The 140,509-nt window shown below is 49.4% G+C and overlaps 4 protein-coding genes across 4 annotated transcripts; 2 read left to right on the forward strand and 2 right to left on the reverse strand.

Moving 5' to 3' along the window:
• Nucleotides 1–1,159: 1,159 nt before the first annotated feature.
• On the reverse strand, nt 1,160–2,360 carry LOC129534163 (uncharacterized). The gene is made up of 2 exons (XM_055390320.1): nt 1,983–2,360; nt 1,160–1,867 (listed from the first exon to the last, which is right to left on the reverse strand). The coding sequence occupies exons 1-2, from the start codon at nt 2,136–2,138 to the stop codon at nt 1,604–1,606; spliced, it is 420 nt and encodes a 139-aa protein (XP_055246295.1). The 5' UTR covers nt 2,139–2,360; the 3' UTR covers nt 1,160–1,603.
• CMTR1 (cap methyltransferase 1) lies at nt 1,838–50,430 on the forward strand. The gene is made up of 24 exons (XM_004043945.4): nt 1,838–2,310; nt 4,558–4,696; nt 12,918–13,069; nt 15,217–15,375; nt 19,193–19,285; nt 20,744–20,815; nt 21,984–22,078; nt 22,177–22,249; nt 27,552–27,750; nt 28,505–28,623; nt 30,489–30,585; nt 30,910–31,042; nt 31,769–31,948; nt 39,944–40,000; nt 40,770–40,827; nt 41,341–41,409; nt 42,392–42,523; nt 43,439–43,561; nt 44,239–44,330; nt 45,044–45,112; nt 46,514–46,561; nt 47,334–47,446; nt 48,072–48,180; nt 48,937–50,430. Exons 2-24 carry the CDS (start codon nt 4,564–4,566, stop codon nt 49,067–49,069), a joined length of 2,508 nt encoding a protein of 835 aa, XP_004043993.1. The 5' UTR covers nt 1,838–2,310; nt 4,558–4,563; the 3' UTR covers nt 49,070–50,430.
• A 1,435-nt stretch (nt 50,431–51,865) lies between these two features.
• Nucleotides 51,866–68,904, reverse strand: CCDC167 (coiled-coil domain containing 167). The gene is made up of 4 exons (XM_004043946.5): nt 68,818–68,904; nt 54,034–54,128; nt 53,739–53,791; nt 51,866–52,216 (listed from the first exon to the last, which is right to left on the reverse strand). The coding sequence occupies exons 1-4, from the start codon at nt 68,857–68,859 to the stop codon at nt 52,113–52,115; spliced, it is 294 nt and encodes a 97-aa protein (XP_004043994.1). The 5' UTR covers nt 68,860–68,904; the 3' UTR covers nt 51,866–52,112.
• Nucleotides 68,905–92,006: 23,102 nt separating this feature from the next.
• Nucleotides 92,007–105,230, forward strand: LOC109027236 (putative uncharacterized protein FLJ45825). The gene is made up of 4 exons (XM_019028991.4): nt 92,007–92,051; nt 103,617–103,686; nt 104,277–104,301; nt 104,876–105,230. Exons 1-4 carry the CDS (start codon nt 92,007–92,009, stop codon nt 105,228–105,230), a joined length of 495 nt encoding a protein of 164 aa, XP_018884536.3.
• The last annotated feature ends 35,279 nt before the right edge of the window (nt 105,231–140,509 follow it).

Here is a 140,509-nt window from a genome sequence, read left to right on the forward strand (position 1 = left end):
CTGGTTTTTCCAGCACTATTCATTGGGTATACTCATATACATTAAAAAATAAAATTTAACTTTAACTTGACTATATTTTGAATGCATTCTCTCATTATTTAATGCTTTACATAAAAATTAAATCATTAAATTTGCTAAATATGTTAACTTTTTCAATATAACTCATTTCCTATACCTTATTTTATACCCTCAAATTATTATTTTGAGAACGGGTCCATAAGCTCTACAAGATTACCAAAAGTGTTCATGTCATAATGCATGTTAAGAAGCCTTAGTGAGGTGGAAAGAAGGACACTAAGCTTTAGAACATAGAGAACTAGGTAAATACCTGTTTGCTGCTTCCTAGCTCTGTAACCTTGAACATATCACTCAACCTTCATTCATATTCCACACTTCCACAGATTCAGTAAATATCTATTGAGCACTGACCACCAGCCTCTGTTAAATCTTGTGAATTTAATACAGACAGACAATCTTTCCTGTACAGAGTTTACAGCTGAGTCGGGGAGGCAGATGAGTCCACAGGCCATTATACAACACCGTGGTAAGTTCTTTGATAGTGGAAGGACAGAGTGCTTTAGGAGCTCAGAGGTGGGTCTCCCAACCTAGACTTGTGACATCAGGAAATATTTCGAGATAAGGACACTGAAGTGACTCCTGAGGGATAAATGGACATTAGCCCAGCAAAGAGGAGAAGCATGATCCAGGCAGGGGGCTGAACTCTTAAGAGACATGGCATGTTTTGTTTTGTTCTGTTCTGTTTTTGAGATGGAGTCTGGCTCTGTCGCCCAGGCTGGAGCGCAGTGGTGCAATCTCTGCTCACTGCAACCTCTGCTTCCCAGGTTCAAGGGATTTTCCTGACTTACCCTACTGAGTAGCTGGGACTATAGGTGCGCACCACCACACCCAGCTACTTTTTTTGTATCTTCAGTAGAGATGGGATTTCACCATGTTGGCCAGGCTGGTCTCGAACTCCTGACCTCAGGTGATCCATCCGCCTCAGCCTCCCCACGTGCTGGGATTACAGGTGTGAGCCACCGCGCCCGGCGGAGACACGGCATATTTGATAAACTGAGAAGAGTCAGCATGGGGAGAACTAAGGGATAGCAGTACAAGGCATACCTGAAGAAGGGGTCATGCTGGAGGGTCTCAGAGGCCATTTTAAGGACATTAGCTTTATTCTAAGAGCAATGGGACATCATTGATGGATTTTAATCATTGTTGGGTTGTGACAGGATCAGGTTTAATTAATCAATTTTAAATTCCCTTCTTTTCACAGGTGTTGAAAATTATAAACATCACTTTGGTTTTGTGAAGAACGCATTAGAGGGATCACAACTGGAGACAGTCACGGGAGTTTGGAGTTACTGGAGAAGTTCTGCCGAGAGGGGGTAAGTGCATGAATTGTGGCAATGGGGATGGGGGTGAATGGATGGATTTGAAAGACAATTAGGAGGTAAACGCAATTAAGTGTATGAGAAACTTTGGGGTATGAAGAAGAGGGAGACTCCTCAGATTTCTAGCTGGACCAACAGGATGGATGGCAGCGCCCTTCACCAGGAAAAAAGTGAGCTGATGGAAGAACATAAGGTGAAATTTGAATTCATGGGGTTTGAGGTGACTGAGTGAGGATGTCCAACAGACGTTTGGCCATATTGGCCTGAAAATCAGAAGAGAGGTTTGAGATGGAGAGCCAACTGTGCCCATATGGTAAGATGCTACAGGCGGCATTCCTTCTTTCCTCCCGTCCTTCGTTCAAAATCTGTTGAGATGTCCCATAGGCTGGATGTTGGGGATACAGCAGGGAACAAGAACACTGCGTTCGCTCAACCAGTTTACCATCTACCTCTCTGAACTTGTTCTTAGTCTGTAAAATGAAGATAATGATAAGATTAAGTAAGATGAGGTCGTGTGAGGGCACCTAGCACTTATAATTTTTGTATTGGTTTCTCTTCCTCAGAGCCGAAGGAGGAGATAGTTACTTCTGCTTTTGCAGCCTTTTCCGGGCGGCTTTTCCGCGCAGGCGCCCCTGGACCTCCCAGGTTGAGAGGTGGAGCGGGCCAGAACCTCAGCTGCCTTTCCCGGGGCCGGGACCCGGCCGGGGGAGGACCGAGGCGCGGCGCTGTCCGTGACGTCATCAGGCTGCGCTGCCCGCAGTACTGGACCCGAGCGCGACGGTGCGGCTGGCGGACCTGGGCTGGCTTGTGGGGAAACGAAACTGAGGGAGGAGGCGGCGGCTCTGGCAGCGGCGGCGACAGTGTCGGCCTGACCCCCCCTCCGCTCCCCGGCAGCTCGCTCTCTCCCCTCAGCGTGAGTGCCGACGCGCGGCCCGGGGGGAGCAGGCGGGCGGGCGCGCGGGCTCAGCATCCTTCTCCCCTCCACCGCCGCCTGGGCCCCCCGCCCGCGGTCGTGCGTCTCCTCGCCTTCTGGCCCCTTATGTCTTCCCTCCTCCTCCCACCCCCAACGCCAGCTCCCTGGAGCCCGAGCTGCCCCTGACACACGTCTCTGCGCACACATTCACACGCTCATGTTATCTTCAAATGAAGGGACTGGCCGGGAGACATGGGAGCTTATCTCTTCTCTCTGTGATTAGGGGTGGCAGTGCCAAACCGAGGCCCAGGGAGAGAAGACTGCAGAGGGGATTTGAACCCCTTCTGTGCGGAAGCAGCAGGTAGAACCAGGCCGCTTGCCTTCCGCTTAGAAGTTCCCTGCCAGAGCATTCTGCTGGCATGTGTGGGTCACTTGAGCAGGGCACTGGTGAGCTGTGTGGCCTTCACCTCTGTGGCCACAGTCTTTTCCCGTGGAAGATGATAGGGTTGGATGAGATGATTTGGAAGGCCCAAATCTAAGGTGATGTGGTTTGGGGAGGAGCATCCACCTCTCCTGCCTTTCACACAACTGTTCAACAGTCCGCTTTGAGTTTGCTGTACTTCCAGTCTCCCCCCGAGTCACTTAAGAATTAAAAGCTTTTAGCGCTTGCAATGGCTAGAAGCAAGCTCTGTGATGAGCCTTCTTTTAGCTCACCCTGGGGGCCTTTTGGGGGTATTTAAGACTACGGCTTAAAGTGAAATGTGGCTTAGCTTGGTCTTGCTTTCTGTTTGCTCAGTGTCTCCGGTTTTTCCCTGGGACAGCCCCTGCCTGTATCTAGTAATAGCCTGCTTTCTCAGGAAGGTGGCGGTTGTGCATTGGGTTGATTGGCTCTTCCTTGAGTTGGAGAGAACTGAAACATGTGATCCAGGCTTTTACGAGGTTGGGAGCAACAGTGACACTTTTGCGTTTCAATACTTTCTTGCTGTACCTCGCCTTCCGTAAGGATTGTTTCCCAGCTTGTCGCCCACCCTGTATTGAGTCCTCTTTTCTGAGTTCTCTACAGCCAATCAGTTGTGTGTAAGCCACACTGTATTCACTACTTCTCTTGCTTGCTCTTTAACTTGATAATTCGTTAAGATTTCAGAGTTTCATAATCACTTCATTCTATCTTATTTTTTTCTCGTGCTTTCATGTACCTAACCATGGGGATGGATGATTGATGGTGGCATGGTGCCTGTTTCTTTCTTTTTTTTTTTTTTTTTTTTTTGAGACGGAGTCTTGCTCTGTCGCCCAGGCTGGAGTGCAGTGGTGTGATCTCGGCTCACTGCAACCTCCGCCTCAGCAATTCAAGCGGTTCTCCTGAGTAGCTGGGACTACAGGCATGTGCCACCACCCGGCTAATTTTTGTGTTTTTTTACTAGAGATGGGGTTTCACCATGTTGGCCAGGCTGGTCTTGAACTCCTGACCTCAGGTGATCCGCCCACCTCTTTCTCCCAAAGTGCTGGGATTACAGGCGTGAGCCACCGCGCCCAGCCGGTTTCCACTCTTTTTTTGTGGAGGTGGATTTCTGTCCTTAAAATTGTTGTTTTCGTAACTGAGTTCTGTGGTATAGCTACCTCCAGTCCCAATAACTTTCCCGCTCTTGTGTTTCCTCGGTCTTAAGTCATTCACTGCTTCCATTCCCTACTCTGCTTAAAAACTTTCCCAATTCTTTCATGTTTTCAAACATTATGAAGTAAACCAAAACCAGTATTTTTATGATATTATGTAATTTCTTAATTGTTTTGGTAAAATAATGCTGATGAAACAGTCATTCTGGCATGGTCCCTTCACCTTGGGAATATTGGTTAATATTTATTAGGTTTTATAGTTCATTTTCAGTGTACATTGTCATGCATAGCCAATATTGCATCAAAAGTGTAGAATAACTACAGGTACCAAGGCTTTTTCCCCCAGTGCTTGTGGAGTTGATCCATGACTTTCTGTTATCTGACACCAGTGGCCCAGGGCTCTCTCAGTCTGTGAGCACCACATTTTCCAGTAAAACAGCTATTATTGAAAACCAACACTTGGCTAGCATCCTTCCTAGACCTCATTCTGAGGAAGAGGCTATTCAAGTGCTGGCACTGGAAGATGTGTAGAGCTGCCAAATCTCATCCCATTGATGATTTACACTTTGGAATCCCTGCTGTGATCCCAGTGGCTGTGACCCAAGGGCAGCTGACTGACTGGATTTATGGTTACAGTTAACGATGAAGAGGAGAACTGACCCAGAATGCACTGCCCCCATCAAGAAACAGAAAAAAAGAGTTGCAGAGCTTGCCCTGAGCCTCAGCTCCACGTCCGATGATGAACCTCCCTCCTCTGTCAGTCATGGAGCAAAAGGTATGTGTGCTTGTGTGGTCTGAGGCCACTGGCCATCTGGTTATTTGAACACACAGTGTCTAATCTAGGTGGAGCAGACTATAGTCCACTGCCCCTTGGTCCCTTGAGGAAAATTAGGAATACTCTACAGAGAGATGTTGGCTATAGACTCTTTTCCCTTCTGCCATTCTCCTACTAAGAGTGGGGAAACTTGTTTTAAATAAAAAATGGTAATTTTTCCAGAAGTTGCTTTCTGTTGGTTGTCCTTCAGTAGGTGGCACTCTTGCTGCCTTAAACCAGTTAGAAGTAGGGGTGAGCATTGAGTGCTGTGTGCCCTTAATAGCTGTTAATTATCCTGGGGCTCTTTTGTAAGGGAGGGCCTCTTTGCTGCGGCCATTGAGCCTAATTTTCACTTTTTTTGCATGCATACTGTTTTCTCAATTCCTTCAGCGGTTGTGGTCAGAAATATCCAACTGTACTGGAGCATTGCTGTGTTCACTGTTTGCATTAAGCGTCGAAGATTTCACTAATCTGGTTGAAACTAGCATTTTACTTTGCCTGTCTTTTAGGGTTATTCACAGTTTCCATAGATGCTTTCTGAGAAATGGTAAAATGTCTGGGAGCTTGCCTCAAATACCTCAAGGTAAATTTGTATTTACCTTGACTTGCCAGCTGTATTAGTTTCTTAGGGCTACTGTAACAAATTACTACAAACTGGATGACCCAAAACAACAGACATTTATTCTCTCACAGCTCTGGAGGCTAGTAGTCCAAAATCAAAGTGTTGGTGGGGCCATGTTCCCTCAGAGGCTCTTGGGAAGACCTTCCTTACCACTTGTAGCTTCTGCTGGCTGCTAGCATTCCTTGGTGTTCCTTGGCTTGTGGTAGCATAACTCCAATCTCTGCCTCTACCTTTCCTCTGTGTGTGTCTGTATCCAAATTTCCCTCTTCTTATAAGGACATCGGTCATTGGATAGGGCCCACTGTAATCTAGTATTACATTTGATGTAATCTGGAAAGACCCTATTTCCAAATTAGGTCACATTTACAGGCTTTGGGGAGGATACCATATTCAACCCAGCACACCAGCAGGCTTGCATATTGGATCCTCTGTTGGATCACTGGGAAACTGGAATGAAATTTCATAACAGATTGGTGACTGAAGGGGTGCGAAGCACCCTTTGAAGGTAGTAGGAAATACAGTTTATTCACAAGTGATAAGCTTATTGAAGGGCAGTTACTCATTAGCTGCTACTGAGAAGCTGGTCCAGAGAGAAGCTTGACAGGTGGTACAGCGAATGGAGCATTGGTGTTGCTGTAGTCCAGGCTAGATAAGAGAGTCAGTTGCAGCTTTGTATGTGGAGGTGTTCATGCCTTTAAAGCAAGCTTGTCCAACCTGCGGCCCAGGATTGCTTTGAATGGGACCCAACATAAATTTGTAAACTTTCTTAAAACATTATGAGATTTTTGGGGGATTTTTTTTTTTTTTTTTTTTTTTTTTAAAGCTCATCAACTGGCCAGGCGCGGTGGCTCACAGTTGTAATCCTGGCACTTTGGGAGGCCAAGGTGGGCGGATCACGATGTCAGGAGATCGAGACCATCCTGGCTAACACAGTGAAACCCCATCTCTACTAAAAAATAGAAAAAAGTAGCCAGGTGTGGTGGCAGGCGCCTGTACTCCCAGCTACTCGGGAGGCTGAGGCAGGAGAATGGCGTGAACCCGGGAGGCAGAGCTTGCAGTGAGCCGAGATTGTGCCACTGCACTCCACGGAGTGAGAGTCCTTCTCAAAAAAAAAAAAAAAAAAAAAGCTCATCAGCTGTTGTTAGTGTATTTTATGTGTGGCCCAAGACAATTCTTCCAGTGTGGCCCAGGGACGCCAAAAGATTGGACACCTCTGCTTTAAAGTCACAGTAGATTCCAGGGTAGGTAGGAATTGAAGTTCCTGAGTAGGAAGGCAAAAGCTTATTGCATGTGATGGTTCTGGAGATTCTTGAGGAAAGGGAATTTTACCTCTCACCTGGAATTTGAGCAGCTTGGTGAAGATAGAATCTCCTTGGATAGGGGTATTGGGAGAGATGGCCTGTAAGGGAAAAAGAGAGAGTATGTCTGGGGAACAAGTGATATCTGGTTCTAAGTGGATCTTGGGGGACATTTGCTCTCAAGTAACATCTCTTTGAAGTAAGGAAAGGACAAGTCCCAGGTAAAAGAAGGTAAGTGTATAAGGGTAAGGATCCTTCAAGGAAACCGTTCTGATTTAAATTTCAAGCTTTTGTGACTGAATTGAGATTACTCTTCCCCCTTCTCTGGAAGTGGTACTATATGACTCAGTTAGGATTGACTATTGCTGTTGTGTGTGTAGAATGGAAATCCAGGCATGGTGGCTCATGCCTGTAATTCTAATACTTTCGGAGGTCGAGGTGGGCGGATTGCTTGAGACCAGGAGTTTGAGACCAGCCTGGGGAACATGGTGAAAAACCACCTCTGCAAAAAATACAGATATTAGCTGGGCATGGTGGCATGCACCTGTAGACCCAGCTACTCGGGAGACTGAGGTGGGAGGATCACTTGAGCCCAGGAGGTAGAGGTTGCACTGAGCCAAGATTATGCCACTGCACTCCAGCCTGGGCATCAGAGCAAGACCCTATCTCAAAAAGAAAAAAAAAGAATGGAAATCCAGAGGTGTCCAGTTCCTTGTATGTGTCTGGCAAGAGGCCACTTGGTCCTTTCATGTGAGGCAAACCAACATTTCTAGATTTCCCTAGGTTAATTTATTTTAGGAAGGGGCCGCTCTGCATTGACACAGAAACTGAGGGCAGTATCTTTATCAGCAAGACTGCTCCCTGTGCCTTCTTTCCCACCATGCCTAGCCTGGAGCAAAAGCTCAGTAAATAGTTACTGAATAGAACTGATAAAAGGCAACAATAGTATCTTTTCCAAGAAGCTTAAAATGCGTCACAGTTTTCATTTTGCCTGTCTCCTCCAGTCTGCGGAAGATCATTTCATTAAGTACTTAGCATTTATATCATCTATGTTCTGTATCTAATTCTCTTAGGTGTCCCCTGGACAGTATACCCTGGTGGTTTGCTGTCTACATATCCCCTGAAATGTATATGCAGCTTTCCTATTCAAATCATTCTATTAAAGCAGAGGTGTTTCCATTTACTGCAGCCACTTCTACCTGAACATAATGTTCAGGTAGATGATTGAAAAATGCTCTTTAGGGAGGACAATTAGAAAAACAAAACAGTAGTTACTATTTCTGTCTGTGTGGACCTTATTTTTTCCTCCTCTGCTAAATCAGTGTAATGACTCATTATTAGATCTATTTAGTTTAATCAGTGTGTTTATTTTACATTATTCACATGGTAGCTGCATTGCCAGGTCAAAGACTGACGTCTGGCCAGAGTAAAGAAGAAAAGGGATGTTGTTGTCATGGCCACTGTTGCATCGTGATCTTTTGAGTATTTTCAAAGGAGTTTGAAGGTATTTTCAAGTGTAAATACATTCCTACAAATTTGCTGTCAAATAACTTTTTGAAGTAAGGAGAGGCAGATGAGGTCATTTTGTTCTTTTTGGTTGGTTTTCACGGGGAAACTATGGTCTAGACCCTAAGAAAATTCCTTCTCTCATTAGCTGTGCGTCTAGTGTAGGCTCCTAGCCCTGATGCAGCCAGTTGCTTTGGAAGTTGCCAGGCTCCTTCACCAGTATCACATTAAAGGCGCCTTCCTCTCCACCAGGTTTAATTCTTTCCTAAATAGGCTATTTGCCCTGAAACACCATCGCTTTCCTGTCAGCCCAGATTCATGACCTTAATCAAAAGCTCCCTTTATCGGTATCTGTTTAAATTGCTCTAACAAGTTACCATTTGTCTGGCATGAAGGAGAAATTGAGTCTTTAAGTAGGAATGAGTTTATTTCACCACAGTTGTTAAGCAGGATGTGATGTTTATTAAAATTCATAATTTATTTTTCTGTATCTGTGTGCTGCCCACCTTGGCCATTAGTGGTTGGAGCTGCCCCTCTTTGTTGTCACTGTCATTTTTTAAACATAGTGTATGTATTCTTTTTCTTTTTTTAGTGACAGGGTTTCACTATGTTGCCCACACTGGCCATGAACTCTTGAGCTCAGGTGATCTTCCTACCTCAGCCTCCCAAGTAGCTGGGACTACAGGCACATGCCACTGTGCCCAGCTTGTCACTGCCAATTTTAATCTTGGCATGTTTGTCCCATTGCTGTATTGCCATGTGAAAAATTTTTCCAACAGCCAGGAGACCTCTGTTTCCTCTGTAAAGTTGAATCTTTCTTCCTTGTAATGACTTAATAGTGATTTCTATCAAGTGGAGAAGAAATCTTAAAACCGTACATACTGTTTTGGGCTCTCTGGTAGGTTTTAGGAGGGGAGCTCCCCAGGAGGTAAATGGGAATGCCATCCAGCTTTGGCAAATTCTTATTGAAACTAATGAGTTTAATAGACTGACCTTATTACTCCTATTAATTTACAACCTCATTACAAAATTATCTGCTCAATGTTTGCTAAATTCTTTATCGGTCTTGAGAAGCTAAGCCTCCTGTTTAGTTCCTGCTGCAGCCGTGACAGTTGTCTCCCTTTCATATGAAAAGAGTAGCCTCAAAGGCCCCTGAGTAAGAATAAGTAGTGGCTGTGGCAGTCTGTGGACATCAGGAGTAATCTAGGGAACTTTGGCTTAAAGCATGTCAAGCTAAGAAGTGGTCTCCTGTACCACGTGAATAAAAAAGACTTATTTGCTTATCTAGCACACTTCTTGATCTTACAAGGAATTGCCTAGTAGGGTGATATTTTACTCCCATTAACCTCACTCTTAGAACCTGGAAAGGATAATGTACATTAGGTAACACCTTGGGAGGAAGAGTAGGAGGGAAAAAATCTTTGTGCCAAAGTCTGGTACTGGAATTTTACACCAGAGTCACCACTGATTTGCTTAGTGAGCCTTCCACTCAAATTTGGTTCTCCCTGCCATTTTTGCCCAGAGATATTCTGAAGACAGAAGGAAACAAAAGATCTCTCTTTGAGATCTTAGGGTGGCAGGAACCCTGTGTGCCCAGGAATGTTATTTGTACTATCTCCGTGCTCATTGTTGGGCCCTCAGGCAAATGTAACAGCCTGGCAACTCTTTAGAGCTGGAGCAAGGGCATACCCTCCTTTGAGAAGGATACCGGGTTTTCAGACTTTTTCATAGGTAGACCTATGAATGTCCAGATTGCTGGTGAAAGGAGTAGCAACTGATTTAGCATTGTAGCTTGTGATTAGTCAGGGCCCTGGATCCCTGGGCTGCCCAAGAGGAACTTTAGGGCTGTGCTTAGGGAGCTGCCCACATTCCTGGTGCCACCTGTTTCTGTATTAAGTAGTACAGGTTGAAGGCATGAAAGCAACTGAGTGAAGAGAATCCATACCTTTGGAAGTGCAGTTCTTTAGCATGTGGGCACTCTGTTGCAGAATGCATCTCTCTCCTCTGCGTGGGAGAATAGATGAGAGGCCCTAGAACAGTCTTGAGCCATTTAGAAGGCCTTTCCCCTCAGATTTGCTGCTCTTGGAAGATTTCTCTGGAAAGGAACCAACCTCTTCCCAAGGCTTGGAGTGCTAATCTATTTATTTATAGCTTTTTTTACCCTAATTTTCTTTTTCTTTTTTTTTTAGACAGTTTAGCTCTTGTTGCCCAGGCTGGAGTGCAATGACTCGATCTCGGCTCACCACAATCTCCACCTCCTGGGTTCAAGTGAATCTCCTACCTCAGCCTCCCGAGTAGCTGAGATTACAGGCATGTGCCACCACGCCTGGCTAATTTTGTATTTTTAGTAGAGACAGGGTTTCTCCATTTGGGTCAGGCTGGTCTTGAACTCCTGACCTCAGGTGATCCGCCCGCCTCGGCCTCCCAAATGTTGGGATTACAGGCGTGAGCTACCGTGCCTGGACCTTGATTTTCAAACTAATACATTCTTGTGTCTCACAAATGCAGAAAATGCAGGAAAATGCAAAACAAAAGAAATATCAGTTCACCTCTCAGTTTCCATGGTTACTCATTCTTAGTGGTCTGGGTTTTCTGAGTGGCACACTCTGGCACTCTGTGACGTTTGCCAGATTGGTTCATGTAAGCAAGTCAACTCGATTAAGAGAATTGGACAGCCACCATAAAGGGAAGGGCAGATTTTGTGCCTCTCATACAGGGACATTCTCAACCAAAATTTCTCCTTGCTAACTTATTAGAAACCAGAATTTTGGTTTTAAGTTTATTCTTTCACACATGTTCACCTGTCTTTTCTTTCTTTTGTAAAATGTTGTATCCTTGAAAATGCATATTAACCTTATCTATTAGATTTTTAAGCTCTCTAAGGGTTGTTACTTGTGCACAGTACCCCATTATATGTAGCATGATCTTTTATAGAATAGGTGCTGAACCAGTATAGTAGTCTGATCTTTTAAACAGTGTCAGTGTTCTGAACTATGACAGATGTCCTAATTCAGCCTACTGGTGGGGAAGCTAAATCATAGCCCAGGAGGGCTCCGTTCTCTGTTAAGATATAGAGATCCCATTCTCATCCTTAAACTTCTGAGGCCTGAACAGCTTGCACTATTTGTAAGAGGAAATGTCTTAAGGAGTCATATACTCTGTAGGTCCTTAGGAAAGTGATACTTGGCTGACACATCTTTACATTTACTACAGTAATCATTTAATTAATTTCTATTAAATGGAAAGCCTCAGTCCAGGTGTTGGGTACAGACTGTGACATAGTTCCTGCCCTCCAGGAGTGACCCTGTCCAGTGGGGACAGCAAGTGGCAAACAATAACTGGCTCTAAGGCAATGTGATGAGTGCTGTGCCAATGACACTGGTGTTACTGGAGCACAGTGGAGGGGATAATCAGTTAGGCCTGGAGTGCTGGGGAAAGCTTTGTTCTTCTTGAATGTCAACCCTTAGCAGGTTTTGGTTCTGGTAGGGAAATGGATGGATCACTTAAGATCGGCTTCAGAATTATAATGTATTCTTCAAGTTAGAAATACCTGAATAGTGACCGCCTCGGGTCTATTAAAAAATGTTTTACACACTGCCATCTGTGACTTTCCTTCAGTACTTCTCACAATCAGCCAAGTTTTGAATCAACACCCTTTCTGAGTGGTGTCCCTTCTTCTTCAAAGGAATTATGCCACATTGCTAAGTCAGTATTTTCATATTTATTTTAAATTTTAATAGATAATATATTCACATGGTTCATAAGTCAAAAAATATAAAAAGATAGCCAGTGTAAACTTTCGTGGTATAAAAATGTAAATCAAGTTTCACTTTCGCTTTCACTAGTTCCAAGTAATTGTTTTGGTATTCTGTCTCCAAATGCTAACCCCTGAATGTGTGAATAATCACTTTTATTGGTCTTCTTGTATATCGTTCCTTCCAAAAGCGCTTTTTGCAATTATAAGAAATAAAAATGTTAGCCTTATAATGGAATCGTTGAAAATGGAATCAGGCATCAATGTTTGGATATTGATGTTCAAATAATAGCCACCAGCAGCAGAAATAACAAGCATATCTTCAGTAAATACACTTTATATTTGACAATGTACTTTCTTTTTTTCTTTTGAGATGGAGTCTCGCTCTTTTTGCCCAGACTGGAGTGCAGTGGCGCAATTTCGGCTCACTGCAACTTCTGCCTCCCGGGTTCAAGCAATTCTCCTGCCTCAGCCTCCCAAGTAGCTTGGATTACAGGCACGCACTACCACACCTAGCTAATTTTTGTATTTTTATTAGAGATAGGGTTTCACCATGTTGGCCAGGCTGATCTTGAACTCCTGACCTCAAGTGATCCGCCCACCTCAGCCTCCTCCTGGAGTACTGGGATTACGCGTGAGCCAGCCACCATGCCCAGCCAACAATGCATTTTCAAATACGTTATTTCATTTAATCTTTAAACAATCCTGTGAGGCAGGTATTACTATCTCAGTTTTATAGTGGAGGAAATTGAAAGGGTGGGGAAGGAAAACTGTTATTTTTGAGCTCCCATGGTGTCAAGTCCATTAGGAACTTTCCAGTAGTGACTTGCCCAAGATTACCTAGCTAGTAAGAGGTAGAAAATAGATTTGACCTTGGGTCATTTAATGAACTTTATATGTGCATTGTGTATACTGAGCAGTAGTTGAATAAATGAAACTTGGATGTCTGGAGGCTATTTTGTGCCATAAACCTACCTAAACATTTTCCTTTTTCTTTTTCAGCATCTACTACAAGCCTTAGTGGGTCTGATAGTGAGACCGAGGGGAAACAACACAGCTCTGACTCTTTTGACGATGCATTCAAAGCAGACTCTCTTGTGGAAGGAACTTCTTCTCGCTATTCCATGTATAATAGTGTCTCCCAGAAGCTTATGGTATGTCAGCGCTTGGGTTGGGTTTCTCAAGCCCCACCAGCAGAGTGAAAGAAGAGCAATTTGTATTTGTATGAAAAGAAGAAAAGTTTGGCCATAGGTTTTTCCTTTGCTTTTCAGCTACTGAAATTTAGCAGAGTGTGACCCACTTCTTGATAGAAGTATCTATCACATTTGTATCATCTCTAGGCAGCAACTGCTTAGGCCTGTTTCTGCTGTTCTGTCTGGACTGGATCACCTTTTCATATCCATAGTAATGAGTTCTTATTACTAACATGTGTGAATATACTTCCCTAAACATGGATGTCTGTCAGTGGGTAAACAAGCTTCATGCTGTGAATTTTTGCTCTAGTGAGTGGTGTCAAAAGAAATGACTAAAATCCTGTTCACTCCCAGATGCCTAAAATAAATGGAAGTATTCCATTTATTCTTTTTCTGAAAGAAGGCCCAATTATCTTTCCTAACTTTTATACCTAATTGATGTATCACAAGAAGAATGGTGACTAGGAAGACCTGCTCATATTCCTTAGTGTATGTGCAAACATTAGAGAGATCCAAGTTTACCTTCTGTCTTGCTTTAGAAATATTATAGTTGGGCTAGGCGCAGTGGCTCACGTCTGTAATCCCAGCACTTTGGGAGGCTGAGGCAGGTGGCTCACTTGAGGTCAGGAGTTCGAGACCAGCCTGGCCAACATGGTGAAACCCCGTCTCTACTAAAAAATACAAAAAATTAGCCAGGCATGGTGGCAGGTGCCTGTAATCCCAGCTACTCAGGAGGCTGAGTCAGGAGAATCGCTTGAACCTGAGAGGTGGAGGTTGCAGTGAGCTGAGATCACGCCACTGCACTCCAGCCTAATTAACAAAGTGAGACTCTGTCTCAAAAAAATAAAAAAAAGGAAAGAAATATTATAGTTGACCCCTCCATTTTCTCTTAGATTCATTTAAGAATGAGAATTGTCACTGCTAAAGCCATAGGTCAGGATTCTAGTTTGCAGGCTACAAGATTTGGGGAAGTTAAAGATGGGAAGACTTGTGACTCAGTCAGCCTGTTTGACCTGGGAGAAGTATTTGTGGCTACCATAGGAATTCCATCCAGCTCTTTGGCTGGTAATACCCCTTTCAGAGGGAATATAGACCCTCCAGGGAAATTTAGATCTTCTTAGGATTGCAGTTTTTTTTGTATTAGGCAGGAGTCTGTGGGGTTTGGGATTCAAGTCTCTAATCTTTGGGTATATACCTGGGCCCAGTAACTCTAAAGTTTAGTGAGAACTTACAGATAGTTGTGGCATTTAAAAAACTGTTTCTGTCCCAGAGTATTATAGTACCTCCCATACCTCACTTTTTTTTTTTTTTTTTTTTTTTTCTTTTTTGAGATGGAGTCTTGCTCTGTCGCCCAGGCTGGAGTGCAGTGGTGTGATCTCGGCTCACTGCAAGCTTCGCCTCCTGGGTTCATGCCATTGTCCTGCCTCAGCCTCCTGAGTAGCTGGGACTACAGGCGCCTGCCACCATGCCTGGCTAATTTTTTTGTATTTTTAGTAGAGACAGGGTTTCACCATGTTAGCCAGGATGGTCTCGATCTCCTGACCTCGTGATCCGCCCTTCTCGGCCTCCCAAAGTGCTGGGATTACAGGCTTGAGCCACCGCGCCCGGTCCCATACCTCACTTTTACGTGAGGCAAGTTTTTAATCTCTTAAGTGGGCTCCTGCAAAGCCACTTATCCTTGCCTAGTAAGGCTGTTTGACTGGATAAGGGTAAGATAGAAGTTACAGCTTGAAGCGGTTCCATTTTAAGTTATGTTCTCTTTATCAAGTCTACTCTAGGTCTGTTTCTCACTTAATCAGACAAATTAGCAAATGTCCAATGAGAGATTCATGAAGTACTCTGGGTGCTTTTAATTAGGCTATGAGGTCCCTTCTCATTTATCCAATTTCTGGTTGCCCTAGACTTTAACCTCCAGAACAGCCAGCCACTGGGCCCACAGTTATACTGCAGTTATTTATTTATGCTTCTTTTCTTCATTAGGCTAAGACAAACTTTAGACCTTAATCATCTATTTTTCTTAGGATTTAGCACACTGTTTGGCATGTGATGGGGCTAAATAAATGTCTGTTGAACCTAATTAATTGTGCTCCATTACTTCTCTTTTTCAGGCCAAGATGGGCTTCAGGGAAGGTGAAGGATTGGGTAAATACAGCCAGGGTCGGAAGGACATCGTTGAGGCTTCCAGTCAGAAAGGTCGAAGAGGCTTGGGTCTGACACTCCGGGGCTTTGACCAGGAGCTGAACGTGGACTGGCGAGATGAGCCAGAGGTAAGTGTTAAATTGAGGAGGAGATGGAAAAGCCACTTGTGTTTTTGGATGCATGGCTTTAAGAAGCCATATCAACAAACTAGAAATCTCCAGAGGCAGTATGAGCAAAGTGGAATTAGTTTTTTACGTGGAAAGTACTGGGGATATCCAAAATGGAAAACAGAAGGCTGGGGGAGATATGGTGGGATGTGGATTTCTTGTTGCATTATAGGACTGTCTAAGACCAGTGGGTAGAAGATGCTTGAAAGGCAGAGTTTGGCTCCATAAAAACTTTAATAAATAGTTACAGCTCTCCACTAGTGGACTAGGATACCTTGTGAGGCAGTGTACTCTCTGCTGAAAGTGTTCAGGCAGGCCAAGGGAGCACCCACTCTCTCACTGTGTGAGTAACTGGAGTAGGTGCCTTCTAAGAAGATCCTTGTACCTCCCCAGGTTTGTGCCATCCAGGTTCTAAATAGGTGCTTTTTTATGCCACATTGATTTTCTACTGTGGGTTTAGTCTGCTTACTAGGGTACCAGTTTGTTTTCACCCTGAAGACCAAAGGAAACTCTCATTATCCCTTTTCATGGCACAGATAATGTGAGATTCTATTTTATTCATTTATTTATGTCCTATCTTATTCCACAAAGGATCTGTAGTGGGTACAATAAAAACACCTAAAAATAACATTGAGATATTACCATTACAGAGTTGAAACTAGAGAAAATGGAACTCAAACATCTAGCTTTCTGCATAGTTGCTGTAGTTCAGCTTCAAATGTGGCTCTGAACTCTGGAAAATTGATATTTTATTTGTCTCCCTAATGTTCCAGCTCAGGAAAGAAGTCCCGTGAATCTGCATGTGATAAAAGCCTAATAAGTCTTCTGAGTAAGATTCTGACGAGTGAGGGGCTCATGGGTTCTGGGGCCAGTCTCGCTGTTGCCTTGTAGTTGTGGGCGTTGAGACCAGCAGACTGGCAATGCGGAATAGGGTAGATACCTGCTGCTGGTTGCTGGTTGTGGTCTTTCATCTCAGAAGTACCTGATGGTTTCTATGTCTTCATTTGTGTTAAAACAAGAGTCCACATCCTTTCAGTGGGGCAGAAGTTGAACTAACTTTACTAAACTCAAAATCTGAAATCACCCTATATGCCGGGCATGGTGGCTTACGCCTATAATCCCAGCACTTTGGGAGGCCGAGGCGGGTGGATCACCTGAGGTCAGGAGTTCAAGACCAGCCTGACCAACATGATGAAACCCCATCTCTGCTAAAAATACAAAAACTAGCCAGGTGTGGGACTCACACCTGTAATTCCAGCTGCTAGAGAGGCTAAGGCAGGAGAATCACTTGAACCTGGGAAGCAGAGGTTGCAGTGAGCAGAGATCATGCCACTGCACTCTAGCCTTCCAGCCTGGGCAACAGAGTGAGACTTTGTCTCAAAAAAAAAAAAAAAGCCCTATAAGTAAGTAAAAGTTTGTAAGTAAAAGTTAGGTCAAGTGGGGCCAGGCACAGTGGCTCACGCCTGTAACCCCAGCACTTTGGGAGGCCAAGGCGGGTGGATCTCAAGGTCAGGAGATCAAGACCATCTTGGCTAACACGGTGAAATCCTGTCTCTACTAAAAAATACAAAAAATTAGCCGGGCATGGTGGCGGGCACCTGTAGTCCCAGCTACTTGGGAGGCTGAGGCAGGAGAATGGCATGAACCTGGGAGGCAGAGCTTGCAGTGAGCTGAGATTGCGCCCCTGCACTCCAGCCTGGGCAACAGTGAGAGATTCCGTCTCAAAAAAAAAAAAAAAAAAAAAAAGAGGTCAAGTGTCAGTTGGCAGCCACTTCTTTACAGTAGGTGAGTCTGGGTGTCCAGGGGTGGATATCCAATCGTGGGGTTACCACGGATAAATGCTCAGTGGCTACTGCAGCCTAGGAATGTGGAGGACAGGGTATGACCCTCTGGATAAAGTCCACTCTGTAGGTAGTTATAATAATCAGACTTCCATAGGGACATTGAGTCTGCTTTTTCTTTCCAAGTTTATATGAGCTTCTTGTTCTCTAGGGTTTATAATTTATAACCAACTCTATCACCTTTATGCTTAAACATGATAGATTTGACCAGGAGAAGAAGCCATGATTCACTGCCAGATTCATGGACAAAAGGCTTCAGTAATTTTTCTTTTCAACTTTGTCTCTGTTGATGCTGGTTGGCTTGCCCTCAAGACCTTGCATTGTGATACCATTTTATGCCTTTCAGAGCATGTAATATTACTTTTAATCACATTGTTTCAATTTGCAATGGTGCATCTCTTCTCCACACTTGCTTGGGAGCCAATATGTGAAGCTGCCATGCAGGTTAGCCACCTGTTTAGGTTTTATAATCCATGTTTCTCTATCCTGGTGGCACTTAGCGCTGCCTGCACAGTAGAATCATCTGGGGACTTCTGAAAACTTATCCCCAGGCCTCACTTCAGACCAGCAGAATCTTATACTCTGGAGATGGGTCTCAGGCATCAGTACTATTTTTTATTTTTTATTTTATTTGAGACAAGGTCTTGCGCTGTTGCCCAGGCTGGAATGTAGTGGCACAAACACAGTTAACTGCAACTTTGAAATCCTGGGCACAAGATATCCTCTCACCTCAGCCTTCTGAGTATCTACAACTACAGGCCTGCGCCACCATGCCTGGCTAATTTTTTAGACATTTTTTTAGTAGAGACAGAGTCTTGCTGTGTTGCCCAGACTGGTCTTAAACTCCTGGCCTCAAGCAGTCCTTCTACCTTGGCCTCCCAAAGCATTGGAATTACAGGTGTGAGCTACTGGGCCCAGCCCCAGGCATCAGTACTATTTTATGTTTTGTTATGTTATGTTATGTTATGTTATGTTATGTTATGTTATGTTATGTTATGTTATTTTGTTTTTAAGATGGAGTTTTGTTCTGTCACCCAGGCTGGAGTGCAGTGGCGCAATCTTGGCTCACTGCAACCTCTACCTTCCGGATTCAAGGGATTCTCCCGCCTCAGCCTCCCAAGTAGCTGGGTTTACAGATGTGCACCGCCATGCCCAGCTAATTTTTGTATTTTTAGTAGAGACGGGGTTTCACCATGTTGGCCAGGCTGGTCTTGAACTCCTGACCTCAAGTGATCTGCCCACCTCAGCCTCCCAAAGTGCTGGGATTACAGGCGTGAGCCACCACACCCAGCTGCATCAGTACTCTTTAGAAGCACTGCAGATGATCCTAATGCACCGTTTTGGCCTGATATGAAAGTAATTGAAAAATTAAGAGGAAGCACCCATTAGAGATGTCAGTTTTTGTTCTGCCTTAGAATGAATGGGCTAGGAATCCTATTTACCACTTTCTGGATTGTTTTGTGAATAACACTTTGAAAGGAATCAGGAGATGAGACTCATTGCCATTAAGTCTTTCTGATATACTTATCTTGTCATAGACCTACATTGTATGTGATAACTGCCTGTTTACTTCTCTGTGTCTCCACTGCTCTGATTGCAAACCCCGTTTGCCAAGGGCCATGTCTTATTTAACTCTCCATTCTGAGTGCTTAACACATAGTAGGTATTCATTAAATAATAATGGAACAAATGAAAGAAACCTTAGGTTTGAGAAGTTTCTAAGGATTCTAACCAGAATTGGAGCTGGCTTTAGAAGATAAACTTTAGAATTCTGGCTCTCACGTCTCATGTCTGACCACTGCATTTGGCTTCAGCAACCTGCACCCTTCTCGGTCTGTCTCAGTCCCTTTTGATTGTTTTGGGGAAGTCCTGATGAGTTGGGGTTTAGCTTTGAGGGTCTGTCATATCTGTCTTACTAGCCTCTCTTTTGTTTGCAGCCCAGTGCTTGTGAGCAGGTGTCATGGTTTCCAGAATGTACCACTGAAATTCCTGACACTCAGGAAATGAGCGATTGGATGGTAGTGGGAAAGGTAGGCTTTCAGGAAAACGTACCCTGACTTCTTGGCATTCTCTTGACTTTTCACTTGCTCGAGTCTGGTATGTACATACACTTGCAGTTTAAGAAAAATGTGAATCTGACCATTCATGTTGGTAGGAATAAAACTGTGTCAAGAGGGAGTGTCATGAGATTTACAAGTATGCCCCTTGGAGATATGACAGGGTTTTTTCTTTTCTCTGAGTTATTTAAATTGTAAGGCAGACAAAATGTATAACCTCTGTCTTCTTCATGGATGCCTTTTGAAGTGGCTTATCATACATATCTGTGTATTCTGATCACTGCTAGATGAAAAGACATTGTCCCTGTCCTCAGAAAGTAATGAGGGAATTGTTACAGAGGGAATTTGTTTAATCTTCTTCTGGAAAATTGTGAGAATAAAGTAGATGGCTACCAAATCAATATGGTCTAGAAGGCAGTTCTCAAAGTATATGTGCTCCCGGGGATCTCTAAGACCCCTTCAGGGGCTCCACAAGGGCAAAGCTATTTTCATAATGATATTGAAAAGTTATTTGCACTTTTCACCCTCATTCTCTCACAAGTGTTCAGTGGAGTTTTCCAGAGGCTATGATGTGATATTACAACAGATTGAATGAAAAAGCAAAGAGGAAAATCTGGCCTTCTGTTAAGCCAGATGCCGAAGAAATTTGCAAAAATGGAAAACAGTACCACTCTCCTCACTCATTTTTTTTTTGGAAATGTTATTTTTCTGAAAATATATTTCTGAAAAATATTTATGTTAACATTAGCCTTTTAAACTGAATTTAAAAATATTTTAAAAATCTGTTTTAATTTCTAATAATATAATTATTTGAATTCTAGATAATAGATTACCTATTACCTATCCCGCATAAACAAAAATTCTTTAGGATCCTCAATAATTTTTATGAGTGTAAAACCTGAGACCAAAGAGATTGAGTTTCACTGGTTTAGAGGTGGCTTCACTCATTTTGGGGTTGCACTTGATATCCCTGTGAGACCCCTTAGCGTCCCTGTTTTCTGAAATGCTACCAGGTCAGTGCCTGGTATCATGTATTTGTACTCATCACAGAGAGGCTTCCTGGTGGAAGGACAAGCTTTTGTCATTTGAGGCATTCCCCATCCTTCTGCCTCCATGCTCCAGGGTTAGACAGCTTGAATGTCTCCTTCCTGTTTGGTGTTCCCAGCCTCAGCATTCATGAGTCTTGTGTCCATATGGTGCTCTACTCAGAGCTCCTGGGGTGGGGGTGAGGGGGTGCTTCATCTCACAGCCATCTGGAGAATAGCCAGAGGGATTTAGGATTTTCTCTTTCCCACCCTTCAGGGATTGATGTTTCTTGGCAGAGAACCAAGTCCCTTCTTGCTCTACTTACTTGGAACCCTAATTTCTTCATTCATCCCCGACAATTGCAGTCACACGTGGTCATTACTTACTGCTTTTTTCTCCCTGTAGAGAAAGATGATTATTGAAGATGAAACAGAGTTTTGTGGGGAAGAGCTGCTTCACAGTGTGTTGCAGTGTAAGGTAAGGTCTTGTGGCTAGAACCAGATAATGAAAACCTTGTGGGAGGTGATTTGCTGGACTTTTCCATTTCTCCTTTGAGTGGGTTGTGGGAAGCTAAAGTTAAGATTTTTGCTGGAGATCAGATGCATAGCTTGGTTCATATCTGCAAATTGTCTTTTTCCTGGGTGACTGTTCTGCCCTGTGGGTGTTGTGCTGTCCCTGTGGTCAGCAGCCAAGAAAGGATCTGCCTAATCTCAGTGGGTCTGTTCATTGTAATCCTGAGAGGGCCTGGTGTAGTAAAAGGTTTGGAGTCATTCCTTAGCATCAGATAGACCAGGATTCAAATCCAAGATCTGCAGCTCTTTGCTGTGTGACCTTGGCCCGGTGGTTTTACCCTCTCTGAGTTTGAGTTTCCTCATCTATAAAATGAGGAGAAAATACTCTTTTCTCAGGGTTGTTGTGAGAGCTAAATGAAATAGTGGGTGTGAAGTACCTGGGTAAATGTTAGCCTCCCCTTGACACTTTTTGTCTTAATTGAGAATCACATTGTGTGTGGGCAGAATGAGCCAGGGAAACTCTGAGGAGGAAATGGGTTGGTGAAAAAGGCAGGCCTCAGACTAGCCTCACAGATTTTATTTTTTGGCAGGCATAGGGTTGGGAATATCCATAAGGTGACTGGAACTCAGGTAATGTGAGGATTTCTTTATCTAGAGAGGAAATTGGTCAGGGGAGTTTGAGAGAAGGGATCGCTACTGTGTGGTAGGTGCCATCAGAAAACCCTAGTCTTGTTTATTTGTTTCTCCTCTCTCTAAGTGAGGTCTAGTCAGGTAAGCCTTCATACCAGAACTTTGATCTCTTGGAGAGTAGCTGCTGGTATGGGATGGAGAAACAGATTTACTATGAGGATTAGCAATGCCCAGAGGTGGCTCTGTGTGTAGCAGCGGGTGCCGTTTTTTAGCCACTTGCCATGTGCCAGGCACCTGTTTACATTTTTTTTTTTAACCAATTTACCGGCAAGGTAGTTGAGAGAGTTATTGAGCAGCCTGTGTAAGGTCACACAGTGAGACATTTCAGAGCTGAGATGCCACAGGAATCTTTTTCCTTGGAGGGCTGTGAGTTGGGCACTGCAGGCTCTTAAGGTCCCTTTCCTATCCTGGAATTCACCTTGAGGTTCTGATTCTCTGGGCAGAGCGTGTTTGATGTCTTGGATGGGGAAGAGATGCGGCGAGCTCGGACTCGGGCCAATCCCTATGAGATGATCCGAGGAGTCTTCTTTCTAAACAGGTTTGCTGACATTTCCCTCCCCTCCCCTGATGCTCCCTGCTCTACCTTTTCAATTGAGCCTAGTACATCTAGTACTTTTCTGTCTTGCTTTATTGCAGGGCAGCAATGAAGATGGCTAACATGGATTTTGTATTTGATCGCATGTTCACAAATCCGCGGGACTCTTATGGGGTGAGAACAAGATTCTGCTTCTGAATTCATGGTGCTAAGAGGGCTTAAGTTTCAGTGGCTCAGCCATTGCCATTTGTTCAATGCTAGGAGAGTATTCTGACTGTGTGATGGAGATACTTTGCTTTGAGCTCCTCAGATAGGGTCCCACAGTGCTTCTGTGGTCCCAGGAGTGAAGCAGTTGTCTCCAGGGCTTCAGTCCTGGAATCCGAGCCCCTAACCCTACAGAAGGTAGAGTGGAAGGGTGAATACTGTTTTTATATAGCAAGCTTATTTTCCAAATTGAAACTTGGTGACATCACCTGATTTGGGTGCTGTTTCTGGTAATGAGAGGGGAGTACTGGGAAATATGGTTTGAGTGTTGGATGAAATGTGGGCATTTCAGTGGGCATTTTCATTGATCTATTTAAAATCAGTGTTGTATCTGAAAATCTAGCCTGTGTTGTTGGAATGTGGTGAGGAGGGACATGACATAGCATTTATGAAGCAGGATGGATTACTTAAGTTTATACCTTCTTTGGGCCTCAGCTGCCTCATTCTGAAATGAACCGTACTAACCTTCCAGAGGGCTAGGGTAGAACCAAAAGGCTCTTAAGATTTGTCCCAGCACTAAGACTGTAATTTTAGACTGGGCCACTTTCCTTCTCTGCCTCTCTGAACAAGCTTTGCGTGGGATCATAATTATAAGGCTTTGGCCCTTTTCAAGAAGTGGTAAAGCAAAATGAGTTTCTACTCTGCTGCATCTCATTTCTCTGAACATAGACTCTCCATAGTGATAGAGAAAGAAAAAAAGGAAATTTCATTCTAGAATTCCCTTCAGGGTTTCAAAGCATTTTTACCCGGTCCTAGAAAGTTACTTTTGTTTGACAGTGATAGGGCCAGGAGCCAGCTATCCCCAAACCTGTTTCTGCTTCACTCACCCTCATTCCACTAGACCCCCTGATTATCCACTGGCTAAAGAAACTTATTTTCCAAGTTCTTTAATGTTTCAGCTCCACCTACCTAACTGCTTCCTCCTTGCTGGCAAAACTGGCATGTAGCCCCTCCAGCCATTACTCATTTTTCACTCCCAGGTCTCCCTTCCCATTCTCCAGTACCAGCAGGCAGCACAAAAGCGCTCTTGGAATTAGCATCTTGAGAAAATTAGGTTGATATAATGTTGATTTAATTTTCTGAGCTCCAAATGATTTCCTTTAAACCCCTGCCTGGCAGAGGAGCTCTGTCAAGCTGATGGGAAGTCACAGTGTCTTTTTTGGCTTTTGTATACAAATGCCTCCAGCAGCTGGTATCTGGTTATTGCCTTTTGCTGTCATGAAAATGAAGTAGGCACCAGGGTTGTACCATTCAGGTTGAGGGTAGAGATGTTAGTTACATAGGAAAAGGCAGCCGTGTTTGTAGTGCTTCAGGCAGCTTCTTGACCTGAATTGATTGTTAGTGGCCACGGAGAATTGCCCTTTCAGAGATGTTTCTCTACGCTTCACTATAAAAAAAGTGATTTCTCTCGAGCCCCTGGTGTTTTATTTTCTCTTTTCATTTCCATTTTCCCCTGAGGACCAGAGTTACAGCCAAGCCCAACAGGCTTGGTGTGGTTTTCAGGCCAGCAGAGACACTAGAGCAGTCCCCAGCAGAAGAGGGAGTGGCTGAAGGCCCAGGCACACACCCATGTTTGCTAGGGTCATAGTGGCTCTTGGATCAGGCAAATTATAGACTAAGAGCAGGAGAATTTGAAGCTTGGAATGTGGAGAGGTTAGGAGGTGATAACAAGTGATGGAGAGAGCAGACTGAAGTTTTTTTTTTTTTGAGACAGAGTTTCACTGTTGTTGCCCAGGCTGGAGTGCAATGGCGCGATCTCAGCTCACCTCAACCTCCGCCTCTCGGGTTCACGTGATTCTCCTGCCTCAGCCTCTCAAGTACTGGGATTACAGGCGTGTGCCACCACGTCTGGCTAATTTTGTATTTTTAGTGGAGACGGGGTTTCTCCATGTCAGGCTGGTCTTAAACTCCCGACCTAAGGTGATCCGCCTGCCTTGGCCTCCCAAAGTGTTGGGATTGCAGGCGTGAGCTCCCGCGCCCAGCCACCTCTGAAGTTTTTAAGTAGGTCTGTGGTGCTGCAGGTTATGGTAAAGGAGAAAGGGGGCAAGGGGAGGAAAATAAAGAAGCTATAAGCAAGAACTGGAAGAGACAAAGGAAGGAGGGAAATTTAGATCCTTGGAGTATATGGAAGCATATTATAAACTGTTACATTATGTCAGGGGTTCGAGTGCCTGGGAATGTTGTTGAGACAAGAATACATTGTCTGTGAAGCATTGCAGAAGACAACTGAAGGTAGATCTCTAAGTTTCAGTCCTAGCTGAGGAAATTAGACATCATTTGTCTAATTTCCGTTGAGTGTGGAGTGCTGCTGTACTCGCCACTGGAAAGAGAAAAACATGGAAAAGGATAAGAGTTTTGACTCTGAGGAAGTTGATCTGATTGAGTACAATATCATCTTGCATTAATTGTTTAATACTTTACAGTTTGTAAAGCTCTTCAATATAGGATACTTTATTTAGTCCTACAACGGCCTGGAGAAACACCTGTATCAGTCCCAATTTATAACTGAGCAAGCTCAAGCTTAATGACTTAAATTGTGTGCTTGTCCTTGACTGCACAGTCAGTAAGTAGCAGGGCTAAGAACCCCAGCTGTCCTTCCTGTGAAAAGACTTCCTGGCCATGAACTATAAGGGCCATACATCTTGAAATCACAGAACGAGGTCATATTCATGCCCCCTTTGCAGGGGTGAGGTGTTCGCATCGATCATTCCGCATCCTTCTCCCAGTCTTCCTTTGGACCAGTGGTTCACTTAGAGGGCACGGCCAGTGGCAAGGAACCTTGCTTTTCCCTCTTTGCAGTATGTGTAGGGCTAAAACTTGTGACCCCTGCCTCATTACCACCATGCTGACTCGAAGATGCTACATAATGTTCTTGGCAAATACCATTAGGTCTTTTTTGTGTGCAGATGAATATAATCCAAAAAGATGAATAATCGATGGCTCAGGAACAAAGAATGCTGGGGCGGCTTAGTAAGGAAGTGGGGAAAGAACGATTAAGACCCAGCATGCCTGGAGTGGGCTTGTCACGGGATGATATTTATTTTTAGCTAAAGTCACTTTCTCCAGAGACTTTTTCACTATTTTGATAAAGCCAGATAGCTATCATCAGAAGAAAGGCCCATTTCACCTATAAGTGATTGGGTTGTAAACATTAGTATGTCTATTTCTTTCTTGGGACTGTTTCCCCTAAAGCTTTCTGATCGTTATCTAGCAGCTGCAGAACTCCAGACCAGCACTCAGCCATGCCGAACCTGTAGAGAGGGAAGACTGAGGTCCCTAAGCCCCTTCTGGCTGAGTGTTCATCATGGTCTGAGGCCAACTATAGTCTTTTGCAGTTACTCACTTGTAGAACTCAACCTTTTGTTGTTGTCACCAGTGCAAATGGTTCATCCTGTCTGCTGTGGAGGGTGGGTAGAATTTCACTGTCTAGGGCTCAGGTGTGGGTAAGAGCATACCTAGCATTTGTGTAAGAGAAGTATAAACATACAATATGGTCCAGTACTGGGTTCAGCATAAATGTGAGGTTAAGAGATAAAGCTAGGCTGGGCATGGTGACTTACACTTGTAATTCCAACACTGTGGGAGGCTGAAGTGGGAGGATTGCTTCAGTCCAGGAGTTTGAGGCCAGCCTGGGCAATATACCAAGATCCTGTCTCTAAAAAAAAAAAAAAAAAATTTGTTGAGCGTGGCGGTGTGTGTCAGGGGTCTCAGCTACTCAGGAGGTTGAAGAAAGAGGATTGCCTGAGCTCAGGAGTTCAAGGTTTCAGTGAGCTATTATTGTACCACTGTACTCCAGCATGGGCTGAGTGAGACCTCATTGCCAAAAAAAAAAAAAAAAAAAACCTGGGGAGAGAGAGCGAAAGCTATTCAAGGGGCCACAAATGTAATTATGCCAAAATTCAAATGATGATTAGTCAATCCTGAGTTGGCTGGGTGCTCCGAGCGTTGCCTGGAAGCTGCTGTTGCTGCACACCAGTATTTCCTTCCCTCTCTGTCTTGTCAGCTTCTGTGCCCTGCCTCAACCCCACACCCAGTGCTGGGCAGGAGAAGAAAAAAGGGAGTGCAAAAAGGAGAGAGACCAAATGCAGTGTGGTGTCTTGGATTGGATCCGAAACAGAAAAAGAACATTAGTGAAAATCTAAATGAAGTGTAGAGTTTAGTTAATAGTAAGGTACCAATGTTGGTTTCTTAGTTTTGCCAAACATACCATGGTGTAAGGTGTTAACAAAACTGGAAACTGGGTGAGGGGTACTATCTTGGCAACTTTTCTGTAAATCTAAAATTATTCCAAAATAAAAAGTTATTTGGGATTTTTTAAAAGGTGGTTGGGAGAGCCAAGGAGGAAGGGGAGAAAGGAAGACAGAGGCTATGATGGGAAAAGGGAGGTTCCTGTGGCTGGGAGAGGGTGTTAGAGCCCCCTAGCCTTTGATTGGACAGGAAGACCTGAGTCTAGTGGCTAGGCCAACTGGACCCTGATTTAGCTTTGTTGCAGACTGGCTGTGAACAGATTACTTTGTGACTTTGTATCTTGGTGCCTCTTTTTCCCTATCTGTATATGTGGGGCGTATTCTGTTCAGTAGGACTCTGGAAAGGCAGGATATGGTGAGGAAAACACTCTTTGAGAGATAAAAAATGTAGTCAGATACCCATAAATGTTTTTTGTTGTTTTTGTTGAGACAGGGTCTCGGTCTGTCGCCCAGGCTCAAGTGCAGTGGCGCGATCTCAGCTCACTGCAACCTCTGCCTCCCGGGCTCAAGCAATTCTCATGCCTCAGCCTCCCGAGTAGCTGGGTTTACAGGTGTGCGCCACCACACCTGGCTAATTTTTTGTATTTTTAGTAGAGACGGGGTTTTACCATGTTGGCCAGGCTGGTCTCAAACCCCTGACCTCAGGCTATCTGCCTCTCTGGCCTCCCAAAGTGCTGGGATTACAGGCTTGAGCCACCGCGCCCGGCTCCATGAAGATGTTTTTATGAGGAGTCTGAGCTAGGCCTGGTGATGTGATAGGCATTGTGGGTATTTTGAGGGTGGGTGAGGCAACACTAAAGGGTGTTAATCACCAGAAGATACATTTCCTGGGTGCTGTGGCTCTGGTGGGAGCTCTGGATTGTACTTGCTGAAAGGCTTATTTTACTCTCCCTGCATTCTCCTTCCTGTTCCCCATTGAGCTGTCTTGTTTTCCTTCCTCTCCTGTCGTCCACTTGCCTTTGCAGAAGCCACTGGTGAAGGACCGGGAAGCTGAGCTTCTGTACTTTGCTGATGTCTGCGCAGGCCCAGGTGGCTTCTCAGAGTATGTGCTGTGGAGGAAGAAGTGGCATGCAAAGGGCTTTGGAATGACTTTGAAGGGCCCTAATGACTTCAAGCTGGAGGACTTCTACTCTGCTTCCAGTGAACTCTTCGAACCCTACTATGGTAGGGACATTGAGGAGGGTACTAGGAGGTATGAGGGACAGCCCCTCTATGGGGACTTCAGGTCAGAAGCAGTTGTTATCCACATGCCATATTTTCTTTCCTAGGTTTCTTACCCTGGGCTTCACAGTTCATGTCAGAATCTTGGTTCCCTCTGGACTATCCCTTTTTACCCTGGGCCTGCAGAATACAGGTCAAACACTCCCTCAGCAGATTCTCATCAAGGCCCTATTAATTCCTCCTTTCAGGAACACTCTGCTTTTGTGGTGGCAGGAGATAATGAAACTGCCTGATCTCTGGCTGAGAACTGGCAGGGTTATTAACAAATATAAACCCATGCCCATCTCTCACCCTCTGTGCCAGGTGCAGAATGCACTGGGTTGCAGACAGCTCGGCAACCCACAGCAGTCCCTCTGCTCTATGTTGATTGTAATTTGACAGCAAATCCTAAGTCCTTTCTGAACAGTCCGTATTACAAAATTGATGCCTAAATGTAGGTGCCTTAAACACAACTTGGGTCTTAAAGAGAAAGTTCCACGAGTTGATGACTTTTGACTGGTCAACTCCTTTGGGACTGTGTTTCATTATAGCAGAGTACTGTTGTTCCTCCTGGTCCATCACTGTAAGGGAGCCTTGCAGGATGGGCCCTAGTTGTTGAGACACCTGATGCCCGTGTTCACTGACCCAGAGCACTCGTGTCCCAGCTCCTGACATGTATAGGGCAGATGAACTCACTATGACTCTTGTATTCTGACAGGTGAGGGTGGGATTGATGGAGATGGAGATATCACCCGCCCAGAGAACATCTCTGCTTTTCGGAATTTTGTCCTGGATAACACAGATCGCAAGGGTGTCCATTTTCTGATGGCTGATGGGGTAGGTTACCTTTTTTCCATAGACTGATGCGTTAAGGATTTGTTATTTTAGAGGTTTGAGAATTGTTTGTTTTATCTGGTTCTTTAGCTGCTCCCAAAGATGGTATTTCACAGTTCAGATTGTAGGGAATGCATTTTTATTCTTTTTATACATTTTTAAAATGATAATTGTGTAGAGACTGATGTTGTGGATACCTTTGCCTGGAGCAGGGTGATCTTGGTGTTGCTCCTGGTGGAGGCTGTCTATACATGGTCACCTGTAAGCCTCTCATAGGCTGACAGATGGCCACCTAACCAAAGACGGCAGCACAGGGGAATCCACAGGAGGCTCTTGTCAGGGCTGGGCTAAAGTGAATGTTCAAGAGGCCTTGTCTACGGGCAGCTGCTTGAGGCACAGAGGGAAGCCCATTGCAGCTTTGTTCAGCAGAAGCTCTTACCCAGTAATCTGACAATGCAGGCATTCGTTTCTGGAGTGAGCCACCACTTACTCTAGAGGAAGGACAGACAATTTGGCAGCTGCTCCAGGATCATATAGCTAGAGTTGAGAAAAGCCTCTGGGACTCTTTGGGTGGCCTCTTAAGCAGTAACTGTGTGGCTAGTGAAGGAAGGTGGGCAGGATGTCAGTATGATATCCAAAGATGCCTAGGCTCACCAAAGCACTTTGCACAGCAGGGAACAACAGATGACAGGCTTGGGGCTGGCTGTGAGGGAGGGGCTCCTCTGGCTGAGCAGATGTGGGAGTCTGATAGCGCTAATGAGGCAGCTGTTGCTGTGCGGCAGCTATAGAGTTGGAAGCTCAAGGGCTTTCTGCTTCAGCACTTCAGCAGTGTAAAGGGGTGACCTGGGCTTTTTTTTTTTTTTAATTGACCCCATAATCAGGCATGCATTTTGAGAAGCATCTTTAAGTCTGGAAGACACTCCTAAACATTTCTTATCCTGAGTCCTTTAGCTATCACTTTTGTAGAACTGAGTCAGGGACACCTGGGGCGTGTTTAATAGAGGGCAGCGTCCTTTTTTCTTTATTTTATTGTAAAAAACACAAATTTGATCATCTTAATCATTTTTAAGTGTTAACAGTAGTGTTAAGTCTATTCACACTGTTGTGCAACAGATTTTCAGAAGTTTTCATTTTGCAAAACAGAAACTGTACCCATTTAACAACACTGTGCCACCTGATGTCCCCTGGCCTCCTTTACTTTTATGTAAGCCTGACTCTGTCTCCTGCTGGGATCTCACAAGGAGGGAGACCACTCTAGAAATAGCATCACACATTCTTTCGGTAAATACCCTGGCCAGAGAGTCTGCCAGCTGGAGACAAGAGGCACCGTGGTCTTAGGACAGGAAAGGGGGTATTGTAAGTAAAACCTGAGTCAACAGAGAGAGATTACTGTGACTAGGAAAGTTAACTTTTCTCCTTCACCAGAGTGGGAAGCCGAAGCAGAGTGTTCTTACTGCACTCACTCCCTGGTCTTGTTAGGACTCACCAGAGCATTCCGTTTCCTATGTTGTGGTTGACCTCTGACTAGCCAATATTTTGCCTCTGTTCTGCCTTACTCTTCCCTGGATTCCCATGAGTTAAAACACTTTCTAAACCATCTCCTTGGAAAAGCAGGCTTGGTTCCATCCCCTGAGAATGATAGAGCAGGAAAGTGGAGCTGGTCCAGTAGTAGGCCTGGGTCCTGTGCTTACTCCATCTAACAAGCCCAGTGACCTTCTAAAATAACTCAACACTGAGCTGCTTCTTCATCAATCAGATGGTGATTAGTGAAAACACTTCAAGAACTCTCGATGAAGATGAGGTAGTGATGTTATTCTCAGTCCTTCTCCTTTCTCTTTCCCACCCCATTCCTTGTGCTCTCATTTCAGGGTTTCTCGGTGGAGGGGCAGGAGAACCTGCAGGAGATCCTCAGCAAGCAGCTGCTTCTGTGTCAGTTCCTCATGGCGCTGTCCATTGTCCGGACAGGTGACACTTCCTCAGCTGTCTCCTCACCCCAGGACCCACTTAGAGGCCCTATTGGACAAGAACATGTACAAGGGGTTGGTGGGGAAGTTAAAAAAATCTGCTTATATTAGAGGACAGGTACCTAAATGAGTAATTTAGGGAAGAAAGGGCTGTGGAATCCTCAAAGTCCCCTCCAAAGGTGGTTCTCCCCCTTAAATTGTCTCTGAGTTTTAACAGACCCAGGTGCTGGTTTCCTTGACTTTGTCATATTTACTCCCAAGACTACTTCACCCATCTCTTGGAATAGACCCATTGGCTGCTTTTGGTGTTTTCTCTCTAATCTAGGAGGCCACTTCATCTGTAAAACCTTTGACCTGTTCACACCGTTTAGTGTGGGGCTTGTCTACCTGCTGTACTGCTGCTTTGAACGAGTTTGTCTCTTCAAGCCTATTACCAGCCGTCCTGCCAACTCAGAGAGGTGAAGCCTTTCTCTCTATATTAGCCAGATTAATTGGCTAAATGTCAGAACAGCAAATCACGGTGCATCTCTCTGGCATGACCTCTTAAGCTACGTTTAAAACCTTGACTTTAAAGAAGTGATGAGAGCCAACAGGATTCAGGATTCCTGGATCTTTTGGTCTTGTGATATGCCAGTTCAGCCTCTGCCTCCTTCTTCCAAGCCTTATGCTCCATGCTTATGTGAGGGATTCTCAGCTTGGCCAAGGAGAAAGTGACCAATAGTAGGGACACTTCAGGGGTCTTGGGCTGGGAAGGGGCACGGAGCCGCTATCCAGAGGCACTACTGGGGTCCCAGTGTGACACTGCCCACACACAAGGTGAGAGAAAATGCAACCAATCAGAATTGCCCGGTGGCTTTGTTACAAACACATATTTCTGGGCCTTCTCCTGGGAGAGTTTGATTCATTAGATCTGTAATTTAACAGACTCCCCAGGTGATTGTGACACAGCCCGTCTGTCACAGGGAAGTTAGGAACTACTGCGATAGAGAGTAGAAATAGAGCTCAACAGAGAAGGATTTGAGGGGAACTTTAGCACCACAAAGGGTCTGTGTTGTTCTTTGTGCGTAGGCCTAAGGTTGAACAGGGAAGCCGTTAAGCTTTGTGATTCCACAAGGGGTTGGGGGGAAAGGAATGTATGGGGAGGAAGCCCTTGCTCGGTGGAGTGACAGAGTATCTTCTGCCAGGTATGTGGTGTGCAAGGGCCTGAAGGTGGGCATAGATGATGTTCGGGATTACCTCTTCGCAGTGAATATTAAACTCAATCAGCTGCGGAACACGGATTCCGACGTCAACTTGGTGGTCCCCCTGGAGGTGATCAAGGGAGACCATGAATTTACTGACTACATGATACGGTCCAATGAGAGGTAAGCCAATGGGCTGGTTTTTGCTGGTAACACTGAGGTCCTAAGGAAGACCAGAGAGTGAAAGACTGAATGGTTGGCTCTTGGTATCACTTTGTCAACCCTGACAAATTGGCAACTGGGTTTGGTCTGCTGGTTTCAGGGCTCCCTGGGACTTTGGTTAGTTACCCTCAGGGACCCCCATCCTGCTGCCATGCCATATCCCAAGGGTGGCAGGTAGGTGCCTGGCTAGTATAGGCCTGCCTGCAGGAGCCTGTGTATAACAGTGAAAGCTGACAGAGCAGCCTGTGTCCCTGGAGGCAGGAGTAATTTCCCTTTAATTGCTGGTGGTTGTAAAAGGCCATCATGCTTGTTGCCTGGTGAAGTCCCTGTTTGGAGGCAGGAGATGGATGGAAAGCATGTGTACAACATGCTTTGGAAGTGCCCAAACTTTTGCCATTTCTTCATGAGTTCCCCAGCTGGTGATCCAAATGCTGTTTTCTGTATCTTCTTTGTTTTCCCCACTCCCTGTTAGTGGTAATAATTTAAAGTTGTGACATTTGGCTTAGTTTTCTCAGTGGGCAGGCCTTAGAAAAAAGTGTTTGGAGATAGGCTGGAGGGTTGTATAGTAGTAGTGATTCAATAGAAAATGCTCTCTTAGGGGGCTAAACAGGTGTTGGAAAGGCCTTAGTTAAGGGTCCAACCTTAAGTCCCCCAGAGAAGTTTGAAGATAGAGGTGGCCCTGGAGAATCATAGAAGGGGAGGAAGTCTTTATCCTATTCTCTCCTATTTTTGCAGTATTGCCTGGTGTTTTAACTTTCCACAGTACTGCCATATAAGCGCCCTCATTTTGATAGCAATGGTAGGCACCAAGGTGGAGCAGACAGTAAACTTCAGCATGTTATAGATGAGGAAGCAAACAGGCCCAGAGACCCGCCTGGCTAGGGCTTTGTAACACTTCTGGGTTATGGAACATGTCTTTTGGCTGAACAAGTGTGCAGAGATGCATGGCAGAACTGGAATTCTTTTCAGGGGTTCCAATAACACAGAGTGTTTAAGCAACTCTATAACCAGCCACTTTTCTTTTTCTAAAAAAGTTGAGGTATAATTCTGTAAGTGAAATGCAAATCTTAAGTGTATAATCAGTTTACAAATGCATATATCCTTGTAGCCTACATCCCTATTAAGATAAAAAATGTGGCCGGGCGTAGTGGCTCACACCTGTAATCCCAGCACTTTGGGAGGCTGAGGCAGATGGATCACAAGATCCGGAGATCGAGACCATCCTGGCTAACACGGTGAAACCCCATCTCTACTAAAAATTCAAAAAAAATTAGCCAGGCGTGGTGGCGGGCGCCTGTAGTCCCAGCCACTTGGGAGGCTGAGGCAGGAGAATGGTGTGAACCCAGGAGGCGGAGCTTGCAGTGAGCCGAGATTGCGCCACTGCACTCCATCCTGGGTGACAGAGGAAGACTCCATCTCAAAAAAAAAAAAAAAAAGATAAAAAACGTTTCCATCACCTAAGGAAATTTTCTTGTGCCCCTACTCAGGCAACCCCAAAGTAACCCCTCTTCTGATTTTTATCACCACAAGTTAGTTTTACTTTTGTATTTTGTGTCTGGGATTTTTTTCCTCCTCATGTTTTTGAGATTCATTCATATTATGTTAGTTGGTTTCTTTTTCTTGCTGACTAGTATTCCATTCCACTGTATGAGGATTCTTTTGTCAATGGCCACTTGAGATATTTCCAGTTTGGGGCTGTTACAAATAAAGCTGATACAGACATTTCTGTACAAAGTTTTTGGTGGACAAATGTTGTAATTTCCCTTGGGTAAATACCTGAGTGGGAAATTCTGGATCATAGAGGAGATGTATGTTTATTTTAAAATACCACATAGTTTTCTAAAACGCTGTGTGTGTGTGTGTGTGTGTGTGTGTGTGTATAGACAAACAATAAAACAATGTATATGTATATAGTATACATATAATATGTATATTATGGCCGGGCGCGGTGGCTCACGCCTGTAATCCAGCACTTTGGGAGGCCAAGGCGGGTGGATCACCTGAGGTTGGGAGTTCGAGACCAGCCTGGCCAACATGGTGAAACCCCATCTCTACTAAAAATACAAAATTAGCTGGGCATGGTGGCACATGCCTGTAATCCCAGCTACTGGGGAGGCTGAGGCAGGAGAATCGCTTGAACCCGGGAGGCGAGGTTGTGGTGAGCCGAGATTGCGCCATTGTACTCCAGCCTGGGCAATGAGTGAGACTCTGTCTCAAAAAAAAAAAAGTATATTATATATAAAAACAATAGAACAATTTATGTATATTGTTTTATTCTCCTTTCAGCAAAGTGTGAAGTTCTGATTACGTCTTTGTCAGCATTTGGTATTATCAGTCTTTTATTTTAACCATTTGGTGCAATGTAGTGTTATATCATTGTGGTTTCAATATGTATTTCTGTGACAACTAATTATATTGAACCCCTTTTTATGTGCTTATTGGCTATTTGTATATCTTCTTTTATGAAGTGCTTCTTCAAGTCTTTTGAACATTTAAAAAAATTGATTTGCCTTTTTATTAAGTTGCAGGAATTATTTTACATTCTGGATACAAGTCCTGTGAGTAGCTGGAGTAGCTAGGATTACAGCCACCACCCCCAGCTAATTTTTGTATTTTTAGTAGAGACAGGTTACAGCATGTTGGCCAGGCTGGTCTTGAACTCATGACCTCAGGTGATCTGCCCACCTAGGCCTCCCAAAGTACTGGGATTTCAGGCATGAGCCACCATGTCTGGCTGACCTTTGGCTGTTTTTAATTGTTTTTTTGTTTGTTTGTTTGTTGTTGTTGTTGAATTGTAGGAGTTCTTTATATATTTCTGGATATTAATCACTTGTCAGATATGTGATTTGAAAATATCTGTGATTCTGTAGGTTTTTTTTTCCCCACTGCATTGATTGTGTCCTTTGATGCACTGAAGTTTAAAATTTTGATGTAATCCAATTTACCAATTTTTTTCTTTTATTCCTTGTGCTTTTGGTGTTATATGCAGGAAATCATTGTTAAATTCAGTGTCATTAATCTTTCCTCTATGTTTTTAAAGAGTTTTACAGTTTTTTGTTTGTTTGTTTGTTTTTTGTTTTTTGAGACGGAGTCTTGCTGTTACCAGGCTGGAGTACAGTGGCACAATCTCGGCTCACTGCAACCTCTGCCTCCCGGGTTCAAGCAATTCTCCCATCTCAGCCTCCCGAGTAGCTGGGATTACAGGTGCATGCCACCACGCCCAGCTAATTTTTGTATTTTTGGTAGAGACGGAGTTTCACCATGTTGGCCAGGATGGTCTCGATCTCTTGGCCAGGATGGTCTCAATCTCTTGACTTCGTGATCCTCCTGCCTCGGCCTCCCAAAGTGCTGGAATTACGGGTGTGAGCCACTGCACCCGGCCGAATTTTACAGTTTTATCTGTTACATTTAGATCTTTGATTCATTTTAAGTTAATTTTTGTATAGAGTATTAGGTAAGGATCCTTCTGCATGTGAATATCCAGTTTTCCCAGCACCATTAGTTGAAAACACTGCCCTTTCCCCATTGATTGGTCTTGGCATCTGTCATTTAACCATATATATGTAAGAGTTTATTTCTGGGCTATCTCTTCCATTGGTTTATGTGTCTGTCTTTATGCCAGTAGTAGACAGTTTTTATTACTGTAGCTTTGTAGGAAGTTTTAAAATTAGAAAGTGTGAGTTCTCCAACTTTGCTCATCATTTTCAAGATTATTTTGGCTATTTGGTGTCCCTTGAGATTCCATATAAATTTTAGGATGGGTTTTTTAATTTCTGCACATACATGTATATATATATAATTTTTAATGTTATAAATTTTCCTTTAAGGATCCTTTAGGGCCAGGCACGGTGGCTCACACCTGTAATCCCAGCCCTTTGGGAGGCTGAGGCAGTTGATTACTTGTGCTCAGGAGTTTGAGACCAGCCTGGGCAACATGGTGAAGCCCTGTGCCTACAAAACGTACAAAAATTAGCTGGGCATGGTGGCTTACACCTGTGGTAGCTACTCAGGAGGCTGAGGCAGGAGGATCGCTTGAACTCAGAAGGTAGAGGTTGCAGTGAGCCAAGATCGCACCACTGCCCTCCAGCCTGGGTGACAGAATGAGACCGTGTCTCAAAAAAAAGGATGCTTTAGCTGAATCTCCTACATTTTGATATGTGTCTTTTAATTAACCTATGGCTCATATATTTTAAATTTTTTCCTTATGATTTGTTCTTTGATTCATAGATTATGTATATGTGTTGTATTTAATATTCAGATAATTTAGGATTTTCAAGATATCTATTAGATTTAGTCACACCATTCTCAGAGAATGTATTCTGTATGATTTTGATCCTTTGAAACTTAATGAAGCTTATTTTATGGCCCATCATATGCTCTGTCTTGGTGTTGCTTGGCATAATGTTCTATAAATGTTAATTTGGTCAAGTTGGTTCATAGTGTTTTTCAAATTTTCCAAATCTTAACTGATATTTTGAGTACTTATTCTGTTAACTGCTAAGAGGGTTGTTAAAGTCTTTAACTATGATTATTGAGCTGTCCGTGTCTCCTGTTAGTTTTGTCAATTCTTCAGCTATTTGGGATCTTTGTTATTAGGCACATGCACATTTAAGATAGTTTTGTTTTCTTGATGAATTGACCTTTTATTGTTATGAAATACCCTATGTATTTCCAGTAATACTCCTTGTCTGAAAGTCTGCTTTATCTGACATTAGTATAGCCACATAAGCTTTCTTTAGCTTAGTGTTTATATGGTCTTTTTTTATCCTTCTACCTTTGTCTTTATGATTAAATATGTTTCTTATAGACAACATGTGGTTGAGTCTTACCTTTTTGTCCAGTCTGATCTGGATAAAAGTCTCTGCATTTTAATTGGGGTGATTGGTGCATTTACATTGAGTGTAATTATTAATGTTTAGCTTTAAATCCCCTATCTTGGTTGTTTGATTTCTATTTATCCTGTCTGCTCTTTGTTCCTCTCTTCCTTTCTTCCCTCTGTTTTGTGTGTGTGGGGGGGGGGGCTAATTCAGTATTTTTTAATTAATTCAGTATTTTTAAAATAATTCAGTATTTTTTAGTATTCCTTTTATCTCCTTGAGGTTTTTTAGATGCCTTTTTTTTTTGCTATGTTTCAATTGTTGCTCTAGAGATTACTATATGCACCTTTAAGTAATCAGTCTGCCTTCCAAAACTATTTCATTGTTTTATGAACAGTGTAAGAACCTTACAACGTGATACATGCTATTGTTCTTTTGTCTTTGTTTTTGTTTTTATATAAACTCTATATTGTTACTATTTTTACTTTAAACCGTTTATAGTCTTTTAAAGATGCACACGCATGCACATATATATCTAATTTTTTTAAAAAGGTCCTTGGTATTTACTGACATACTTACCTTTCTGGTGTTCTTCATTCCTTCCTGTAGAACCAGATTTCTATTTGGAATCATTTCGCTTCACCCTAAAGAATTTCTTTTAGCCTGTCTTTGTAGTACAAGTCTGCTGGAGACTAATTCCCTGCTTTTGTCTATTTAAAAATGTATTTAGGCCAGGCATGGTGGCTCACGCCTGTAATCCCAGGACTTTGGGAGTCTGAGGCAGGTGGATCACCTGAGGTCAGGAGTTCGAGACCAGCCTGACCAACATGGTGAAACCCCGTCTCTACAAAAGTACAAAAATTAGCCCGGCATGATGGCGGGTACCTGTAATCCCAGCTACTCGGGAGGCTGAGGCAGAAGAATCACTTGAACCTGGGAGGCAGAGGTTGCAGTTAGCCGGGATTGTGCCATTGCACTCTAGCCTAGGTGAGAGAGTAAGACTCCGTCTCAAAAAATAAATAAATAAATAAAAATAATGTATTTAGACTGGGCATGGTGGCTCACGCCTGTAGTCCCAGCACTTTGGGAGGCCAAGGCAGGTGGATCACCTCAGGCCAGGAGCTTGAGACTGGCCTGGCCAACATGCCGAAACTCCCTTCTGGCAAAAGAATTGCTTGAACCCAGGAGATGGAGGCTGCAGTGAGCCGAGATCGTGCCACTGCACTCCAGCCTGGGTGATAGAGTGAGACTCTGTTTAAAAAAAAAAAAAAAAAAAAAACTATTTATTTCCCTTTCATTTTTGAAGGATATTTTCACTGGGTATGGAATTTGAGGTTGATGTTTTTTCTCCTAGCACTTTAAAGATATGATTCCATGGTTCTCTGCTTCCCTTGTTTCTGATGAAAAGTCAGCCATTATACCTGTTGTTTTTCTGTATGTCGTGTCTTTTTCCCCTCTGGCTGCTTTTAATATTTTATCTGTTATTTTTAGTATCTCAATCTTGATATATTTATATGTGGTTTTCTTTGTATTTATTCTGCTTGGGGTTCATTGACCTTGGATCTGTGGATTGATTTCATTCAACTCTTCAGGAAATTTCTTGGCCATTAGTTTGTCAATATGTTGTTTTATCCTTTTTTTTTTTTTTTTTTTTTTTTGAGATGGAGTCTCGCTCTGTTGCCCAGGCTGGAGTGCAATGGCGTGATCTCGGCTCGCTGCCACCTCCGCCTCTGGGGTTCAAGTGATTCACCTGCCTCAGCCTCCTGAGTAGTTGGGATTACAGGCGCCCACCACCATGCCTGGCTAGTTTTTGTATTTTTAGTAGAGACAGAGTTTCGCCATGTTGGTCAGTCTGGTCTCGAACTCCTGACCTCAGGTGATCCGCCAACCTTAACTTTCCAAAGTGCTGGGATTACAGGTGTGAGCCACCGCACCTGGCCTAATATATTGTTTTATTCTTTCCTCTGCTTCTGGAACTCCAATTATGTTTATGTTAAGCAGTTTGCTATTGTCCCCAATACCTAGATGATCCGTTTTTTTTTTTTCACTTTTTTTCCTCTTTTATGTTTCAGTTTGGGTTTCTGTTGACATGTCTGTCCTCAAGTTCACTGATTCTTTCCTCTACTATGTTCAGTCTGCCAATCCCAGCAAAATAATTATTCATCTCTAACATATTTTCATTTCTAGAATTTCTATTTGCCTTTTAAAAATATAGTTTCTATATCTTTGCTGAAAATCTTCACCTTTTTATATATGTCATTCACCCTTTTTTTTTTTTTTTTGAGACGGAGTCTTGCACTGTTGCCCAGGCTGGAGTGCAGTGGCGCAATCTCGGCTCACTGCAAGCTCCGCCTCCTGGGTTCACGCCATTCTCCTGCCTCAGCCTCCTGAGTAGCTGGGACTACAGGCGCCCGCCACCACGTCCGGCTAATTTTTTTGTATTTTTAGTAGAGACGGGGTTTCACCGTGTTAGCCAGGATGGTCTTGATATCCTGACCTCGTGATCCGCCCTCCTCGGCCTCCCAAAGTGCTGGGATTACAGGTGTGAGCCACCGCGCCTGGCCGTCATTCACCCTTTCCAGTAGATCTTTTAACATGTTTATCACAGTTATCTTAAAGGCCCCATCTGAGAATTCCAACATTTGGGCCATCTCCGGGTCTTGTTCTATTGGCCTGTTTTCCCTCTTGTCAATGGGTAGCATTTTCTTGCTTCATCGTATGCCTCATAATTTTTTTATTAAATGCCAGACATTGTGTGTAAAGAACAGTGAAGACTAAAATAGAAAGGGTGGCTGTTAGTATACATAGGTCGAGTAAGCTTAGTCTATAGTTGAACTGAATCTGGGCTTTGAATGAGCTCACCACTACTTTCAGATTATTTAAGGGTGGGATTAGAAGCTTCCTTTTAGTAGGACTTGGGATCTAAGAACTGAGTGACTCGGTTTTCCTGTTCTACCCTCATCCTTCAGTAAGCCCCACATAACTGCACTGTGGGGTAGGGGTGTGGGTTTCTTTCTCAACTCTCCAGCTCCTTCACCAAATATAGATGGCCACTGCTCCCGTTTAACCTCTCTGTCCTGATGTCGGTTACCTGTCTTTTTTGGTAATCCTGAGATCAAATAATTTTTTTTTCTTCTAGCCACTGTAGTCTGCAGATCAAAGCTCTGGCGAAAATTCATGCCTTTGTTCAAGACACGTGAGTGTTGCCCACTTTTCAGAAACCACCTATTTCAAGGGAAGATCTTACTTTTCCTCCCCACAAGCTGTTTGTTTTTTTCATTTCAACAAACATTTTAAAACACCTACTTTTTTCTCATACTCTGCTATGGTCTCTGAAGGATGCCAGAGAAGCATATGACATGAACCTTGTCCCCAAATACTTTACATTGTCTTTGGGCAGATAAGAGTAACCCAGGAAAAGGATACAGGAAAGGTTATTAACAGTGCATCAGAGGGTGTAGAGTGGCATAGCACAAGTAGAATACATAATGTTCAGGGGACACAGAGTAAAGAGTGATCAAGAGAGGAGAGGTAGGACTGATCAGAGAAACCTCGGGTAGGGGGTGAACATAAGCTAATTCAGCTTTGTGGGGCATGGTGACATCCATTGGGATGGGTTTAGTGTGGCCTGTGTCAGCAGAAGAGGAGCTAGAACATGCTGATGGGTGATTGAAAAGGGTGTCGGGGAGGACCCTGGCATCCAGGTCGTCTGGAGGGCACTTTCTCCTTTCCCATTGTGGTGAGAAGGGCAGGTAATCCCATTTCGTGTATGTTTGAGCTCCTGTCTTCAAAAGGAGAACCTTGCATGTGTTGTAATCACGCTGGGCCAGTGGCAGCATAGTCTCTGTGTGTACACTCACATGTTCATTCATTCAGGCCTCCTCTCTATGGGATATGAGGGGTGCACAGGGGGCACTCCTATGCCTCTTAGAGATTTTAATCACTAACTGGCTTCATATTCCTAGGACACTGAGTGAGCCTCGACAGGCAGAGATACGGAAGGAGTGCCTCCGACTCTGGGGGGTGAGTATCTCCCCCAGCCCATTGCTGCTTCAGGGCAGGGAAGCCATAGAGAAGAATGGGGTTGACTCCCAATCCTGTCACCTTAGGGTCTCTCCGCATCCAAAAATATCTGCTACCCTCACAGCATCCCAGAGGTTGACATCTCGGCATTGTTGGTAGTTACCTCCTTGGCCCTTTCACTGCTGGTTTGGCCCTGCAGCTGGGTCAGAAAGGACTAAGGGGTGGGGTGTGGGGAGGTGGGCCGGTGTCAGTTTTGCAACTGGTGGCCCCATGTAGCAGCACTGACAACAGAGAGCCCCAGAGAAAAGGAAGTAGCCTTTGGGGTCCATTGCCACAGGGTCTGAAAGGGAGCAGTGAGTGAATTATCCACCTCCATCCCTGTCAGCCTAGCCTCCTTTGTTGTGTGCCATTCCTCCTCCCCAGTCTGACCCTATCCTCCACCTGCATATACTCATACACGGTCTTGGTCAAAAGGGCATTTGAAAGTCAAAGCTCTTTGCTGTCTTATTTCAGATCCCAGACCAGGCTCGTGTGGCTCCTTCTTCCTCCGACCCTAAATCGAAGTTCTTTGAGCTAATCCAGGTAAGACTGGTATCTGTGGTGGACATAAAAAGTTAGAGATCTGTCTCTAGATGTGGATGGTATCACTGAGGCCCCAGATGCATGGTCTCCAGAGGGCTTGTGCAGATGCCCCCCATGGGCTCTAAGGGGCGGAGCTAAGGCTGCCACAGGTGGGAACCTTTGGTATAGGGTGTTGAATTCCCCAAGAGCACAGTCAGGCCAATGGAAGATTCTCATGTTCAGTGCTTGTGCTCAGCATTCCTGCCACCCAAAGGGTGGTTCTGGCTGTGTCACCCTGGCAAGTTCAGGGTCCTGTGGGATTTGCCTACAAAGGAGACATAGAGTGTGGGATGATCTTAGGCAAGGGAGCTGGGCACAGGGTGAAGGGAGCTGCCAGGGAAGCCCACAGCAGGGTTGGCCTAACCCCAGGTTCTTTGTCTTATTTCTGGTGAGCTGGTCCTCAGAGTTCTTTTGCCCTGTTTCTTCTACCACTCAACTTCCAGCTTTTACTTGGGCCTCATTTAAATCTGTCCCAGATCATGGGCAATTGTGCTGGTTTTGTGGGGGTCAGGGAGTAGAGACTGAGGTTCAAGATGCCCTCAAAAGAATAGTATGTGTACATTTTTCTAAATGGGGTAAAGAGATCACTAAACTGTTCTCAAACCAACTGCTGGAGAATCCTTGCTTTTAGTTTTATTGAAGGGGCAGCTTTTATATTCTGGTGACATTTTCTTATAGGTCTGGTAAATTGATCTGTACTTGGGGACTCAGTGTTCTTTCCTTTCCCAGCCTCTCCTAATAGGTCCTACAGGAACATTCCAAGCAGATGGAAATAGATCCCATTTAGTGCACAGTTAGGTAGAGAAGGGGGTGCAGGGGAGCATATTTCAGAGAGCCAATGCTTCCTGTCCCTTGCCTTGTCGAGCCTGCCCCCAGCCCATATAGGCACCCATACTGTCCCTTCCCCCAACCCGGCAGTGTTTTCTCTGACTCGTGGCTGCAGGGCACTGAGATTGACATCTTCAGCTACAAGCCCACACTGCTCACCTCTAAAACCCTGGAGAAGATCCGCCCTGTGTTTGACTACCGCTGTATGGTATCTGGCAGTGAGCAGAAGTTCCTCATCGGCCTGGGGGTAAGTCTGCAGCTGGCTTCCTGCCCAGCTTGGGATGGTGGATTTGCCCTTTGTGGAATCTGGACAGCTGCCTGCCACACTTGGTACATGTTCTCTTGGCATTAAGTAGCTGTTGCTTTGACCCTAGTGAAGGTATTTCTTGAAACTTCATTTCCTTTCTTCCTCTGAGTTTGCCAAGTGTCATTCATTCATTCTTTCATTTGTTTCTTCAACTCTGTGCATTGCTAAAGGGAACACTGCTACTTTTCTTGTGATACAGAGCTTCCCAGGCTAGCAGAGTGGTCAGCAGGCTAATCTGGCTTGAGCCCATGCAGCCATTCCTTTGCAACACCACCACCACCCCATGCCATCCCGTCTTGCAAAGATACTCCCTGTCCCTACCCTGGGCCCCCTGGAGTCTAAAGTGAGGTGAGGGAAAGCCTTGGCAAGCTCTTTATCTTACTTAACTGGGTAAAGTCATTGCTTTTTCTTTCAACTCTTGACTTGTGTTTCTATATAATTTGATCCTGTCTTCCTCAGTTACTTCTTTTGTACTCTCTCACACTTTGTCTTTTTCTCATTTTACTTACTCTCTCTTTCTCTGCTCTCTGGACTCTTCACTAAACCCACCTTAGACATATACGAAACTGGATCTTTTTTGAGGGCCGCTAATTACGGACTTAGGTCTTTTGAGTGGTGCCCTGCACCCGTTCCAAGGCTGAGCCAGATCTCTGCTTCTCTTCTGCTGAGGCACTGGAGAACACTACTATCATTATCACTAAAGTATAATGGATTTAATGTCTCATAGACATTTTCTTCTGACATTTCCCAGTCCCATCAGTTTGTAGCTGCCAACTAAAAGCTCTTTTGAGAAGTAAGCCTCTTATCCCTCGATCTCCATGCCTTCCTTACCTGGCTGTTTCTCTCTGCCTGTAGAAATCCCAGATCTACACGTGGGATGGCCGCCAGTCAGACCGCTGGATCAAGCTAGACCTGAAGACAGAGCTGCCCCGGGACACTCTGCTATCTGTGGAAATTGTGCATGAGCTGAAAGGGGAGGTCAGAGATGGTTCTGCTCAGGTGTTGGCCCTGCAGCTAGGGGACTAGGGGGCTGCTGAACCTGGCCTTTTGCCCTGAGTTAATTTGGTTACATTGTGTGGTGGCTGACAGGGCCCAGGGCTGGGGTAAGGGTTTATAATGACTCCTCCCCGAGCAGTTGCTCTAAGCCACAGTGGTTCAGGTAAGGAGGAGCGCAGTCTCCATGCGTCAGAGGAGACCTCGATTGTCTCTGTGCATTGAGGGCCCTGGTGAGTCTACTGGGTATTTTTTAGCAGCTGATTTAGTTTTTGACCAGAGATCCCTTGGGAAACAAGAGACTTGTTATTTCTCAGGAGCCATGAGTATGAAATCTATATGGTGACATTCAGAACAGTCAGTAGGAGCAGCTGGCAAGGGGGGTAAGGCAGATCCTGGCTGGAGTGCCATGGCAGCAGCCTCACTGGGTTTGAGGTTCGAGGGTCCTTATCACCCAATGCCTTGTATCTTACCCTGCTCAGAAGCCCAGGCCAGTCTGATGCTGAGGAGCAGCTGGGAGGGAGACAAGAGAAATATCCTGCATTTAGAGCCCTACCCTTCCCCCAGCTGTAGGCAGAATGGAGCCAGCATGCCATGGTGGGTAGTGGGGGCTGAAGGCTGACGCCTGGCAGAGTGGGCAGTGTACTTACTTATCCTTCTAGGGGAAGGCCCAGAGGAAGATCAGTGCCATCCACATCCTCGATGTCCTTGTGCTGAATGGCACCGACGTTCGGGAGCAGCACTTTAACCAGCGGTCTGACCTGGGCCCCAGGGTAGGGAGGGTGGGGGTAGGCCAGGGCAGCTTGGGAGGACAGCGGCCTCCCGAGATGTGGCCCCTCATCTAGGCCTTCTCTGCTTGTTGACATCCTGAGAGTTTCCCCCTCCCACCCACTGACTGGTCCCAAAGTCAGGGTAAGAATTGGAGTTGCCACTTCAGAGTTTGCTAGGGCTTGGGCCCTGGTTATCAGAGATACCAGCACACTCCATTTTGCCACAGCTGCTCAGGTTGAGGTATTTATGTTAAGGTTGAGCAAGAGGGTGACCTTGCGGGTAGAGGGGGTACTCCTTGGAAGAAATATCCTGTGCTTGAGTGGTCCCATTTAAGTTGCTCATCTGAGTGGGTGCACGGTGGTGTCCATGCTTTGGGGTGACAGGGCAGACACATACAATAAAGATGATACTTGAAGTTCTAGTGGAGGTGACTGAGCACAGCTGAAGGCACACTTCAGGAAAACCAACCGACATAGTGAAATTAGAGGTCAGAATCCACAGGGGCGGGGCATGAATAAAGACGTCGGTGGAGAAGGGCAGGGCGGGCTTCCTGGGGGACATGGGTGCTGCCTCTTAGAGCAGTCTTGCCGCAGATTCAGAAGGTTCTCCTACTGGAGCTGTGAAAATGCCCTGGGGGTAGGGGTGCTGGTGGAGGCATCCTTGGCTTGCCTCTGAGAGAGACTGTTTGGATTGTAGAATTCAGCTTGCCGAGAAATTTGTGAAAGCCGTTTCCAAGCCCAGTCGGCCCGACATGAATCCCATCAGGTGAGCATGTGGTCCCTACTCTCCATGCTTCTTTCTGGCCAGTACCTGCTGCTCCCGTCCAGTGAGGGACAGGAGGGCTCAGTGGAGGGCACTAGGCAAGTGGGTGTTAGAGACAAGACCATTCTTGCCGTGAAGTTTGTTTGGGGGTGCTAGGTAGGTGACTTGCCCCGGAGGATCTCCCCATCCTGCCTGGCAGTGGGTGAACTTCCTTCTGAGGGGTTAAGGCATCCTTGTTTAGGATGCATGTGCTTCTGAGAGTGCCAGCCCACCTCATGAATACCCGTTCCCACTTGAGCATTGTTAGCACATTACCTGGCCTTTTAATTTTTTTTCAGGTAAGAAATGGGTGCTGAGGGAATAGGAATTTTGAACATGAAAAAGAGAAGGATTGTTTGAAGGAATGGGACCCCCAGTGCTGAGGGAGAAGGAGGCCAGGGTCGTTGTAATGTTAGATAGTGGGAAAGTTCCAGGACCCTGAGAGGGAAAGGAGGAAGAGAACAGAGTCAGGAGGAGACAGATGGGGGACACACTTTTCCAGGGTAGGCTGAGGTCTGAGGTTATTGCCAAAAGGCACTGCTTAGCCCTGCTCTCGGGAGCTTCATGCGGCTGGAGACTGAGGTATCTATTTACACTTTATCCACATTGTTTTTGTTCTTTTTAACATAAATTTACTTAGTTAAAATTAAATCCAGTATTGAGAATGCACTTTATAGATGGCATGTGAAAGTTTCAAAGGAATTTCTTTCTGCATTTTAAAATGTCCTGTCTGCTAGGTCCTGAAAGACAGCTCCCAGGGGGAACCCTGCCTTCATTGCTTGTGGTTTGGTTGCTGGATTTCTGGGAACGTTCCCCACTAGCAGTTCCAAAGACATGTTCAGGGCCCCCAAGAGCTGAGCATGGGCATCAAACAAGAGCCCTGCATTCTTGTTAGGGTTTCCCCACCCGCTGTGGGTAATAGGACTATTAGGACTGTTTAGCAGTAACTTGTTATGGAAGGCCTAAAATCCATGTGGACAGACCTGGGAAAGAGCCTACTCCTTTGTTTTTCTGCCCTCTGGTGATAGTGAAGATGACTTGGGGGTGGGAATGCTGACAGAGACATCTTTGTCTGCCAGACTTTTCTTCCTCTTTCTCCCTCCTGTCTTCAGTATCCAGTTTCACTCCCCAGTTGCCCTGACACAGGCCTGAGGAGGTGCTTGGCAGCTCTGAAACCCAGGGCTTGTCTGTGTAGAACAGCCATGTTGGCAGGCTTGGTGTCCTCGCTGCCGGTGGGCTGGGTGGTTTCAGGGAGGGCCTGGGGCAGAAGCCAAGGTCAAGTGCAGTCTCCTGTCTCCCAGCTGCCTCGTGGATGAGAATGTCCCCCAGGAAGCCTTTGTCTTGTCTCTGTCCCTCTACCCGCAGGGTGAAGGAGGTGTACAGACTGGAAGAGATGGAGAAGATTTTTGTCAGGTGAGTGACTTGACCGGTGAAGCTCAGATTCAAGAGGAGGTGGGGGTGTGGCCGTGTCCTGTAGTCATCCTCCGTTTCATAGAGATGGGTCGGGGGCGGGGGGTGGTGAGCTGCCTCCAGCGGTCCCCTCACCTCATCTGCCTCGCTGCAGCACTGCTTGCAGTCAAGAGTCCCCCGGCTGACAGCTGCTTCAGCATCCTATCAGGAGGGAGCCAGGCGGGCTGTGTCAGGCAGAAATACGGGCTCATTGATGCTGTCATAGTTACGATGGGCCCTGCGAGGGGCAGAGCAGCAAGCTGCTTGAAATACCATAAATCCCAGCTCCCGCTGCTGAGAGAGAAATTGAGCCTGGAGGGGTAAAAGGGGCATAAATGTGTCCTCATATTCTTACTGGTGTGCGGGTGCTCACAGATCTCAGTCTCCTTCTGGGTGTGCTTATGTAGAGGTTACATTAACTCTTTAGTGGCTGCAGTGTTGCCATGGGCACCCGTGGTGTCAGATCTCACCCTTACTGGTGTCACCCTGAAATCCCTCAAGCAGCAGTGACACAGCAGGGTCATTTGTTACTCCCCTGCCTCCACTGCCTGAGTGGGAATTCAGGGCCTGAATTCTAAACTCAGCATGGCCACCCACTCGGCTGTGTGCCTCAGTTTCATCTTAAGTCAAACCAGGATCAGATACTGCAGTTGGGGTGATTTTATTAGTCAGAGACTAATTTTATCAGCCAGGGCCTTTTCTCTCTCTCATGCACATACCTTCTCGGGGAAATCAGGTTGGAGATGAAGATCATCAAGGGCTCCAGTGGCACCCCAAAGCTCAGCTACACAGGGCGTGATGACCGGCACTTTGTACCCATGGGCCTCTACATCGTCAGGACAGTGAATGGTGGGTGAGGAGGGACTGTTCCCGCCATCCCCTCCCCTCTCCCCTCTCCTCGCCAGGTGATGGGTCCAGACCCTACCTGAGCCAGAGCGAAGGGCTCCCAGCTAAGGTGGGTAGCAGCCAGGCTGGCATTTCTCTGAGGCATATGTTAGGGGACAGTGTTCCCTGAGCCTCTTCTGTTCTTCCGTGGGCCCTGGGAGTTGGTTAGGCAATAGGGAGAGGAGCTCAACTTGTACACACACACGTGTTGTTCTCATGGCAGGAAAAGGGCCTTCTCAGTAGACAGCAGCAGATCCAGAAAGTCAAGCTTGGTTTCTGTCCATTTGCATCCCCCTTTCTTCAGAGCACTCTGGCTAACAGAGTCCTACATCTGTCAGAGTCCTAGAGATGTTACCCTGATGGAGGGTTGGCAGGACTGGGGTGGGGTCGTTGAGAAGAAGTCATCGCTTAGTCATCCTCCTGGAGCCCCTTTGGGCTGGTGATGAAGGCTGCTGCCTCACGGGCTATTCCCTGCTTGCTTTTGGTGGGAGGCAGGAATAGGACCACCAGGAGTGGAGGAAGGCACACGCCTGTCCTCCACAAGTGCTTTGTGTCCCTTCTGGGCTTCATCCCCTCTTCCTCCCATCAGAGCCCTGGACTATGGGATTCAGCAAAAGCTTCAAGAAGAAGTTCTTCTACAACAAGAAAACCAAGGACTCTACTTTTGACCTCCCTGCAGACTCCATTGCCCCATTTCAGTAAGTAGCTTTCCTCCAAGCCTGCCCTCCTTAGGAGCCTCAGATACTCCTGCAGGATGCCAGCCAGCTGTCTTGGGGCACACCCTGGGTCCTGAGACTGTTGCCCATGCAGGGGTTCCCCTGAGCACAGGCCTGAGAATACTTGTGGGGATGGCAGCCCCCTGCAGGTGTGGCTGGACCTGGGTAGAGCTGGTGAGGGAAGCACGATGCCTGGACCTGCTAATGGTTATGGGCCTGGTTGTGAAGGCTCATCTGGGCAGCGTATCCACCCCATGGAGCAGCCACGTTTCGGTGACATTCCAACACTGGCCTGATGGTGGGAACCTGCTGAGGGCCCACAGCCCTGCCCCTTGGCACTCAAGGTCCCAGCTGTCCCTCTTTAGGACCCGGTGTCCATTAGTCAGACTGTTGGTCATAGGCTTCCCCAGCAGCCCTAATGTGCCTGTAATTAGCCACTGACATTTTCTGTCACCACACTACTAATACTGTATATTAGAGAAGCACAGACAGATAAGCCAGGAATATCAGTCATTGTAGGAATCCAGTTGGATGCAATTAGCAGCAACAGCTGTTTGTTGGGAAAAGTTGGTTCTGGGAGGCAGGGGAGTTAGGGCCTACCAGGTACCTTTTGCCTGCTGGGGGAAGAACCTCAACTAAAGTCATTGACAGACCCCTCCGCCCCACACCCTTAAGAACACATGACCCTGTGCCATCTGGGTGCAGTCCTGACCTCTTTCCCATCCCTCTCCTCCCCAGCATTTGCTACTATGGCCGGCTCTTCTGGGAGTGGGGGGATGGCATTCGTGTGCATGACTCCCAGAAGCCCCAGGACCAGGACAAGCTGTCCAAGGAGGACGTCCTCTCCTTCATCCAGATGCACAGGGCCTAAGAGCCTCAGAATGCGCCACCCCTGCAGAATGCCCTGTCATTCCTGAGATGGGGCCACCTGGGGCCCACAGTGCTGGCTTCTTCCCCTTCTTGAAAAGGGACTGGGGAGCATTGCACCTGGCATGAGGTGTGGGTGGCCTCCTCTCCATCCCCTGAAGAGCTCAGGCAGGGCCCTGCAGAGAACACTCATGTTCCTTCTGGGACACCTGCCTGGGAACTTTCCCCTGCCAGGACTCAGCCTGAAGGAAGCTGCTCCTGAGGCAGGTATGAGGTCAGTGCCTAGGGCACGTGGGACTGATGGAGGACATATCAGAGTGGCAGAGCTGTGGGCTCTGCTGTTCTCTCCTGCATCCTGTAGACTCACTTTTCTGAGTTCCATGCACTGCCCTGAGGGTAGCCATGCCCTTGCTTTGCCCAACTTTTTATTGGGCCATCCCTGAGTGGGTGGAGACCTGCTGTCATGAGCTGGCCAGGAGAACCTGCTATAAAATAATCAAGGTTTTGTTTCTTTGAACTTACTCTGTTTTGATGCCAAGTTGGAGACCATTTTCTTGTCTCCTTCCCCCACTCATCCTGGCCTTCCCTGGAGTTCTTCCTAGCTCAGAGCTCTGACAGTCCAGCAGGGTGGGAAGGAGGGAGTGTGGGCCTCTCGTCCCTGATACCACATTGAGATCCTGGGAGCCCTCTTTTCGTACTGAGTATGGAGTTGTAGAGCCATCCTAGGTGCCATCCCCTTTTGGTCCAAACATTGGGCAGCGCTAGATGGCAGGAAGCAGCCTTGAAGACCCGTCTTTCCCCCACAGCAGCAGGGGCCCCAGCAGTAACAAAGGGTACCTCCAGGGGTTTGGGTAGCGCTGCCCTCTGGCAGTCATGCACCGCTGTCTGCCATAGCTGCTCTAGGGTCTTGGCAGAATTCTGAGCTGGAAGTGCAGCTCCCTTACTACCCTTTCCCTTCCTTTTTCTTCCCTAATAGGAGGTACAGTCTGCTTTTGTTTGTCGTTACGTGGTCACTCCCATTTCCCTTATCTTGGCCGACAACACAAGAGAGGAGGGGGAGCTGGGCAGTAGCTTGGGGTGGGGGTGGGCACCTGTGGTTGTTTTTAATGGGAAATAACTCTCAGAGATGTTCATGCAGGCTCCCTAGGGCCCCATCCCAGTGCCAGGCTGGTTTCCATGGAGATAGGGCACTGAGGCTCCCGTGAGGTTGGAATCGACTTCACCATGGGGGTCCTTCAGCCAGCATCCAGCTCCCCACCCCCAGGCTGGCAGCAGCACTGCTGAGATGCTGTATTTCCACCCAATTCTGGGTATATCAGTGTGTCTTGCAGAATCTTGGATCATTAAAGATAAACATATTTTTAATGCCTGTGTGGCTCTGTGTTGGGGCTGCTGCTGTTTGTCCTCAGTGCTTTGTGATCTGAGACTGGCTTGGATGAAACAGCTTGAGCCAGAGGTGAAGGGGAGGCAGCTCTACTCAAAGCAGAGGAGAGAAAAGAAGGTTTGTTTAATCGGAGCCTGTCCAAGCTCTTGGGCCTCTGCAGGGCTCCCAGGGCTGCTGCTTGCTGCTCAAGAGGGGGCTCAAAGAAGAGTTGGGGGAAATTGTGCAGCTCCTGTTACAAGCAGGGACTGCAGAATGAATGAACCCACAGCCCCGGGAGGGCAGAGAGGCACCTTCCCGCCTTACATAAATCACACAGCTCACTCCATGGTGGCACTGTGACAATCCAGGATCAGTCTGTGTGACTAAAATAACAGAGGCGTCAGACCAATTAGTGTCACTAGACTTGGGGGAAAGAGGGAGGGAGAGATAGATAGATGGTTTCACTGACCCTAGCCTGCCTCCCCTCCAAGGAGGGCTGGTTCTGCCTGCACGGGGCTGTGCTTGGGGGTGGGGGATGCAGATGCTGCAGGCACCTCCCTCTCTGTTCCCGGCTGGTTTCTCCACCAGTTAGTCATCGCCCTGGTGCTGGTTGCCTCCCAAAGTCTGCCTTCACTTTGCTGGACTTCCTCACTTTGGCCCCAAGAGTCCTTCGTGTATGGCCTTAGCTCCCTGGGCAACTCCATCCCTTGTTTTTCCTACTTAATTGGTTTCATCTCTGCCATCCACGCCCTTCCTCTGTTCTGCCTTGCTGTAGCCTCCCACCTGCTCCCCTCCTTATTCCTAAGCTAGGAGTTAGAGTTGGGGGGTGGAAGGGTAAGGGAGATGTCTGAGTTTGCTGCTCCTGCCACAACTCCCCCTCTGATCAGCCCCACCCCTACTTCTCACTACAAACCCTACCTGATTTACTGGCCACTGTCACCGTAAGTCTGTCTGGTGATTACCATGACTCTTCCTGCCCACTCGCAGCCTCCCCAGCCTTGCCTGCCTGTCGAAGATGGATTAACTCCGCACTCCCCTGGGATCGCCACATGACCACTTCAAGTCCCCAAGCCGCCCTTCGCTGCACAGACTGCATTTTTTCTGCCATAATTACAAGCAATGGCACTGACTGGAGGGCATGACAGTGTGTGGTGGGGGGATGGACAGGTGGCACAATGTCTGCTGCTCAACCCCAGCAGTGCCCGAGCCCTGGAAGTAACTCCCACTATTTGGCTTGGAAAGTGCTTCCCACTGTCTCCTTACTTCCCACTCTAGCTGGGGGCCTTCTCCTCTATCCTGAATTGTAATCCAGAGCTTTCCCTTGAACATCTCTTCTTCCTTGATTCCTGAGTGCCGCCCCTGCTGCTGCTGCCTCTTCCTGCCCCCACCGTCCACCCTCCGCTAGTCAGACCATGACATTTACTCAGCAGACGGGAACAGCTTTGTGTTCTTTATTGCCTCTCCCTTGGGCTAAGGGAGGGGCCAGCACCATGTCCTTCTGGAGACCTGGAACCCCCCAGCAGGCCAGGGAGGCAAGGCCTGGGCCGCCAGGAAGCCATGCTTGAACACTAGGTTGGGAGGGGAACACCCCAGCACCTTGGTCCTTTTGAGGCTTGAAGTGCCTGCTTGGTCCTGACCAAGGGGCCAAGTGGAAGCCTGTGCTGGTTGTGGGGAAGTGCCAGGCTCACATGGTCCAGTAGGCATAGACGAGCGTCAGGAGGATAAAGATGGCCACAGAGAGCAGCATGTTCTTCCGGTTCTCTTGCCGAAGAAACGTCAATTCCTTCTCTGGGAGGAAAGAGGGTGATAGGGATAGGACAGGCAGTTTAGGCCCGTCTGTTCTGCTCTGCCTCTCCAACGAGTGGGTACACACTGCTGAGGGCAGAGACGCACCCTTCCAGCCACCTCCTTACCCATAAAAATGACTCTGCCCTTCTTAATCTGCCCAAATCCTGACACCCTTTGGCTATAGAACCAGCCTGATAAAGTCCCAACGCCCAGTGCTGCTCAACTATGGCTCTTTAAATGTGGTTGAGGTTGAGGGTGAGGTGGGTGAGGAGTCACCAAAAATGCCACACCTGAAAGCCAAGCTAGGAGGTGGTGTGACCGCCAGGTGTCTGCTTGCCTGTCATGGGGTTGGCTGTGTGGTGCTCATCCTTCCAGGCATCTCATCCGCCAACCAGAAACTGAGGGCACCTGGGGCCTCCTTGGGCCCGACAGTGGAGGAGGTGCTAGGTGGGGCCGCGTGTTTCCTGAGTGAGTCCCTGCCCTCTGCCGGGTGCCTGCTTGAGCAGAATCTAGGGACGCTAAGATGCAGTTTGTGTCCATGAGGCAGCTGGTCTTGACTCTAGAGGAAATCAGTCCTGCTGCTTTATGGCCACACTTGTATCAAAGTATCCCCTCCAGGTGACACGCAGGTAGGGGGTACTCTGTGAGGGCTAAATTGAGTGGTGGTGTGGTTTTGTGTGAAAACCGCTAAACTTGAAGGGAAACTAATGTCCCATCCCTGTCTGTGCTGGGCAGTGGGAAGAGACACCTGCAGAGCTGCTCTGGGCAGGCCAGACTGAGTCCAGGGCCCAGGGTGCACTGGCCCAGACGTGCTGAACTCCAGGCAGGGCTGGTAGATGTGCACTGTGCCTACGGCATTCATCAGACCAGCGCTTCTGGGGGACTCCTTGCCATTAGAACCTTCCTGGGGCTGATTCTTGGCCAGGCCTGGTCCCCCAGGGGAGAACAGAACCGACAAGTCTGAGGAGCACCTGTAGACCGTGGTCCTCCCCAGCCTTTAGCAGGGAGCCCACCAGCCTGCCAGCCGCCCTCTGGCGCCCCGCCGGGCCTGGCCTCTACCTGCCTCTGCCCCCAGCGCCCAGAAGGTGGCGGCATCGCTCCACCCACAGGAGCCCTTGCCGTACCCAAGTGGGAGGTTCGGCTTCCTTTACCCCTCACTTCCACTGCATGGTTTTCCTGGGAGGGTGTGGTGGGTTGGGGTGGGGTGGGCTGGGGCGTGGGGAGAGCAGACTTCTGATGTCTAGGTGAATGAGTGTCTCCTAGACCTGGCCACGGCCACATCCCTTCATCCCAAAGAGCAGACAGACCCACAGGCCGTCTCATCCTCCCTTAGAACAAAGCAACAAACCCGCTCTCCCGCAGGCTGCTGGGCCTAGCAGGGGTGTCTGCAGCCTCTGGGGGCTGGTTCCCTCCCAAAGAACCCCCTTGCTCCCTGCTCCCTTGTCAGGCCCCTTGGGCTTCTGACCCTTCCTGGTTCTGGGGACTGGAGGCTGGGGCTAGTAACTGAAAGGAACTTTCTTACCGTAGTTGGAGGCTTTGTTCATTAGGCTGTTTTTCTCCTTCTCCAGGGACCTCCTGTGAGGGGAAAGGAGTTTCATGGACCAAACCCTTTTCCTTTTCCCCACCTGAGGGGCAGCTGGCATGCCAGTTGGCAGGGCTTGGGTCTTGTTCGGCGGGGGGTGGGGGGAGGTGTGCACTGAAGCTAAGATGTCAGGGACCCAAACCCTCTGCCTCGGGCCTACTTTGGGGGACCCAGGATAGATATAGGGGGTGGGGGCCTGATGGGGAAGGGTGGGGTGGCTGGGCAGGAGCATTACCTGGCCTCTGGGCTCAGCTCCCGGCTGTGGAGTCTGGAGTTCACGGCCTCCAGGTCTCTCCGACACTGGGACAGCTTCTCCTCTAGCCCATCGATCTGAAACAAAGGCCACAGAGAGGTGGGCTGCCGAGGCTTCTAGCTCTCAAAACACTGGGACTGGGAAGCAGGGCCTCCGGGAGTCTCCTTGGACAGGTGTTCCCCCCATTCGTTTAGGCAGGGCAGGGCACCCAGGCCTGTCTTCCCTGGAGTGTCTTTGTTTTGCTGTCCTCTGCCTCCACGTGGTTCAGCTCTGAACTGCACAGGACAGTGGCCTGAGCCACACTGTAAACAGTAGTGGGTGTTGCCCAGGGTCTCACAGCTGTCCCAGCCCTCTGGGCCAAGCACAGGTTGGGGGTGGAGAGGAGCAGCCCCTTGGTCTGTTGTCTCCCCAGCACGATGCCCCAGTTGGGCGCACAACAGGAGCAACCAGAACCCTGAACACGGCACGCACCTGCCCCACGGGCGTATCCTAGAGTGGCGGAGATGCTGTGAAGAAACTGGCTTCCAAACACTCCACACATGTGGGGCCGGGTGATTAGACATCTAGGGGCAACACAGAGGTGTTTTTCTCATTGACATACTTCATCTTAATAACTTAGTAGTCCAAGTTGTAAAAATATACATTTTTCTGTGAGAATCAAAAATTACTGAGAAAAATGCTCAAAAACACCTTTCTTCCTCTCTGACTTGGTTCTTAAGCAAAAACTTTACCTACCATCAAGGTAGCAAAATAGTTAAGGTATCTGTTTTTTCCATTTGTTTGATTAGAGTTTCAGAGAAGTGTTCTTGGGGAAATACTTGAGTTGTGGACAAATGTTTAATAACATACTGGACTGGGTTGTCCAAACCTGGGTCCTGGCACCATGCATTTGGCATTGAAAGTCCATCTCCCTGTGTCTGACTCAGTCTCCAGGTGTTTAGCTGGCCACCTCTCTGGCTGGGGCGAGCCTGGGTGTCAGTGGGTGGAAGGGTTCAGGGGGCTCTGTGACCCTCCCAGCAGCTGACTGAATAGTGCCTCGGAGCCCCATAATGCTCCATTTCCCATCTCTGACTTCACTCATTCTCACCACTTCCCTAGGAGACATGGCAAATAAGACCTCTATTTCACGAATGGAAGAATGGGGGTCCCCCAAATGGAATGACTTTCTGAGAAGTCAGGGTGGGGCACCCCTCTCCTTATCAGTCTCAGCCAGTACTCTGCCCCATTCGCTTCTGGAGTTAGCCCCTGCAGGGTTAGTAATCAATGACTGCAGGTAAGATTCCTGCCTCCCACAATGGCTGGTTAGAGGGTAGCAGGCATTCTGGGGCTGGGTGTCAGGAGAGTTGCATTCCAAGTCTCTGGGCCTTCTGTCTCTCTCCCTGGCCAACACCCATCTCAGCCACTTCCATGTCAGCCACGTTTCCTTCTTCCCGAGGGAGGCCTGGCAATGACACACCATCCACCCCCTGCCCTGCAGCCCCACCATGGCCACCTCCAGCCCCATAAGCAGGGCCCTGTGGGAGAGAGCGACCACAGAGCCTTGAGTTAATTGCCTGGTTAACTGTGTCGTTTCTCTGCTAATGGGCACCCAAAAGGAGGGCTGTTCTGGGAAACAGACCCAGCCAGGAGATGGGGCTGTCCCTGGGGAGGCCAAAGGCCTACCTAGAACCTGTGCAGCAGGGAAATGAACACTGGGAAGCCAGACTCAGGGAAGAGCGGCAGCCCCATGCCAGTGCCTCAGGCCACCATGTGGCCTCCCTTTTACAGCAGCACCCCCAGCACACAGCCCAGCCCCTCAGTACCCTGAGACTCAGATTCCACTCAAGAGCACAAATAAAGCTTAATTCTTGATGCCGTACCTCCTCCACCAGGCTTCCCTGCTGCCCTTGGCTGTGGCAGGGGGGTGGGGGTTGGGGGGCAGGGGATGGTGTGCATTCCACCCTCCTTCTCCTGGGAAATTAACCAGTCCTTCCTTCATGAGGCTGAGTATATTCTTTGTTGCCCTTCTGTTTGTGTCCAAACTTTATCTTCCCAAACTCTAGGGGTCTCTAGATGGTGCCAACTGGCAGCCCGTAGGTCAGGTCTAGCCCACAGATTGGCCCATTCCACTTATATATGTGACCTGCCTGGTCCCGGCAGAGGCCCGAGTCTAAAGCTCCTGTCCTAGAAGGAACAGTGACCATCTGTCTCCTCTTTGTGCCCACCACAAGGCCTAGCCTGCTGCAGTCTTTGTATTTTTAGCCACAATGAGTGGAGTTGAGCTTGGGTGGGACTGAGGGGCAAGGACAGACGGTTTAGGTCTCACATAGCAACTGGAGCCTGAAACCCTCCGTTCCTCATGTCCATAGAAGCTAGAAAAAGCTAGGAGGAGGAGAAGCAACTAGACATGCACATAAATTATACGCTTTGCAGATTGCCCAGTGCAAGTCTTAAGTCCTAGGTGAGATTTCTCCCTACAGTCCTTGAGCCAGGCCTTGGTTTGCGTGTCATTCTGGGGAGGGAGCAGGTTGGGGAATTCCATCCTTGAACACCTCTGGAAGGCTACCAAGTGCCCAGACAAGTGGTAATTGCCCCCAGAGCAAGGCCAGGAACTCATGCTAAGCAAAATCTTAAAATTGAGGTTGGCAAACCACAAGTGGCCAAGCCAATCTGCTATCATGCTCTGGGCAGAGCCTGCGGAGCTGGCAGTCGGGGGCCTTTATCTGAACAAGCCCAATTTATCTGCAGTTCCACTGAATATTCCCACTTTCATTTGCCACTTTTTAATGAGGCTTAAACGGTCGAACACAAATCAAGGTTTTAGGGACTCAAGTTCTAACCTCCCTCTATGAATATTTATGTGCTGCTGACAGCTCTTGCTGATTCCCTTCTAAATAGCAGTTCCCCTTCTTTATAACCCAGCTGCTTGATGTGGGCTGAGTGAGGGGAGGCTAAGACTGTCAAGAGGCTCTTCAGAGGCCACAAACCCATCCTCAGAAGGTGATCCTGCGGGGTCCCCAGCACTGGGCCTGGTTCGGGAAGCTGACAATCAAACACCCTGCAGCATTTGCTGAAGCAGGAGCCAGCTGTCAACATGAGTGGAGAGACTCCAGGGGACCTGGCTGCAGAGGCAGGGAGGGAAGGTAGGTCCAGATGCCTCTTTTAGTTGTGGCTGGGGTCAGGAGTGGTGGCTACAGAGCAGAGCTGACACAGCAGGATGGGCCTGAAAGGTGGGAGAGGACCCAGAAAGTGGGTCTTAAAGGAAGTCCCGACTTGGATTTTCAGGCAGCTCTCAACTACATGCACACGGATTATGCACTTTGCAGACGACCCGAGGCAAATGTGCAGTCGTTGGTTAGCTCTCTCCCTGCCACCACCAGGCTAAAGGCAACAGAAGACAAGACAGCCAGGACCAGGAGAGAAGATGTGGGGATTAGGACCAGATAAGGAGACAAATGTCAAGAAGATTCTAGAAGTGTAAGGGCCAGAACTGGGCAAGCAGTTGGGAGCTCAAGTGCCCAGAAGCCTGGAATGGTGGTTCCAGGTAAGTGAGTGGTAAGGAGCATGGGCTATAATCAGTGCCCCTGGCTCTGTCACTCACTTGTGGTATGACCGGGCAACTCCCTTAGTTCTGTGCTCAGTTGACTCACGTGTAAAACAAAGATAACCACATTTCATATTTCAAAGAGTTTTGTGAGGATGACATGGAGCCATACAGGTAAGATGCCCAGAACATGCTTTACATGGTCAGAGTTCAGTAAGTGTTTGCTATCTTTATTATCAGAGAGTGGTTTGCACTAGATCTTTGGAGAATAAAAGAAAACCTGGTTAGTCCATGGCAAGAGTAAGAGAAGGTGATAGAAGCAGGGGTGTGGCTGGGCATGGTGGCTCACGCCTGTAATTCCAGCACTTTGGGAGACCAAGGTGGGCGGATCACGAGGTCAGGAGATCCAGACCATCCTGGCCAACATGGTGAAACTCTGTCTCTACTAAAAATACAAAAATTAGCCAGGCGTGGTGGCGCACGCCTGTAGTCCCAGCTACTCAGGAGGCTGAGGCAGAAGAATTGCTTGAACCCAGGGGGTGGAGGCTACAGTGAGCCGAGATGGCACCACTGCACTCCAGCCTGGGTGACAGAGCGAGACTCTTATCTCAAAAAAAAAACAAAAAAAACAAAAAAACCCCAAAAAACAGCAGGGGTGTGAGGTGGAGAGGAATCTCCATGAGTTGCTGACTGGCAGTGCAGGGAGGAGGGCCCCTCTACCTTGGATGTGGCCATTCCCAGTCCATGAAGGGGTTCAGCAGGGAGGGCCCCCAGGGTAGATGTCAGAACAACAACAGGCCACAGGCCAGCTCACTCCGCTTACTCCAGACATGGCATGGTGGGAACCTTGCGATCTTCCCTGGGACAAAGCTGGGGTGGGCCTCTGGAGCCAGGGCCAGGTTGCAGACATGGCACCTGGTAGAATCCTAGCGTGAGAGGCCTGGAGCCATGTCCAAGGTGGAACAGCCTCGGGGCGGTCTGGGCATCAGTGGGCATCTGAGGAAATGTGGAACAGCAGGTGAGGCCCAGCAGCCAGAGCCAGGGCTCACTCACACCATGGTTCTAGGCAGCCTGAAGAGGCCCCATGGAAGGGATCCCACCAAGCCCAGTAGGAAGGGAAAGTTATACTCTGAAGGCCACAGGGGCTCCCAGGACTCCTGCCCGACAGGCTGCATAGTAGGGCCAGCTGGCAGGAAGAGGCATGCCTGGCTCAGGGGCCAGGACTTGCCTGGAGCTATCAGGGGGCAGCACTTCTGGCTGTGACTGTGACCGGCAAAGTAGAGACAGCCAAGGCAGAGACCTAGACGGCACTCAGTCAGGCACAGTGTTGGGGCAGAGAGCAGGTGCCCCCTGCTGTACAATAACATTAAGAACCACCCGTGCATTATATTTACACTCAGAAAACCAAGGTCAATTTTTACATGGGGAAAAAGAGCACTGTGTCCCAGTCACTGAGATGAGTCAGCAGGGGGCACAGGGCTGCGATCTGCAGGGGCTTTGGGGACCCCAGGAAGTAAGAGAGGCGATGGTATGAACCCACTGTCAGCCAGCACACTCTGCTTCCTGGCATCTGGCCCAGCCTGAGCCCTGGGGAGGCGCTGTGTGAAGCCCTGTGTGAGCGGTCCAGGGGCCCAAGGAACAGGTTGGCGAGTGTGAAGGGTGTCCTGGGGAAAGTCTGTTCTTTACCCAGAGACCAGCAGTGGCTAAAAACTGCCTGGGGGGATGGCTGGGGAGTCTGCCTAGGCAGGGGAGACACAGCACAAAGGAAGAGGGGAGGAGGAAGGAAAAAGAGGCATATGAGGCAGGGAATGGAGAAGGAGCATCCCTCAGGTAGACAGGTGGGAAAGGCCCCAGGGGAGGCCTTAGGGAGTGGGACCCAGCAAGTCCGTTCTTTTAACAGAAAAGCCCCGTAGTGATGCTGCCTAAGTTACTATGAGAACTGCTGCTTCTCAGTATCAGAGCCTGGGGCAGGGAATTGAGGCCTGCTGGGTGAAGGAGTGAGCTCAGCGAGGAGACCCATGAGACCAAAGGCCCTCCACAGAGGGGGTGTTCTGTGCAGAAGAATGAGAAGATCTAAAGTCAGCCCAGCAGTCAAGGCTGCAGAGGCTGTGTTGTAGGCCTGAGGGGTGCTGGGGACAAGGCCCTAGCCAAGTAGGGCCGTCAATCCTGCTGGCAGGTGCCAAGAGCAGAAAGGGCTTCTTCATGCCCAGCAGCAGGGGCAGGGGCACTTCCTGCAGCCTCCCTGAGAGCCCATCAGAAGATGCAACTCCAAGCACCCGGGCCTGGAGTTCAGCAGCCCCCAGGCAGATAAGCAAACTCCCCTCTGCAGCCTGACTTGGGGAATATCACCTCATTCTGGGAGCTTTAAGGAAGTCTCCCCGGGGTCCTATATGCCATAAAACCACTGTGTTAAGAGAAAGTGTAAAATTCGTCTGAAATCCCCGCGAGGCATCTTTTCAGGAGTGTAGGCCCTCTCAGAATCAGAGCCCCACGGAGGCCTCACTGGGGGCAGGGAATTTCGTGCCAGCTCATGCACAGATAACTGCCCCAGCATCCTGGCCAGGTCAGCTGATGGGGTGCCAGCTCCACGGCTAGCTGCTGTTGGGGGCCTCATATGCAGCTTTTCTGCCAACAAGCAAGAGACAGTTCGAGCCACACTGTGGCCACACTCTATTCTCCTACTGAATGGTGTTCCCACAGAGCATCTAGACAGCTGGGGAGGTGGCTCTCTGCCCACTCCCTAATGAACCACTGTCTAGGGCCAGACCTTTTTCTCGGAAAGGGCAGAAGGCACCCCCGGGGCCTGGTGCTGGGCTACACAGGCCACTCTGCTTTCTGATTTAGGAAGCTGTTTGCTGTCTCTCCGGCTTTACTCTTGGGAGCTTCTGGCCAGCGAGTGACAGGTTTGCTACAGGGTCAGGCAGTGGTCATGGGGCATACTCTGCACCTGGCTGGCCAGGTCCTTACTGGGCACTAAGACCTTCCAATAAAGAGCGTGGTGCCAGGGTAGCTGAGCCGAGCCAAGTCACAGAGTCTCCAGTGTCTGCATGACAGCATGAGTGTAAGCAGCCTCTGGAAACCAAAAGTCCCGGCAAAATGGAACCACAACAGTGACAGCAGCAGCAACACTTCTGTAGTCTGTGCTGTGTGCCAGGCACTGACCTACATGCTTTACACCGATTAACTCGCATAATGCTCGCAAGAACCCTGTGAGGTGGGCGGTATTATCAGCATCCACATTTGACAGATGAGGGGACTCAGACATAGGTAACTGTCCAGGGTCACACAGGCATTAAGTCCGGGAGCTGGGCAGCCAGGTCTGTGCCCTTAACCACCATGCCACATGGAGAAGGCAGCACTCATCAGCTCTGAGGGACTCCTAGCTCCTGGGCACAACCTCCACACCTTACCCCCAGAGCTGGGCAGGTTGTGGGCAGCTTCCTCTGTCTGCAACCACCCTGCAAGGAAGGGCCCATCTGCATCTTACAGAGGTGCAAGCTCCCGTGCAGAGGTTTTCAGCACCTTGCCCAAGGTCATGTAACTGGGAAGGGGCAGAATTGAAGCCTGAATCTGGGTTTTTCTGCTTCAGGGCTTATGCTCTTTCCACCACTTCAAGCTCTTTCTCCAAAATCCCTCATGAAAACATTCATGACAAAGAAGAGTTCTGCAGAACTGTCATTCCACATCCCAGCTGAAGCCCATCTAAGCTTGCTGATCTGGCTTCAACAGATTCTCTACTCGGAATAATCTTGTACAAGGCTCTGCTCAGTTTCTGTCTACATAACAGATACTCTCTGTGAGGGAAAGCCCTGATTGAAATTTGTTTGTTGAGACAGAGGAGACAGGAGCCCAGCGTCTGCCCTTACGCTGGGCCAACTCAATGAGCTTCACAAACATCCCAGGCATTTTGCCCCAGATCACCTCGACTGTCAAAGCATCCTCCAAAATTCACACAAAACAGATCCAGTTTGGAGAAGGAAAAAGGTGGGCTACTTGGGCCTGATAAACCCTTCTTTCCCCAGCAGTACTGAAACCTTCCCTTTCACTTGCTAATTCACAGCCTGGAGAGTGGTGTCAGCTGTTTCATCTCCAGCCCCAGCAGCCTGGGAACTGGATTTTTGAAAATCCACTCATTTTCACACGTCAGGAGACCCCAGGACATTTATTATAATGGGTAAAGCAGCCAAGTGCCTGCCCAGATGGTCTCTGGCAAGAGTGCAGGGGCTTTCCATTTGGAGCCTTCAGGCTCCACAGCAAGTCACACGGGGTTCTTAGGCCTCAATTTTCCAGGTGACAAGCCTCAAACCCCAAAGGGCCCATTATCCCCACATCGTTTAAGGGATGTTTTTCTGTGGAGGCGGCTCACAGAGCTCTGTGGGGGCAGAAAAACCTCCGCCCATGGCTCCCCACATCAACAGGCCCTGTGAGGATTTCTCTCGCAGGTTGTGCAGCTGAAGACGGCAGACCTTCCCAGTTTTTAATCAATGAACAATTTTCAGGAAGAGCAGGGAGAGCCTAGGGGCTTGTCGCTTGCCTGGACACACCCCCATGCCAGGTCAGAAAGGCGAGGGGACCGCTGCAGCCCACGCGAGTCCCGACGCCTTCCCGCGCGGAGACGGAGGCCGAGCCAGCCCTGCAAGTAGCACCCCAGTCAGTCCGCGCCCGAAGATGCCAACTGTCCCTGGGCCGGAAGGTGGTGTGGGGTTTGTTTTCTCTTCTTTCCCCCCGATATCTATTTTTTGATAAACTAGCAAAAGCTTCTTCATCGCTGAAAGGCTCAAAGCACTTTTCAAGAACTGGCATCCACCCCGAGCCTTATGAATTCATTAATTAAGATGCTGGCAGACAGCCACTCCACACACGCCGCCATCCAGCCGCGCTAGGTAATGAGGTTTTAGTCTCCTGACCCCCGTCAAGTGGCTCAGAGCCAGACGCAGGCTGCCGCGAGAAATCACCTGCCCAATGGCGACCTGTCGCTCTCGCCTGGCAGCAGGTGAGGCTCATTTAATGGTCAGCGGCCCCTGAACAGTCCTCTGCCTGCTGCGAGCCTTTCTCCCAGCCCCTGGCTTGGGGTTCAGGGTCCCAGCAAGGTGGCGTCTAACCGCCTGCTCTACTGTGACCTCCTCACCTCTGACCACCCAGCCACTCAACTGGGCCCAGACGTCAGGGTGGAAGGTTCAATGCCTCCTCCTGCCAATCCAGCCAGTTCAGCAAATATTTATTGACAGTCCACTCACCTGCTCCTAGCCCTTGTCTCAGGAAAGTGGGAGGTTCCCCTGAGCCCTGTGCACAGCCTGCTCCAGAGCGGAGACCGTCTTCAGCCACACTTGGTGCTTCTGCCTGCCCTGCCCCACGGAGGCTACTGCAGTGGCTGGCACCATACAAATAACCACAAGCGTCAAGCCTTCTGGTGCTCTTCCTGGCCTAGGCCATTCTCTCCCCTCAGCCTACCACTTCTCATGGTCAGTGATCTTGCCCTCTTTTTTTTTTTTTTTTGAGACGAAGTTTCGCTCTTGTTGCCCAGGCTAGAGTGCGATGGCACTATCTCGGCGAACCGCAACCTCCACCTCCCAGGTTCAAGCGATTCTCCTGCCTCAGCCTCCCGAGTAGCTGGGATTACAGGCATGTGCCCCCATGCCTGGCTAATTTTGTATTTTTAGTAGATGGGGTTTCTCCATGTTGGTCAGGCTGGTCTCGAACTCGTGACCTCAGGTGATCCACCTGCCTGGGCCTCCCAAAGTGCTGGGATTACAGGCGTGAGCCACCGCACCCAGCCGATCCTGGCCTCTTCTTCTGGTAAGGATTCCAGTGAATTTTCAATGACTCCCATTAGCGTTTATTCCTTACAGCAGATACTGTCAACTGGCCAACACAACACCGACTCCCCACCCCTGCTCCTTTGCCCACCTCTACTCCAGAAGGTGGAAAACCTCAGCAGATGCTCTCCCAGCCTCACTGCAGTTAGGCTTGCTCATGACCCAGTTCTGGCCAATGAGACTTCCAGAAGTCAGCTAGGAGACTCCTGGGGAAGCTTATGCTTTGTTGATAAAAGGGACAGTGTTGTTCCTTCCTCCTCCTTCCTGAGTTAAAGTTGAATATTAGACTGGAGCTGTGGCAGCTATATTGTGACCATGAGGAAACAGTGAAGAGAATGCAGAAATACCAACTCTGACATAGCTAAGCTTTTGAACCAATGCCAGTAGCCACCTACCTACAAATTTTTTTTTTTTTTTTTTTTTGAGACGGGGTCTCTGTCGCCCAGACTGGAGTGCAGTGGCACAATCTTGGCTCACTGCAACCTCCACCTCCCGGGTTCAAGCAATTCTCCTGCCTCAGCCTCCCGAGTAGCTGGGATTACAGGCGTGTGTCACCACTCCTGGCTAATTTTTGTATTTTTAGTAGAGATGGTGTTTCACCATGTTGGTCAGGCTGGTCTCGAACTCCTGACCTCAAATGGTGCACCTGCCTCAGCCTCCCAAAATACTGGGATTACAGGCGTGAGCCACTGCACCCAGCCCCTACAAATTTCTATAAGGGGAAAAGTCTACTTCCATTTGCTTAAATCATTGAGGTCAGTTTTCTATAACTTGTAGCCAAAAGCTTTCCAAACTGATAAACTTTCTGTACTAGGGGTCAGATCCAACCAAGTTATCCACTTTAGGATACCGGCTAAGACACCACACATCTGTTAGCTCAAGACCAACTGGTCACTGAAACATCTAAAGACACCAGTTTGAACAGTCCAGCTACAAAAGAAAAGTGCAATGACCAAGGAACAGCTCATTACCATCAGAGATCCGAAAACACAAACAGGTTTTACATCAGTCAAAATTCTTCTATCAGTTTAGACTGAAATTCAACCTTTCCTTCCTCCCACACAACATTAAAATCAGTACTGGGTGGGTGATTTCTCATTTGAACTACAATTTTCTTTTCTTATTAAGAATGAAATCTCAGAAGCTAAAACTCACAGTTTTTTCCAACTCTGAGATCTCATATGGTGGCAAATGAATTGGATAAAAAGACCTCAAAAGGAACCACTTTGAGGGGGAGGCTAGAGGGTGCCCTGGTTGTCCTAAGAGGTGGCTGCGTATACGGCTGGCCCAAGCCAGCCCTAGGGATGAGTGCTGCCTGCTTGGTAATTGCTTCATTACAAGTGGAGATCGTTTGCAGGTGCTGAGATCACTCACTTGTGGGGGTTTTATTGCACTCGTCAGATTAACAAACATTTTTGATTAAATCACCACTTCATTGGCTCTGAGCACACGACTTTTAATAAGAGGACAATATCTACTGCTACTGAGCATCAGTGCACATTCAATACTCAGACCCGCTGGGGGCAACTGAGAAGCAAGGTGGGGAGACAGCCAGCCAGATGTCAGGCTTTTTCCAAGGCACACGGTTACAGATGTCAAATCTTCGAATATCCAAGCAAAAAGTAAACTTAGGGACCAAGATAGCAAATATAAACATCTACCGTGGTATGGAGAGGGTAAAACAATGGAATCTGCCCCAGTATAAGGCCCTTGGAGAATACATGCCCCACCAAGTTTAAAAACGTAAAAATCCAGCCGAGTGTGGTGGCTCACGCCTGTAATCCCAGCACTTTGGGAGGCCGAGGCGGGCGGATCACTTGAGGTCAGGAGTTCGAGACCAGCCTGGCCAACATGGTGAAACCCCGTCTCTACTAAAAATACAAAACTTAGCTGGGCGTGGTGGTGCACGCCTGTAGTCTCAGCTTCTCGGAAGGCTAAGGCACGAGAATTGCTTGAACCCGGGAGGCGGAGGCTGCAGTGAGCTGAGATCATGCCACTGCACTACAGCCTGGGCAACAGAGCAAGACCCTGTCTCAAAATAAAATAAAATAAAAACTTAAAAGTCTGTCAGCCAAACAGAAGACATCTGTGATCTGTACTTGGGCCACAGTCAAGGAGTTTGTAACCCCTGGTGAAATTCAAGTCCTTCATGTTATAGATGAGTGAACGAATGCCCAAGAACGAGTTTGACTTAGCCATGGTGGAAGGATGCAAAAGAAATACAAAGGCTGGAGCTACCATGTATTGATTACCAATCCGGTGCCAGGCACGTGCTGGGCACTTAACGCAATGTCTCATTTAATCCTCACAACCACACTGTGAGGTGAGGTGCCATCTGTAGTGAGACTACAGGCTGTCTGTGAAAACACACTGGTCTCTTCCTCCATAGTAAGCAAACAGTAGCTGGCTATGTGGCCTCCTGACTGGTGAACGCATTTCCCTGATCCCTTGCAGTCAGGTGGGGTTTTAGTTCTTGCCAATGGAAAGTGGCCAGTTTGGGCCCAGGACAGTGGGTGTGCTTCCTCCATTCTCCTCTTTCTCTGTCGGTGGACACATCAGTGGGGTATGCCCTGGTTCCACTGATAAGGTACAAGATCCCAAGAGATGGTGGAGCCACAGAGGAAGGGAATCTGGCAGAACCACCATAGACCTGGTACTCTAGACCAGGAGTTGGCAACTAAGCCTTGTGGCCAAATGGTCTAAGGACTGTTCTTGCAGATAAAGCTTTAGTGGAACACTGACACACCCACTTATTTACATATTCCTTCATTTACATACTCCTACCTTAGCCTGAATACAGTTGGTTCTTGTTATTCCTGGTAGCTATGTCCTATAAAGTTGCCTCTAATATTGAATTAGCAAATACCAAACCAGGTGAGGTTCCTGCAAGCCTATGGACACAACATTTTTGCAACCTTGTTTTATGTGTGATTCTGTTTAAAGTGACCTTATTCAATATATATTGTTGATTCATTAACACTGGACTCACAACCAACAGCACGTATAGTGCTGTTACATCATGAGTTATATCATGCCTGAACAGTTTATCTAAAAAAACCTGTTTTTTTCTACAACACATCACAGCCTTCTTGGATTTAGGAACGCTAGACAGCACTTCAGCCCTATGCTTGGGGTCGGGGGTCGGGGATCGGGGGCACTTTAAACAGCAAAATCAGGCAGTGGCTCACACCTCTAATCCCAGCACTTTGGGAGGCCGAGGTGGGCAGATCACCTAAGGTCAGGAGTTCGAGACCAGCCTGGCCGACATGGCAAGACCCCCGTCTTTACCAAAAATATAAAAATTAGCCGGATGTGGTGGTGGTCTAATCCTGGCTACTAGGGAGGCTGTGTCGGGGGAAGGTGGGGGTGAACACTTGAATGGGAGGTGGAGGTTGCAGAGCCAAGAGTGCACCACTACACTCCAGCCTGGGCGAGAGTGAGATTCTGTCTCAAAAGCAAAACACAGCGAAATCACCAATACAAAACATGAGAATGAAAAAAACAAAACAAAACAAAACAAAAACAGGGCACTAAATAGAACACAATAAGGACCCTTGTTTACAGTAGGACAGCTGAAACAAGGCAGGGCATCATCACCTGTTCGACTTTAGCTGAGAACATGGACCGCGAGCGACTCAATTTTTTTCCCACTGCTTTGCATTTGCCACAAAAGCACTGTAAGTACTGATTTTGGGGTTACAAATACATTTTAGCCATTAGGGAAATTCACAAATGTGGAATCCGTGAATAATGAGGATCAACTGTAGTTGCAACCCAGACCATTTGGCTCTTTAGAAGAGACCATGTCTCTTCTAAAATAGTTACTATCTGACCATTTGCAGACATCTCCTGCCCCTTGCTCTAGCCTGTTAGAAAAAAACTCACTTTCTTGTTCTTGAAGCCACTGAGTTTTGGAGTTTCTCTGTTACTGCAGCTTATTGTACCCTAATGCAGGTTACAAAGTCTATGTTCTTCCCGCCACAAAGTACCATCTCAGTCACCACTCAAAAACTATCCTCTTCACATTTCCATCAACCTTTTTCCTACCAAGTGGGCCAATATTTCTCAAGGGATGCCACTAAAACTACCCACATCACCATGGGGTGTGTGTGGCTTGTAAAAAAAAAAAAAATGCAGATTCTGGCCGGCTGTGGTGGCTCATGCCTGTAATCCCAGCACTTTGGGAGGCTAAGGCGGGCGGGCGGGCAGATCACTTGAGGTCAAGAGTTCAAGACCAGCCTGGCCAACATGGGGAAACCCCGTCTCTACAAAAATACAAAAATTAGCCAGGCATGGTGGCACGTGCCTGTAATCCCAGCTACTCGGGAGGCTGAGGCACGAGAATCGCTTGAACCCAGAAGGCAGAGTTTACAGTGAGCCGAGATCACGCCACTGCACTTCAGCCTGGACAACAGAGCGAGGCTCTGTCTTAAAACAAAAATGCAGATTCCTTGTTAAGAATGCACATCAAAGTCCTACTGAATTACTTGGGGTGTGGGAAGAGTTCAACTCTCCATTTTTAACAAGCCCTGTGACTCTATGCATGCTAAAGTTTGAGAATCACTGAACTCACTAGTAAGCCTGAAGAAGACTATGACCCTGTACCTCTCCTGCAACCTCCGGGAGGATGCCCTAAGGGAAGGAAAACAGGGGAAGCAAGATGAATTTCCAGGAAGACCACCTGTGCTTGATTCCCAGGCTCCACCACTTCCACCATCTCAGCCTGGGTTCCACCTGGAACCTCAATTTCCTCATCTGTACAAACCTCACAGGCTTGCAGTGAGGATTAACAATGCAATGAAAGTAGCACATAGCGGTTGCTCAATATGCATGTTTTCTTTCCCTTCTATATGCAGCAAATTATTTTTAAGCCATTCAGTGACATCACCAATTCCAGAATTCTCTTTACATATTCCCAAAGTAATTTTGAAGGTACAAGCTTCCATACTCCGGAGGAAAAATTTCCCCTTTTAGAGGATATTTAAACCATTAATAATATACACCAGAATGGGCTCCCTCATCTTTGAGTCCTAGCCCTTTGGGAGTTCCCCTCAGATTCTACAGGTCCCTATTTCTCTGGGGTCTCCCTCACCTCTGTACCCATCCCTTTTGTTCTGCGTCCCCCGCTTTGAGTTCCCTCACTTCTATGCCAGGCCGTCTTTGGGGCTCCCCTTCACTTCCATGTCTCTTCCTCTCTGGAGATGCCGTCTCCAGAGAGTCTGGTTCGCCCATCCGGCACCTCCTCGGGCTCCCTCTCCTCCGGGAACCCCGTGGGCCTTCTCACCCCTCCCGTCCCTCTCCCCAAACCGCGTCACCCTCTCTTCCTACGCTTGGCTCCTCCTCCTACCTATAGCCCAGCCTATCCCTTATCCCGCGGCCAGGAGAAGGCAACTAACGAGGTGGCCCAACCCCCACTTTTCCCCTCACCTCTAGAGCGACGCCCAGATTCTCCCGCTTCTTTTTAGTCATGTTACTTGCCGGGATCCCCCAGTCATCACTGGACGCGCCCACCAAGTCGCTATATGCGCATGCTCAAGTCTTCGTGCTTCTCCCTCATTGGCCACCGAGGCAGCGGGAGGTGGGGCTGCTGCCGTCGCCATCTTGTTGAGGGGCGCGGCCGGCTTGGTGCGGACATGTTTATGAGGGGCAACCTCTAGCTTGAGACCTCAGCCTAGATGGGTGGAGGGTGGAAAAGTCGGTACAGCGAGGCAGAATGTACAGCCCGGGAGTGGACCTGCCGCTTTCTTCCCCAGTTTTAAGCCGCTTTGCATCACTGAGAGCCTTTTTTAACCCCATGTTCTCTTTCAGTGTGTTTTGTGTTTCAGCAACAACCCCGTCCCTGTTTAGGCCACGCCCCCCATTCAAAGTCTGTCCATCCTTCAAGGCCGGTGCTGGAGACTTGAGCTTCTCGGCCAATGGAATCTGATAATGGCCCTCTATTGTTATTTCTCCTTTGTGTCTTGACTTCTTTTTTTTTTTCTTTTTTTGGTTTGTTTTATTGTAAGAACAACCTACAAACATCACAGAAAACATATAACTGAGAAGCAGCATCCTTTATTCTACCAACTTGATCAGTTCCTCTTTGCTTCTGTTTATTCCTCCCAGGCTTGGCCTCACACACAGTATTTTATATTGTTGTTATCGTACTATACGGTACACCATAGACCCACGGCCTTTGAAATGTTTTCACTGTGACCCTACGATAAAAAAATGTATTTTATACCATGGCCCAGTTACCCGTGAAACCAAAACCAAAGTTTCACAGTAAGTACCTTTACCTCCTGTAATGCACTCTGTTATTTTCTATACTTTCTTGCCTATTTAATTAAAAAAAACAAAGTCAGGCACGGTGGCTCAGGCCTGTAATCCTGTGTCCGGAGTTGGTTCCTTCTGGTGGGTTCTTGGTCTCACTGACTTCACAGTGAGTGTTACAGCTCTTAAAGGTAGCACAGACCCAGAGAGTGAGCAGCAGCAGGATTTATTGTGAAGAGCAAAAGAACAAAGCTCCCACATCATGGAAGGGGACCTGAGTGGGTTGCCACTGTTGACTGGGGGATGGCCAGCTTTTATTCCCTTATTTGTCCCCTGTTACAGAGCACTGACTGGTCCATTTTACAGAGTGCTGATTGGTGCATTTACAATCCTTTAGCAAGACACAGAGTGCTGATTGGTGCGTTTTTACAGAGTGCAGATTGGTGCATTTACAATCCTTTAGCAAGACACAGAGTGCTGATTGGTGCGTTTTTACAGAGTGCAGATTGGTGCATTTACAATCCTTTAGCTTGACACAGAGCGCTGATTGGTGCGTTTTTACAGAGCACTGATTGGTGCATTTACAATCCCTAAGTAGACACAGAGTGCTGATTGGTGCATTATAATCCTTTAGCTAGACACAGAGCGCTGATTGGTGGGTTTTTACAGAGTGCTGATTGGCGCATTTACAATCCTTTAGCTAGACACAGAACGCTGATTGGTGCATTTACAATTGTCTAGCTAGACAGAAAAGTTCTCCAAGTCCCCACTCAACCCAGGAAGTCCAGCTGGCTTTACCTCTCAATCCCAGCACTTTGGGAGGCTGGGCAGATCACGAGGTCAGGAATTTGAGACCAGCCTGGCCAACGTGGTGAAAGCCCGTCTCTACTAAAAATACAAAAATTAGCTGGGCGTGGTGGTGGGCGCCTGTAAACCCAACTACTCGGGAGGCTGAAGCAGGAGAATCACTTGAAACTGGAAGGCGGAGGTTGCAGTGAGCCGAGATCGTGCCACTGCACTCCAGCATGGGTGAAATAGCGAAACTCCATCTCAAAAAAATAAACAAAAACAAGTTGGTGGCAGGACACCTCTTAGGTTTATTTCATGACCCCTTAATGGAGGTTGAACTGCAATTTGAAAAACACTGCCAAGTATGTTTTTCTGTGTCTTTGAAATTATCATTTGCGGTGGCCTCATGTGCCACCAAGTGAGTCTCTCCCATTCTTGCTTTGGACATCATTTTATTGACAGTAACTCCAAATTTTGCGAAAGCAAACCTTTTCGTGCACACAGCTCTGTCCTCTGGATTCTTTCTTTAAGATAAATTCACAGAAGTAGAATTACTAGGTCAAAGAGTATGAGACCAGAATCAAAGCTCCTTATTTCCTGACCAGTTATCTCTGTTGGTGCCTGTGTTTTTGTATGTGAATAATAACCCCAACTCAGTGTTAGGGGGAAAAATGTTTTCAGATCTGTGTTCTCTTCTTGATAGAGACATTGAGTGATGGAGCTGGAAGGCGTCTGAGATACCATCTCGCCTGGCTGCCTGACTGAGGCCCACAGAGAGAGAGTGTAGTAAATTCTATCTGAACAGGAAGCAGGCTGTTGAGCAGTTGTTTAGTGCAGTTCTCAGCTTAACACCCAGCACAGGAAAAACTGATTCAAGAACATTGTCCATCAACTGTCAATCAACATTTATTGTCAGAACACTCTTCACAGCATTGGTTCCAATCCCGGAAAAACCAGACTCTGTGCTTCCCAATTATCATAGGCACCGGCCCAGGGGAGGTGAGAAGAGGAAGAAAAACACTGTGTTCTTTGAGAAGTGACTCCTTCTGCATTTGTTTGGCACCAAGAAAAAGCCACAGAGATCTGGGTGCGCCTCGTGTCGGTCCCTTGTCCATGAAATGATGGGCAATCTGTTGTCTGTCTTCCTGAAGAGCCTCGTGTTTTCCCAACCAAACCTTGTCCCACAGGTCTGATAATGAGAAGAAATGGTTGAAGTGGGGTTGGAATGAGAGTCTATGTGGGTTGTAGTGAAAGGGGAGGCTTTTAGAGGGAGATCAACCTGGATGCCAATCCCAGCTCTGCTTCTTAGCAGCCTGTGATGTGAGGCAAGATACTTCAGCCCCGTAAGCTTCAGCTTCCACATCTATAAAACAAGCACATCATACCGTGAGAAGTACTAAGTGGCGGGTGCTGTGGCTTGTGAGTGCCTAGGAAAGGCTCAGCAGGACTGATGAGGCTGCTGCCAGCTTGTCGTTATAGGGTTTTGTTTAGCAATTGTTGCCATGGGTATTTTTTGTTATTATTTTGTTTTCAGTTTCTATCAGCTTTGACACTATTGTATCTGTTGTTATAAATTTGGGGCAAATACTTGGGTGGTTTCCTGCTATCATGGGTGCATAGTTCACTGCAAAAAGGCAGCCCCTTGCAAACACAAGCGTTTCTCTGTAAACAGGAGATGCCCTCTCCACCTGTCTGTGTGTCCTTCCTGCTGAGACCATCAATTACGGGTTTCCTTTGCCCCAGACATCGCAGACAATAGTGACCTGTGTGGTGTCAGGGAGGATGCAAGCGCTCCAGGTACCCCACTGAGGTCCTTTCATCCCCCTGGCACATACAGAGACCCAGCCTGGATTCCCATGGAGGCTGTTTGCTGAGCCTTAGAGCAGCTTGACTTGCCTCCATGTTGGAAATTCTGCCCATGAGCAGATGGATTACTGTGGGCCAGCTGTCTGTCTGTCTGTCTTTATTACCCCAGGGAGCTGTGGTTCTGAACCTCCTATTGGGGGTTTTAGAACTAAGTGTTTCAGGAAAGTCGAATGCTGCATTGACAGACAGGAGAACTGGAGTCGTTCCTGGCTAGCCCAAGTTCTCACTGCATGACCTTGGGCAGGTCAAGCCTCCTCTTTGGCTCTTAATTTTGTCTGCTCAATGGGTACAGTGGGGAGAACGAGACAGTCACCCTAGGTTCCTGTTTTTCATGACCTTGTTATTTGTAAGACATAACGAGGAAGACATAAAGCTTCCTCATTAGCTGTAAGGGAGACATATAAAGTAAGAACTAACAATTACCTCAAGATCTCTTTAATCTAGTTAGAGAGACAGACTGACAACATGAAATAGTGCATGCCAGACATCATATAATTAAATGCCAGCTGTCTGGTACTCACTGTTGATGCATTAGGAGTGCGGAAACAAGAGAATGGGGTGGGTATTTGGGGATGGCTTTGTGGAGGCTCTGGGTCCAGGAGGACAGATGAGGTTGCGCCAGGCAAAGATGCAGGAGAGGGCATCCCAAGTGGGAATTTCCTGTGCCAAGGAGGGGCGCCCTTTCCAACTTTGCATGAAAGCACTTTATACGCTAGCCACATCCCTGGCTTATTTGTCCTAGAGACCCTGGGAGACCATTTCCTCTATCCCATGCCTCCTTCTGGACTTGCCTCAGCTGTGGGGCCCAGTGTTGGGTCCCCATCACTGCCCAAAGGGAAGCTTTTCAGAGCAAGAATGAGGGAGAGTGGCATTGCTCACTGTCAGAAGCATTTCAGGCAGGAAATGAAGAATTTTTTAGGTGGCTAAAAATACTGTGAAAGCTGATTTATGTTTGCATTTTGTTCCAGGACAGCAGATTATAGCCTAAGTTCTGAGGCAAAGGCAGCAGCGCCTTTATGGCCTGCTTGGAACAGTTTTATGTCTTAGTGAGTTTTATACATTTCAGCTAAGCCAAGATGCTAGAACTTTTTTGTCCATATACTTCACTGGGGAAAACTCACATACCACTCCTTGCACCCAACCTCATGTTACCATGCAAAAAGAAAGAAAAGGAAGGAAGGAAGGAAGGGGAAAAGAATGTGCTTGCTGTTTAGTTGGTATCCAGTTTTTAGTTAACGTAAATCAAATTGTAGACAGTGAATCCACATGAAACTGAATTAGACAGCCAGTGACATGAAAACCAAAGGATCTCTATATATTGTTGAATATGCAGACCACTCCACCCTGCAGCATCTTTTTTTTTTTTTTTTTTTTTTCTGTCTCATTCTGTCACCCAGGCTGGAGTGCATTGGTGCAATCTCAGCTTACTGCAACCTCCGCCTCCTGGGTTCTAGTGATTCTCCTGCTTCAGCCTCTCGAGTAGCTGGGATTACAGGCACCCACCACCACGCCCGGCTAATTTTTGTATTTTTAGTAGAGACGGGGTTTCACCATGTTGGCCAGGCCGGTCTCGAACTCCAGACCTCAGATGATCTGCCTGCCTCGGTCTCCCAAAGTACTGGGATTACAGGCATGAACCATCGAGCCTGGCCCACCCTGCGGTATCCTCTTGGTGAGAAGAAATTTCTACCAGACATTGGTGCTGAGCTAAGCTCTGTGGCCTTTCCTGGCATGCTGATATTCTCTTATCCTATGACTACTGTATGTTTTGTAACTGATCATGTTTCCCACTTTGTTCATGAGAAAGCTCAGAACCAAACTTGTTCAGGGACTTTGAGCATAAGTTTCCAGGTACAAGAATTTTCTCTGGCTTTATTTGATTTTTCTACCCGTGTTTTCCCTCTGCTCTATCCCCTTACTATTTTTATCCCACTATATTGTGTGCATTTTGCTAAGCTACCTCAAATCCTTTTTTGAAACACAAAGGAGCATAAATAAATCAATAAATAGATCCTGTGTTTGTAAATATGGCACTTTGTTCTTTCTACAGCAGTGTTTGTATCCATTAACTCTGTGGGCCCTCACATACCTCTGTGAGGAAAGTAAGGCAGGCTCCATTGCCCCAATTTTCCAGGCATGGAAAAGTTTGCAGAAGAGGATACTCACCCCCTCCCTCTATATAAAAGACCATATGAGCCTCTCTGAAGAAAACAAGAGTAAGAAACTAACAGCCTATTAGGTGACTTCTTAGTAGATATAGATTGAGGAAGGAGAAAACCAAGGTTGCTCTTGCCAGTTGGAAAGGATACAAACTGAGGTGACCCAGGCTTCAGAGAGTCCCCCAGAGTTCACATCGGTGTTGCCATCTCCCCCTCCCACCCCACCTTCTTAAAACAGATCCACTCCCACTGTTCACACGGGTGGCATATGATCTAAGCGGGGCAGCCAGTCATAGAACCACATGTCCCTAGCCATAGTGATTAGTTCAGAAGGGAGGACTCATGATCTGAGCTAGGCCAATAAGAATCCTTTCCTGAGATTTGTTTCACCTGTAGTTGGGAAAGGAAATCCCACCTTAGCTTTGGTTGCAGAGCAGCTGACGTGTGATCCTGGAACTGCTGGCAACAGTGTTCTCTTCCTGAGAAGAAGCTCATGGAGTATGAAAGAGGGCAGGCAGCCAGCACAGGGCAGCAGCAATGAGAGACGATGAGGAAGACTGCCCTGGGGGTGCTTGTTTGAAACTTGAATTCCAGGTGCCCTAGCCTCACTTTTGCCCCTCGGAGAGTGGAGGCCAACAAATTCCCTCTTTTGAGTGAGCTAATTTGATCTGAGTTACTTCATTTACAGCCCACAGACTTTTTGATTCATGTAGTTTTTAGACTGAAGGAATAAACCCAGAAGTTTGCTTCTCTGGTGTCCAAGTTTTGGTTTCCCACCTCTGTGAGTCTCAATGTTCAGCTTATCTGAGAGGTCTTAGGCCCTGGGAAGTAATCATAATAATGTGTCTGTCTACAACTGGACCACAAACAAAAGTACTAGAACCTAGTTCAGAGCGTGGATCTGACTCTGCTCTTCATCAACTGTGTGACCTTGGGCAAGTTATTTAACCTCTGAGCCTCAGTTTCTTCATCTGTGAAACAGAGATCATAGTAGCAGCTACTTCATAAGGCTCTTGTGAGGATTATACATAATAACCCTTTTCAGCATATGACGCTATGCCTGGCATCTAGTTAGCACACCACAAATATAGTTCAATTATTATGGATAATTTTATACACAATATCCCTCAAACAGTTCTATGAATAAGGCAGAACAAAGATTCTCATATCTGTCTGGGCAGCGAAGACTGTGATGCTCAGAGGGCCGTGACCCACTAGGTCACGTAATAAGTGGAAGAGTCTGGATTCTGGACACCAGAATCAAATCCGGAGTCCCCCCACTTTGGACTTTGCTTCTCAAATGGCATTGTGTTGGCAACTGTCAGAAGGCCAATTTAATAGCTTATAAAGGGCACTGTCCCTCCAGGGACAGTGTTTATTAGAGAAGCCAGATTCTGGCCAGAATGCTGCTTGGTGGGGACAGAAGATTGGCTCTGGAAAGATGCCCAGAGAAAAGACTGCTTAAGCTGAAGTCTCCAGGCACCCCTGGCCAGTGTCAGCACACCCTCCTTCTCCCCGTCTTCTCCCTCGCTGCCAGCTCCTTGTACCCGCACACTTTACATATGAGAATTCTAAAAGACAGATGGTCAGAACCAGAAGCTAATATAGAGATCACTGCAGTCCATTCAGCATTTATTAAACAGCCGTAGTAGACGTAATGATGAGCCAGACACAGATCAAATCTCTCATTTACAGATGAGAACTGCGAGTCCGGGAAGGAAGGTATCTTCCCTAAGGTTTACTGTGAATTAGTAACTGCGTTAGGCACCTTCTAGAGAATATCTGCCTAGCTCACAATAGGCACCCTTTCCTGAGGTTTGTGTGATCCCACCTACCCAGTCACAGCTGATTCGATCAGAGGAACACACCTGACCAAAGCTGGGCCAATCAGATTTTAACTCCCAGGAATCTGACCCTAGGATGAGATGCCGATCATAGTTAGCCCAGGGAGGAAGGGGACAGAATGACAGCATGGTTATATCAATGGTCCAATTCTTGGTTCCAACCCTTGATTGTCCTACGAGAGCACCACCCATTCCTTACAACACATCTCCCCGCTTCATTTTGGGAGTTTTGAAGTTATTAAAGTTATTGATTTCTTTTCCTTACAACCAAAATAATCTAAATTAAGATTGTGGCCAAGCTTGGATTAAAACCTGCCTCCCGGCTCCAAGACCCATGTTTTTCTATCATGCTGACTGGCAGCAAAGACGTCTTCCCATGGATTTTTCAGAACTCTGTTCTTTAAATGTGACCTTGGATACACCAAACTCATGCCATCCAAAGGTTGGAGGTAGGTGGTGGTGCGGGTGGGGGTAGATGGTGGTGGGGGGTAGATGGTGATGGGAATGGGGGTAGGTGGTGGTGGGGTGGGGGTAGGTGGTGGTGGGGGGTGGGGGTAGATGGTGATGGGGATGGGGGTAGGTGGTGGTGGGGGGTGGAGGTAGGTGGTGGTGGGGTGGGGGTAGGTGGTGTTGGGGGGTGGGGGTAGGTGGTGTTGGGGGGTGGGGGTAGGTGGTGGCGGTGGTGGGGGTAGGTGGTGGGTGGGGGTAGGTGGTGGTGGGGGGTGGGGGTAGGTGGTGGTGGGGGGTGGGGGTAGGTGGTGGTGGGGGGTGAGGGTAGGTGGGGGTGGGGTGGGGGTAGGTGGGGGTGGGGGTAGGTGGTGGGGGTAGGTGGTGGTGGGTGGGAGTAGGTGGTGGGGGGTGGGGGTAGGTGGTGGGGGGGTAGGTAGTGGTGGGGGTCGGGGTAGGTGGTGCTGGGGCTGGGGGTAGGTGGTGGTGGTGGTGGTGGGGGTAGGTGGGGGGGTGGGGGTAGGTGGTGGTGGGGGGTGAGGGTAGGTGGTGGGGGGTGGGGGTAGGTGGTGGTTGGTGGGAGTAGGTGGGGTGTGGGGGTAGGTGGGGGGGGTAGGTAGTGGTGGGGGTCGGGGTAGGTGGTGCTGGGGCTGGGGGTAGGTGGTGGTGGAGGTGGGGGTAGTTCTGGCAAGTGTCAAGTTCTTTGTTCTCTAACGCAATTACCTTGGGGTGGGGGAGTGATAAATAACAACAGGATGGTGGCTACAGTGAGGCCTTCACCAGCTGCGCACCCAGGGCGGGTTGCTTTTCTCAGTTTCCTCCTCTGATATTTATCTTGTATGTGTAAAGTGCTTAGAGCAGTGTGCAGCAATGCAAGCTATTTATTATGTGAGTAACCTGCTTTTTAAAGATGGCATTTGCCCACAAAACCTTCTTAGGCCCTTAGGGTTTAGCTTTCACTCACATCTCTCTAGCTACTGTAATTGCAGCCTGGAATGATCACATTTTCAGCAAAAAACAAGTCACATTCAAAGCCCAAGTGTGATAACCACCTGAAAAGCAATCAGTCTCTGTCCTTTGACACACCTTGATATGAGGGCTGTACCTGTGATGAGGTAGTTGTCTCAGCGTATACATTCCCTAGGACAGGAGCTGACCAGCTTGATTGAAGTTTCTCATGAAACTTTCATTCAACAATTATTTGCTAAGTGCCTGGGCTGGGGGACAGGGGCTGTCTGTATGGTGACAGATTAACAGATAAATACAATACCAGGACTGTGAGAGAGGCAAGTGTAAGGAGCTATGGATGCAATGAGTATATGGACCCAGTTCAGATGGGGGCATTAGGGAAGGAGGCCCAGAGGAAGAGAAAGATGAGTAAGAGTTAGACGGGCAATGGAATTTTACACCCACAGATCAGCAGACACCTGACAAAACCAAGTGGGTACAAAAGTCTGGAAAGCAAATCAGCATTAACTAGCAAAGTTGAAGATGCATTTGTGCACCAGTTGAGGTATATGAGCGTGAACTTTGTTGCAACAGCGAAGAATCAAAAACGTAAATGTCCATTGTATTCATTAGCTGCTGCTGCAATAAAGCTGTGTAACAAACAATCCTGAGAATATCATTGGCTTATAATGACAAACATTTATTTCTTGCACACAGGAGTGCAGGTGAGCTGGGGTGAACTCACGTTCACATTGGCTACAAGTAGCTCTCATTTGGGGACTCAGGCTGAAGAGACAACAGCTTACTGGGAACATGCTCTTCTATGGCAAATGGCAGGACTGCAAGATGCCAAACTAAACCATAAAAGCACATTAAAAACCTCCATTTGCGGCCAGGCGCAGTGACTCACGCCTGTAATCCCAGCACTTTGGGAGGCTGAAGCAGGCAGATCACGAGGTCAGGAGTTCAAGACCAGCCTGGACAACACAGTGAAACCCCATCTCTACTAAAAATACAAAAATTAGCCAGGTGTGGTGGCACACCTCTGTAGTCCCAGCTACCCAGGAGTCTGAGGCAGGAGAATTGCTTGAACCCGGGAGGCGGAGGTTGCAGCGAGCCGAGTGAGACTCCATCTCAAAACAACAAGAACAACAAAAAAAACCTCCTTTTGCATCACATTCTTTAGCATTTGCCCGGTTAAATTCCATTAGGCGAAACCCCAAGTCAATGGGTTGGGGATATATTCTCCATCTACTGTGTACATCAAAGGGTTTGAATGTATAGTCCTATATAGTCCTGGAGTAAAGAATTGGGAGTGATAATTCAACCATACCATGAATAGAAGAATGGATCAATAAACTGTGGTGTAGTCATACAATGAAATATTACACAGCAATGAAAACAAATGGCCTAGATCGGCAAACTATGGCCCATGGACCAAATCCAGCTTGCTGCCTGTTTTTGTAAACGAGGTTGTATTGGAATGTGGCCACATTCATTCATTTACATATTGTCTGTATCTGCTTTCGCACTGTAATGACAGAGTTGAGCAGCTGCAACAGACTGTTGGGCCCACAAAGCTTAAAATATGAACAATCTGTCCCTTTCCAGAAAACTTTACCGAGCTCTGATCTAGATCTACGCATATCAACATGGATAGATCTCACAAACACAATGTTACACGAAAAGACAAGTTGCAGAGGAATGTAAACCAGGGGATCCCATTCACTTAAAGTTCAAAAACATTCAAAATATTCAAAACGGTGCTACATACTGCTTGTCTTAGTCCCTTTGTGCTGCGATAACAGAATACCACAGACTGGGGAATTTAAGAAAAGAAATGTATTGGCTTGCAGTTCTGGAGGCTGGGAAATCCAATATGAAGATGCCAGCAGATTTGGTGGTTCTGATTTCAAGATGGCGCCTTGAATGCTGTGACCTCCAGAGGCGAGGAAGGCTTAGTCTTTGCATGGTGAAAAGTGGAATGGCAAAAGACAGCCAGAGGGGGTTGAATCTGCCCTTTTATAATGGCATGAACCCACGCATGAGGGTGGAGCCCTCATGGCCCAATCACCCCTTAAAGATCCCACCTCTTAATATCGTTACAATGGTAATTAATTTTTCAACATGAGTTTTGGAGGAGACAGATATTCAAACCACAGCACGGCTAACTTTCAAACCTGTGCTGTACTAATGGTAAATATAAAAAGCAAGATAGTGATGGCCCCAGTCACTGGAGAGATAGATGTGCCTGGGGCAGGTGCCCAGGGGGGCTCTATTGCATGGGTAATGTTTTCTTTCTTAAGCTGGGTGGAGATGGTAGTGCATGGAAATTAATTTTATTGTTATTTATACCTTTTATGTCGGTCCTAAATATTTATAATATTAATAGAAAAGAAAGTTAGAAGAGGTAGGAGAACACAGAGGTAGGGGAAGGGTGTTCCAGGCCCAGGCTCCAGGTTGCAAGGGTGGAGGCATGAGAAAGATGAGGCATGGCATGCACAGGGAGGAGGGAATGGAGAGAGGAGACTGGGAGGACAGCTGGGTCTTTGGGCCATTCTAAGGAGTCTGATTTCATACCTTGGCCAAGGGAACCCCTTGGGCAGCTCTGCACTTTTGCACCATCGTGATCAGATTTGCGTTTGAGAACAGTCAGCCTGGTTGCAATAGGGAGGGTGGTGGGGAGCAGGGCTGCAACACGACCCTAGAGGGAACACCTCCTTAACATTTGTCCCTGAGGTGCCTCACTCTCTCACCCTACTCCTGGCCCTGGCATGCCTTCCCTCCTGAAGCCTACATGGCTCCCTCCATCCCTTCCTTCCAGTCTTCACTCAAAAGTTGCCTTCTCCACGAGGCCCTCCCTGGCTACTGTCTTTAAATTGAATCCCCTCTGAATTTCCCTTATTCCCCTTGCTTTTTCTCGATAGCATTTCCTGTATATTTTGCTTATTTGTTTTGCTTATTGTCTTCCTCTACTAGAATGTAGCTCCTTCTCCTCACTGATGGATCCCCAGGGCCTAGCGTAGTGAAGGATAATAGGAAATGTTCACTAAATATTTGCTGAATGAATGAATTTATAGGAACTCCAGAACTGACAGGAAGGTGTCACTTTCTCTTGCTGATCTCAGCCGCCTGGAGGATGAAAGCACCTGTCTGGCCTGATTCAGGTATGGGGCTTGGCTCAGAGGAGGCAAAAGAAAGTCAGCAAGATGGGCGAGGGCTTTGAGAGGCTCCTCTGGGGTGAGGTCTCCATGTCTTTGGTTATCAACACACATGGTGTGGTGTGGAAGAGCATGGACCCCAGGACTTATATCCAGCCCTTCCCGGCCAGCTCTCGCTGGTGGAGAGAGGGCTGCCCCCTGCCCACCTCCCTCCTCTGCCATGTTCCTGCTCCCAGCACCTGACTTTACCTGGGTGACTCCTGTCATGGAATTCTGACCTCTCCAGTCCTGCTTAGCTAAACTCCCTCCCTCCTCCGACCAATTTCCCCCTTTTTGGGATTCCTATACACTGAAACCTGTACTGTTCCACTCAGCCCAACCATGAATGCAGCCTCATAGAGTTCTCACATTGTTTTGTGTGTGTGTGTTTTGTCTGCAGCCCCACTTCCGGCCTACAAGAGCAGACCCCCATCTCCTCCTGTGCGCCAAGAAGCCCACAGGGCGAGGGCCCCCACTGATGCTCAGTAAACCCTCATGGGGAGAGGGAAAGGTGCTGTCATTTCCATGAGACATGTGCAGCGACTAGCGTTTCTTTTGGGCTTCCCATCAAGTGGCACTTGCCTACCCCCCAATCCCCGCGTTTCTTCTGATGGGAAACACACGCTTTCACCTGTGCTGTCACATTCCACCCTCCAAGAACCCTGGCAAGTGGGTGCTTTATTGCCGCTTTCCAGATGAGCACACTGCCTCCCCGAGAAAGGCAGGAGCCTGCCTAGAGCTGCACAGTCAGTCGGAGGCACAGCGGGTCAGAGCCGGCACTGAGTTCCTCGGGGCTGAGGGAGAGAGACCTCCCTCGTCCCCTTCTCTGCTAGCTGCATCTTCCCAGCTAGTTCAGAGCCTTCAACAGCAGAAGCCTCTGCTCCGGAGGGGAAGTCAGAGCCTGAGCTGAGCTGTGTATATGGCAGTGAACAAAGGCTCAGGGGGCTCTTCCTAAATGTCTCGCTGGAGGCATCAGTGTTTGTATCAGTGGCCTCCTGTCTCCCTGCCTCCTCTCTTTGAGCTGAGTAAGGAATCAGAGAGCTCTCCTTCCACCTCCTGCCTGCATCCCCTCCACGAGGGCACCTGCTCAGGCCTGGCTTTAGCCAGAACACTGCTCATCTGCTTTACACGGCTCTGCCTGAGGGGAAAGTTCAGGCTTCTTCATCTGACATTCCAAGCACGCCTTGATCCGCCGAAGCTCACTCCTCCAGCCTCCTTCTGCCTTTCCTCACTGCTCAGTCCCTCTGCTCTCATTCCTGCAGGGAAGTTGTGTGGAGGTGGGATGTGGTTATCCGTGAGCACCTGAGGGGCAAGGAGCAGCCCTGTGGGTAGGGGCCAGGCCTTTGTGGCACAGAGGTCATTTGCAGTGCATCCAGGAAAACTTCCCTTTGTCCCGTCCGATGCATACTCCCCTTTCCACACCCGGCTCCCCCTCCTTCTTGGCCTGGAATGCTGACTTCTCTGCATCCAAGGGCTCCCTTGCCCTCTGGCTTGCAGCTGGGTTTGGAGGAAGGGAGGAGACTGAGGACAGGGAATTTATTACCCCAGCTCCCTCCCCGCAAGGTCACCACAGGGTGGCTGTGTCCCTCTGACCCTGCTTGCAGCTGCTCTCATGCAGCTACTCTCAGAGGGGGCTCCCCACTCTTGCTAGCCCTAAGGTTCTGAGGCTCCCCATGTTGGTTTCCCTAAACCCTGCCTCCATCTTTGTAGAGACCCTTTATTCAAGTCTCCTCACGTTACTCAGGGTGAGGCTGCCATCACGGTGCTACCAGCACCCTGCATGAATCCAGTGCTGGCCCCTTGAGGAAGAGCCGAATCCCCAGACAGGAAACAGGGACTGAGACAGCAGGCTCTGTGGGTAGGAGGTCACTGCCGCCACTTCCTGGGCATCCTTCTCCTGGAATGGAGGCACCCCTTGGCGAGGTACAGGCAGGAGCTCAGTAAACTCCGCTAACCATCTTAGTGCTTGCTGCTTCCCAGCATGGAACTGAGCGCAAACGCTGAAGGCGGCTCCTTCCACTTCTCCCCTGGGAAGGGGAAGCCTCCCTGAACCACCAATGGGGACCATCCAGTGCACTAACAGTCATCTCCAAGTACTTGGATCACACACGCCAGTGGGTAGAATATTTTTGAGGATGTGCTGCGTATCAGGTCAGGGTCTCAGCAGGAGACAGATGCCACTTTTAAATTATGGTAATACGAGCAGATTTCTTCACAAAGGACTCTTTATAAAGGTGCGAGTGCAGGGGAGCCGGGAGGGACAGTGCAGTAAGCAGGGGCTGGCTGCCGCAGGGCTGTGACCACCACGAGGGGAGGGGGTGCTGAGCCAAATTTGGAAGGAGAGAGTCAACTTGTAAGCGGCTTCCAGGAAAGAGTTGCCTGCAGTGCCCTGCAGGGATGGAGCGGTGGAATCAATTCCCCAACTGCACTTTGCCAGTGTCCTCTGATCTCCCGAGCCTCCCCTTAGCCAAATCCTACCTGACACCTGCGGGCAGGGAGCCCGAGTGATGGGGACCACGCAGGGCAGCCTCAGAGCAGGGTGGAGGAGGTGAAGAACCAGGGGTAAGCAGGAGATACTCAGCGTGTATCCCTAGCAAATGTACACTTATTTATTAGTAAATTCTAAATGTGCAATGGTGCTAATATGTGCATTATAAAGTATACAGGAAAAGGGGCGTTGAAAAGCATGTGGTAAAATAGATAGAAGTGGAAGTTCTATTCCATTTCTTCTGCCCCCAATAGATTCTTTCATGCCCCGTGGGGGTGTATTTTTCCTGCTTTGAGGAACACCATGTTCAAAGGCCAGTGCCCTGAAGGAGCACTCTGGGGTGATGGGAACATTATCTTGATCTGCATGGTGATTATATGAGTGTATACACATGTAAATGTGCATGTGGCCGTGTCACACTGCACGCCGATCTGGGACCAGTGGGTTCCCTTTTCTTCCATTGTTCATCCAGGAGGTGGGGCTGCCTGTAGCTCCAGGGCTACCTCCCTCACTGTCTTCTTCTCACTCCTCTTAGCCCATCCCTACAAGGCTGAAGTGGTCCAGCCCAGAGTGCCTGCCTCCCTGGGGAGGCCCAGCCACCTTGTTCTCTGAGAGTAATCATGAGTCACACGTATATAGCTCTTCCTATGTGATGGGAGCAGCTCTAAGCACTGAATATGCATTCATTCATTTAATCCTCACAACAGCCTTGTGAACACTGGTATTGTCTTTACTTTCATTTTACAAACGAGGACACTGAAGCACAGAGAGGTCAAGTGACTCACCCAAAGCCACACAGCATGTAGAGTAGAGCCAGGACTTGCCCCAGGACCTGTGCTCCAATCCACATTGTGAAGCTTCTTGTCTTCCCCAGGGCCAGAAAGAAAGTTACACTCAGGGCCTGTTCCCTTGAAGCCGACCTCTTTTTTCTCTGTCATTTTCCCCGAATTCCAGTTCTTTTCCTCTCACGTGGCAATTGGTGTGGGACTGAGTCCAGGCCAGGGCTATCTTGGCGGCACTGTGGTAATTAATGAGCAGTGCCCTAGGGCAGGCAGCCTGGGAGGCAGAGTCAGGGCCTGGGGCTGTGCCTTTCTCCCAGCCAGCCTGGAGGTGGGAGAGGTTTCTGTTTGCCCAGACAACCCCCTGCAGGCTGGCTTCCTTCTCTCCCTCCTTCCCTACCACCTGCAATGAGTTGCTGCCCCAGCCCATGAGATGCACCATAGCCTTCCAGGCCCAGCAAAACCACACTCTGCCTTGTGAATCTGAGAGCCCGGATTCCCTCACTGCAACTCCGGGAAGGCAGGAACCATATCTGTCTTCCTCTGTGTCACCACCCGACACCTTCCTCAAAGGTGCTTTGGGACACAGCATATACCAATGACTGCTAGACTCTGTGGAGGAACGTTAGAATGTTCTCAAAGGTCTTGACAATGTTCTGTGGGCCTGGTGGGTCACCAGAGTTTCCCAGCAGGTGAGTTTCATGGCCAGAATTCTCCAAGCGTCCTAGGGTGTTTGGGGCTGGCTGGCATCTTCCCTTGCTTTTTTTTTTTTTTTTTTTTTGAGATAGAGTCTCACTCTGTTGCCCAGGCTAGAGTGCCATGGCACGATCTCAGCTCACTGCAACCTCTGCCTCCCAGGTTCAAGCAATTCTCCTGCCTCAGCCTCCCGGGTAGCTGGGACTATAGTGCACACCACCAAGCCCGGCTAATTTTTGTATTTTTAGTAGAGACGGGGTTTTACCTTGTTGACCAGACTGGTCTCAAACTCCTGGGCTCAAGTGTTCTGCCTGCCTTGGCTTCTCACAGTGCTGGGATTCCAGGCGTGAGCCACCATGCCCGGCAGCATCCTCCCTTCTTTCTGCAGTGTTTGCTGAGAGCTCTAGCAGCCTGATGAGCCCCCTCCCTGTGGGCTGGAAAAGAAAGGGTGGACCCTGGCTCATCAGCAGCATGAGACGTGGGATGCAGCAGGGTGATGCTTGAGAGGCCTGCTTCCCCAGCTGCTGGGCACCATTCGTGCCCACCCCGTGAGGGAGAGCCTGTGGGTCATGGGCCTAGCGACAGCCTCGCATCAGAAGGCCCTGAGCAGACTGATCTCCGTCACCTCACAAGACGGGCCACTTCCCTCCTGAGCTTCCAAGCCTTTACCTGAGCTGTTTTCTTGTCCCTTAAGTCTGTTGGTATTGAAGTCTGGGCGGCCTGACAGCCCTGGCAGGCAGCCCAGAGGCCAGCGCCCCAAGCAGACACTCTCTCTGCCTTATTTATGCAGCTTCGCAGCCACTGCGATTGGGTGGCATTTGTGAGCACAAAAGAGAAGACTCGGGCATTCAGAAGGCCCTTTCAGCAAAGGGCGCCACAGGCCTGCTGGCTGGAAATTCTCCTGAGATCGGTTGGAGTCTATCTGCAGGTGTGCAGGCGTTTCTGTTTGCTTCCTGACCCTGGCCTCCTGGGCACTGGGGCGGGGAGGGGCAGGCCTCTGCATTCGGGGACAGGAAGGAGGGGGTTGGCACAGAGGTTTCTGCCAGAGCCTCCCTGCCTGGAGGACCTGGCCTTGTGGTCTTCCCCAGGCCCATGTGCCCTGCTTGCCTGCTCTCTCACCAACAGGGTGATGAGGTGGCATCCACTGGGGTCAGTCCTGTGCCACCTGGCCTCCCCCTCCCTGCCTCTGCAGCCCGCTGAGAAGTGAACAGAAGCTGCTGCAGTGTGGCCGGGAGTCAGCTAGGAAGGGCCAACCCCCTTAACTGGTGCCCCACGTGACTGAGGCTCCTTGGTCACATCATGATCTGTGGTACCCAGATCGAAGGTCCTGCCAGCAGTGCACCAAGCCCTCCTCTTGGCAGGAAGCAGCAGACTAGAGCAAGTGAGGGAGAGTCGAAGCTGGCGGGGGGTTTTTCCCAGACAACGGCCTGTCCCGTGCTGCTCCCTGCCAGCCCCAAATCAGGAGTCCCCCCATCCCCGCCCCACCGTGTTTCTAGTCCTGAGAGTGATGGGCTGGGGGATGGAGGCTCTGAAAATTCCACGCAGGTATGCTGCCCGGTCCAGGCATGCCCTGTGGCCGTCTGTTGTTGATTTTAAATCTATTCACCCGGGAGTCCCAGTTCAGCTCAGCAGACAGCAGTATTTGCTTATTAATTTGTTTATTGATTTACTGGGCTGTACTTGGGGCTTCTCCCGGGAAGGACTCCAGACGCGCTGTGCCGCCCAGCATCCAGCCATCCGTCAGACTCAGGTTTGGGCTTAAGATGCCACAAGGCCTGCAGCGGGCAGACCTGGAGCCAGCGCAAAACTCCCGGAGGATGGACTGGGCCATGGGGCACTGGAGGACTGAGGGCAGTTGGGGAGGAGGGAGGCTGCCTGCAGCAGCTGCAGGACACAGGCACGCGGTACCCTGTGGGAATGGCGCCCCTGGAGTTGTGCAACTGGGCACTCCTGGTTTGGGCCTCTCCCTATAGAGCAAGGGGAACACATGTCTTCTCAGGAGAGGCCCTTCTCTGTCTCAGATCGTATTTAAGAGGCCTCCTTCCAGAGGCAGGGGATGGAGGAGAAAACCAGTCCAAGGTCTTCGGTGCCCCAGAGGCTCAGATTCATGTCTTCGGATGGGTTTTCCAACGTGCCAGGATTAAGTAAGGCGAGGGGTGTTTCTAGCAACAATTCTCTCAGCTCTTGCATAATAATGCTACATTTTTTTGAAAAAACCTCTGAGGACACGTCTGTGGCTTTGTCGCCTTTCTGAGGCATATGCTGACTACAGATTGTGGCAGCAGGATGGAGGGGAGGGGAGGAGAAGCGGGAGGAGGCCGCAGTGTCAGAACAGAATTCTGTCACGGATGTAGAAAGAGCCTTGCCTGAGGACTTGTAAGAGTGAGGTGGCTATGAATGTGGACTTGGCATGAGGCAGACCTGGGGTGAATCCTGGCTGCCTCATTTATGAGCTGGGCAATCTCAGGCAAGTTACTTATCCTCTCTGTGCTTCGTCTCATCCATAAAGTGAGAGTCAGCTTGTCAGCCTCATAGGACTGATGTGAGGGTTATAAACGAGACAATGTAAGAAACACATTAGTATATAATTAGATGCTACCTCCTTATCACACATGTAAGATGGGTGATGTGATGCTTCCTGACGGAACTCTCATCCCTGAAATGAAAAGAGGGCCATGTCTGAGTAAACCCAAGGCTTCCCTTTTCAGATCCGCCTTTCTCTTTGGCTGCTCTGGACTTCCCTGGGCCTCCCTGGTGCTGTTACGTTTCCCTTTCCCTCCATGTCCAATATTAAAACCTCCTGATATGTCTACAAGCCAGCATGGATGAACAGGAGGCCTTGGAGGATGCTGGGTGTGGACTTGGGTGCTCAGGTCAGGAGAGGGAAGGGGCGGTGGGTGCCCTCAAACCCCGCTGCCTTGTGAGAGTGGAGCATGCAGGCTGAGGAGTCCCACTGCCCAGGCTCCACTCCCAGCCCTGCTGGGCACTGCCGTGCATCCTTGAGCAAGCAGCCTAATATCCCTGTGCCTGGTTTCTGTATCTGTGCAAGGAGGCTATGATAGTACTGCACTTAGCTCGGAGGGTCGTGAGGGTAAGCCAGCTAATGCGTGTTACACACTTAAAATATGAAGCACCCGGTACATAGTTCCAAGTCCTCCCCAACATCTGCCATCATTCCTACCCCCTCCCTGAGCACACCACACTCAAGCCATGTCCAGTCATGGCCTCTTTGCCTTTGCACTTGCTGTTCCTTACCCAGGAACGTTCTTCCTCCCAACCTGTCTAAGTCTTTCTCATCATTCAGAGCTTTGTTCCATTCACTTTGGAAAACTCTTTCTCAGTCCCTTGGGATAAAATTTACCGCACCCCCCCCCCTCAACTCCCCAACTCTCTGCATGTATCTATCTCAGTTATAGCACTTTCTTCCCTTTCCCTCCACCTCCCACCAAAGTCCTCCCCATTCTTTGGGACTTGATGTAGATGTCACTCCCTCCCGGAAGTCTTCCTAGATCCCCTCCCACCATTCCCTCCCCTGCGTTTCCTCCCACAATACTCTGTGTCTACACATCCTCACCACACTCTGATGGATGGGTTGGTCTCTTTCTTTGTGTGCCTCCCCCAGCCGATTGTGAGCTTCTAGTGATGCGTCTGTATCAGTTAGCTTTAGCATGAGCTGTAGGTCATGAGTAGTACAACTCCAAATATTGGCTCATGCAATTTAGCAGTTTTATTCTTCTTTCGAAAGTCTGCAGTCTGGGGCTGGTTGATGGCTTTGTTGGGTATGGTCCTCTGAGGCCCAGGCTCCTATTGTCTTCTTGTTCTGTGAGGGGCGACTTCCATCACCTCACAGTCCAATGTGGCTGCTTCAATTCCAGCCATTTCATCCACTTTTCAGTTACCTGGGGGAAGAGTGAGTGCCAGCCATCCCTTAAGGAGTTTCAGAAGCTAGCACTTGACACTTTGCACTGTATTGGTCTGAATTTAGTGAGAGGGCTATGTCTAGCTGCAAGAGAGGCTGAGAAATCTGGTCTTTATTCTGTATGGCTATGTGCCTGGCCAAGAATTCCAGGACTAGGGAAGAAGGGGAGAGTGGAATGGGGACAACCAGTAGTCTCTGCCATAGGGCCCTTGCCGCATTCATCCCTATGTTGTGCCCAAGCCACCCCACAGCACATTACCTGGCACATGGTAAACACTCCATGTTTGCAGAAAGAAAGGCCTGTATTGACAGTTACAGCACATGCGTATGCCTCCTTGACTGGAGTAGGTGTGTGGCGGCCGCTGATTGATCCATGTGTTCGCCTCCCCAGTTCACTCATTCAACAAATATTTGTGCTTCCTATGCACTGGATGTTGTTCTAGATACAGGGATGAAGCCATGAATAAAAGAGGTAGAAGTCTGTACCCTGGGGCTCACATTCCAGTGGCTTCTATAGTGATAGCAAACACTGTTCGGCCAGGTGAGGTGGCTCACGCCTGTAATCCCAGCACTTTGGGAGGCCGAGGCAGGCAGATCACCGGAGGTCAGGAGTTCGAGACCAGGCTGGCCAACATGACGAAACCCTGTCTCTACTAAAAATACAAAAATTAGCTCAGCATGGTGGAGTGCCATTGCACTCCAGCCTAGGCAACAGAGTGAGACTCGGTCTCAAAAAAAAAAAAAAAAAAAAAAAAAAAAAACAAGCACTCTTCGCAGTACTTTCTTTCTTCATTAAAAAAAAAAAAAAAATTGAAACAGGATCTTTCTCTGTTCCCCAGGCTGGAACGCAGTGGTGCAATCACAACTCACTGCAACCTTAACCCTCAAGGCTCAAGCAATCCTCCTGCCTCAGCCTCTCGAGTAGCTGGGACCACAGGTGTGCACCACCACACCTGGCTAATTTTTTGATTTTTTTTTTTTTTTGAGACGGAGTCTTGCTCTGTCGCCCAGGCTGGAGTGCAATGGTGTGATCTCAGCTCACTGCAACCTCTACCTCCCGGGTTCAAGCAATTCTTCTGCCTCAGCCTCCCAAGTATCTGGTACTACAGGCATGTGCCACCACACCCAGCTAATTTTTTGTATTTTTAGTAGAGATGGGGTTTCACCGTGTTAGCCAAGATGGTCTCGATCTTCTGATCTCGTGATCTGCCCGCCTCGGCCTCCCAAAGTGCTGGGTTTACAGGCGTGAGCCACTGCACCCAGCCAATTTTTTTATTTTTTGTAGAGATGAGGGTCTCACCATGTTGCCCAGGCTGGTCTCGAACTCCTGGGCTCAAGTGATGCTACCGCCTCGGCATCCCAAAGTGCCGGTGTGCACCTTACAGGTGTGAGCCACCGTGCCTGATCCAAATTGCTTCTGAGGACTAACTCGTGCAAGCTGGGTCCCTACATTAGTCACCTCTGTCTTACAGGCGAGGAAACTGAGGTACAGAAAGGTCAAATGACTCACTATGGTCGCACGGCTTATGTGAGGCAGAGCTGGGTTTGACCTGGGTGGTCTGCTGGAGAGCCCACCATCGCCTCTAGCACCCTTGCGCTCCAGTGCCCTCGCTGCACACCTTGCCCTGTGCCTGCTTTCCTCAGTTAACAGAACCACAGATATTTCCCGTAGTTTCTGTCATCACCGTCTGTGGTGGCTCCACAGGCAAGGGTGAAGCAGAGCAGCTACAGCCTGCAGTAAATGCGGGAAAGGAGGGGCTTGTGGTTCCCTTGTGGGGTCAAGAAGGATTTGTGGGCACTTTCCTGGGTGGGGCCTGTGGTGAATGGAGCCGGGGCCCTCCTGGCCTGGCTGACATGTTCTCGCTGTCCCTCTTTGATTCTCCCCCTGGGGCCTGCCTGCCTCCTCAGGCCTTCTCCGAAGTCCAAAGGGAGGCTGCAGGGCCTCGAGCCCTCCCCACCTCCCTTGTCTTGTCCTGTGACTGACTTTCAGACCTCAGAGATGTCTTTCCACCTCAGCCAGGGGAGGCGTGAGGGTCCCCCACCCACACCCTGTGGAACACATTTGTCTTCCCAAACCTTTTCCCAGCCCCAGGGAAAGGGAGAAAAAAGAGAAGGGGGAAGAAGAGAGCTCTGGGCGAAGGAAAGCCCACCAAAAATGAGACGCTGGGGCTCACGTCTCTGCTACTTCCTGACACCTCACCTTTCCCCAGTGGCCTGCTGTTGTCCTTCAGGGGAGTGGGGCTGCCCCGCACACCTGCTCCATTACTGGGAACGTTACATTGCACAGGGGAGGATGCTGGAGCTTGAGGAGGGCGGGTCCCTGGCTCCACTGGCTAGTCAGTGGAAGGGTAGAGATTAAAATTCTGCCCCTGGTGTGGTGGGTGGGGAAGGAGCAGAACACGGCTGCCTATTTTGCAGATGGGCACATTGAGGGCTAGAGATTTAGTTAAGTGACCCTGCCCATAAACCACAGGTTGCACAATGAGTCAGGAATGGAACTTGTATGTGGGGGACTCTCAGTCCACAGTGGGCCTTTCTGATTTCACCTCTGGCCCCACAAGTTTGGTTTCTGAGACCCTACGGATCTTAAAGCACCTAAGGTAAACCTGTGGACATCAGTAAGTGCTTGTGGCCAGGATGGTTCCTGGCAAGCATCGTGTGAAATGCTGTGGAGGACAAAAAAAGAAAGGGCTGGGTGTGGTGGCTCACGCCTGTAATCTCAGCACTTTGGGAGGCTGAGGTGGGCGGATCACAAGGTCAGGAGCTCGAGACTAGCCTGGCCAACATGGTGAAACCTTGTCTTTACTAAAAATACAAAAATTAGCAGGGCGTGGTGGCGGGCACCTGTAATCCCAGCTAGTCGGGAGGCCAAGGCAGGAGAATTGCTTGAACCTGGGAGGAAGAGGTTGCAGTGAGCCGAGATTGCGCCACTGCACTCCAGCTTGGGTGACAGAGCAAGACTCTGTCTTGGAAAAATAAAAAAGAAAAAAGAAAGTCAGATGTGATTCTCATTGGTGGTGGTGATGGTGTGTTTCCAATCAGGTTGGTGAGATGAGTACTTGGAAATAGGAAACTCTTCGAACACTGACTATTTCAATATGTGGTAATGCCCCTGAGTGCCTTGAGAGCTGGGATGGATCAGAGCAGTTAAGAAAGCTTCCTGGAGGAGGAGGATTTGAGCTGGACCTTAAGAAGTGCTAGGAACTAAACTCATATCTGGAGGATGAAGATGGGTGGGGAGCGTGGGAATGGCAGCTTGAGTCAAGGCACAGAGGTAGGTCTGAGGAGGTGTGTGCCAAGTACAATGCAGAGGTTGGCGTGATGGGGGTGGCCTTGCTGGAGAGGAGTGGGCAATGACTCTGGAGAGGAAATGAGGGGTCAGATGGTGGAGGAGTTTGGTAGAGAAGTAGAGGCATTTAGACTTAGTTCTGTAGTCCAGGGAAGACTGACATTCAGTGTGGGCGGCTGCAATCTCTGCTCCTTCATTCACGGCAGACATGGATCATTGATCACTGCACGCTCCCTGCTGAACCCACACAAGGCCTCAGAGATTTGTTCCACCCAGAGCTCCAGGCTGTCCCCACCTATGGTCTGCCGTTGAGAGGAAACGTCATTGTTGTGGGTAATTGGGAGCCACTGCATGCTCTTGAGCAGGAGAATGGGTGTCAGAACAGGTTTTGTGTTCCTGGATCCTGGGTGAACTGCTTGTCATGATCCCACCAACCTTGACTCAGTTGCATTGGGGGATGGGCCCTCTGAAGACCCCAGGGCAGTGGGGTCTCTGACTTCACCCTGTAAACTCACCTAGTCCAGACCTGTCCCCCTGGGGAGAGGGCCCAGCTTTCTCATCGCAGAAACCAGGCAGAGGCCGGGGGTGGTGGCTCAAGCCTGTACTCCCAGCACTTTGGGAGGCCAAGGTCAGGAGTTTGAGACCAGCCTGGCCAACATGGCAAAACCTTGTCTCTACTAAAAATACAAAAATTGGCTGGGAGTGATTGTGCGTGTCTGTAATCCAAGCTACTCAGGAGGCTGAGGCAGGAGAATCATCTGAACCCGGGAGGCAGAGGTTGCAGTGAGCCGAGATCACGCCACTGCCCCCTAGCCTGGGCAACACAGTGAGACTCCGTCTCAAAAAAAAAAAAAAGAAACTGAGCGGAGACAGAAGTGGTCACGCCACTCAGGCAAGATTAAATTCTGAATGAGAACCTGGTTGGCTGCCTTCCTGTTGAGGGGAAGAGGAGGCCAGGGTTGGATGGGCACCGCCACCGATCCAGATTCTAATTTAGTGAGGTTAAATGCACCTTTAAAATGCATAGAGGCCCAAACAAAACTCATCTGTCATGGTTTTCAGGGTGAGAAAGATCCATCTATCCACCACCGATATGTATCTGAGTGTGAGTGTGTGTGTGTGTGTGTGTGTGTGTGTGTATATATTTTTTTAAACGTATATTTTTTTCTTCCCCCAAAGTAAGTATCGATTCTCACTGACTGTAAACAGGCCATATGAATGGTCTCAGGCATCCCAACTTCTGATTTCAACCATGCAGATAGGACTCTGAAATGACATTCCGCTATGGTTTGGGGCTTGTTAGTCATTGCTGATGTGTGTGTGTATGTGTGTATGTATGTGTGTGTGTGTGTGTTCTTGTGTGCGTGTTGGAATGGGTCAGTGAGAGGCACAGGTACTGGAAAGGTGGAAATAAAAATGGAGTCTTTCCACCTTCTGGGAGCTGCCATGGCCACCGAGTGAATGTGTGCGTCAGTTGTGGGTCTTGGAGGCTGGCCAGGGGAGAGGGAGCTTCGACTTGCCTGGAGTAGGGAGCTGCAGGGACCCCACTTTGCAGGCCCCTGGACCCCCACCCCCCCTCCATACTGCAGCTTTGTCTCACCTGGGGAAGCTTGTTGATAATCCCGCTGCCTGGTGAGTGCTAGGTCCGTGAGTGGCTGAGAGATATGTTTATTTCCTTTTAATATTGTTCAGGGTTCAATTTACCCAGTGGCATGTGAATAAATACATAAGAAAACCAAACCTTTGACAGGGGGAAATATGGAGTTTTCCTCCTATATTTCTGAGTAATATCTCAAAACTTTTGTGAGTCTTGAGGGCCTGCAGTGCTTGGCTAAGGAAAAGAAAAAAAACAAGGAAAAGAAAAAAAACATGGAAAAGAAAAACATCTCATTTCCTATATTTGTCAACAGTTTCATAGCAAGTGGAGAATATTCCATATAATGTGGCTCCATGCACCATCTGTGCTGACACCAGGTTCCCCGAGGTCTGTGGCTGTGTCTGAACTCAGGGAAGTATAACCTGTATAACTGTATCTCTGTAAAGGGGGCTGTTTTCTACTGCCCAGAACCCATTACCCACCAAATCTCCTGACACTAATCTCCTAGGCCTCGAAGATCTGGGCGTGAGGGTGGGGAGTTATTGCACAAAAATCGTTCAAATGCTCTGGCTCAGAACATAGCAGCAGTTAAGAAAAGAAAAAAAAAGGCAAATGAGGGAGAAGCTGTTACAGGCGAATGAAGTAGTCGGAGGCAAGAGCAGTGAGGTGAGGATGACAACTATACATTTGTCATCTGTGTACCTGTAAGACTTTGCTGAGACCCTACTGTGTGCAAGGCATGAGGAGAGCAGAGCAGATAGCAATAACAGCAGCAACAATGCCATCATGGTAATAGTCATAATAAAGTGGCCACCTCCTAGGTACTTACTAGGAGCTGGTCGCGGTGCTAGACCGAGTGGCTCAGAGTTGAGCGGCTGAGCTTCTTGTTCTCAGGGAGTTTACAATCTGGTGGAGGAGGAGGGATTGGGCTCAAGTGCCTGCTGAAAAATCCAAGGAGAGTTCTGGTCTTGAAGGATAGTTTAGACAACCTCAAATTAGGGAATTTTTAGAAACTTTGAAATTCAGATTCTGATGAATGCTTGCAATTTCAACACTGTCTTTCTAAGGGACTAAGGGCCAAAGTGACCAGGAACACTGATAATTTAGGCTTTCATGGGGTAATCTGCCAAATTTATCACAGATGGGATGGGCAAAGGAGTGAGGAGAGGAGGGGGCTGGGGAAATATGGCTGGGTGAAAAGGGGACATTCAGAGCTCAGAGAAAGGCGGGGGCAGGAAGAGAAGGGGGTGAGGAGACATCTGACCATGTGGCTGTGAAATGAATCAGGCCTGTGGCATGCAGATAACAGAGCTGGGGGATCCCAAGTCCCCCAGCCCAGGGTGCAGTTTTGGGAAAGGAACAGATGGGGGCAGTTGGCTGGCCAGGAGGCGTGTGCAGTGTTAACTGAGGTCTTCTGCATCCTGAAAGGAATCAGTGAAGGTGACTGAGAGTGAAATTGCTCCTTCAGTTGCAGGACAGAGTTTGAGGATGTGCTTCCCAAGGAGGGAGCAGGGAGAGGCAGGGGTCTGAGTGGAAACCAAGCGGTGGGTGGTGGGTGGAGGGAGATGGCGGGGAAATGCTGTCCTCAGGGGGCTCCCTGTCTCAGGCCTGAGTGGTGGATGACAATGAAGAGCCAGTTGGGGAGCTGTCCACACCTCGGGTGCTGAGATGAATTCCTAGAAATAGCCCTTTCTGGTCCATAGAAGTTGAAATCCTCCTACACAGTGGTTCTCAAAGTGCAGTCCCTGGGCCAGGCAGCATCAGAACCAGCTAGAAACCTGCTAAAAATGCAAATTCTCAGGCCCACCCCAGGTTTACTGAATCAGAATCTGTGTGGCAGGTGGGGGGAGGTTGTGCACAGCAATCTTTTTTTGTTTTTTTTGTTTTTTTGTTTTTTTGAGACAGAGTCTTGCTCTGTCACAGGCTGGAGTACAGTGACATGATCTCTGCTCACTGCAACCTCCGCCTCCCGGGTTCAAGCAATTCTCCTGTCTCAGCCTCCCGAGTAGCTGGGACTACAGGTGCACACCACCACGCCCGTCTAATTTTTGTATTTTTAGTAGAGACGGGGTTTCACCATATTGGTCAGGCTGGTCTTGAACTCCTGACCTCAGGTGATCTGCCCACCTTGGCCTCCCAAAGTGCTGGGATTACAGGTGTGAGCCACCACTCCCGGCCAGCAATCTGTTTTTAACAAGCCCTTCAGGAGATTCTGATGCCACTCACTTTGGAGAACCACTGTTCTCAATAGCTCTTCCTGTCCCCAATCCCAGGGCCCCAGTCCTTCCTCTGCAGTGCACACCCTGCACACAGCTCTGCCAGGCACTCAACGCCTGCTTCTGAAAGCACCAGAAGTTCGTTTTCTCATCTATGCTGAGCTCCACGAGGGAGGGCAATATCTTACTCAACTCTAAACTGCAAGTGCCCGGCACAGACCCTGGCACACAGTAGGTATGCAGGAAATCTTGTTAATAAGCAGATGGAAGGATGGATGGATGAATGCTAGAGAGGCAGCCAATGTGGTCTTTTAAAAACATAAATGAAATCAGGTCACTTTCTGGCTTAAAACTCTCCAAAGTCTCCCAGCATCTTTAGAATGAAATCCAACTCCTTATTATGGCTGATGGCCCTTGGCCTGGACCTTGTGGCCTCGTCACTCTAATTTATCCTGCTGTCCCCCTCAGCTGCTGTTCTTTGTCTCCCAAATACCCCCAAGTTCATTCCCGCCTCAAGCCTTTGCACACTGTACCCTCTTCCTGGAGTGCTCTTTACTCATATTGTCACACAATGGGCTTTTCTCCCTTTTCTCAGGGCTTGACACCTCTTCAGAGAGGCCTTCCCTGACTACCCACCTAAAGCATCACCTCCCACCCTGTTCCATTGCCTTGTTGGTTGGGTCAGTTGTTTCCCTCTTCATGGCATGAGTACAGGTGCCAAAAGTGTACTGGGAAGGATGTCCCCCGTTTCCGTATGTCCCTCCCAATGTCCTTCCACAGAAAAGAAAAATAACCCTTCATATACACAACTGACATTGCCTCAATTTTTGAAAACCTTCCTGTATTTGGATTTTAAGTAGAATCATTGTGTATACTTAGCAGACTCAGCTTTAAGATGAACTCCCTTCTAATCATCTTGTTGCCTCCGAGTCCCCTTTGGATAGGACTACTGGAACCGTCATGGACCAAGCCCCCTTAATCCTACCATGGTGGGAGTTATGGACCTGGGGTGAGAGATATTGGCCACTTGGAGAGGAAACCAGTTGTGAGCCAAGACTAACACGTTCAGAGAAATGAGGGAAGGATGAGTGCTTTGAGACTGGAGTGCAAGGTGCATTCTGGTTAATCAGAGAAGGCATTTACAATGCACTGGGAAGATTTTGAAGGGATGAAGACAACTAAGATAACCATAATAATAGTTATCCTGTATAGTGCTTGACTCCATGCCAAGCACTGTTCTAAAAGCTTTGCTCGTATTCATTTAATCTTATAAGAACCCTCTGAGATGGGTGCTGTTTTCACCCTCATTTTACAGGCATGGAAACTGAGGCACAGAGAGGTGAAGTAGCCTCTGCAAAGCTCCCCACTAGTAAGAGGTTGAGGCAGGATTCCAACCCAGGAAATCTGGTTTGACTCTTCCCCATCACCCTCTACGGCTTCTCGGATAAAGACATCAGCAGTACCCTAAGGTCTTTTCAGTTTCCCAAGCCTGTCCCCATACTCCAGCTGGCTCTCAGTGCCTCTGAGGTGGCCAGGGTAGGCGTTTCATCTGTGTTTCCTTTTTTTTGTTTTGTTTTGAGATGGAGTCTTGCTCTGTTGCCCAGGCTGGAGTGCAGTGGCATAATATCAGCTCACCGCAACCTCCACCTCCTGGGTTCAAGTGATTCTCCTGCCTCAGCCTCCCAAGTAGCTGGGGTTACAGGCGCCTGCCACCACGCCTGGCTAATTTTTGTATTTTTAGTAGAGACAGGGTTTCACCATCTTGGCCAGGCTGGTCTTGAACTCCTGACCTTGTGATTCACCCACCTCGGCCTCCCAAAGTGCTGGGATTACAGGCATGAGCCACCGAACCTGGCTCATCTCCGTTTTCTAGGTGAGGGTGCCGAAGCTGGTTAAGCAAACCACCCGAGGCTCCACAAAGAGGAAGAGGCAGAGTAGGGCTCAAAGCCCTGCCACCCAGCCTGCCTGCCTGTAGGAAAGCCTTTGGGGTCCCTGTGCTCCAACCATAGACCCCACGCCTGGGCCACAGGCAAATAGAGGACATCTGGGGAATGACAGTGAAAAGCCGGCAGGCAGGCAGCGTCCTGCTGCTCTCCCCCAGCCCACTCTCTCCCAGCCGTAAGATATATATAGTGCCAATGGAGAAACAACACGAATCGGGTGTTTGTCTGTAGCCCCTTCTGCAGATCCATCACAGAGCAGTGCTTGGTGCAAGATTTTGCAAACAGCTTGAGATTACTGAATTAATTAGAATAAAATTAATCAAAACACCCACCACAAAGGAACCTGAGAGTGTGGAGTGTGACTTGGGTGAGGGAGGAGGCGCAGCAGAGAGAGGGCATGGCAGGCTGGACTGGCTTCCTGCCTGGAGCCTGCTGGGGCAGGCCAAAAGCCTGAGGGGTGGGACCCAGATTCCTGCCCGCACTCCCACATGTTCCCCAGCCCCCGAGTCTGCACACTGGGTCTCTGTCCAGGCAGTACATTCTGTGGAGACTGAGCTTGGATCCTGGTGGGTGTTGGGCTGAGCCTTTAAGGAGGTGATGAATGGGAGGGGCGTCACCTGGCAGACAGTGCAACAGATTAGAGATCAGAAGACCCAGAATTCTGAGCATCATTATCCAGTTTTCCAGGATGGATAGTTTTGACTTTACTCACCTGCTTGTCCTTGTAAGTTGTACAAAACAGACCAGAAGTTAAGAGCATGAATCTCGGGCTAGACTGCCTGGGTTCAAAGCTTGGCTCTACTGCCTGCGAGCTATGTGACCTCAAGCAGTGACTAGCTGTGTACTCTCTCCAAGTCCTGGTTTCCTCATTTGTCAAATGCAGGTGCTAATAGCACTTCCCTTATGAAAACTGGTATACAGCAGTTGCTATAAAGGTACAAGCTGTTATCATCACATCTAACCAGTCAAGGGGCCTTGTCCGTCTTCCTTCAACTTGTCTTCACATTTCCTTTTCCTTCCTGCTGCTGCTGTCTCAGTCAGGCCTTCATCACTCCATTCCTTCATCCCATAAACATTTATTTATTTATTTATTTATTTATTTATTTATTGAGACGCAGTCTCGCTCTGTCACCCAGGCTGGAGTGCAGTGGCGCTATCTCGGCTCACTGCAAACTCCGCCTCTGGGGTTCATACCATTCTCCTACCTCAGCCTCCCGAGTAGTTGGGACTACAGGTGCCCGCCACCACGCCCGGCTAATTTTTTGTATTTTTAGTACAGACGGGGTTTCACCGTGTTAGCCAGGATGGTCTTGATCTCTTGACCTCGTGATCTGCCTACCTCGGCCTCCCAAAGTGCTGGGATTACAGGCATGAGCCACCGCGCCCGGCCCCATAAACATTTATTAAGCTCCCACGATGTGCCTGACACTAGACCAGAGCTTGGAGATGAAAAGCTAAAACCCAGCCCCTGCCTTTGTGGGGATCAGAGTTCAGGGGATGCTTCACAGAGAGCTTTGAGTTGCAGTTCTTGGGGCATGCAAGTCTGGGAAAGGCATTCCAAGCAGGGGGAATGGCATGTACAAAGCATTGCCACCAGAGTGAGTATCCTAAAACACGAATTTGATCAAGTCACGTAAGTTATGTCCTGGTTCAAGAACCTGGAATCAGCCCTGTTAGCTCACTGTAGTCAATATTGTAGTCAATATAAAGCCCTTTGCTTGGGTTTCAGGCCTCCCAAAATCTTCCTTCCAACACCCTCCTTCAACTGGGGGGCTTAGTGCCAATCTCCTCTCCTGTAAAATGATAGAGTTATCATGGAACTTAAATGGTTATGTGTATAAAGCAGGTGCTTGGTAAGTGAGCCCCTCCTCCCCTGCCAACACACACTAAGGCTGCTTGGTCTGGTTCTCTTTGTTTCAAGTTGTGCAGGAGGCAGCCCCACACAGAGTTCAGAGCGCTGGTCCTGGAGTGGGCAGAGTGATTTCTCATCCTGGCTTTTCCTCCAATGCAGGACTCCTGTGCCTTTTCCAAGGGGATCCTCCCTTTATTTCTGCCTCTGCAAAACGAAATGTGGAATTTCTCAATAGGGTACTGTGGACAAGTTGGGGGAAGGAATATCCCATGCAGGGTACAACAATTTAGCATCCCAGCAGCCCCACCTCTCCCAAACATCGAGGCAACCACCCCTCGTATTTCCAGCCCCACGCTCCCTGCCCCTTTCATGATCCTTTCCAGCTCTTACCTTCTAGCAATCGCCGACTCCTTGATTCTCGGTTTAATGCCTCCAGGGGACTCTGCTTTGTGCAACCCCTAACCCCCAAACTAGAGGAGTTTGGGGCATACATAAGGCAGGAAGCGGGAAGCCAGTGGATAGACTCCTGGTGGGAGCAGGGAGAGCCCAGGCTCACATTTGGCTCTGCCACTTACCACTGGCTGTGTGACACTAGGAAAGCTACTTAACCTCTCTGAGCTCCAACACTAGGCTCACCTGTAAAATGAGTGGTGATGGTAAAAGTACCCACCTCATAGTGCTATGGTGAAGGTTAAATAAGATAATAAATGTAAAGCACAGACCCTAGTATGTCATGAAATAATAAAAGGTTTGTTGGTTCTTCTTGGGCAAAATTGAACTCTCTCAATTTTCTCATCAAATAAGGATAATAGTGCTACCCCCCCAGGAATGTAGTGAGACCAAAGTCGATAATGCACACCCAGGCCTGGCATGCAGTTGGGTCTCAGCGCAGCACATCACCGGTGGGAGTGTAAATGATTCAGCACCTTGGGAGGTCCGTTTGTCATATGTTTTAAAATTACAAATGTGCATTCCTCTTGTCCCAATAATTCTATCTCTAGCTATTTTTCCTATAGTTTTATTTCCAAGTGTGTAAAATAACTTATGTACAAGATTTATATTAGTACATGACTGGAAATAACTCAAATTTCCATTCACTGAGAACTAGCTAAACCAATTATGGGACATAAATACACTGGAATACTATATAGCTTTAAAAAGGAATTAGGAAGTTCTTTCTGTACTCACACAGAAAGATCTCCAAGACACTTTGTTCTAGAGAAAAAGAAGAATGTGTTTGGAATGACTGCATTTATGTGCCTGTCTGTGCATAGACTATCTCTGGAAGGACTCATAGCAGATCAGTGACAGCAGCTGTTGTCTTCAGAGAGGGAAGCTGGGGCACAGGAAAAGAGGAAGGCTTTTGTGGATTTGGAACCATGTGCATATAAAAGCTACTGATATGTATAAAGCCAGGAACTGTAATAAGGCCAGGTCTGAAGTGAGCTCTCTACGCTGAGGGGATGATGTGAGGCTTGGCTCCCCAAGTCTCAGGCATATGGCCTGTTGCTCTTGCCATCAGCACACACTTGCAGGGGCTGAGAGGGGGGCTCAGCTGGGGACCAGGAAGTGCTATACCCCTTTGGGGCAGGCAGCAGCTCGGTCCAACCCTGGCACATTGGGAGGCCACTTTCCCTCAAGGGTTTCCACATGTTTGCACGTAAACTGCGGCTGTGGTACCAAGTGCCTGATTGCTCTGCCTGGGACCATGCCACCCAAGGGTTCTATGAGTGTGACTGGAAACGGAGAAAATATCACAGATGGCCCTAGCCCTGTGCCTCTGCTCTCTGCCTGGAGCAAAGGAGCTGCTGCTGTACCTCTGAAGGAATGAGGTTTCCATTTCTGAAGCAGGATCCAGCCCCTCAGAGGGAAAAGAGGGAGACAGATGGAGATGTAGAGTCTGTGGCATCAGACAGACATGGCTTCAAATCCCAGCTGGGCCACTCACCTGCCGTGTGGTCCTGGGCAAGGCATTTACCCTCCATTGGCCTCAGTTTCCACATCTGTAACATGGGCACAATCACACTCACTTCTCAGGTGGTTGTGAAGAGCGAAGGTAGGCTAGGCACAGTGGTTCATCCCTGTAATCCCAGCACTTTGGAGGCCGAGGCAGGAGGATTACTTGAAGCCAGGAGTTCGAGAACAACCTGGGCAACATAGTAACACCCCACCTCTACAAAAAATTGTAGCCAAACGTGGTGGCTCATGTCTAGTTCTAGCTACTTGAGGGGCTGCGGTGGAAGGATCTCTTGAGTCCAGGAATTGAAGGCTGTAGTGAGCTGTGATTTCATCACTGCACTCCAGCCTGGGTGACAAAGTGAGATGCTGTCTCGAAAAAAAAAAAAAGAAAAAGAAGAACAAAGGTACATTTGTGAAGTGCATTAGCACAGAGTAATAACTGAGGGAAGGATTTGGGTGCAAGCAGTTTATTGGAGAGTGATCCTGAGGAGCACTGGGTGGGGAAGCCAGGGGCAGGAGGGAAGACAATAAAAGGTGTGTGAATGAGCAGTTAGCCTCCTGGGTACAGGGCTCAATCCTGCTGAACCTCTGCGAGGCTGTGCAGAACAAGCCTCAGAGCTATCTCAGAGGGACCACTGGGGTATTTATATGCCAACTCCCTACAGTCATCAGGTTGAGGGCTGCTCTGAGCCATTTACACTCCTTGCACTTTCAGCCTGCATGGAGCTCAGGGCAAGGACACTGGAGTGATGGGGTAGGGGTGTGGAATCAAAGAAACCTATCAGGCAGGGCACAGAACCACAGGTGCTTGGAGTCCAAGAGCCAGGCATGGGACTAGTGAGGGCCAGGCGTATAAAGACGGAGCACTGATATCCCTGCCACAAGTTCTTTGGCATGTGCCAGGCACTGTTTTAAGCCCTTTAAAAATGTTAACTCACTTAATTCTTACTACAACACAATGAGGTGAATGAAGACAGAGACATAGAAAAGTGGAGAAACTTGCCCAAGTTTACCCACCTAGAAGAAGGAGTCGAGATTTTAACCAAGGAAGTCTGGTTTATTGGGTCTAACGGGACTTAGAGACCATGTAGGTCAATACCTTCATTTCATGGTGAGGAAATCAAAGACCAGAGAGGGCAAGCAATTTATCTAAAGTCACACAGCTAGCTAGCGACAGGACTAGGACTTGAACTTAGATCTCTGTTCCTTCCTTGACACGCCACCTGCTTAGCCTTAGCCTTTTCTCCTCTGGGTTGCCAGACTCAGGTGGGGCTGGGGTGTGGGAGGTGGCTTTCTGCAGAGCACTGGGTGCTGCAGTGCGGAAGCCAGGAGGCCATTAATCGGCCGGGAAGGCGGGCATAGCACAATCAGATTATGATCTTTAAGATGCATGCTTTGAATCTCAAAATCAGCGAAAGAATCAGGCCCCAGAGGAGGCGTGTGTCATCTGTCCCTGCTTTTTAACCCCAGGCTGGCATCAAAGAGGAAAAGATGAGCTTGGCTCACTAGGGTGTGAAATTTCCTTTTTGTCTCCTGGGGTGGGGAGGGAGAGATGAGAAATTGCGCTGCATCCCATGTGTAATTATAGGCTCTAGAATTTCTTGAGGATTATGTTGCTCAAAGAGACTCAGTGGGCTCTGTGTGGTATTGCTGGGCCCCGGTGGACATGCCTCTCAGTAAACTAAGGGAGACTAGGAGCGGGGTGTGTGTGTGTGTGTGTGTGTGTGTGTGTTTGTGTGTGTGTGTGCGCGCATGTGTGTGGACGAATGCAAGGAGAAAGCACAACTGACAAAATGTAAATTAACTCTTGCAGCTTCATATTTTTCAGAAAAATCAGAGCAGGGGCTGGCTGTCTTCACCCAGAGATAAACTTCTAGAATCTTTGCCCTTGAGTTACCAAGAGGTGTCCTTGCCAGACTCTTAGCAGGTTGCTGCGGACATGTCTGGCAAGACAAAGGTGACCGACTTGTTCCCGTTTTCTAGGGACTACCCAGTTTTAGCAATGAAAGTCCCACGTCACAGGAAACCTCTGAGTCCTGGACAAATCAAGATGGTAGGTCACCCTAGGTATGACCCTTCAGTCCCTACCCTGGCCAAGCCTGGACCAAGAGAAGTCAGCTGTGTCAGAAGACTGGGCTGGCAGTGGCTGGATAAGGTCACGGGCAAGTGCAGGCCATCCAGCCAGGTTCCAAATCCATCTCTAATTCTCATCTTGGGATCCCCTGCCTTTATCTGACTGCTCCCTCAAGTAGGGTCACACCCCAGTCAGGGGCCGTTCCTGCTCTGGGAAGGGGGTGGTCCATTATTCCCTCATGGGTCTGGTTAGTCTGGCTGGCAGAGCTGTGTGCCTGGGGTGAGGAGAGGGCAGGACCAGTGCTGAGGCCAAGCTACAAGTGCTGTGCAACTTGGGAAAGTCCTTTTCCTTCTCTGGGCCTCAGTTTCATAAGGGGTTGGGCTGAGAGATTGCTGTTTTGTTTTTTTTTTTTTTTGGGAGGGGGAAGATTTATGTTTAAATTATGAAAGTAATACAATTGTTAAAAAAATTTAACAGTACATAATGTAAGATGAGAGGTTAAAGTCCCTTTCTGCTTCTCCTTATCCTGTGGGACAACCATTGCTAACAGTCTCTTTTTATCTTTCCAGACATTTTCTATGCATATGCAAGCATGTGAGTATATATAGCCTTTATTTAAAATGTAACACAAATGAGACTGTACTTTACATGCTATTCTGCAACTTGCCTTTTCTGTTTAACAATATATCCTGGACATCTTTCCATGTCCCCATACACATAAATCTCCCTCGTTCTTGCTGCAGAATGTTCTGCGGGAAGGATGCACTCTTGTTTGTTTAACTAGAACTGCTGGTTTCCAAGGTCCCTACTAGCTCAGAGCCCACCATCCAGGCAAAAAGAAAAGCTGGAGGGGGCTGTGGAACAGGACTGGGGAATATCAGCAGATTCTCAGACTAGGGAGGCTGGGTGTCTGCCCCAGCTCTTCAATAAGAGACGTAAAATGATTTAGAGATGGGTGAGGAGGAACCAGTAACTCCTGGGTCCGGGAAATTAGGCATGGGGTGGGGGCAGGGGCTTCTAAAGATACACGGAACACCCTGCCTGGCACCGAGGTAGGGCCGCAGACACAAGGCTCTCTGCTAATGCAATGTGATGGGCCTGCAGCCCCTAGTAAGTTTTTCCATTTCTTTGTCTTTCCTGAGAGAGGCTCATGATTATCGCCTTCTAGGTCACCAGGAGCAGAGCACAGAGGGACAACACAGCTTTTGCGCTTCCAGCTGGCTCCCATCAAGAAGTTAGAAGGGAGCCTGCAAACACATTTCCTGATATCATCTCTCCACCCCAGAATGACTTTCCCTGGTAGAGCTGGGGGAGGGGAGGCGGGCAGCAGGCCCCCCAGGAGGCCCTGGGCAGGAATATTAATACTCCAACTTCCCAGCACAAGAGGGAGAGGGAGGAGGAGCGGCCACGGCGCAGTCCGGTCCTGGGGGCCCTGGAAGGTGGTTGCTGAGCAGCCCGTGGGAGGCACGGATCCGCCAGCTCACGGCGGCAGGGGCCGCCCGAGTCCTAATGAAAACATCTAGCTCCTGGCAGGGCGCAGCCGACACATCGCCCTGCCTTCTCGGCCACCTGAGAGAGGATGGGCGCCGCACGCGGATACCCAACCTGCCGGGTTGTGCTCGCAGTGACATCGCTTTTCTCCCGGCAAGTGCATCCATCTCGCTGGGTCTGGATAGATAACACAATCTCTCTGCCCACACCCCATTTGCTGGGAGACAGCCTGGGCTTCTCCATTTTTTATGGGCTCACTTAGCTTGGAGGAAATCCAGAGGTCAAAGCCGGCGCAGACGCTCCAGTCACCTTGCCCGTCCGGGCGCGCAGCCATTCCGAAACGGGCTCACCCACGGGGCCCTAAATTACGGCGATTACACTGCAATTCGCAGCGCGATATTACTTTGATACACTACCTGCTGCAGCTTGGCCCGGGAGGCGTGCATTATTTACCAGGGAGGCTGTCCGTACTGCGCACCAGAGCTGACAGCGTTCCGCGGGGTCCCTCCTGTCCCTACAGCCCCGCCTTCGCCCGCGGTGCGGGGTCTGGAGGCAGTGGGGCGGGGGCGGGGGGTCATTGGAGCAGCCCCGCTCTCTCGGAGTGACCGTTTCCTGAACGCAATATAGCCCGGAGAGGACCCAGTGGCGGAAGCGGCAGCTGGCGATGAGGTTGGGGGTTAGTAGGTGGGAACAAGTGCTGAGCCCGCAGCTCCTCCTGGCTCTTAAGGACACCCAGACCCTCCTTAGCCGGCCTATAAGGGCCCTTGTTGCGCGCGCGCAGGGACCCACACAGAGGGCCTGCCCAGGGGTGCGAGGCTGGTCCCTGGCCCCTGGCCAACTGTTAAAACGGCTAGCAGCCGGCTAACCCCACCGGCAGGCTCCAGGATTTAGCCTGTGGCGGCTGGTGGCGGAGATGGAGGGAACTCAGGCTACCCTCTTCCTCGGGCCCTGGAAGCTGCGTGCGCCTCAGCTGAGGCCTGATTTCGCCGTGGCTGGGGGCTGGGGCCGGAGTTGGGCCCGGCTTCTCTCCGGCTCCCCCATTATGGTTTGGCATCAGCATCTAGATTGCAGGTTACTTCTGCTTTTATCCAAAGCGGTCCTTAAGGGAGATGGAGTTCTGATTGAAATCCAGTCAATTGGCGCCGTGGCTCAGAGGGCCCAGCGTGAGCACACTTGTAGGGAAATTGCCCTGGGTCTGAGAGGAGGGGCAGGGGTGGGGGAGGGAACAGGACCCTCAGGCCTGCTCTGGAGCCTGTGAACGCGCTGCTGCGAGGACTTTAGCGGATGTGCTCAGGTCGGTATCCGCGGCAGTCCTGGAGGGAAATCCGCTCTCCTTCTCCAGCTCCCTGGGATTGATGGAACCAGAAACCTCAAGCAAGGGATCCCCAGAGGTCACTGCGTCCAGTCTCCAGCCTCAGACAGTGTCTGGGTAGTGGAGGAGGGGCCGAGTCTGTGGGACCGAGCTGTCTGCTTTGGTGGGTGAATGAGGGTGGACTTCTGGGGTCTGGGTTCAGATGTGGATTAGTTCCAGGACTAGTTCCTGTTACTCGCAGGCGGGGAGAGGTCACGGTCCCTGCTGAACACATCTGGCTGTGTTCAGTCCTGAACTGCCCTGGGCTCCTCAGCAGTGTGCACAGGGGTCTGGCCTCCAAATTTCTTGTTAACAGCTGGAGGAGCTGGCCTGGGCTTCAAGGTGTGGAGGGGTTCCTGGAAGGAAGCAGATGGGCACAGGGAGGAGAAGAATGACAAATCCATGCTTCCCCAATGCTGGGGAGAGAATATGGTGGTGGGGAGGAAGCATGGAGACCAGCAGCATTCCCGGGAATGCTTCTGGAAGTATCCCAGAAATGTCAAGAGCTCATTCTGCCAGCTCTTCCGGGGCCAGCAAAGAACATACATATCATTTCTCCATCCACTTTGGGACCTGCCTGAGATGAACATATGTTTTAAAAGGAATCCCAATTGCTGCAGGAGCAGATGGTGCTACAGGGGCAGGCAAGGGCAGGAGAAAGAATACTGGCTGGCAGTAGGGTAGGAGTCCTGGGCTCTGCCTTGCCCCTTCCTCTTACCAGCCGTGTGAGCTGTGTGGCTGCGGGCAAGTCACTCCCCGGCTCTGCACTGCCCCATTTTCCTTGTGAAGAATGAGTAGATCCCCTGTAGCATGCAGGATGAGCTGAGGCCTCACTCCCCTGCGGTGGAGAGGACAGAACACTCTCTCCATCAGCAGGGAAGACAGATTTTCCTATTTATTAGCCTGTTCAGCTGGCAGACACAGGGACTGTCCTCTAGGCCATGGGGTGGGGAAGAGGGGGACAGAGCCCCACACCAGCCACCGCTGTGTCCATCCTCTGCCTGTGGCTGTTTGCCTGATTGATTTGTTTGGTGGCCTCCCTGGCTGGGATTGGGTCCCTGTGTCCTCCTGCACATTTGCCTCTGGTCCCTCTCTGTGTGGTCAGGAGGGGGAGCTCTAGGTGTAGGGGCGGAAGAGACTGGAACATCTATCCATCACAGACTGACTCTTGGGCTTGGCAAGGATCCTAACAACCACGGGGTCCACCTGCCACCTTGTGCTCCGGGCCCCTCCCCAGAAGCTCCCCCTGCAGTGGGAGGCTCACTGCCTTTCGCTGAGCCACTCCCAGAAAGTTCACCCTTTTCTGGATCCCAAGTCGAGTCCCTTGTGTCATCTCTCATTCATCCTAGCTCTTCTTGTTGGCCTAGGTGTGAACTCCATGCCGACAGGACCACCCTTCAGATGTTTCAGGGCAGCGATCTTCTTCACCCCCCACTCCACCTTCTTGGGGCAAAACCTGCCTAGTATCCTCCCTGCTGCTTCCCAGTCCCCTCACACTCTAGCTCTGACAAGAAGTGATTGAGCTTCCAGTCAGATGTCAGAGGCCCTGGTCTCCAGGGAGCTTCTAGTCTGGGAGACAGTCTTCCTAGGACCTAAAGAATGAATAACAAAACCACACAGGCGCTTGGGACTGTTGGATTTCCAACTGGTATGGCTGCTGGTCTGGAAACCTCCTCAAAGGTGAGTGGGTTTAGTCGTCTTCCAGGTAGAGAAGTCTTCCTGTTCTCTCTGAAACAGCTATGCTCCCCCTCCTCAGAGACTGTGGGACTACTGGGTGCTCCGATGGGGCTGGTGCCTGCTCCGGAGAGAAGTGGGAGAGAATACTTTCCAGTTCTTCCCACCTCCATCCCCATCCATCCTGGTGTGGGTACCACAGAAACCTGAGGTCCGGGGGGAAGCTTTCCACAGTGGGACCACCTCAGTGTCTTCAGTCCCCAGGGCACCTACTTTTTCTCCTGACTTCCAGAAGATGTTCCCAGAGGGGCTGGTCTACGCTGCAAGAGTGGGCCCGCCACATCTAGGCCTCCACCCCGCCCCCAGCTCTTAATTTATTATTAACTCTGGAACTGACTTTGAAATTATGGAAGGCCATGTTGTTTCTTTCCTCTGCATCTCTTATGGTCCCCAAGGGGAGGCGAGCTGAGAGCGCCAGATACACAAATATGCAGCGAAAACCCTGTGGATTTTTGGTTCTAGCAAGGGGAAGGAAATTAGCTGTAATAAGCTGCTGTCGCCTCACTGGAAAGCCTCCAGCACAGACCCTCGGAGGGGCTCCTGGGCCCCCTTCCTCTGCTCTCCCCACTTCCCGGCTGCATGGCTGGAGATCTCTGTCTTCAGGTTCCCCTGCAGGGGAGTGGCCTCCTCCCCACCCAGTCCTGTGACATCACTGATGGAGATGATCAATATCCCGGGCCTGTGAGGAGGAGGAGGAGGAGGAGGAGGCTGCAGGCACACAGAGAAGTGGTCTCTGGCCTCTTCCCAAGCCATTAGCTTGAATGGTGGTAGGAGAGGCAGGTGGGAGTCAATTTCCATTCTCCTAGAATTACTGGAAGGCAGAGGGTTATTTGGAAGTTTCTGAAAGGTGTGAGGTATTCATTGGCCCTCACACAAAATGATCAGTAGGCTCTGGTCTTTCCTTTTTCCTCTCCTGAGGAGAGCCAAGGGCTAAAACCCTTAAGTGACTACCCAACAGCAGCAGCTGCACTTAGGCAGAAAATAGCCTGGGCTGTGACTGGAGCCCTGGAAGGAACTAGTTCTAGCCCTTTGCTGGCTAACTTGGCCCATCCTGATCTGGCATTGGGCTTCTCTCTGCCTTCTAATGCAAAGAGCATAACTCAATCAAATGGCAGATATGATGTTAAGCATTCATTGAATTGAGTGGTTAAGTTTCCCTATAACTTGCTGTGTGACCTCTGGTGAGTCACCTAACCTCTCTGGGCTTCACATACTTTATATGTAAAAGGAGAGCAGGGGTGAGATGAGTGCACCATTTCTAAGACCCAGGAGTAATCATGCTGGGACACATGTTTTATAACCGTGGCCCAAACGCTCTTTCCTTCATGTCCACCAGCTAAAATGTTGGGCCTCACTCGCCAGTAATGCTATTACATGGAAGGTTTTACAGCCAACAGGACAGTCATGAGCTTTCACTACTAATAATTATCTTTGTGATTTAAAATTTTAGCAATAAGATGGATTCTTACCAATATTACTATGTATTAGTCTGTTTTCACATTGCTATAAAGAACTACCTGACACTAGGCAGTTAATAAAGAGAAGAGGTTTCATTGACTCACAGTTCAGCGGGCTGTACAGGAAGCATGGCTGGGAGGCCTCAGGAAGGTGCATGGGAAGCAAGCACCTCTTTACATGGTGGCAGGAGAGAAAGGGCAAAGGGGGAGTGCCACACACTTTTAACCAACCAGATCTCATGAGCCAGCACTAGGGGGATGGTGCTAAACCACTAGAAACCACCCCCATGATCCAATCACCTCCCACCAGGCCCCACCTCCAACACTCGGGATCACATTTCAACATGAGATTTGGGTGGGGACACAGAGCCAAACCATACCATACCGTATATTTTTACTTTTTAAAAAACTTCCTAAGATTTTTCCCTTGGAGAGACAACAGGCTGTAAGAGTGAAGAGTGTGAGCCCAGGAGTCTGTCTGCCTGGATTTGAATCCTGGCTCTGCCACCTACCAGCTTTGTTATCTTGAGGGTGTCCCTTCACTTCTCTGTGCCTCCGTGTCCTCATCTATAAAGTGAGAAAAATGGCTGGGCGTGGCGGTTCAGGCCTGTAATCCCAGCACTTTGAGAGGCTGAGACGGGTGGATCACCTGAAGTCAGTTCGAGACCAGCTTGGCCAACATAGTGAAACCCCGTCTCTACTAAAAATACTGTAGTCCCAGCTACGGGAAGCTGAGGCAGGAGAATTGCTTAAGCCCAGGTGGTGGAGGTTGCGAGGAGCCGAGATTGCGCCACTGCACACCAGCCTGGCTGACAGAGATTCCATCTCAACAACAACAACGACAACAAAAAACAGCGGGGAAAATAATACAACACAAAGCTGCTGTGGTCTGAAGGGCTTAAAACAGTACCTGGTGCATAGTTAGCGCAAGCTTACTGAGTGTTGAGTGTTATGACTGTCAATGATAATAATAGAATGCCTTTGAACCCTTCTCAGGAGAAGCAGCCTTTTTATTTCCTCATGTTGGCTCCTGCATCTTTTTTAGAGTGATCAATTAGACACATATACTTTCTGAAATTCTGAGGGCACCCAGTGGGATGACCTTTAAGGTATACTTCCAGCCAGAATGTTGGGGGTGGTGTGTGTGTGTGTGTGTTTCTGGCTAATAGTATACACTGGTTAACTGAGAATAGCCCATTCCTTTTAGTTTCGTTCTCCTACAGTTGAACATTGATTTGAAATGCACAAATCCTGTCCCTTGCCTTAGTGGAGTTATTAGTATTCCTTTCTGAGGAGGCCATAAGGTATTATCGGCAGGCGCCGTAGGTAGGCTGTCAGAAGGGCGAGTCAGTTCTGCCTCTTCCCCCGGCTTCCACATCTGTAAAATGGGGGCAATAACACTTAGAGGGCGTGGGGGCTTTCCATCCTCACAAGGAGATCTCAGGTGAGATGATGGCTCCAAGATAACTTTTTAAACTGTAACATGCCGGTCACCCAACATGGCATATCCTCCTCACCACAGAGCCTCTGCACCCTGGGAACTCTTTTTCAGGACAAGGTGTCACCTTATCCCAGGTCCCTGGAGGGGAGGCCCAGGAGGTAAAGGATTAGGATATTGTTTTGTTCCTTGCATTCTTTTCTGATCTTGTTTTATCTTAAAAGTTAAAACAAAGATCCAGTTAATGGATAGTCCCATGAATTCAGACTTCAGAGGTCGGGTGTGCCTGTGTGTATTGTGGCTTCCCCATGGGCCCGGCTTTGACCAATGCCCTTGTAACAAGCATCTTAGTTCCCAGAGCTCATGTCTGCACAACACCACACACTTTGTGGATGTAGACATTCATTCGTTTGACAAATATTTATGGAGAAACTGCCAAATGCTGTTCTAGGCACTGGGGAGATAGCCATGAGTGACACAAGGTCCCTGCCCTCGTGGAGCCCATGCCGAGAGGGAGAGAGACTGACAACAAATAGGAAGATACATAAAAAGGATTTTTTTTTCATGATGATGAGTGCCTTGAAAAAAAGAAACCGGGGGAGTGTGATAGAAAGTGACTTGAAGGGCAAGTGTCCTTCCTTAGGTGTGGTCAGGACAGGACAGATTCTGCTGAGTGGGCCACTTTATGTAACAGAGATAGTCCCAAGTCCTTTCTCTTTAATAGAAGTACTACTGCTACCATGCATAAGGACAATGACAGTAATTAACAGTTACTACTTGCTGATGCCACACCCTGTTCTGAATGGTTAGAAGAATCAAATCCTGGCCAGGTGCAGTGCCTCATGCCTGTAATCCCAGCACTTTGGGAGATGGAGGCAGGAAGATCTCTTGAGGCCAGGAATTTGAGACCAGCTTGGGCAACTTAGTGAGACCCAATCTCTAAAAAAACACTTTAAAAAATTTAGTCAGAAGTGGTGGTGCGCACCTGTAGTCCCAGCTAATTGGGAAGCTGAGGTGGGAGGATCCCTTGAGCCCAAGAGTTCGAGGCTGCAGTGAGCCGTGAACGTACCACTGCACTCCAGCCTGGGTGACGGGGAAAGACTCTGCCTCAAAATAAACCACAAAAAGGAATCAAATCCCCCCAACAACCCAGGTGGAGGGTATCATTATTATCCCCACTTTACCAGTGAGGAAACTGAGGCACAGAGAGGTTAAGCAACAATGCACAGCTAACAATGAATGAAACTGGAATTGGAGCGTCCTGATCAGTTTGAGAATATTGGTGCTTTGGGGGTCTATTGTATGAGTGTTTAACTGCCATTTGAATAGTTATGCTCCATTAAGTATTCTTCATTCAATTTGACCCATTTTTTAAATGAAATTGGTAATTTGTAAGTTTTATCTCATTTGAGTGAAGAGGGCTTCCTTTGGGAGTTGGGAGGCGGGTGGTTCAGGAAGGTTTGTAGCTTCCAGGATGGTAAAGGTAGAGAAATCTTGAAGTTGTGGAATAGGAGAGCTGCAAAGGCTCCATTTGGGCCTGGTCACTTACTGTGTAGATTGAAACAGAGGGCCCAGAGAGGGACTAGAGTCACCCAAAGCCACATGCCACACACACTGTGGCCCCCTTCCCTCCAGCCTTCTGCACATTTTGAAGAGCATGTCAGATTCTATTAAAAGTAACCAAGCACAGTGCTCCAACATGGTTTCGGTCTATTTATCCAGGGACACCACGGCTTTGGAGGCAGCAAACATGCCCATTTGTTACTATTTGCAAAGATGGTGTACACCAAACATGGGCTTTCCGTAAACAAATTAAAAAGTAATAAAGTGGCCCCATCTGCATACTAGAGCAATGTGCTTCCATTTTAATGAAGCTTGCTATAGAAAAGCCATTTGATGGCTTGTCAAAAGCGTGAATGCCTGTGGCTGAACGTGGAAGTGTGCTGTGGTGCAAAGACGTAGTCCTTTCTTCCTCCACTATGCACAGGGCACCTGCCGCACCTGCTGCAAGGACCTGGTCCTGCCCCTAGGCCATCTGCTATGCCAAGGAGACCCTGTGTGTGCATACAATACAGTTAAATATCAAGGTCAGTCATCACAAGAGGGTTCACGGGCCAAATGAACAGTAATAATAGCAATACTATTTAATCAGCGCTGGCTGATATCTGTGCTGGAGATCTTCTGTTTGCTCCTCCAAATCCACTCTCCCCCCTCTTCTGCCCTGCACTGTGCCCCGGGAGGCTGACTCTGGATTGCATCCTGGGACCTTCTCTGGGTGGTGTTACCCAATGATGGGAGACTGGAGGGAGGAAGGTGAGTGAGGTTGGGGTAGATATTTTGGGATGGCACTGGCTGCCTCCTCAATGTCCATGGTACCTGTCATGGCCCCTTGCCTATAGCATAGTTTTTTTTTTTTTTGAGACAGAGTCTCACTGTGTCGCCCAGGCTAAAGTGCAGTGGCACAATCTCGACTCACTGCAACCTCCAGCTCCCAGGTTCAAGTGATTCTCCCACCTCAGCCTCCCGAGTAGCTGGGGTTACAGGTGCCTGCCACCATGCTCAGCTGATTTTTGTATTTTCAGTATCGACAGGGCTTCACCAGCTTGGCCAGGCTGGTCTTGAACTCCTGAACTCAAGCGATCCACCCACCTCAGACTCCCAAAGTGCTGGGATTACAGGCGTGAGCCACCGCGCCTGGTCTACAGCATAATTTTGTCTCTGGGTTCCTTTGACTGCTCCCTCCCCTTTCCTCTCTATCCTTCCTATGGATGGCTAGCTCCCTATCCTGGTTGGCCCAGGTGTTCTACGCTGTTCCTTGTTGCTTTCCTCAACCCAGCCCACACCTATGCAAACGACCCCTTTGGTAAATGCCTGAACAGTTAGAATGACCCACCTGTTTCCTGCCAGGACCCAGGTTAACACAGACTGCCTGAGCCAAGCCTTCACAGAAGTGTTCTCCATCCTCAAAACAACTCTCTGAGGGAGGGGATATTATCAGCCCCATTGGTGGGTGAGGAAACTGAGGTTTAACTTGCCCAAGGTCGAGGAAGTGGCAGAATTTGAACCCAGTTCTGTCTGGCAACAGAGAGAAGCTCTTAATCACTGCCTTGCCTGCTAGAGAGGAAGAGTGACTCCAGTCCTGGGTACCTTCAGGCACCTCCAGGAAGGGGATGGTCCATCTGTTTGGCAGTCATTGATTAACAAACATTTATTGAGCACCTATTATGAGCCAGGCACGTGCTAGATGCTAGGATTTAGAGATAAAAGGTAGCTCCCCTTCCTCTGGAGGAGCCTACAGCTTAGACTCCCAGCTTTGCTAGCATGCGTGTTAGCATGACCTGGGGAATGAAAAGGAATCAATGCCCTGCTGCCCCACCACCAGCCAATTGAACCAGGGTCTCTGGTGGTGGAGCCTGGGCATTCCTGAATGAGTGACAAGGTTGAGGGCTTGAGTGGAGGCCGGGCTTGAATGCAATGAGGGGACAGAGAGGTTGACACAATGTGCGGCTGGGCTGACTGGGGAACACGGGCTGGCCCTTCGGGGTTTGGGAAGACAGAGGCTGGCAGAGGTGAGTGGTCTAGGCTAGGGGAGGAACTGGCCTGCGAGTTTGCAATTATTTATTCAACAGACACGAAGTGGGCAGCCCCTGAAGCTCAATAAACCCCTGTGTTTTCTGTGTGGAGATGGTCTTTCAGACCCCTACACTGCGGGGGCTTCCCTCTGGGGCTCCTAAGAAGGCTGGGCATTGGGGAGCCATCCACACTCCTTCCTGCCCCCTGAAACTGGCGCAAGCTTAAGAAAGCTTCTGGCTGGGGCCAGGGGCAGGACCAGGGAAGAGAGTATGTCCACAATATAACCTCCATCAGCCCCCACCACCAAGCATGGACTCCATGGCCCTTACCAGGTCTTTCCAGTTTCTACCAGGCCCTTTAATGCTCTATCCTGTGGCCCACCTATTGGCAAGAAGAAAGGAATTTTTGAGTAAATGGAACATCCTTTCCCTCCCTAGAACATCCATGAGGTCAGTCTTGTTCCAGGAGATAAATGAGGTGACTCCCAGGGAGAAAACTCAGCCCCGTCCTCAGGGAGCCCCAGTCTGAGGGGAGCCACAGCCCTGACTCAGGGAGCCCCAGTCTGAGGGGGACACAGCCCTGCCTTCTACAGCAGTGACTACCCTGTCCCAGTGGAGTCTTACGCCAGCCTGTCTAGAGGGCTGGAGGCCCTAAAAGAATGGTTGGTGGCCTGAGGCCTGCCCAGGGAGCAGGGTGAAGCCTGACAACGGATCTCTCGTCTGTCTCTCCCTCAGGACTGGGGTAGAAAGGGAAGGAAGAATGGAAGGAGGAATAGCGGGAGACAGGACAGCCTCAGCGCAAATTTTCATTTCCTTCCCACCAGAGGTCAGTCCTGACTTTGGCTGTTCTTCTGGGTACCCTCTGCCCTTCCCCCTCACCACCCATGGCCCTTCTCCCCTCATGACCGGTTACACACCAGGTCCCTCCTCCTCCCCGGGGTGAGGCCTGGAGGCCTTGAGTCAATCCCTTTCCCTGACAACCTGACCCCTCCCCCACACCCACCATGTTGCAGGGACTCCAGCAGCTGGTGATCATTGAGCCCATAGCCTGTGCCTGGGGCTGTTTGAAACCTTGTCCATGGGACTGTTTAATCCTAACAACAGCACTAGGAGGTGGCTGCTATGTTTTTTTTAACAACTAGTAATCAATGAATTAAAATAGTTGACCTAAGCATCTGCAATGGTAACTTCAGCCTTCACTCCTGGGCACATTACTAATGGAAGTAATGAGCTGATAACCTCAGAGGACGGTGCAAGTCAATGAGTCACTTGTGGATTCTTATCTGGAAGACACCCTGCGTCTTAGAACCTTCACCACAAGTTTTTGTTGTTGTTGTTGTTTTGTCTTTTTGTTTTGAGACAAGGTCTTGCTCTGTTGCCCAGGCCGGAGTGCAGTGGCACAATCTCGGCTCACTGCAACCTCCACCTCCTGGGTTCAAGCGATTCTCCCACCTCAGCCTCCTGAGTAGCTGGGACTACAGGTACGCGCCACCACGCCTGGTTAATTTTTGTATTTTTTTTTTGTAGAGACAGGGTTTCACCATGTTGGCCAGGCTGGTCTTGAGCTCCTGGGCTCAAGTGGTCCACCCGCCTCGGCCTCCAAAGTGCTAGGATTACAGGCGTGAGCCACAGCACCCAGCCCACCACAAGTTTTTCTTAGGGTGATTCTCAAAGTCCTGGGAGGCATCAGAACTGGTCCTGTCACTTTAGAGAGTTCTTTCCTTGGGGCCTCTGATCAAGTCAGCACACACCTCCAGGGATTTTTCTTTGCAGCTGGTTAGGGTAATTCTAATTTGGTGATTTGCCACCTCTGGCTCCATGAGTGTTTCTCTGGTGTCCTTAAAAGCCACAGCTGGGCCGGGCACGGGGGCTCGTGGCTGTAATCCCAGCACTTTGGGAGGCCAAGGTGGGCGGATCACTTGAGGTCAGGCGTTCAAGACCAGCCTGGCCAACATGGCGAAACCCTATCTCTACTAAAAATACAAAAATTAGCTGGGCATGTTGGCAGGTGCCTGTAATTCCAACTACTCAGGAGGCTGAGGCAGGTGAATCGCTTGAACCCAGGAGGTGGAGGTTGCAGTGGGCTGAGATTGTGCCACTGCACTCCGGCCTGGGCAACAGAGCAAGGCTGCGTCTCAAAAAAACAAAACAAAACAAAGAAACACCACAGCTGCAGTGCAGCTTCCTGACCAACTTGTCTCTTTGTGAGCGAACAGCGGTGACTTGCAGCAGGAACTGGCGGACCAGAGCTCCGTAGCACCCATAACCTCATCTTCCTGAAAAAGAGGCTTCTATTATTATCTTCATCGTATAGATGAGGAAACAGAGGCACCGAGAGGCTAAGCGACTTACCCAAGGTTGCAGAGCTGGTAAGCTCTGGAGGTTGAACCCAGGCAGTCTGGGCAGAGTGCCTGCTCACTGTCCTGCCTCTCCTCGGAAGTTTGCCAGTTGGATGAGGTGCTGAGGGGAGGCCAAGGCTTGGAGGGATGGAGTTGACGGAAGCAGGAAGGAAGGAACGCGAGCTGGAACTTGTTCTCAGGAGTGTTCGCATATTCTTCTGCTGGAGACTGAGGGGTTGGGGGTTGAGGCTGCTCTGGCCCGGTGTGGACAAGGAGCAGCACAGGTTGTAAATTAACCACCCTCTGTGGCTGGTGGGTCCAACCAGCCTTGCACAGATGGCAGCCCATGATCAGGGCAGAAAAATCTAGCTCAGCTGCATCTGGAGCCAGGGTTAGCCTCCCTTCTGCCCCTCTCCTGGAGGGGAAGATGAGTCATACTGGCTTCGAGTTGCCCCGGGATGGGCCAAGAGGAGTGGACCAATCCTCCTCAGACAGCTCTCTGGCCATTCACCTAGCCCCTACCCCACAGCTGAGTCTGTAGGAGACTAAACCGCCACCCACCCTGATGCCACCACTAGCATCTAGCTAATTTTCATGTACTAGTTTATTTAATCCTCACAACAGCCCTCTGTGGTGGGGACTGTTTTTATCCTTGTTCTACTATAGGTTCAGAGAGGTTGAGTCACTTGTCCAAGGTCACACAGCTCCAGCTAACTCTGGAACCAGTGTTCCTGACCACTAGGCACTTACCTCTGCATCCCGCAGCCTTGTCGAGCCAGTTCACGCAGCTGGGATTGGGCCTCAGGTTTTTCTCTTGAGTCTCCTGGCCCACGTGGGAACAGAGCGCTGAGATTGGGGTCCTGGCTTTGTGTCCAGCTCTGCACCCTGCTCCCCATCTTGCTCCCCTCAGGGACTGGTTGTGGTGTGTCCTCAGATGTCTGCACCTGGGTCTGCAGGTGCCTGAAACAGCCTGGCATGGTGGTTCAGAGCTTGGGCACTGGAGTGCCCATATACCAGCCCTGCTATGTGGTCCTGGGCAAGTTACCTAGCCTCTCTGGGCTTCAGTTTCCATTCCTGCCAGGTGGGGATAATAATCTCTGATGGGGGCGGCCCAGGCGTCTGAATTTTTTAATCAGCACCCTAGGTGGATCTGATATCCATGAAAGTCTGAAACCTCTACGGAGGGGAGGGTCATAGAATTGTCTGGATGCTGGTCAGTGGGGAGCAGATCTACTAACCCTAAGATTCTCTGACCTCTCACCCTTTATCCTCAACAGGGCACTAGGATCCCCCTCTCCCCACTGCAGTGCTGGCCTGTGAGTTGAACTTTCCACAATTGCCCAAACCTCTCCTATATGACAAGGAGCCCCCAGCCATTCTGGCCACAGCACCCAGTCCCTCTCCTTAGGAAGCAGGTACAATCCGTCTAACACAGCCTTGCAGGAGGGTGAGTGGGCGTGGGTGTGCGTGTGCATCTCTGTATGTGGGGGTCTGTTTCTGCGTGTGTATCTCTGTGTCTCTGCACCTCTGTGTGTACCTGTATCTGTGCACACGCCCTCTCAGCAGCAGCATCTGGTGATGAAGCAGTTGGGGCTGGTGCTTCTGCTGGGAGTAGTGGCAGCTTCCCTCCACAGCTCAGAGCCCTCTTGGCCCCCTGGCTCCCCACATCCCAGGGTCCTGCACACCTGGTTTCTGGCTTCTAAGCCCTCCTAAGCTGAGGCTGCTTTCCCTTAATTATTTCCTGCCTGAGTCCTGGAGCAGCATCTTTAACTATTTACTGCACAGAGTGCAGGCTGAGGCGGCAGAGCTGGGAGCCGCAGAGGCCACTCGGGTGGGCTGAGGTCCCGGAGCAGAGTGGAAGGACCACAGAGTCCACATTTGGGACCTGCCTCCTGTCTGGTACGAGCTGTGTGACTTTGGGGCCCTCCTTGAGCTTCAGTGTCATCATCTTTAAAATGGGGACATTAATAACTATGTCATGGGTTGTTATGAGGAAATGAGAGTTCAGAGCCCATGGTCTTATCGGGGAGATCAAATCATCAAATTATAACACAACGTGCAGTGAGGGCCAAACTGTTCATAATAATCATAAGCGACTTTTACTGAGGGTTTCCTCAGCGTCACACACTGGGCTAAGCACATTACAAGCCCTCACTTGATCCCCACATCGACCCCATGAGTTGGCCTCTATTATTTCTCTGTTTTACAGATGACGCCACCGAGACCCTGATATGTGAGATGACTTGCCCAAGGTCCCACAGCCAGTAATTTGAATGCAGGCAGTCAAACCAAGGAGGAAGCAGGGAGCAGCTGTGCCTGGATGGGCGAGGGTGGAGGACTGCGCAGGTCAGGGAGCTCGTTCTGGCTCCTGCCAGGGGAGTCGGGTGAGAGCAAAGGTCCAGAGACTGTGGGGTAGGGGTGGCCCCGTGTCCCAGTGGGGTGGGCTGTGGCTCCTCATCAGGAGACACTGGTTGTGGTCCTGAGCATCCCTCGTTGCTGAGGGTAATAAACCTGCCTCTTTATCCCCCTCCAAAGAGGCCGTTTTGTTACTCCTCGGTTCTCCCAGCACCATAGCGCCAATAAGCCCCATCTTTATGGCCAACAGCAGACACATTGAGCTGGTTAGGGACACTCCCTCGCCTGGTGTTTGCCCAGCATCTAAGAGGAGGCCTGGGCCCTATTCTTACTCCTCTGTAGCAGAGCTGAACGCCTTCTTTCTTTTTTAATAGTTCCACTCCAGGAGCCGAGTCCCCTAGTCTCTTTTCCAATCTTTGGTTACAACACTTTACTAATTCTACAGCCATGCAGTGTGTGAAAGGTCTCCTGGTTCCTGGGAGTGTTGGCTGTGATGACATCATCCTAGAAGTCACTGACTGGATTGGCAATGGGGCTGATGCTCACTGAGTGCCTGGCACGCTATGTGCTGGGCACTGGACTACACAACGGACACTGAATACTTCCCATGGACAACCCTGCAAGATGCATGACCTTGGGCAAGTTATTTCACCTTTGTGGGCCTCAGTTGCCTTATCAGTAAATTGGGGATAATAATAGGACTCACTTCCCAGGAATAAATGACTTTCTCCAAGTAAAGCAACTTAAAGTATTGGTATCTCCACAGACCAAGCCCTATAGAGGCGATGGGGATAAGGCTTGGGGGCTAGAGATCCTGCCCAGGTTTTAGCCACGATTTAAATCCAGGCCTCTCTGGCTCCTAAACTCATCCTTATTTCATCACATTTTGTTGGCATCCAATCCAAGGTCTTCCTTCTCTGGGAAAGGCAAAACCCAGCCTGGAGGGGTGGAAAGCAAAGGCAAAACTCAGCCTGGAGCCACTTCCCCAAGGGCACACAGCAGCAAGCTAGGAGGCCGTGTGGGACAGTGCCCTGCATGGGGAACAGCCACTTCCCCTCTATGGGTCTCAGTTTCCTCACCTGTAAAATGGGTGAAGGGGTTGGTTGGACTTGAAGGGCTCTAAGGCACTGCTGGTTCCATATTTGAGTGGTAGAGCCTGAACTTAAATAACAGAGATTTGTCATGGTAGAAGGAGCCATAAAGCTCAGCCCGTTGAAACTGCTGGTCCCAGAGCTCTGCACACTCCACAGACCCATTGTGTTTGGCTTGCAGAGCATTTTTAGAAGTTACATTTGAATTTGTTTACACAGGCTGCTGTCTCCGGGTTCCACAGCTGGCTCCGCTCCCTAAAGCCTCACACCAGGTCTCCTTACACCCTTCGCACCCTTATCTCCTTGGTCCCTGATCTGGTTCAAACTCCTCATTGCTCACAAACTAATAATTGTTATTGTTATGGAGCTCTTCCTATGGCTCAGACGCTGTTCTAAGCCCATTCATAGGACCTAACTCATCTAACCCTCATAGCATGCCTCTATGCAGGTATCGTTATGAGCCCATTTTACAGATGAGGAACACAAGGCTCAGGGCAGTTAAGCAATTTGCCTAACACCCTAGGGCAGGACCAAGGCCAGAGAAGGAGCATAATTTACCAAACTGGCAAAATAGATTATCCTGATTCACTGTGCAGTGCTCTGTGCATAAAACAGCCTCAGCCAGGGCAGGCATTTTTGGGGGGCTCCCTCTGGCCCTGCCCTTTGGGGTATGGTAGAAGGAAGGAGAAGAAAAGGTGTGTCCCCCAGTTCCACACTCTTTCCACCAGACAATAACAACCCTCTACCCCGCCCAGTCTCTCTGGGGGTCCGATATCCTAGCAGCTGCAGAGGATCAAAACAGCGAGTTAAAAGCGAAAACCCGCAGCATTTTCTTCACATTTCCCTCTGCCTCTTGAGGAAGAAGGCGCAAGTGTTTACAGGAGCTTTCAAGTTCTCAGGAACAGAAATGAAATGCTCTCATGGCTCTTCCTCTACGTTTGAGGCCCTCGGTGCAAAGTGCTATTATTAGCATTGCCTTCACTATCTTCCAAAGAAGCTTCCCCTGGAAGAAGTAATTAAATGCATTATTCTATGCAAAATAAAAGCACGTATCCACATTTGCAGCCTCTGACACCATCCCAAACATTTTGTGATTTTTACAGTTGGGAAGCTTTTCAGTTGCATCCCATCCAAAGAGGGCAATTCGCCCTGGCACAGGGCCCACAGAGGGTAGAGGGCAGGCCCTGGTGAGAGCCTAGCAGTTGGATGAGGTGGTTTGTTTATGAATTTTGAGGCTGGAGATTGGGGCCATGTGAGAAATGGAAGGATTGAAGTATCTGAGCCAGGCAGGGCTGAGCCAAATCCCTTCAGACCAGATGGAGAATGAGGATTGGAGGGGTTGACCACCAGCCCCCAGGTGACCCAGCCTTGGGAGATGCCCTGTCTCCTCCGAGCTGGGCGATTCCTAGCAAGAAGCCTCCTGTCTGAATCTTGCCTACTGGAGCCAGAAACTGACCTCTCTTCCCTCCCTCCCTCCCTCCCTCCCTCCCTTCCTTCCTTCCTTCCTTTCTAACAGAGTTTCGCTCTTGTTGCCCAGGCTGGAGTGCAATGGCACGATCTCGGCTCACGGCAACTTCCACCTCCCAGGTTCAAGTGATTCTCCTGCCTCAGCCTCCCGAGTAGCTGGGATTACAGGCATGCGCCACCATGCCTGGCTAATTTTTGTATTTTTAGTAGAGATGGGGTTTCTCCATGTTGGTCAGGGTGGTCTCAAACTCCCAACTTCGGGTGATCCACCCGCCTCGGCCTCCCAAAGTGCTGGGATTACAGGCGTGAGCCACTGTGCCCGGCCTGAGCTCCTTTCTTAATTCCTCCCTCTCCTTTAGCCTCCATAGCAAATCTGTTTCCTAGCCTTGCTTGTTTGATTTACTCAACAGTTTCATATGCATCTGCTTTTCTCCCTGGACGCCAGGGCCTTAGTGTGGTCCCACTGTAACAGGAGAGCAGTGGCTAAGGGCACAAGGCTGTGGGGTAGGAGCTGGGGTCTGAATCTTGGCTTTACTGTTACTTGCACTGTGACCTTGGCCAAGGTTGCTAGATTCAGGAAGTCAAAAATATAAGATGCCCATTTGAATTTAATATGCAATGTTTGGGATATATTTATGCTTTAAAAAATTCCTTGCTTATCTGAAATTCAAATATAACTGCTCATTCTGTATTTTATCTGGCAACCCTACCTTGGCCAAATTCTTTAACTTCTCAGTTCCCATGTCTATAAAATAGGGATAATAATAGCACCTACTTCAAAGGTGGTTCTGAGTGTTAAATGAGTTAAAAATATAAAATGCTTAGAACAGGATGATAATGACCATCTCACTTAATTAGTGTATTAAGAAGTGCTTCATACTTGAAAAATGCCTTGCAAATGCTATTGATGTGTTATTTTTGCTGTATCTTCCCTCTCCCCTGACTTCATCAGAGGCAGCAAACCAGCAAAGTGTGGGTGAGGGAGAAAGAGGTTAGACCTGAGGGGAATTTCCTGGCAGGAAGGATCAGTCACATCCCTCCTGCACAGGAGCCCCAAAACTTGAAGATGCTGCAGCTGGTGACATGTGGGCTGGGGAGATGGGTGGCAGGGCTGTAGCATGCAGACAGTGACAAGCTCTCTAGGACAATGAGAATGAATGAACTGTGACTACCCGAGCCACAGAGATGAGTCACACAAACACTGCCAGGCTGGCTGAAAGAAGCCAGATATGAAAGAACGCGTAACATGGGACTCTATTTTTTTTTTTTTTTTTGAGATGGAGTCTCGCTCTGTCTCCCAGGCTGGAGTTCAATGGTGCAATCTCGGCTCACTGCAACCTCCGCCTCCTGGGTTCAAGCAATTCTCCTGCCTCAGCCTCACGAGTCGCTGGGACTACAGGTGCATGCCATCACACCTGGCTAATTTTTGTATTTTTAGTAGAGACGGGGTTTCAGTGTGTTGGTGAGGCTGGTCTCAAACTCCTGACCTCGTGATCCACCCACCTTGGCCCCCCACAGTGTTGGGATTACAGGCGTGAGCCACCGCATCCTGCAGAACTCTATTTATATAAAGTTCAGAAACAGGGAAAACTGAACCACGTTGTTGAGGGAACACACAAACAGAGAAAGGTAGGAAGCGACTGCCTGGGACCTCTGGGGAAGAGAAGGTCAATGGGAAGGGATCCGCAAGCTGCTGGGTGCTGGCGAGGTTCTGGTCTGTGACTCAGGTGGTGGCTACTCTGCTTTGAAATAATGTGTTAATGAAACATTTGTTTCATGCCCTTTTCTGGACGTGAGATTTATTCCACAATGCTAAAAGGTTACAGGAGAGGGAAGAGGGTCACGCTTGGGAAGCACCTGAAGCTCACCTTCTTCCTGGAAGGCACCTGAAGTTCTACCTTCTTCTAGAGAAGGGCCTCCAGGGAAGAGGTGGAACCCGACCTTTCCATGCCCCCAAAGTTAGAAAGTGAAGCTAGACAGCGGGGCAGCCTGCGTGATGCCGGCCTGAGTCAGACTCATTAAGATTCCTTCTCAATCTGCCCTGGGGTCCACAGGGCAAAGAGAAACCTGTGAACCGTGCAGGCAACTGGGTTGAGAGAGAAAGATTGGCAGGGAGCGGGGAGAGAGGTGGAGGTGGGGAGGAAGACAGGTGGGATGGGGGGGAGATGGAATGGGGAAGAGAGAGGGGGAGAGAGGCTGAGGACCCCAGGCCAGTGCGCCAGGTCTGGATTCTTTAGCCAATCCATTCTAATGACAGCTCTTCAGTGTGCCCCTCCCTGCTTCCCCCCAGGAGCAAGGATAATTACTGGAGATAATGATCACTTAGGGGGCAGGGGGCACTTTTCATTAACCCCAGACCTGGTATCCAACTGCCCTTCCCGAGGAGTCTGCCCCTCACCCCATCCTGCAGGGCCCACTCCTGCCAGCCCCCACCTTGGGCCGTGCCACTGGCAAGTCCCTGTGCCTGTCTTCACCTTAATTCCTGGGTGAGTGACATTTAAGGGCAAGCTCTTCATTGGGCCATAACAATTTACAAGCCAGGCAGTGGTGGGTTGTTCTGAGGCCCGCGGGGAGCGGTGGCCCTTTATCATCTGCCGGGGCGAGGGGGCCAAGTGATGCATGGCTCCTCATTAAAGCCCCACCAACAACACCAGGGAAGTAAAACATTTTAGCAACCCATTCACTTTTCATTTCCCAAGCCACCCTCCGTGTCAGGAAAGCCACTCCTGACTTAGGGCAGCTGGGAAGCACAGAGGCCTTTACATGTCTTATTTATATCTTCCCGTCCCTCCCTCGGGGCACTGTCTAGGGCAGGAAGCCAGCAGGGCTTCACGCCGCCATCCCCTTCATGCTCCCTGAGCTGCTCCCCATCTCGCCCCTGAGAACAGGCAACCCAGAACCATCTCTTGCTGGGGTTTACAAAGTGCTTTCATTCACCCACCGCATCTTCACTGAGCCCCTCAATCACTCAAGGTCTGTCAGTAGTAAGTGCAGAGGCTGGATTTGAACTTGGGTATCTGGGGCACATTGAAAGCCAGACCTTCCCACAAAGAGGTGAGTCCAAGCAGGGGGAGCTCAGGGGAGGTGACCTAGGGTTGGCCCTGAAGCCAGCAGGGGTGTGGAACGGGGATGACCAGTGGCCCTCCCTGGGAGACAAGTCATTTTTGCAGGAGAAGGTGGGGTGGGTGGGGAGACGGAGTCACCGTTCTTTCTCATCTCAAGCTTCACTACTGTGAGGCTCTGAGATTTTCTCTTTCCATTGGTGCCTCTCTCTGGCTTGTCCTCTCTCCCCTGTCTTTTCTTTCTCTCCCTCACCACGCCCCTACTTCCTCCTTTTTGTCTGTCTCCATCTCTCGGGCATTTTCTAGAGAAACAACCCGGTGAGCTGGGAAGAGAAAGTGACATGGCCTTGGCCTGCGAGTACCCGGCTTCACAGCCAGCTGTGCCACCACCGGCTGAGTCTGGACATCTCTGAGCTTCTTCCGTTTCTCACGTGTAAAATGGGTCTAGGCCTGGCGTGGTGGCTCACGCCTGTAATCTCAGCACTTTCAAATGAGTATGGGACCCTGGAAAGTCCTGGAAATCTCATCTTCTCCTCTTGAGAACTTTTAACATCTAGAAAAGCCCTGGCTGGGCGCGGTGGCTCACACCTGTAATCCCAGCACTTTGGGAGGCCGAGGCGGGTGGATCACGAGGTCAAGAGATCGAGACCATCCTGGCTAACATGGTGAAACCCCGTCTCTGCTAACAATACAAAAATTAGCTGGGTGTGGTGGCGAGTGCCTGTAATCCCAGCTACTCGGGAGACTGACGCAGGAGAATCGCTTGAACGCGGGAGGCGGAGGTTGCAGTAAACTGAGACTGTGCCACTGCACTCCAGCCTGGGTGACAAGAGCGAAACTCCGTCCCCACAAACATAAAACATAAAAAATAGCTGTCTTTCATTTTCAACAGTGGCCGCAAAGATGAGAAGCCCAGCCCAGAAGAGGTATCCAGTGGATGCTGGTACCGGAGGCAGACCTGGCCCACAGTCCATTACAAATCCAGGCTCCTCTTTCCTCGGTGTGGAGTGTCTGGCTGAGAAGTAGCTGCCCAGCCAGGAACCCCATTTTTCAGACCCCTTTGTGTATAGGTGGGGCCGAATTTCTAGTTCTCCCCTATGGACTGTGTGCAAGGCGTGGTGTGCTGCTTTCAGATGGAAGGATCAAGAATTGGTCTTTCCCTGTCTGGCGGCTGCACAAGGAGAAGTCAGAGGTCTTCAAGGGGGCAGAGCCAGAGGAGGGAGGGAGCCAGGGGAGGCCACCCTGACAGCAGTGCTGGCGCTGGACTGTGACTGAGCAGGAGATGAACTTCCACAGGCTGAGCCACTGAGATGGGGCTAGCCTCTTACAGCAGTGGTGTTACCTCTTCTTTTTTCCATCCCTCCCTGGCAACTGTCTTGATCCCCGTCCGGCTGTCCAGGCCTCATGATCTGGAGGGAGGGCGTCCAGTTCCCTCTGACCTAGGCCCTTGCCCTGACTCCGCGGTGGGCCAGATGCGGCCATCTTGGCCATCAGGCTCAGGGCAGACTGGGGCCTTCTTTCCAGGTGCCAAGCGCAGTCCCCACCTCAGTGGATGCTGACAGGATGCTCTGGTGGCCCAGGAGGTCTTGCTTAGTCATACGATCCTCTGTGGATTAGTGTATGGGGACCCAAGCCACATGGGACTTTAGAAATCCCCCTCTCCCTCAGGAGCACCCAGGGAAAGAGAAGCTACCATCCGTCAGTGCAGTTAGCCTCGGCCCCACATCCTCTCTGACCCTGGCTTTTGTCTTCCAGGGGCTCTGTGGGCCTCCCTGTGCAGCCTCCCCATGGTGCTGGGCTGGGGCCTCCTGCATTTCCGTGGTTTCTGTGATCCTGCCTTCTCCCAAGGCCTCCCTTAACCTCTGCCTTGCTTCCCCTGACCTTTCCCCACCTCTCCCCGACTTCTCAGCTCTGTTCCCTGCAGCCCGCTCCAGGTCCTCCCGAGGGGATGCTGTGGCACAGATGCCTATGTCTTCCTCGGAATAGAAGCACAGCCAGAGACTCAAAGAGGTCATCTCCAGGGGTGAGCTTTCTCTTTGCCTCTGTCTTAGCAGAACGTGAAGTCCCTGGAGGGAGACCATGGCAAATTGGATAAAAATCTCTCTGTGGCAGATTCACTTTCCGGGATTAGCCCGACTCTCACGCTGGCCCTCCCCAGATGGACTCTGCCCTGAGTTGTTGGTACCTGATGGCAGAGTGGGCAGCAGCTTTCCTCCCCTGACCTTCTCTCCCAGTCCCTGCCTCATCACCCTGAGTCCTCAGCACACTCTACCCCTGAGCCCACCCTCTCCCAACTTGAAGCTCCCGATCCTCTGCCACCAAACCATGACCCTGCCCTTCCTTCTGAACTCTGAGTGGCACTAATTGCCTCAAAACATTTCTTAGGCTAATCTCCCAGACTCTGGTCCTTGTATTCTTCTTTTGACAAGGTGAGGGCTCAGTTCCAATTATCCTGAGGCAGTGTTGAGGGGTGGACATTGGAACAACACTTCTGCCTCTAATCAGCTACCTGAGCAGCACAGGTGAGTGATTCACCTGAAGATTCTAAGCCAACAGCATAGCCTCTGCTCTAAGGGACCTCATGCAGGAAACAGACAGACAAGGGCAGTGAAGTATTCTGGTACATGTGGTACTGTGAGGCCCAAAGGAGAACGGCCAGTTTCACTGGGGAGGGGCCGGGCTCAGCAAAAACCTCACTAAGAAGAGGGAGCGTGGAGCTAAGTCTTGAAGGATGGCTAGGTGTCCAGTAAATGGAGGAGACAGCGGTGGGGAGGGTGTTTCAGACAGACGGCACAGCCACTGCAAGGCCCTGGAGGGAGCATTGAGTCCCACTCATGGAAGGGCCAGTGGGAGGAGATGGGGAACAGAGACGGTGAGAGGGCCTTGCCTCCCTGCTGAGGGGTCTGGCCTTTATCCTGAGGGTGGTGGGAGCTGCTGAGGGAGTTAACCCAAGGAGTGACCTGATCAGATTCGTTGGTTTCCTCTGCCCCGAGCTCTTCTTACTTCTATCCCAACAACTGAGCTAGCCTCCCGCCCCCAGCTCGGGCCAGCACACCGTAGGTGCCCAGCATGAGTGCGTGGACACCACTCATGTCTCTCACCATTGTCCCTAAAATCAAACCCACAGTCCATGGAGGCTTGCCCTGCCAGCTCCTGAACAGCCGGCTGACCCACTCCGACGCCGCGGGCTCACCTTGGAGTAGTGCCCAAGCTGGGTGTCGCTTTATGAACTGGGCTGTTTTTGCCACCTGGGCTGGTGTCCCCACTCCCCACCCCATGCCACCCCCCATTTTTCCTCTTACCTGGCTCCTTCTCATCTGGAAGGTCTTGGCCACAGTATCACCTACTTGGAGAGACTTTCCTGAGTGTAAAGAAGCCCCCACCGCCAAGATTCTCCCACGATGACGCCCTTTTACTTTGTAGCACCGAACCTGGTTTGTTGTTATATAATTGTGGTTTGTTTGTGGTCTGTCTCCTCCATTAGGCTAAAACCTACAGGGCACATGGCTTTTGTCTTCCACTGTGTCTTGGGGCCTGGCACAGGGTAGGGTACCAGGACCATGTGTTGAAGGAATGAATGAGGCTCAAACCTCTGCTCAGACTCAGGGCTCCTTAAAGATAGGAATCTACCTCCGTTTTCAGCCTGGGCCCCCTTCATCCCCTGCACAGGGCAGGGACTGCTTCCGCCCCTCTCCCCTTTCTCCTAGGGTCCCTTTGCTGCAGGCAGAGCTGGAGCTGGAGCAGAAGTGTGGCTGAGGCCACTGAGGAGGCATTCACACCTCAGACCTGCAGCCTCCTCCGACCACAGAGCTAATGCTGTGGAGCTGGCCACTTGGCACCAGAGATCTCCAGGGAAACCCTGCCAGCGCCCTGAGCTTATGGCCTGGCCTTAAACCTGCACCACTGGCTTCAAAAGTGCCACATCCTCTCCCTATCTTTAAAGATAGCACAGCACCTGCCTTCATGAATCCATTTCAGTGAAAGCGTGGCTTAAAAACCAGAGCTGTACAGCAACATACACACACGCCCTAAACACATCCCCAATTCTACCTTCCATCTTTTCTCTTTCTGCATTCATTCCTCTGGCCCAGTCTCTGTGTCTCTGTTCCACTTATTTCTGTCTCTGTCAATCTGTGTCTCTTTCCATCTGCCTCTGTCCCTCGCTGCGTCTACGCTTCTCTCTGCCACATTTTGTGTTTCTTTTCTGTCTCTGTCCGCTTGTGAGTGCTATTCTACATCTCACGCCCTCTCTGAGTTTTTGTTCATGTCTGCCTTCTCCTCTCACCCCCAAGGGCCCTGAGGTCCCCCCTCCCTTCATTCCTCCCTTCCTCCGTAGCAGCCACCTCTCTGGGTGCCACTAGCTCACGCTTAGCTCTTAAGGCAATCGTAGAAAGAAGAAAGGGAGGAGGATGCTAGCGGGGAGCTTGAAGCAAGTGGTGGGGCAGCAGTGAGAAGTAGAAGTAGCACTGAATAAATACGCAGCTGTCTCTTTTATCTCTTCTTGGCAGGAGGCAGAAGCTGGGGCAGGGGAGGCTTAGACAAATGGGCAGGGAGGGAGATGGATGATGGGGCCCAGAGTGAGACGGGGAGACTCAGGGCAGCCGACAGGACTGAAATGAAGGGGGATGTAAGTTTCCACGACCTCTGGCTCCTGGCAGGAGACTTTCCACCCTGATTACTAGGGACGGGGAATTGTTTAGGAGTCCAGGACACAAAAGGATAAAATAAGGAGACCGTGGGAAGAGCAGTAAGTGTGTGTGTGTGTGTGTGTGTGTGTGTGCGCGCGTGCGCGCGCACTACTCACTAGTCGCTAGTGCTATTTGCTACATATTTCTGGGTCTCAGCTTCCGAATTGCACTCCCTGGCCCCGTTGTGGTTGGATGGGGCCATATGACCAGTTCTGGCCAATGGGCAGAAGAGAAAGTGTCAATTCCCGGCAGAAGAATGTAATTGCCAATGCAACATCTTCCAGAGGTCTTTCTTTCCCTCTGGCACCATGACCAGCAAGCTTTGAGCTAGTGGCTTCTCCATCAGCCTGGGCCTTGGGATGATATGATGTGCAGAAGCTGTGACTGGCATGTCGCGTGAGCAAGAAGCAAGCCCTTTGGTTTTAAGCAGTAGAGGTTTTGGAGTTATTTGTTAATGAAGCATAGCCTTGCCTATCCTGACTGATGCAGTATACATGCCTGTGATTGTGTAGGTGTCTGTATGGAGTGTAAAGTGTCCAGGGATGTGTGTTTAAGCATGTGTATGTGCCAGTATTTATTTAATACCTATAGAAGCACGTGTGTTTAGAGGTTGTGTGTGTGAATACAAGTCTTGGTATTTTTGGTCCACACCCAGCAAGTGGTGGAGAAGGAAAGTTTCCCTCTGCTGCTGTCTTACCTCCTGTTTGAGGTAGAAACACAAAAGGCCAGATCTTGGGTCCTGCTTGCCTCCTAACCACCTGCCCAGCTTTAATCTCCACGTCTTCTCTTCTTCCCGGAAGCTGCTACCCTCTTCCCTGAGTGTTCCTGGGGTGGCTACTGCTTTTGGCTGCCTGGCACAATTTCCCTCTCTCCTAGCCCCAGGCAGAGTGACTGGTTCTGGGATAGGCGTGTGGCCGGGGCCAGACCACTCAGACACCTTCCCCAGGATTTTGCTGCTGGAGCAAGCAGGGAAGTGGAGCCCACCTTCCTTTTGGGGTGATAGACACAGGAAGGGGTGAGATGTGCAGCTGTCCTTGCCATGGAGGGATGAGTGGCCAGGCCGAAAGAAGCAGAGCTGAGAGAAAGGAACAAGATGTTTTAGATCCAGTGCCACCTGGTCTCAATAATGACATGGGCCAGTGTGTTTATTTGCTTGCTCTCCAAGGCTGTGGTGGACTTGTCTCTGGGAGGAGGGACAGAAGGGACTTGATCGGGAGGACAGAGGCCCATCCTCTGCTTCCTCCCAAAAAGGCTGCAGAACAGCCTAAAGCCAGGGGGTGGGTCTTTCAGGCCCAGAAAGTGGAGTGTCTCTCTGCCAAGGACCAGGGCAAGGGTCCAAAACAGAGACACACAGCCCAGCCCAGGCCTGAGTGGTGGCTGGAGGGTATGGAGGTGTGAGAAGAGACCCCCATAGTCAGAGAGAAGATTCAGAAGCAGTTTCTGGAATGGACAGGGATCCCACCACTGGGGCCGTCCCAAATCTCCCTTAGCCAAAGTTTGGAGCCCAGCAGCCTGGGCTGCAATCTTGCTAAGTGATGTGAGCACCTTATTTAATCCCTGTGCCTCTGTCTCCTCTGTGATGATAATAGTGTAAATTTCACAGCATACTTCTGAGAATTAAATGAATGGATTCACATTAGTGCTCAGAACAGTGCCTAGTATATAGTGAGCAGCTGACATCGGCTATTATGATTTCCTAAACCAATGTGAATTGGGTTTTTGTTACTGGCAACTGAAATGGTCCTGGTTATTAATAATTCTCTCTTCCCAGGCTGATCAGCCAAGAAGCACCTGGTTTCACTACTTCTTTTTCTTCTGGTTCAGAAACAGAAGCAGAAATCCCCTTTAGATTTTCACCACGTCTTTTGTCCTTCAATGGTAACTTTTACAGAGGGCGGTAAAACAGCGCAATGGGAATTCCACTCAAGCAGAAACAACTGCAGAAAGCCTGGGTTGGGGCTTTCTGGGACTTCTATTAGGTGAGAATGTCCCAGGCCAGCTCTCCCCTACCCCTCCCAACCTGGGGTGGTTCTAGGAGGGTGCTGGGGGTCAGGCAGGCCTGGGTGGGAATCCTGGCACTTCTGACTGGCTGTGGGACCCCATGTAAACATACAATCTTGTAGAGCCTCAGTTTTCTAATCTATAAAATGGGACTAATAATAATAATAGCTGCTCCATGAGATTTTTCATGACATTGAAGTTAATCTGTATAAAGCTTTGGTCACTGGCACATACTGAAGTTCTCCATAGATGCTGTGGTTGCTAAATCATCCTGGTAAGAGACTCCTCTAGTACGTGCTTTAGAAAGCAGCTCTTCTGGATAGGTGTGGTGGCTCATGCCTGTAATCCCAGCACTTTGGGAGTCCGAAGCAGGCAGATCACTTGAGCTCAGGAGTTTGAGACTAGCCTGGCCAACATGGTGAAACCCTGTCTCTACTAAAAATACAAAAAGTTTAGCCAGGTGTGGTGGCGTGTGCCTGTAGTCCCAGCTACTCTAGAGGCTGAGGCAGGAGAATCACTTGAACCCAGGAGGTGGAGGTTGCAGTGAGCCGAGATCCTGCCACTGCACTCCAGCCTGGGCGATAGAGCGTGACTCCTTCTCAAAAAAAAAAAAAAAAGGGGGAGAAGAGCAGCTTTTCTAATTGTTACCTGGGCTGAATGTGAGCTTCAGTTCCTCAAACTTTGGCTAAGGGAGATTTGGGACGGCCCCAGTGGTGGGATCCCAGTCCATTCCAGAAACTGCTTCTGAATCTTCTCTCTGACTATGGGGGTCTCTTCTCACACCTCCATACCCTCCAGCCACCACTCAGGCCTGGGCTGGGCTGTGTGTCTCTGTTTTGGACCCTTGCCCTGGTCCTTGGCAGAGAGACACTCCCCTTTCTGGGCCTGAAAGACCCACCCCCTGGCTTTAGGCTGTTCTGCAGCCTTTTTGGGAGGAAGCAGAGGATGGGCCTCTGTCCTCCCGATCAAGTCCCTTCTGTCCCTCCTCCCAGAGAGCCCTCCACTGCCCCCACACCCCCACCCGCCTCCTCCTCAGCCGGCCTCCAACTCTCACCTCCCTTTCCTCCAGTGTGTCTGCAATCCTTTTCCCGTGTCAAAATCTACTCAAATACTTCCTATCCTAAAAAAGTTCTCCCTCACCAGGCACAGTGGCTTGCACCTATAATCTCAGCTACTTGGGAGGTTGAGGCAGGAGGCTCGCTTGGGCCCAGGAGTTTGAGGCTACAGTGAGCTATGATTATGATTGTGCCACTGCACTCCAGCCTGGGCAACATAGTGAGATCCTGTCTCTAACAAAACAAACAAAACAAAACAAAACAAAACAAAACAAAACACTCTCCCTGGGTCCCAGGCATCCAAGTCTTCATATCCTCTCGTGTCTGTCCTATTCTGAGTTCTCAACAGCAAAGCTTCTGTGACCTCCAAGCCCTGAATATGCTCTTGATAAGCTGCCAATGACTAGGCAGGCTTCTCTGTCTTGGAATCCTCCTCCCCCAGCACTGTGCTCCCAGGCCGACCTCTGTGACCAGCATGGCCCAGGCTCCCTGTGCCAGGGAGGGCCAACAAAGGGAGAGCCTCACAGAAGATCGGAGAGAGGAGAGTGAAGCCAAGATCTTTATTTTCCTGATGTGCTCCCTGCGGGACTTCAGGGGGCTGGCTCTTTGCTGTGTCTCTCCACACAAGGTTACAGCTCCCGTCCAGCAGGCCCTCCCCATGGCTCTGTCCATGTCCCTTTGGGCCCAGCTCCCCTGTTCCAAGTCCTGGGGCTTCAGCATCTCCTGTTGATGTCCCTGCACCCTGCCCACACCTTTGCACCTGGCCTAAACCTTCATTAAACTCTCTTTGAATCACTGAGTTTGAATATACCTTGAGTTTACTGCCAGACTGGAATTGTTAATAGAGGGTCCAGCACCAAATCCATGGGAAACACCTGTGTTTTTCTCATTGGTGCTTTCTGCTGTATCTGATCGGCCTCCCTCCTTCAAGAGCCCCTCTATCCCGACCCCACCGTGACACAGTGCTTCACCAGCTTCCTTCTCTCTCTGACAGTTCCTTCTTCGTCTTTCTCTGACCTAGGCCCTTGCTCTATTCTCTCTCCTGGGCAGTCGCCTCTATAGCCCTTGGGATTTCTGCCACCATGTACATTGCTAGTCCAGCCTTCACCTGTGGAGCTCAGGAGAGAATATTCAATTACCTCCTGGAAGTCGATATGGACACCCTCAGGTACCTCAAACTCAGTGTGTTCCAAACTGGACTTCTTCCCCTAAGCCTGCTCCTCCTCCCATGTAACCTTTCAGAGGGTGGCACTGCAGTTCACCCACACCCAGGCCAGGTACCCAGAAGTCGGCCTTGACTGTGATTTTGCTCACTCTGTCTTCATCCTTTTGGGTGCTGATGCTTGGATGTCCAGAATATTTATTGACTCTCCCTTTCCCCCAACCCAATCCTTATTACTCTGACATGGTTGGTTCCCCATCATCCCACCCCGTGTTCCCCTCCCTGGACTGTGGCAGAAGCTTCCTAACTGACATCCCAGTCTCTGACACCCACTCCAATACATCTCCACATTACAAATCTGAACTGGTGACTCCCCTGCTCAAAACTCTTCAGTGGCTCCCTGTTGCAAGCTTGTTGGATGGTGAACAAGACTCTATGATCTGAGCCCTGCCTCTTTCTCTTGCACCTTTGCCCTGGGACTATAGAGCTGTCTCCACTCCCCTCACACTCCGTGCCTCTCTGCCTTTGCTACACTGTCCCTTCTGCTTGGAATTCTCTCTCTGCCCCCTCCAACCACTGGCCAATCCTGGACAACTTTCACTGCTTCTTAAAGTGGTGTCACTTCTTCCAGACAGAGGCACAGTAGCCAGGTTTTATTTTTTGTTTGTTTGTTTTTAATCTCAAGGGGAATCCGGTATGTGAAGCAGAGGACGGGACTTGGCCATTGTTTGGAGGGGAATCAGGTATCTAAAAAACACCCCCTCCCCACAACACTTACACTACCTTCTCTGCATGCCTTGCGTTCCGCCTTCCTTGCTGTTTTCCCTAACTCTTCAGGACTGAGAATCCCCTGGGTCTGATGGTGGCTACAGCCTTGCAGCTGCCAGACTGCGATGTGCTGAGCTAGTCACTTCACCTCTCTGTGCCTCTCTGGCTGGGCTATCTGATTTTCTGTTTCCAGAGGCCCTGGGGTAGGGTAATAAGTGGTTACTAAAAAGAACTGTGAAGGCAAATCTCTGAGGCAGCAGCGCCTGTCTCCGTTGGAGGGCTTGAGTCTGTGTGTCTGGCTTCCAGTGGACACAATGAAACCTTGGGCTTAGGCAAGAGGTCTTTTGTTCCTGTCGTGACAGCTCCACCTCCAGACCCCAGCCCTCCCTGAGGCTGCTGCTGCCGGGGCTTATGCTCCTGCTGTCTCCTCTGCAGCTGTGCGCCACCTGCCTGGGAGATGGAGCTGAGCTGGAGCAGAGGGAGGGGTGCATCTGCCTATGGCGGGGGCTGGGGAGGGGCTGCCGAGCTGTGTCAGGCTGCGACAGGCTGCGACAGGCCCCTCACCCCAGCTGGGCTGGGCAGGTCCCTTGGAGGGCTGCTGGGAGCAGCAGCAGCTTCCTCTGAGAGAGGGTCTTATCTGCTCCAGCACCCCCCACCCCGCCCAGCCCCCATGCTTCCAGGAGTTAGCCTTGCCCTTTCCAGAATAATAGCTTCCCTTCCCTTCTCTCCGCTCCATACCAGCTGGCTCTGGAAAGAAGCTGGCGTCGGGAAGACCCTGAGGATTGGGGGCGGTGGGTGGTGAGAGGGAAACGATTTAAAACAGGGCAAGAGGGACAAGCAGAGGGAGTGACGGAGAAGGCGCACACTGGCTCCTGCAGCTCTGGGAGGCGGCCAGGCTTCAAAGACTTGCTCCGATGCTAGGCAAAGCAGCCCAGCAAGAAGCCTTTTTTCTGCCCCTCCTTGGGGAGCAGTTTTCAACCAGGGACTTTATTTAGGAAGGGAAAGAGAGAAGGGGAGTGGGGAGGGGTCACGTGGGCTCCGCTGTCATGGAAACAAACTCTAGGAGGGTGCCGGACAGGCTGCAGCCCGCACCCCCTCCTCGCCCCTCTGCGCCATGCCCCGGCTGTGGGCGCCCCCGCGCGGCCACTATCAGAGCAGCACGCCACCGCCCCGGCTGCACCCAGGGGCCTGGAAGCCCAGCCCTGGGCAGAGAGAGGTCAGGGAAGTGAGGACCCTGATCAATGGGCCCAGCCATTCCTCATCTCTCCACACATCCATCACCCATCCAGGCACCGGGGCTCCTTCAGCTTACCCCCTCCATCCTGCCACCTACCAGGGACACTGTCAGTGGTCAGTGGAAGCCTCTGGGTGTCCATCCATTGATGGTTACTTTTCCTCTAGCCCCTTGTGCCCAGGAACCCCTCTTGGCGTACATCCCTCTGTCTTATCTCATTAGGTGCCTGTCCTGCCTCTCCTCTCCTTGCCTATTTAGCAGCGATGCATCTATCAGAACTCCGGAATCAGTCCTTCCAGCTGCCCCTGTGTCTGTTGTCTCTGAAACTCTCTCCCTCCATCAATCTATATGTACCTACCCATCTATTACTCTGGCGGCCACCTATACATCATGCGGGCCCCATTATCCATCATTTATCTGCATATGTATCATTCATGCTTCCACCTATCTATTATCCATCACCTCTCTTGCAGCCTCTTTGATGTCCTGCACTCTGCCATCAGGGTTAACGCTGTCAGGCCTGCTTTCCCCAGCCCCAGAGAACAAAGAGACCAAAGGGACGTGGAAGGAACAGAGAGGCCACTGGGGGATGGTTAAGAGAGCTAGGGGCTCAGAGTTGAAAAGAGAGTGGAAAGACCCAGAGATGTGTCAGATGAAGCTGTTTTGCTGAGAATTCCATTCATTATCTCATTGTCCCTCTTCCCCCACCTCCCAAAAGATCAAGAGGATCTGAGTTTGATTTGCAGCAGGTGAGACACCAGTGGTACTTGTTGGCCGAAAAGGTGGTGCTCTCTGGAGGAAAGGCTGCCTGTGGCTGCAGTGTCTGTATGGAGATGGTCCAGGCTTAGCGAGTCATGGGGCCAGGTAAAGATGGAGATGGAGCTGTAGACTGAGGCCAAGAGGGCCCCCACCACCATGTGCGCATGCACACACACACACACACACACATACACTTCCGTGCACGCTCATGCACGCATGCACTTCTGGGATCACAGAAATTTGCAGTCAGAAATGCTTTCCTTTGACTGAGGAATTCTTACTTAGCCACGGCAGCACAAATCCCTTGTGGGGTTGGTGTCTCGTGTTGCTTTTCTAAGCATTACTCCTCATGTTGTTGATGATATTGTATAGTTTCCCCTGAGCACGGTTTCCTGGAGGAACTGGTAGACTGTGGCTCCTTTGTGCCTCTGGTTTCCCCACATCCCATTTCCTGAGTGGAAACCTCTCTCCACGGCCCCCTTCTCTCCCCATGCCCTGCTCATGCTCGCACAAAAGCAGAAGGGCCTGGGGACACACTGGGCATGGCTCTGTCGTGTCCATTTCTGTATCCCAATTCTTAGCACAACAGCCAGCAGGAAGGAGGCCTTGTATGAGGCCAGATACAGGGTGGAAACTTCACTCACAGTTCTGCCCTGTCCAAAAGAGACCCGGCAGGGGTCAGATAGCTCCAGCAGTGCCACCTTATCCTCAGGGCACTGCCCTTAGCTCCAGACTCCTGAATGGGCCTATGAAAGATGCTGTCACTTTTGCAACTTTCCTCAAAGGTTCTGGGCAAGGGGACACCTCAGGGCTGTGTTTCCAGGGGAGGCTGATGTGAGGGCCAGATATTCTGGGGATGGTTTCTCAGCCCACTAACTTCAGACAAGGAGGAGAACACACCTGTTCTTCCTACTGGACAGGAAACCAAACTACTCTGCTTCCTAAGTTGCCTTGGTTTCTGGGGTTATTGGCATCCGAGTTTGCCAGGAGTGGAAGGCCTGGGACAGGAGAGGCAGGGGCTGGCAGGCCTCCCTCTTCACAGCTCCAAGGGTTAAAAAGCACTTAGCAGCAGCATATAATAAAAGCAAATGTAAGAGAAAGAATATCCTAAGGATTTAATAAACTGCAAACAAAATTATCACGATTCTTTTCCTAGCCAGTTGAGTTTTCAGTGATTAAGAAAATACAATTTCCTGTAATTAAATCTTAACAAGAAATGTTATTAAAAACACTCTGTCCCAGCTCCTGTAATAATTGCATGCTCCCCTAGAACAGTAAACAGAATTAGACTTTGCAGCGTACATGCTAATCCATGTGTCATTTTGATCAAATTTGTACTAATAACCTGTCTTCTTATTCTGAGATGAGAAAGGCAGGGAAGAGGGAGCCAGGCCCAGAGGGCAAAACTGAGCCCTGGCTGGGGAGTGGGAGCTGCGAGTGTTGGGTTTGGCCCCCAGGATGATAAGTGTTGAACTTACTGAGCACATATGCACACTGGGCTCTGTGCTAAACAGGTTACACATATAACTTCACATATTCCTTACACAACCTCACATAATGTTGTTATGCTCATTTTACAGACAAGAAGACTGAGGCTCAGAGAGGTTTGGTAACTTGCCCAAGGTCACTCAGAGTCATCTAGATCTAAGGCCCCAGAGTGTGGCTATGGGGCTATTCTAGGGCACGGGCTGTCAGGTGAGAACATTCTCTGTCCTGGAGAACTGGACTGGCCTGACGGTAGCTGGCAGGAAGAACTTCCCTCTGCCGGGATGTGCTGGCCACAGAAGCAAGGGAGACTGTGGCATCCACTTTGAGAAGTTTCTTTTCCTTTGAAAAAAGCCACAGGGTGGGAGAGGACGTTGTGGAGGGGCTGAGGGTGAGAGCAGAGGGCTGGGGTTTGTATGGTGCAGGGTTCTGTTCATGGCCCTGGGGTAGAGCTGAGATGAGCATTCTAGCACAGTTAAGAGGGATCGGCGTGGGTGTGGAGCCCTGGAGTTCAAAACTGCTGCCCCCACACATGCGTGTGTATGTCAATGTGTGTGTGAATGTATGTGAGTGCATGAGTATATGTGTGAGCATGTAGGCAAGTGTGTGAGTTCGCCACTGACCCTGTGTATGAGTGTGTAAGTGCATGAATGTGTGTGAGTCATTGTGAGCATGTGTGTGAATGCAGGCATAGGAGTGTGTGAATGTGTCTGTGACTGAGTGTGTATGTGAGCGCATAACTGGGTGATGTGGTTGTATGCGGATGTCTGTGTGAGTGTGTGACTATGTGTAAAGGTGTGAGAGTGGAAGTGTATGAATTGGGTACATGTCAATGTGTGCATGTGAATGAGTGTGTGACTATGAGGGTGAGCATGTGAGCATGGATGTTAGCATGGGTGTGCCCCTGGGGCCCCAGTCTGCTGGCGCTGATGGAGGGGCAGAGCCAGGCCAGCATGCGGGCCCTGGCTGTTTTCCTACTCACAGCAGCCCCCTCCCCACAGCTTCATTCCCTGCGGAAAGTGAGCCTGAAATTATCCTCAGCTTGCACGCTCCTGCACGCACACAGGCGCCAGTGCCTCCATCTCCCACTCCTGGTCCACTAATTAGCTCTTCTAATTAAATCCCCGCTGGGATGGACAGGGAGGGCCTTCTCTTTTCCGGATCCTCTGGGGACCAGGTCATGCTGACCTAGAAGGCTCCACCCACTATCCCCATTCCCATTCCACAGCCCCTGCTGCTGCTCAGAGGAGCCTGGATCCAGGGAAGAGACGGAGGAGGAGGGGACCCCTATGGGTAGAAGTCCTGTTCAGCAAACACAAAACACCTACTATGTGCCCAGCACTGTGCAAAGCTTTCTGGGGAAGGAAGTGGAGATGACAAATGGGCAAGACCCAGGGGCTCCCAGTTCTGAGCTTCCTTCTCCCAATCACTCTGGCTCCGAACCTTGATCTCATCCTCCAATTTTGTCCCTCCTGGTACCCCCAGGCAGCAACCTGCCGCCTCCACCTTATCTCCTCGCTTCTCTACAGAGAGTTCCTCTTTGACCAGACGGCCTATGCATTGGGCCAGCCGAGCCCTGGATCATTCCTCCTTTATCAAAGTTTTAATCCTCTCTGAGGTCCCGTGCACTCACCTCGCAGCTCTCTTGGGAGCCCTTCCTGACTGCTGCGTTTCCTCCCGTCTGCTGGGGCCAGCTCCGGGCCTTGGCGTATGCCGCCCGCTTCCCTTTTTATAGGCTCCACCTGCCTCACTAAACATCTTTAAGCCTCTGAAATCAGAGGCCGTGTCTTGTGCCTCTTAACCCTTTACTGAGCCCAGCACATTGTGAGTGCTCTAAGAATGTCTACGGAGTGACTGACGAACAAGCAAGATGGAGGAGATGGGTTCCTGCACTCCCTGTGCTCGACCCTGGAGAGCTCCTGTGATATGGAAGAGAATCCTAGGCTCCTGGATCTCAGCGTGGACAAGCCTTAGCTGTCACCTTGTCTAACTTCTCCCTTCGAGCAGAGCCTGCCACGGGAATTCTTTGCAAGTGACTTATTGTCTCTCAGTGTGCCTCTTATTGTGTAAGAGTGAAGGGGTCAGGATATGCCGGGGGCAAGCTGAGCGAGGACGAGGCCTGAGCCGGGGGAGGCTCTGGACCATGGACAGCATCACAGAGTCGGCCCCTGGAGGCAAGAGGGCGGCTTCTTATTCCCCGCATCAGGCAGTCATCGGCTGCCAGGAGCTGGGGTGGGGGAGGAGCGGAGCCTCTCCAGAATCAGGGCAAGGTGGCTGAGAGCAGTGCTCTAGA

Source organism: Gorilla gorilla, chromosome 5 (genome assembly GCF_029281585.2).
Source record: "Gorilla gorilla gorilla isolate KB3781 chromosome 5, NHGRI_mGorGor1-v2.1_pri, whole genome shotgun sequence".
NCBI lineage: Eukaryota > Metazoa > Chordata > Mammalia > Primates > Hominidae > Gorilla > Gorilla gorilla.

What these genes read in the sequence shown, in the direction of transcription:
- CMTR1 (XM_004043945.4), top strand. Translation starts at nt 4,564, where the DNA reads ATGAAGAGGAGAACTGACCCAGAATGCACTGCCCCCATCAAGAAACAG. An exon ending in GTGTCTCCCAGAAGCTTATG is followed by an intron (nt 13,070 to 15,216) that starts GTATGTCAGCGC and finishes TCTCTTTTTCAG; the next exon opens with GCCAAGATGGGCTTCAGGGA. An exon ending in GCTGTCCATTGTCCGGACAG is followed by an intron (nt 30,586 to 30,909) that starts GTGACACTTCCT and finishes TCTCTAATCTAG; the next exon opens with GAGGCCACTTCATCTGTAAA.
- CCDC167 (XM_004043946.5), bottom strand. Translation starts at nt 68,859, where the DNA reads ATGACTAAAAAGAAGCGGGAGAATCTGGGCGTCGCTCTAGAG. An exon ending in ATCTGGGCGTCGCTCTAGAG is followed by an intron (nt 54,129 to 68,817) that starts GTGAGGGGAAAA and finishes CCTTTGTTTCAG; the next exon opens with ATCGATGGGCTAGAGGAGAA. An exon ending in GAGCTGAGCCCAGAGGCCAG is followed by an intron (nt 53,792 to 54,033) that starts GTAATGCTCCTG and finishes TTCCCCTCACAG; the next exon opens with GAGGTCCCTGGAGAAGGAGA.
- LOC129534163 (XM_055390320.1), bottom strand. Translation starts at nt 2,138, where the DNA reads ATGACGTCACGGACAGCGCCGCGCCTCGGTCCTCCCCCGGCCGGGTCC. An exon ending in AAAAGGCTGCAAAAGCAGAA is followed by an intron (nt 1,868 to 1,982) that starts GTAACTATCTCC and finishes TTCATTTTACAG; the next exon opens with ACTAAGAACAAGTTCAGAGA.
- LOC109027236 (XM_019028991.4), top strand. Translation starts at nt 92,007, where the DNA reads ATGGGTGGGGAGCGTGGGAATGGCAGCTTGAGTCAAGGCACAGAG. An exon ending in GCTTGAGTCAAGGCACAGAG is followed by an intron (nt 92,052 to 103,616) that starts GTAGGTCTGAGG and finishes CCCGTTTTCTAG; the next exon opens with GGACTACCCAGTTTTAGCAA. An exon ending in GTCCTGGACAAATCAAGATG is followed by an intron (nt 103,687 to 104,276) that starts GTAGGTCACCCT and finishes TTATCTTTCCAG; the next exon opens with ACATTTTCTATGCATATGCA.